General features: G+C 41.4%; 10 protein-coding genes across 13 annotated transcripts; 4 read left to right on the top strand and 6 right to left on the bottom strand.

The window, feature by feature from the left end:
* Positions 1–8,217: 8,217 nt before the first annotated feature.
* atoh1b (atonal bHLH transcription factor 1b) lies at positions 8,218–9,647 on the top strand. The gene has a single exon (XM_018675610.2). The coding sequence runs from the start codon at positions 8,569–8,571 to the stop codon at positions 9,256–9,258; it is 690 nt and encodes a 229-aa protein (XP_018531126.1). The 5' UTR covers positions 8,218–8,568; the 3' UTR covers positions 9,259–9,647.
* A 23-nt stretch (positions 9,648–9,670) lies between these two features.
* On the bottom strand, positions 9,671–16,159 carry dok3 (docking protein 3). Its single transcript, XM_018675366.2, has 5 exons — positions 15,872–16,159; positions 13,421–13,717; positions 13,041–13,131; positions 11,388–11,575; positions 9,671–11,271 (listed from the first exon to the last, which is right to left on the bottom strand). The coding sequence occupies exons 1-5, from the start codon at positions 15,926–15,928 to the stop codon at positions 10,234–10,236; spliced, it is 1,671 nt and encodes a 556-aa protein (XP_018530882.1). The 5' UTR covers positions 15,929–16,159; the 3' UTR covers positions 9,671–10,233.
* A 125-nt stretch (positions 16,160–16,284) lies between these two features.
* LOC108882854 (probable ATP-dependent RNA helicase DDX41) lies at positions 16,285–21,706 on the bottom strand. The gene is made up of 17 exons (XM_018675609.2): positions 21,525–21,706; positions 20,717–20,812; positions 20,332–20,482; positions 20,142–20,216; positions 19,952–20,012; positions 19,706–19,842; positions 19,530–19,602; positions 19,269–19,422; positions 18,996–19,132; positions 18,641–18,803; positions 18,258–18,389; positions 18,056–18,127; positions 17,864–17,960; positions 17,285–17,434; positions 17,109–17,180; positions 16,859–16,969; positions 16,285–16,690 (listed from the first exon to the last, which is right to left on the bottom strand). The coding sequence occupies exons 1-17, from the start codon at positions 21,549–21,551 to the stop codon at positions 16,554–16,556; spliced, it is 1,845 nt and encodes a 614-aa protein (XP_018531125.1). The 5' UTR covers positions 21,552–21,706; the 3' UTR covers positions 16,285–16,553.
* A 1,471-nt stretch (positions 21,707–23,177) lies between these two features.
* fam193b (family with sequence similarity 193 member B) lies at positions 23,178–32,520 on the bottom strand. Of its 2 annotated transcripts, none has more exons than XM_018675605.2 (10): positions 32,113–32,520; positions 30,568–30,846; positions 29,708–29,894; positions 27,190–27,408; positions 26,304–26,724; positions 26,001–26,184; positions 25,636–25,869; positions 23,943–25,008; positions 23,763–23,838; positions 23,178–23,626 (listed from the first exon to the last, which is right to left on the bottom strand). In XM_018675605.2, the coding sequence occupies exons 1-10, from the start codon at positions 32,269–32,271 to the stop codon at positions 23,530–23,532; spliced, it is 2,922 nt and encodes a 973-aa protein (XP_018531121.1). In that variant the 5' UTR covers positions 32,272–32,520; the 3' UTR covers positions 23,178–23,529. The 2 variants fall into 2 exon arrangements, with proteins under 2 accessions (XP_018531121.1, XP_018531122.1); XM_018675606.2 differs by lacking the exon at positions 32,113–32,520 and adding an exon at positions 31,558–32,034.
* An 839-nt stretch (positions 32,521–33,359) lies between these two features.
* Positions 33,360–38,019, top strand: mxd3 (MAX dimerization protein 3). Its single transcript, XM_018675615.2, has 6 exons — positions 33,360–33,578; positions 34,274–34,373; positions 34,555–34,584; positions 34,710–34,824; positions 35,066–35,231; positions 36,056–38,019. The coding sequence occupies exons 1-6, from the start codon at positions 33,509–33,511 to the stop codon at positions 36,172–36,174; spliced, it is 600 nt and encodes a 199-aa protein (XP_018531131.1). The 5' UTR covers positions 33,360–33,508; the 3' UTR covers positions 36,175–38,019.
* Positions 37,605–41,721, bottom strand: prelid1a (PRELI domain containing 1a). 2 transcript variants are annotated; one of them, XM_018675612.2, is made up of 6 exons: positions 41,585–41,721; positions 40,840–40,959; positions 39,804–40,029; positions 39,594–39,707; positions 39,199–39,277; positions 37,605–38,569 (listed from the first exon to the last, which is right to left on the bottom strand). In XM_018675612.2, the coding sequence occupies exons 2-6, from the start codon at positions 40,929–40,931 to the stop codon at positions 38,448–38,450; spliced, it is 633 nt and encodes a 210-aa protein (XP_018531128.1). In that variant the 5' UTR covers positions 40,932–40,959; positions 41,585–41,721; the 3' UTR covers positions 37,605–38,447. The 2 variants fall into 2 exon arrangements, with proteins under 2 accessions (XP_018531128.1, XP_018531129.1); XM_018675613.2 differs by lacking the exon at positions 41,585–41,721 and adding an exon at positions 41,312–41,458.
* A 580-nt stretch (positions 41,722–42,301) lies between these two features.
* On the bottom strand, positions 42,302–47,816 carry npy7r (neuropeptide Y receptor Y7). Its single transcript, XM_018675617.2, has 2 exons — positions 47,558–47,816; positions 42,302–44,779 (listed from the first exon to the last, which is right to left on the bottom strand). Exon 2 carries the CDS (start codon positions 44,740–44,742, stop codon positions 43,627–43,629), a length of 1,116 nt encoding a protein of 371 aa, XP_018531133.1. The 5' UTR covers positions 44,743–44,779; positions 47,558–47,816; the 3' UTR covers positions 42,302–43,626.
* A 2,995-nt stretch (positions 47,817–50,811) lies between these two features.
* On the top strand, positions 50,812–56,385 carry trim105 (tripartite motif containing 105). Of its 2 annotated transcripts, none has more exons than XM_018675618.2 (7): positions 50,812–50,977; positions 51,512–51,869; positions 53,444–53,539; positions 54,224–54,457; positions 55,017–55,030; positions 55,184–55,299; positions 55,548–56,385. In XM_018675618.2, exons 2-7 carry the CDS (start codon positions 51,570–51,572, stop codon positions 56,105–56,107), a joined length of 1,320 nt encoding a protein of 439 aa, XP_018531134.1. In that variant the 5' UTR covers positions 50,812–50,977; positions 51,512–51,569; the 3' UTR covers positions 56,108–56,385. The 2 variants fall into 2 exon arrangements, with proteins under 2 accessions (XP_018531134.1, XP_018531135.1); XM_018675619.2 differs by having other exon boundaries at positions 50,825–50,977; positions 51,534–51,869.
* Positions 56,386–60,438: 4,053 nt separating this feature from the next.
* flt4 (fms related receptor tyrosine kinase 4) lies at positions 60,439–102,475 on the top strand. The gene is given in 31 exon segments (XM_018675620.2): positions 60,439–60,838; positions 75,795–75,891; positions 78,099–78,373; positions 80,541–80,662; positions 80,774–80,930; positions 81,957–82,096; positions 82,194–82,365; positions 83,539–83,594; positions 83,596–83,657; positions 83,838–84,022; positions 84,665–84,830; positions 87,330–87,465; positions 88,090–88,198; positions 89,221–89,580; positions 90,183–90,329; positions 91,195–91,326; positions 92,354–92,460; positions 94,093–94,228; positions 94,751–94,855; positions 95,080–95,193; positions 95,925–96,013; positions 96,182–96,341; positions 96,457–96,551; positions 98,312–98,434; positions 98,639–98,750; positions 99,021–99,120; positions 99,356–99,461; positions 99,541–99,665; positions 100,752–100,872; positions 101,072–101,157; positions 101,845–102,475. Coding segments are annotated over 31 exon segments (4,173 nt in total). The 5' UTR covers positions 60,439–60,780; the 3' UTR covers positions 102,065–102,475.
* Positions 102,476–103,129: 654 nt separating this feature from the next.
* Positions 103,130–121,299, bottom strand: ergic1 (endoplasmic reticulum-golgi intermediate compartment 1). Its single transcript, XM_018675621.2, has 10 exons — positions 121,134–121,299; positions 114,707–114,768; positions 111,451–111,523; positions 110,871–110,965; positions 108,269–108,393; positions 107,620–107,724; positions 107,454–107,514; positions 107,097–107,197; positions 106,128–106,250; positions 103,130–104,584 (listed from the first exon to the last, which is right to left on the bottom strand). The coding sequence occupies exons 1-10, from the start codon at positions 121,151–121,153 to the stop codon at positions 104,477–104,479; spliced, it is 873 nt and encodes a 290-aa protein (XP_018531137.1). The 5' UTR covers positions 121,154–121,299; the 3' UTR covers positions 103,130–104,476.
* Positions 121,300–123,339: the final 2,040 nt, after the last annotated feature.

Raw genomic sequence — 123,339 nt, forward strand, 5'->3', positions numbered from 1 at the left:
CACGTGTGGCAGAGAGCAAAAAATTTCCAGGAAATCAAGTTTGATTTCTGTCAGCGAGTTCAATCCACTCACAGGCGTGTTAGTCAGCACTTAACACCAGCGCTGCCTGTCTGTCAGCTTTCTATCTCCAACTGAATAAATCATACAAAACATAATTTGGCTTGTTATCTGCTGCAAATGTGGATGCAGCAGGACTCTGACACAGAAATTCCCCTCTGAAGATGAATAGAAATAAATGGAAAAAAAAAAACCCAGAACTTTGTGGTCTTTCCGACAGCAGAGTAAAAAGCACAATGCACTGCACTGGAAAATGATCTGATTCAGAAGTGCTATCAGGCTGCGATTCAAACTGAACCGGGGGGGGGGGGGGTGTTTGCAAATGATTGAGATATCACAGGAATAACACATCCCTTACACCTCTCATTGTATACAACAGGTTCTACCTCCCAGCCTCCTCCACTTTCTTTTCTTTCTCTCTCACCTCTCACCTTTGCCTCTCTGCTCTCATCCATCTCTGTTCACTGCTTCCCATAGCCAAGAAGCTCACCTATGGCACTCTCCCTTGGCACCCCCACTTGCACTCTGCAGACTGAGGATCACAATGAAGGACATGGTGCTAATGATTTCCATTCAGTTTAGCCCCGGAGCTCAGGAATATACGTCCTGGATAAACCTTAAGATTTATGACATCAACATTTTATCTTCTTCTATGCACTGGACGACGGAGAAGAGGGCAGCCAGGATGGATGGGGGTGGGGCTGGTGGGGGGTTGCGGTGGGGGCTACGCAGGAACCATGGCCGCCTTTACTAATCGCTCAGCACCCCTACCAGCTCGAATTACAGATGCAAATCACTGGCTGTCTGTAACGGCTCACTTTAAGATGCAGCTCACCATCGGCAGTCTCACCCCCCTCTCTACCTTTCTCTCTCTTTACCACCCTTACATCACACCCCCCACTACCTAAAGTTGGAGCTTTAAAAGGAGAGATCACACCAATCCAGAGTGTCAGCATGGGAGCAATTAGCACGCAGGTGCAGAAAATTGCTCTTTTCATAATGAAGGTTATTTATACATGCCCCCTCGCAGGGCTGGACATGCTGCCTCATCGTCACCTTGTAAACACTGAGGGCTATTTCTCCTTCTGTCTCTCACTTTCTTTATTTGTCTTGGTCGACACAAGCGTGCGGCCGCGAGCCCTCGCGGATACCCATGATTCAAAGCCACAAACATAACAATGAAGTCTGTTGCTGCAAAATCTGACATCAGCTCAGATGTCAGTTCAGACTGAGACATCAGTGACTCTCAATCCAATTACATTAATCAGCCATAGAAAATCCATACTGAAGGTTGATGAACAATCTTTACTGCCAAATTACAGGGATGGCACGATTATAATTGAAGCTGGTTGTGGCTGTCAGAATCCGCCTAATGAAATAATCTTGTTGAACTAACCCTCTGACCGTGATCATGACAGACATAATAATCTTTTCTCTTTTTTTCAAATATTGTGCTTTATTCCCTAGATCATACCAGTCTCTTGACAGGAGGGCAATTGTCAGTTAAATGTTGGAAACTCACTTAGTTTGAAAACATTTCTGCGTATAGTAGACAAGCTGAGAGATGGAGTCAAAGAGGATGACAAGAGGAAGATGTGAGCAGTCCACCGTGATTTCCAAGGCAGTTCACTGACTTCACAGACACTGAAGGTCACGCACTTTCAGAGGATCACTTATTGAAAACAGCCTCGCATGGGTTCGTCCACATGACTTCATAACGGCTCTCACTTTGTGCGGCACGTTTAATTCAGCCCGCAAGGTCAAAGAGGTCAGTGGACAAAGTGTTGCTCATCTTATCTGACTAACAGCCACATGCTGCTCTACATAAAGCTCGCCCCCAAAATGCAGAGCGCTACTGCTCTCTACTGACAGCTGCGCAACATTGGCCGGCCGAGATGGTGCTCTCTTATCGAGGCTTACTTTATCACAGATAATGAAAATGACAGGAAATGACTGGTGGGATCATGATTCCTTCCTGTGTTTCACACTGGAGGAAGTTTATGGAGGATCCTCTATTCTTTTTTCCTTTTTTTTTCATCCAAGAGGGAAGGTTTAGAGTGGCAGCTGCCGTGCTGAGGATACGATCGCATCTTGTCATTGCCAGTATCATGAGGGATGTAATCCCCCAGTGAACTGAGCAGGGCCTTATTATGATAAGATACAAATCATCCTCACAGTAAACAGCCTTTCTGATTGTTGACCATCACTGAAGCCTCCAGAGATATCCCCATCTCAGACAACTGTCTATCTCCTGCAGGATTTATGTCTGACAGATGGTTGTTAAATAAACCTATCAGCTCTCAAAGGATCATTTCTTGTGGTATTTATAGAATCAATATGTTTGTTTTGGATTGAAGAGCGAAACCTCTCTTAATATTCAAGTGATGCCAGGACTTGCAAGTATGCTGTGCTGTCTCCATCTGGTGGTATCTGGTGGTATTTTTGATGCCTTTTTATGCCAATGTAGTCATAAATTCTTTATTCTCATATCCTTACAAATTATATCACTACTTAACTGGTCATCTAAAGTTTATAGTTTAGTTTATAGTTTAGTACTATCTGTTCACATTTGCATCCAGAGCACAGCGACTCAAGTTCAGAAAAAGAAATCACTCAAATCCCATAAAAGAAACAAAACAAGCAGGAGAGACACCTGTGATCACAAAGGTTATTCTCTTTTAAACTGTAACATTTAATCATATATATATATATATATATATATATATATATATATATATATATATATATATATATATATATGTATGTATGTAAGTCAAATGTTCCAAGAACTTGTTTGATGAAAAATTCAAATTCACGAGGAGCCAAAAAAAAAAACAAAAACAAAAAAAAACATGTATGATGTAATATAACGCAATACAAGAGTTCTACAATAAATAATACCTGACTTCAAAAGTGAAGTTTTGTTGAGAAAGTGCTGCTTTAGTTGTTTGCGTGTTGACTTAGTGCATTATTATGTTGTAATGTTGTTGTGTTGAACATCAGAGGAGTTGGGATTTTTCTCAACATCATTTACTTGCGTGAAAGAGAAAAGTACAAAGAACACCTTATCATCTGTCCAAGTCAAGCAACACATGTGCAGAGTGAAATCAACAACTTTCACAAACACCATAGTGCTGTATGTTTTGGTAACTACGTAGTCCTTGGTGGAAAAAATGGATTGTGATGATAGATATTTTTAGTTCACTCATATGTGATTTTATGTGCATCAAACCATCACGTAAAGCTGTTATTACAAACACAATAGGCTGAGCATCCATTACACATTGTAAGTGTTTATCCACTGCTGACAGCTCTCAGAGGCCCCTGATGCTCAAGTGTCTGGAAGCCCTTTTTTCTTCTTTTGATGGACTGGGCCTTTACAGCCCACTCGGCTATCTGCCATATGGTGTGCTGGTACAAGAAAAGAGCGCACTCCAAACTGCATTTTTATCCTGTCATACATGAAGGAAACCCACGAATGGCCCATTAAAACAACCCACTTCTCTCCCAGGATTGATTAAGCACTCTGAGAGTTTATTAGATGGCTGCATCACTGATGAGCAATAAAGGCATTTTACAAAAAGAGAAGAATATGTTTGTGCAGAGGGAGACTGTAGCCTGTATACTGAGCTCAGATCGTTTAGTCAAGTAAAACCACACTCTTACTCTGTTATTAAAAGTCCTTATCCAAAATGTAAAAGTAAATAAGTGTTATCAGCATATGTTATATCTTTTATATTTTTTAAAGTATCTACCTCAAAAGGTGCTACTGCCTACATCATCATCATCATCATCATATATATATATATATAGGTGTTAAGTTATGACCAAATATATTTCTACCAACATAAAAACATGTTTGACATCATTTTTAATACATAATTGCTGATAGGAGTGTAATCAAAGTACATCTAAGCCTACATTACACTTTAGGTCCCATATATTTTGTAAGACACGTGTCTTACAATAGGTGTCTGTTAACACTTGTGATCAGTGGTGCGGCTCTGACTTTAAGACCTGCTTTATTGTCCTCTTCATGCTGTGTAAACCCCAAGGTGGGTGGGGTGGTGGTGGCATCCGTCTCCTGCATCATGTGTTTACAAAACGGCACCCTGCCGAGACTTGATGTTAAGCATCGCGACACTTCCTTCCACTTCAGTGGAGCTCTGTGCGGTTATTCTCGCGATGAAAGAGGTGGTAGCTTTAAAAAAAAAAAAAAAAAAGCGATGTAAATGAACATGTCCCACAACTAACGCCTTTATATCTTTATTTAGCTGCACAGACTCAGCACAGGGTCCAGCTCAGCGCTACTGTAAAGTAAGAAGTCATCTGCTCTTATTGTCCCTCCCTAGAAGTTCATCAATTACCCTGCTACCACAGATAACACTGACTTAATGAACCGTTACTTTAACTAGAATATTACTTCCCTTTTCCCAAATTAATGAGGCTGCTAATTGTCCTAATTTGCGTCTGAAACCCGGGCATTAAGATTTCTCTCTTTGCTCCCGTACAACCACCTCCGTAGCTTCGGGTGTGTGGGGATAATTACAGAGCACACTACTTCCAACATCAAGAGGTTCACTGTTCCTGGTGCACGACTGTGTGACAAAAACATGGAAACGCTCTATTGTTGGGGAATAAGGGAGTCTTTAATTAAAAACACAAGCGAAACGGTGGCTCACTGTATAGAACTCCGAGCCTGTGGTGGGTTGGTGAGGAGGGAGATGACACTTTAAGAGTGATGGTGGAGTTAAACTCAAGTAGAACTGAAACAATCTGTAAGTATGCACAGGGTGGGATGGATAAGCTACAGGGGGTGGACACTTGTTGAAATGATCATATGTTATAATGTACTGTGTGTACAATAATATATGTTATTATTGTTATATTATTATATACATCAAAAGCCACAATGTCTTTGTTAAGCTTAGCCGACTGTGTGGCCCATATTACACCTGGAAAATGCCCTGAAGAGAATTCATTATACAGAAAATCTACAATCCCAAATAGCCCATAGGCAGTTTTCAATTTCCTATTTTCCTCCAAATTAGTACCAACTTGCCTTGTTCTTTCCAGTGACCTTCCTACAACATCATTACAAAATTACATGCCCATAAATTAAAGTGTTACGGTAATTTTTGCAGCCATATGTGGCTCCTCTGGATGTGTTATAGCTCCAGTAAGGTGTTGTATTGTCTTGAACAGGTGGACAATGAAACAGAGACACAATGCTCCAAAGCAAGGTCTTAAAAAATTGCACTGAATTAATTATAGATTGCTCCAGGCCATGGTTTCCCCCAGCGTGGTTCCCCAGGGATAATTGAGGAGGTTTTAAGGCGTCCCCCGGTGGAATGAGGACTGGTTTAATTTCACTATTAGGTCTGCTTCATTTACTAGAAATTAGAGCAATGACACAATGTTTTATTATTGGAACGACTCTCTCTCTCTCTCTATTATCAGCCCACAAGTAAGGAGAAAAACCGAACAGGAGGGAGGTATTTCCAGTTGTAACCGCCTACAGTGTGCAGTGTAACAACTTAGATGGTTATTAACAGTTGAACAGGAGCCACACAGGTTGTGTTGACACATGTAATCGCTGCTGTGGTTGGCTGGTTGGCTGGTAAGGTTTGAATGGCTGAGGGTCAATACAAGCAGTCGGGGTTGGGACAGTCGCCAGGCTTACATCAGCAGCATCATGTGGCAGCTGCAGTTGTCTGTAGTTCTCTGGTTGTGTCATTGTCAGTGACATTGTGAAACCACTGGCTATAAACAGAGTTGAGAAATTATTGTGGTGTTTAGCGTTAAGATGGTTTATTGTATTGCAACATGTTCAATTAGTGTTACAGTTACACTAATAACTCGCTACTAACAGAACATACAAGTCCTCGACCCGAGCTAAAGCAGAAACCAGTTGCAAGACCCAGAAATCACCATGTGCAGTTTCTGAGTGGACTCTGGGTTTAATTCAGAAGCACTGTTCAGGTGATTCAGTAAAGCTGCCTCTGGGAACAAATATACTCTGCTGGCTGCAGAAAACCTGTGAAGGATTCCTGTGCAGGATTAAACAAGATCTGATGAGGGTAGTTTGTTGTTTCCAGTGGAGGTGGCTCACATTTTGGCCGTTGCTGCGGGTGGTGATATCACTGCTTATGGCTTTAAAAAAAATTTCAACTTACATTTGAGAAGCTACATTTAGTTCCTGGTTAATAAAACAGCTAGTATCCAGCTGCTGACATGCTGTTGTTTGTTTCAGTTCTCCATGAGCTAGTTTGCAGTTTACCACATTGACTTATATTCAACAATATTTAAAGCACCAGCTCCACCAGCTACAGCATTAAAATACCACGTACACATCAACAATGTAACATATTCTAATATAACACTCAAAGGTGAAATATTTACCTTTACTTTTCACTTAAAGTACATTTCACTGATGATATTTTCACCTAAGTTAGATTCTCAATGCAGACTCTGACTTGTATTGTTTTGTATGGAGTATTTCAGTATTGCTTTGACTTAAGTAAACACTTCTTCCACCACCGCCCAGAGATAATTATGGCAATCACTTACAGTCAACTCTCACTCGTAAGGGAGGGGGAATTCTGCATATATGACCCTTAAACAAGGCCGAGACTCGGACCAGCACTAATATTTGCCATAACTCGCCACTTTCCCCTCCTCCTCCTCCTCCTCTTTCTCCTGGCTGGCTGGTGGGACACATCAGTCTCACTCTTGCGGGGAGGTCAGTCGAAGTTGACCTTAGAAATGTTCCTCACACCTCCACGGCCTCCTCCGCCTCCTCCACCCTGCCACCGCTCACGCCCCGCAGCAGATGGGAAGTGTAGCCGCATTTTTAAAGCCACGCACGCAGGGTTACAGGCTGTTGCGCTGGCAGTGGGGCTGAAGGAATGAAATATTCATGTAGCCCCCACCCACCCCCCCCAAAAAAAAGAAGAAGAAGAAGAAGAAGAAGGGGGAAAAAAATGAATGGAAACCCCGGGACGGAGAGCGTGCCGATTTATTCAACTAAGACCAGGCCTCATTAAACTGCTGGCGGCGAGGCAGGTCACGGTGATTTTCTTTACCAGTGCTCGACCCCGACTGTCACACACACACACACACACACACACACACACACAAACCGAGAGAGGGAGGTAAAAGAGAGAGAGAGAGAATAGAGAGAGGTACTGAATGCAAAATTTGTCCAAGTCACCATCAGTGTCAGCTCTCCCACCGGACAGGTCCCGGGCTGGTGCTGGAGAGGCTCCTCTGCTGTAATTGATGACCTAATGAGTGATTAGCTCCTGTGTCAGAGCAGTTGAGTGTCGGCGTGGAAGCGGAGTTGTCGCTGCGCGCGGCATATGGGAGACGTGGGGTGACACTGGTTGTGACAGAGGTGTGTAGCTTGTTGTGGGGTGCCAGGGGACACCAGCTGATAGGCACAGGCACCACGTGACTATAACCAACGTTTGTAGCCTCATGAATTGATTCTCTAATCTAGGAAATAAACACTTTATCTTATAATAATAATAATAATAATAACAATAATAATAATAATAATAGATGAACCGTTTCCATTATGGCCTATGCATGTTTTGACCCTTGTTTTTTTTCACCCTAAGTGATTCATAAATTTCCTTCAGACAGTTTATCAGTTATCGTGGCTCTGTTATAGACAGGTGTGTCTCAGGCCTTGTCTCCCACCTGTTCGTTTTATTATTCTTCTGCAAATAATCCGCCAAAGATTGTTCGTCTTTTTACTGTTTGTTTGAGAACAAACCTCGACCCTGCCAGATCCTTTAAGGGTTGGACCCAATTAAGGAATCAGTTTCTTTTGCTCGTGAGAAAGACGCCCAAAGTCGTTTTCCATGGACTGGAGGCAGTGGCTGAAGAAAGATGATGATGATGATGATGATGATGATGATGTAGTCTTGAATGAGCGTGTGTTTAAAATGGATTCCAAAAATATATATATATATATATATATAGATAGATAGATAGATAAGGGAAATTAAACAACTATATATACACATGCGCACTTGTTACTTTATTTATTTCTGGAAAACTTTAATGGTTTAGCTCACACCTTACTGAGCAGTTCATTAGATCAACTTTTCTCTTTAGAAACACATCGGCCACGCTCTTAAATGATTAATACTCTCGGTTCCCCTCTGTGTGAGGATAATAACAAGGTCGTGATTGAGTTACAATGCACAATAGGAGAAAAAAAAGTCGAGCTTTGTCTAATTGTTCTTTGACAGGGTCAGAGGGGATTGTGCGATTGGCTGCTGCCTCCTGAGGCTGCTGGGCTGTCAGAGCTGTCTGAGGGCTGGGAGTGACACCAAGGTGACTGAAGGGGAGGCTGTGGTATAAATTGCTGGCGCAGTGCAAAGCGTTCCAGAGACGTGGGCATCAGCCGGACTCTTCTGTGTGCGCGCGCGTGTGTGTGTGTGTGCGTGCGCGTGTGTGACCTTTCCCTGCATTGCACAACCACTATAGGCCATTACAGCGATGACTGCAAAAGCAGAGCTTCCAGGCTGGCCGGAGTACCCGGAGGATTTCACTCTGCTGCAGCAGCGCAACCTGGCCCACATCAGCTCCAAAAGTTGGATTTCTTCAAATTCCATCCGCGCGTTCTCGAGGAGGGACGCGCACGGAGCTCCAGACGCGGGCGTCTCACTGGACAAGCACGTGCCAACGGGTAAACTGCCCGAGTGCGTGTCGGCTGCAGGCATCGCTGAGGCACACTGTGAGAAGTCAGCGGAGGGAGGCAAGACGAGCCACTTTGGCCCCCAGAGACACCGGCGCGTCGCAGCCAACGCCAGGGAGAGGAGGAGGATGCACGGTCTGAACAAGGCGTTTGACGAGCTGAGGAGCGTCATCCCCTCCCTGGAAAACGAGAAGAAGCTGTCCAAGTACGACACCCTCCAAATGGCTCAGATCTACATCACCGAGCTGTCGGAGCTCCTGGCCGGCGTGGTTCAGTCGGAGTGCATGGCTCCCCGTCCAGGCTCAGCGGACAAGACCTCCAGGAGGAGCCTCATTCACTCCCTGAGGCCTGCAGCCAGCGAGCAGGACCTTATCATACTCGGACCTACATCTGACCTGGGGTCAAATAAATCCACAGCCTCTTCCCACAGCAGTGATGGGGAATCATCGCATCTCAGTGACATGGAGGAAAGTCAGCATGGGAGACAGTAACAGAGAACACTCACCACTGACCTTTGACTGTTTACACCGCAGTGTCTGTTATAGGATGATCCAGGAGCACCAAATATTACAGCCTGTAGAAACGTTGATCATATGATAGTCTTACATATATTCTCCTGTCATGATTAATAGCTTAGATGTTGCAAAATGAAAACAGTACAGGTGAAACTCAAAACAGCAACAGACTTTCAGTATCGTACTTCCTGGGGCCATGATGGGCCTTTTTAATGCACTTTATATGCCCTGAACATCACTAATGACATTTCCAGTGTCATTGGTGACATGTGTCTAAATTGAAAACAATTATTTTCATATTTATGTTTAGCTATGGGGTATTTTATGAGGATTGCTTTTGCTACAATAAAGATATAGTTAAGAAATGAGTGTGCATCTTGAGTTGTTTTTGTATATTTCATACTTTAGTCAGGGACACACATTGTTGTATAGTGAGTAAGTTACATTTCAATATTCCTGCCAAGTGAAGCAGCCATCTACAAAAAGCAATAGTCAGACAAAAATGTCCACGTTGCAGCAAAATTTAGGATTTATATGTGACACATTCATCTTTATTCTCTTTAAGAAAAAGAACAAACATATTCTAGAGGAAGTGAGTCTCAAAAATGTTAATGTAAAATATAACTAAATGAAATCCACTGACTGCTGTTTGACAGCTGTTTGAACAGTCCAGTAATCAGGTGTTTCTTCAGCTTATGATTATAATGGCAATGTCACATTAACTACACCGCTGCACAGCTTCTCTAAACTCTCCAGCAGTGAGGAACAACACTAATTGAATCCTGTTTTTCCAATAACAATCCACAGAATAAAATGACAGACTACTCAGATACACATATGAAAATCTGCCAAGCCAAAAAAAATCTGATGCTCCTAATGTTTGCAGTGGAAGGGTTTTTAAAGGAAAAAAAATTGCTTTATGTCAATCTATCATGGTTAAAATTACTCTTTCTAGTCTGTGGCGCTGCCTGCTCCGGAGGGAAGAGGTGGCTGGAACTTTGCCAGGTCCTTAGAAATGATTTCTGCCAGCCTGTGTTTAAAACTGCCGGGGGCCTCTGTGGGGGTGACACGGGAAGAGGAGCCCATGGCCTCCTCCATCTCCCTCATGTCATCCATTGCCTGCGCCTGAGCGCCAAACCCCGGCTGAATGAAGTTACTCACGGGGGGCTGACGCTGGTATCTGGGCTTGGGTGGGGCATAGGGGACAGGCTGGGGAGGTGGGCCGGGGGGTGGCGGGGGAATGAACTGGAGAGGGTCGCAGGGAGGAGGCTGGGGAGCAGGTTGGGGAAGGGCGCAGGGAGGAGGTTGGGGAGCGGGTTGGGGAAGGGCACACGGTGGAGGCGGGGGAACGGGCTGGGGGAAGGCGCAGGGAGGAGGTGGGGGACCAGGCTGATGGAGGGGTGAGGAGAAAGGCTGCAGCTGGGACTTTGCGGGAGAATCGACTACTTTCACATCCGCGTAGATGCACTCCGAATCGTCTCTCACAGGCTTGAAGTGATCTTTTCTGATCAGAGGAGGAGTGGATCTCCTCAAGTTGTAATAAATGCCATCGTCCATGTCATCATCCAGGCTTAGAGCCTCCAGAGAATGACACCTTTCATTCTCATCCTCATCGTCACCCTCCTCTCCCACAGCCTCCTTGCTGTTAGAAAGGTAAGGTTTAACTAAAGATAGCTGCTTTAAATTTAGCACAGAGGCATCATTAATAGTAGAGTAGTGGTTGGCAGACTCATCTTCCGTGTCAGCAGAAATATATGCAGGGTTGCAGACAGGAGGAGCAGCAGAGCGACTGGTCGTGATTGGGAGGTTAATGGGAGACTGGTCACAGAATGATCTTCTGTTGATGCTGGGCGGCTGGACAGAGGAGTTCCTCTCCACAGAGCACTGCTCCGATATAGTCTGGAAGATCTGGGAGCCGTGCCTGGACAGGAAGATGAACACTCCTTCTCCTGACTGACAGCGACGGCCTGCTTCAATACTGAATCCCCCCTGTAATCACAGCAATCAATACACACCTAGGAATAGTCTGACATTTTGAGAAACAGAAGAGTTTGAATTCATTTTTCTATCCTTTCCAATTTGGGTGGAATTCACAGGTACTTTACCTCAACCTGTCCAAATTTGCGCAAGAGTCTGTATGGCCAGCTATAGATGATGTGACCAGTATTGCAGGCCAGCAGTATCACAGCGTCTTCCTCTGGGGAGACCACATACTCCCCAGCCAGCTTGCACCTCCTGGATGCCTCTGTGCTCTGCACTGTCACTTTGTACTGGTTTGGAGGGAGGGTCAGATCTAAACATGAGAAGATATGAAAACATCACAACGGACCGAGACCAGTACAGCACGACTACACATGAAAACGCAACATTATGCATATGAGGTCTGTTCAGCAATACTGAATATATTCTCATAAAGAAAACGGCTGATTTAAAGTTGCTTGCATTCTGGTAATCGCTCCATGTGACTGGGCAGAAGTGTAATCCATTAGGAAATAAAAACAAATAAATGTGTATAAGCCAGAGCTTGCTGACGCTAATACATTCTGGCGTTTATGTTTGAATACATTAGTGGCAATAGCTACTGCTCACACACCTTCCATGTTTCTGCTGATGTCTTGAATTTATGCTTCTGAGACATCTAAACTTTTCCTCCAGTCTTTTTCCTTTAATCCTTCCTGTGATATCTTCACCAGTTTACTCTCATTAAAAGATAATTCCAGTTACTCTCAACTTAGGTCTTGTTCTTGTAGTTTTGGCCATTATGTCTATCAGCTCTGAAAACATCTGGGAGCCCAGAGGAATTATTACAACGTGTTTTTTTTTTTTTTCAGGGCAAGAGAAACAATTAGATAATCTCCCAAACTGTAAACAAGCCAACAGTTTAACCATATTACTAAAAAGCACTCTCTGGAAATGAAATTAATAATAATAATAATAATAATAATAATAATAATAATAATAATAATTATAATAATAACCCCTCATTGCACAAGGAATCTCTGTGCACTCAACTATGTTAGGTCAAAGTTGAAACAGGAAGTGGATCTTTAAACTGCGTTGATGTTTACATTGTAGTTTAGATAATAATTTTCCTTTGGTTTCTCTTCAGAATAAGAACCTGAAGGTTCATCTAAATCATGATTGTTTACCTGCTTGCCCCACATGACTTGATCTTTAGGGACTGTATCAAAAATGATAGGGGTGGTGAAGGTGGCCAAACTTTATTTTCACTTCCTGAAAAACTAGGTCCTTGGTGTGCTTCAGTAGCTGAATAGTTACGTCATTACAGAAATAATATAATAGTGTCAAACTGGTACAACATGTGTCATCATGTGGCTCGATTTAAATCTTACTTTATTCAAATGTATTTACACATACAATGTGCACATTCAAAAAAAAACCATACAGATACAGAGACAGAACCGTTCTCCCCCACAAAGTGCACATTTCTGAACCAGGCACAAATGAGTGTTTGATTTTGTTTTCTGTCCTACCCTCAGCCAAAAGAAAAATTATAATAAGCTCCCCCCTTTCTGTTGCTCCACCATATTTTTTGCACAGTCCCTTTGCAATTGCAGCAACTTGTTGAGTACAGTGTTATTATTACTCATAAGAAGTATGAGAAAAAATTACAACTTTAACTTAACCACTTGGTAGAAGAGATAATAATTATGCTGCTTCATGGTGATTGTCACTTCATCACACATTCACTTAACGTTTCTTCTGAACTGTTATTTTTGATCATCTGCCCCTATTACCAGTTTTCCAAGATGAGTAAAGGTCATTGTCCTCCATGGTCAAGCCATTTCCTCTCTCCAAACTCCCTTTGTCTAATCCTCCAGGATCCTTCTGTAAACACAGTGGCATGGTAAATATTACACAGAGTGTAAACCACCTTCTTATCGCTTTTTTATGGCTTCAAAGTGGTAAGATGCAAGAAAGAGCATAGCTTGTGCAAGCACAAGAATTAGAGAAGTGAAGTGACAGAAGTTGCAGATACTGTATCAACTTCCTCATTGTGGTATCTGTCTCCGATGTGGATAAGGTTTATCCCCACCTTTTCCAGATTATAACACCTACCCCTGATAAAAAAGGAAAAGGGGAAATCATACTGGTTAAGAGGAGAGATATGTGATACCTGGAAGGCTAGAAGACAGAGGGCGCTTAGCCAGTCCTGGCTTGCTGAGGAGGCCAGAGTGTAGGTGCACTGTGTGGTGTTTAAGTAGAAGGCTGTACACCCCTGGGGGCAAGACTCCTTTGGAGCAGGGGTGATACTGAGACAGTCACTTAGACGCACCACTTTTCTCTCTGGTGTTTTCTGCCGACCGGCCTTCCTCTGGTCAGTAATAGCATCAAGTACGGTGTAGAGCTCCAACCGGCCGACTCCTGTGGAACTGGGTTTGTAGAGCATCATCCATATTTTCCGCCATGTTCTCTGTTATAGATGACAGTGTGGGAGTGGGGGGGTGTGACTGTTAATAAATGTGGTCTCAAGGAAAGTTGTTGACTGGTTTAGATTTTACATAACAAGCAGAGACTTCTTTGATCTCGGTTCTGTTTAGAGAGCTCATGGTGTACTTCAAGGTTCAGTGTTTGGCCCCGTTCTTTTCTTCCATTAGCTCATGTTATTATCAAGTGTGTCATCTGTTTCTGCTGTTACGCAGATGACACACAGTTCTACCCATGATGACCTGAACCTTGTTGACAACTCAGTTCATGGCTATTCTCTGAGAAGTACACCTCTGGTTAAGAAACTGGGGCTAATTTTAGATGGTGAATTAAAATTTGACATTCAGAGCGCCACTTAAAGAATGTTACAGGTCACAGCGCATGAAAAGAACATTTGTGCTTTAATTTATGCACATTTTGATTATTTCTGTGTACTATAAGTTGCTTTTTGTTGCTAAAATTTAATTGGCTGTCTGGAAGTGATAATTGTTTCATGATGCTTTTGTTTCTTTGTATAAACAATTAATTTTTTTGGTCTAACTTGCCTTTACCTATATGGATATTTAATGTGGGACTCCTAGGCTACAGTTTGTCTTGTTTATTCATTATTATGTCATATATTATTAATTATGCCCCATATTTTTCTTGTCTTTTTGTTGTTTACACTTAAATCTTTGTGAAGCAAATGTGCCATATACTAAGTTGATTCGTCTGATTATTATGAAATAAAGTCCTTCATTTCGTAAAAGGTATTCCAATGAAATGAATGATCAGGTGTCTGTAAAAAATGATTCTCATGAGTGCTTATGAATGTCCCTGCACCAAACTGAAGCTAAATATAGAGTTTCTGAGCGGGTGGTGCAAACTACAACTGTCAGCCACAACACTGAAACTGGTAACTGGTTTAAATGTTGTGGCTGAGTCATACTGATAAAAATAACATCAGTCACACCTTATGCATCAACAAAGATGTCAAAAGACAAGAAAATCAAGATATTCATGATCTTCTTCTGGAAATTTCACATTTTAAAATTTCACATGTCAAAGTGGGCACAGGTAAAACTCAAGTGGTGACAAGTGACTAAAACAGCCAACAAAATACATGAGACAAACTATATTTAATATTTAAATAGGCGACCCATACTAGCTTCAATTAATGGTATTTGAAAAGAAATTGGTTGGGTTAAACTTAATCTGAATTATTTTGTGAAATAATATAGAGTAGACACAGTAAGAGTCTGGCTCAAACAATACCAACAATTCACAGTTGAACACATGATTCAGTGTAAGTTACAGTGGGATTATACTGAGATCATCTGATGAGACACTCACATTTGTGGTGGAATGGGCAATATGTCATTTCCTAAAGTTAAACATGATGAAGGAAATATTATGGTTGATGATTTGTGGCTTATTCCAGATTTGGTCAAACAGAATCATCTTCAAATCGATCAAAACAAAAGTTCCACCCACACAGATTCATTCACTATGTGCAATGTTAGTGGGTTAGGGTAGGGTTAGGGTTTCAATAACCACTAAACATGCACTGATGTGGTGTTATGCTAATTTAAGTCCTAAGAAATACAAGGATCGTTGTCTTGGTTCCTTTTCCAGAGTTACCGACCAAGCTCAACATCTTATGCTTAACATTTGAAAAGAGAGGGTAAAAATCTTACACTACGAGAGAGAAAAATGTCATTTCTTAAACTCTGCAAAACATTGTTTCATCTTTGCCTACCAAGAGTGAAGACACAGAGAGAGAAATTTAGGCTTTAGGGAAATACCGCAAAATGTCTTCGACTTACACATTGAAAAACATATGTAACATTGTTTGCATAGTTTTTACAAAATGCTAATCAAGGTTTAGAGTTAATGCACTTTTGGACTCCACTGTATTGTTCACTTAAATGTGATATTAGTTATTAATCTGTCTTTGCATGCACTGACTTTGCATATAATGCACCTAATGACAAGACTTTAAACCTCTGTAAACCATATATCACAGACTGAGCACTAGTTTATTTGAACTAAACAGGTAATGAAAACAAAACAAGCTGCTCCGTTGCCACAGATACTTACAATAACAAATAACACAAGCCACAATTCTGTTTCAAAAATATGAAATATCTATAAAACTTACCTTTCCAAACTTGACTCCCTGAAGATACAGCATTCCCTCTTTGTAGATGACATCCATGCTTGCAAGCTTTGTCTGTAAATCTTTTACTGTAGTACGACGGTTGATGCTCTGTGGTTCAAATGGCTTAAAATTGGGTTTCCTATGCCACTAGAATAATTGTTTCCTTTACGTCACCAACAGCTTCCATTCTGTCTTCTACTTGTGTACGTCTGTCAGGGCTAAGAGTCGAGATATCTCTGATCTGCAGTTTTAACTGTTGCAAAAGAAAGGATACACAAGTCGTGTCTTGCTGTTTTCTTGAGTCAAACTTCCCTTTGCATTATTCTGCTGGTTTTAGCAACTTCCTCACCAGACAAAACCGGTACCACACCTTTCTCTTTTTCCAGATAAGAGCAGAGTAGATCAGCAACGGACACATTATACAGTGGTTTTTATTTACAATTACCAGTATCAGAGTATCAAAAATGTATCTTACAAAGGCTACACATACAGAACAAGTATGAGAAAAACTGTGGGAAAAGGTGTAAGAAACCCATTTTATCTAACAGACCTGCAAATGATATCTGATGATAAAAATATACTTCCTTAGTTCAGTGACATGACACTATACGTGTACGATTTCCTCAGAAATGTTTCTCAGTTCCGTTTAGCTTTGGAGAATCATTCCTCTAATGAAAAACATTTAGAAGTCCATAGAGCTATGAGCCAGATAGTCTTTCCGCCCGATGTTGGTGACCTGCTTGGTCTGCATGGCCTCCAACTTAGGACAGTCTGTGATACGATGGCCGAGACCACCGCAGAACGTACAGCCCCTCTCTCCTGTGGAAACACAATAAAAATCAGTTGAGTTAGAAGGGGTTTACAGACACTCCACACTTGCTTCTGTGGATTTTATAAGATGATTGAAACATTTAAGTTAGTGAAGAGTATGTGCACCCTGAACATAGTCGAGAGAGATGAGAGCTAGATATAGTGCGATAGACTCACCTCCGATGTCCAGCATGGTCTCGTCTCCTGTCTGGAGCACCTGGAGGACAGGAGGAACCTTCTGTTTGGCTTCAACTAGCAGGGCTTTCAGGTCCATCAACACTGACTCATCTATGAGGAAAGGAAAGACACACACTTATTATTGTCATTATTAACTAAACACACTATAATACACTGCAAATATTAATAAAGCCACCATAATATAATCCATAATCTATGGATTTGATTGCTGTGCTGATTTTTTTCTCACCACAGCCTTTATTGATGAATGTAGTGGCGATACCAGTCTTGCCCGATCGTCCAGTTCTTCCAATTCTGTGGACTGAAACAAGGAAATTTCAAACCAGCTTGAGCAATTTCAGGAAAACTGCTGCTTGGATACTGTGCTAATTTCAAGGAGGCCAGGCCATAGACATATCCTCTTACCATAGTTTTCTATCTCCTCAGGCATGTCATAGTTCACTACATGCTGTATAGCAGGGAAATCCAGACCTTTGGAAGCAACGTCTGTGGCAACTAAGACATCTTTCTTTCCTTCTTTAAATGCCTCTATCGCTTTAGTTCTTTCCTCTTGATCTGAAAAACAACAACAAAAAAACAACCACCAAATATCACATTAAGAAAAGAATAGAATAGAACAGAATAGGCTTTATTGTTACTGTACAGTTAAGTACAACAAAATTGTGGGTGCTCCACGAAGACAAACAATTTTGTTGTACTTAACTATACAGTGACAATAAAACCTATTCTATTCAATTCTATTCTTAACACAGTGTTTATCAAGACAATGACAAATGGAAAATGTGAAGCGTGTGCAGTGCTTCTTATGCCAGCAGGATGTCATCTGGTGGTAATGAGGAGCAACTACATCAAAGAGGACGAGTAAGTCTGAGCTGAACTTGATGCTGGGTTGGATAAACCTCCACATACAGTAATCCTCTTCATACACTATGACTATGTAATGACTGCTGTGTATGTTAATGATTAGAACAGACTTCTGCGTACCTTTTCCTCCATGAATGGCCACCGCCTCCACTCCTTTTAGCAGCAGATACTCATGGATGGCATCTACATCCGCTTTCTTCTCAGCAAATATCAGCACCTGACATAGGAAGGTGGAATATTTTGTAACTTTTGACATGTCTGAGTTCTGCATTTTAGGTATATGTCAGTGTCATAATATGTGGAAGTACTGACAGGAGGTGGTGTTTTCTGCAGGCACTCTAACAGGTACACCATCTTGGCCTCCTCTTTGACGTATTCCACTTCCTGCACACACACACGAGAACATTTAAGTCCAGTTCACATAATTTTCACATCAGTGGGTTTTTAAATTGAATGCAATGAATCCCCCTGACTCAGACAGCACAAAGCTGTTACAGGGAAAAGATGAACATACCTGGATGACATCCAAGCTGGCAGCCCCGGCCCTGCCCACATTAATGGTGATGGGTTTGACCAGCGCACTCTTAGCAAAGTTCTGGATCTTCTTGGGCATAGTGGCACTGAAAAGCAGGGTTTGCCTTTGGCCCTAGATAAAGAAATAACACATTTATTTGCTATGGACAAATTGGTCAACTATGGAAATGTTTAGACGCTAATGATAGCTTTGTCAGTAATTTATATTTCTAACCAGGTAAAGAAAGAATTTACAGTCTTCTTGAAATTATGTCTACGGTCAATATTATCCTGATGGGCACTGCCAGAGTAATTTTGTAAATTTTGAACATCTCCTGCATGGATGAAAATGGTTGCTGTCGTTGCCATAAAGGAGGACCTCACCTTGAAATAGGAAAAGATGGTCCTGATGTCCTCCTCAAAGCCCATGTCAATCATCCTATCAGCCTCATCCAGAGCCAAGTAGCGGCAGATGTCCAGACTCACCATCTTCTTCTGCAGCAAGTCCATCAGTCTTCCGGGGGTGGCGACCATCATGTGGACGCCGCTATAACCGAGAGGACACACAGAGTCAGAGGGACAGTGAATCCAAAACTCTTATTTACTGCTTGAGCATTTTAAAATACAGTATAATTAATGCCTGGATCTTGAGGTGGCCATGTGAAAGGTTTTGTACCATTATCTGTAATCTTTCACCAACAGCAGCAAATATTTCACACAAACTCTCCCTCTTACTTACTGCTTTACTACCTCCATCTGCTCCTTGACAGACATCCCTCCGATGCAGAGGGCAGAGCGCAGCTGGGGAGCTCCCTCCTCCTCCAGCAGCTTGCAGTAATACTCAATGATGCCGTGAGTCTGCCTCGCCAACTCTCGCTAGAGTAAAAGGAAAGATATTAAAATCAGATATGCTTGGCTGCAGAAGAAGCAAGGGTTTTCTGTAACCACAACTCAGACTGCAGAATGTATTTCAAGCTGTGAAATAGGTATTAATGAAATAGGTATATCTTACTGAAGGACAGATGATGAGTCCATATGGTCCCTCTCTCTTAAAAAAAGGCAGCCTTTTTTCCTGTTCCAGGGAAAACATGATGATGGGCAGAGTGAAAACCAAAGTCTTTCCTGATCCAGTGAAAGCGATGCCAATCATGTCCCGACCTGACAGACTACAGACAAACAAGGTCAATTCATGAATAGTTTATGTGCTTAACCTTAACATAAAATTACAAATTTTACAGTGTTTGTATTCTGCAGTTTCATATACTCTACTCACACTGTGGGAATTCCTTGGATTTGAATTGGCGTGGGATGCACAATACCCTTCTTTTTCAAACCTTTCAGAATTGCTGCAAACACAATAAATAGCCAGTTGTTGCCAGTTGTTAAAGGTCTCGTACAGAAAGACAAAGCATGTTTTTTTATGTGCAGGAGAGGGGAGTGTGTTCTAACCTGGTGGAAACTTCATCTCCCTGAAGCTTTTGATTGGAGGAGGGATACCGTCCCCGTCAACCAGGATGTGAAACTTCTTCCTGACGCGCTCATGTCGGGTGTCTGGCATATTCAGGATGTAGCGCGGTGCCTTCCAGCTAAAAAGAATATCCAGGTTAAATGGAAAGCTTTAAAAATGTACATGCACACACACACACACACACACACACAATGCTGCTTCATCAAATTCACTGATGATGAACTCACCTTGTTTTTATTGGATCATCATAAATAATACCTTTGGCCATTTCCTTCACGGACATCAGAGCTGACAGAGAATTCCCAGAATTAGTTTTATAAGTTTAAAACATCAAACAACTTGAACTGTTTTATCAAAATAAATCTGATTCATCATTCAACACAGCTACAGAGGAACCTGACAGCATTATAATTTTACCTCTGCCCTCTGCAACACTCTCAAGAATCTTCTCCTCCTCTTTCAGCTGCTTCTCCTTGGCTGACTCTTTTCGGGCTGTAGATTTAAAAAACACATCACAGAACCAATATAGTAATGTTAAATAGTGTGAAAAGAATTAAAACGGGCAACTCTTCAAAATGTAGATTGTGCCTTGTTTGAGGCTGGATACCTTCTGCTTTTTCTTTGAGGTGCTGATGCTGATCGAGGAGACTGATATTGGAGCGTGGGCCAAGACCCTCATCCTCGTCCCTCTGCTCCTCCCCGCTGTCCTTCTGCTCCTCGTCCACCGCCTTCCCTCGCAGGCGTAACATCTTTTGTAGCTGTGAGGTAAAACATGTTAATGTTAATTTTTACTATTCCATGGTCGAATGAATGTAGCAAAAACACCAAATTTTATAAGGACACTGACAAAGGAAGAGTATTTAATACAGACTGACTGATCCTTACTCCACTAAGTGAGGTCAGTATTGGCCCTGATATTGAACACACAGACTGGATCAGTCCATTCCTATAAATTTCTAATGTGTCAAACAGGACAATGCATTGTAACTTACCATTTGCTGTTTTCTTATTTTGACTGGGACATATGGAACATAATCATCATCCTCTGATCCTTCTGAGCCCGACTGTTCATCCTCCCCATGGATCCTCTATAAAAACACATGACCATTACTTTGGCTTGCTTTAATTAATAAAGGTTTGGCAACGGATACAACACATCTCTTAACTCTTGAATTTAGGCTGGTGCTATGCACAGGCCGAGACTGCTTTCTTTCACTTAACACTTGTCAACAGTCAGCCCCCGGAAAACCTCTGTTTTCAAAAGCTAACCATGTGAGCATTCCTCTTATTGTGGAAGCACAAAAGCTACACAGAACTTTCTTCAGTCACCAAACTTAACATAATGTTATTAGATAGTCGACAGAATCCTCCTTAGGTCCGCACACAAATGGAAATCGTGCAGTTTTCAGTTGTTCTGCTTTCAGCTTATGAATTTAGCAACTGATAATTCACTTAAGGACTGATATAGTTAACCCTTTTACGAATACAGTTTATTAAATTACGAGGTGAGTTTTCTTTTATAAACGTCGTCATTACGTATTCGTGAATGTTGTAGCACAGCATTAAGGCTAGTTCATTTAAGAGCTTTACGAATACATGTGAACTGCAAATGAAGTTCCGATATTCAAACACTTTAGTTTAACGTTACTATATTGCCTTCTGTGATGCTTTTAACTGCGTAATGGCCTATTGTGTATTTAAAAGGTAACTGTTCCAACACTTTACTAGCTAGCTAACTTTAGCTAGCGTTAGCTAGTGCTACCTCTTTATAATGTAAGCGATAGCGTATGCTTAACTTACCTTTTTGGGTCGATTTTCGGTCTCCATTTTATTTAAGAATATAGTTATGAACTCTGGTAACTTAAGACACGGAGTTATATATTAAATACTCTAAATACTGTTCAATAAATTCACCTAATCCACATATTTACACAAGACGGAAAGCGTCGTGTTTGTACGGAAAGCCGGAAGGGTCCAACCTAATCGAGAAGCGGTGTCCAAACATATCAGCGCGACTCAGCGTGGTGTTGGAGGAGCAGGTCGTGGAGATGCAGTGTCATGGAAACCAAACTAAAAAGATAAACTTAGAAAGCAAACACCACACTTTATTTTTGTCAAAACTGTATTGTTTTTAATCTTTCTGAACGAAAGATTTTTCACAGTATCAAAAGTGAATTTTTTAAAAAAAGGAACAAGCCAACATACACTTGGCTAATATTGGTATAGTATAAATCTACATTCGAAACATTAAGATAATCTTCTCTAATTGAATATAACCTGAAAAGCATCAGAGATGTTATATGAAAACAAAATCTCAGCACAGATTCAGGAAAGAAATCATCCATCTTAATGAAAGCCATCAGCTGAAACATGGTTACTGGTGAAAATCCGGTGGCCCTTGTCCCAAGGGTATCGACTATTGTGCGATAGTTCTCATCAAAAGATAATCAAGACTTGGACTTCAGATAGGCTAGATGAGGTGGAAGGTGCCACCAAGGTCACAGTACAGGAAAAAAAAAGAGTAGTATGTTGAAAATTTCTCTCACACACACACAACCTCCAGAAACGCATGACAAAGGCTCAAAAGGGCCCAAAATAATCACTCAATATGTACAAGCATTGAAATTAACTGCTTCAAACAAGGTGTGATGGTTCCAACGTTAAAATGAACATTGCACACTGGTGTACCTGTCACTGCTGGGATATAGGCGCTGGAATAACAGTGAGAAAACCGTGGTAAAGGACTTCTTTCTACAGATGGCAGGGTGTATACTGAATATCACTATAAAAGAGAGAATTGTTCAAGACACCAAGGGAGGACTGATATTGAAGCAATAGACACATTGAACTTTGCCCAGTATAGGCCTAGGGGACAATGTTTAGATTTTTCTGCTCTACATGTCATGCATGGGTACCTAATTTATATTTTCTAAAATGCATCCTGTGAGCCGTGTCATACACAGTAAATTGATATTTCCAGAAAGGTTATATTAGTGTTGTTGTGTACTAAAAACTGTCAAACAGTCATGTTTTTTTAACACAATTTCATACAAAAAGATAACAGTGCAGCAGGTGGGTCATTGGGTGTTTGTCAGTTAATTCCTCTATCTCCGTTTCCCCAATAATTTGATCATCACAATTGAAATTGCAGAAAAAAATATTCCACTTGCAAACTATCAACAACCACCAGATGCACTGCAGTCTGCTTGTGAGTCAAATCAATGCAATTGTTGCGACCATTGCTCCCTGCAGAAGTGAAGTGTTTTTCCTTAAAATTAGGTCAAAATGTTGTCTTGTGCTCCTTTTTGTCAGTTGTACATTATAAGAGAAATGGTCTCTAGTGTCTACAGAGACTGGTGTAGCAGGTGGTAAACTAGTAATGCAGAATGTAATGGATGGTGAGCACCAAATTGAATTGATTGGAATTCAGAAGTTTAACAACGTTAAAATGTCTCAGATTTGTGATAAAAACATTTATTTCATGTAAGGTAATTGTTTACATACTACATACGTAAGCACATGGATGCAGTGGATTCAACAGACTTTTTTCCATTTTTGCATCTCTCATTTAGTGAACATTGCAATAATAGCAAAGGGTAGAGAGTTGGCCTTGAGAATGATCCCTGGCTTGTTAGCCACAAGTTATCTTTCAGTCTTCTGAATGGGGAGTATGATTTTTGAACCAGGGTCCCTTGGCTTAGTAAGGAAGAGAAGAAAACAGGGAATGAGAGAAGACCTCAGGGCAAATAGGGCTCTACTGAAAGAGTTTGTGGTGTGAAGTTTTTTTTCCTGGCACTCATCCAAGTTATTGAGCTGCATTGGAAGGAACCTTTTTGAGGCTGAAGTTGGACCAATTCACTGCTACCTTCTGGCGAGTTTGTTTTGCAGAATCAAGGCAAAACCTACAGGGAACAAAGACGGAGAAATGAGGAGGAGGAGAGATAATGCTCAGTTTTAGTGATGCATTTAATGTTCATCATCATCATGACAGTTTAGCTCACAGTCAAACATTTTGATACACTGTGGTATTGAGTTTACCTTTTGAAGTATTCCACTTCCCGATCAATCTCATCCATTTCTGTTGGATCCACGTCTTTAGGGAGAAATACATCATCTAAAGAAAGAAAATAAAGATTAAAACTTAGACGTAAAGATCTGAAAATTAGAAACAATCATAATCATGCACACAGTGTTGTAAATACAGATATTGTCCTGTACCAATAGCACTGCTGGATTTTTCACCCTTGTTCTTGTTCTTCTTATTTTTCCCCTTGGATTGCTGCTGTTGCTGCCCGTTTGCTGGAATGGTGGGATGAGCTTTACTCTCTGCGTCCTGCTCAGATCGACCTCCCCGTGTGTCTGTGTCACCTTTCCCCCTTTGTGCATTCAAGAGGCCGCCATTAGCGCCATTTGCTGTGTGTTTGGACAGTTTGCCCTCCTCAGCTTTCTTAGGCCCGTTCCTCTGGTTGTCTGTGGAGTTCTGCAGCTGTTTGTTTCCAGCTTTTGAGCCATTAGAAGCCATTTCTTTAGACTCATTGGTTTTCTGCGTTTCATTCCCGGAGGCAGCTTTGGTTGGTTTGCTGGAATTTTGCTCTGACACAGATTGCTCCTGTTTTTGTTGCTGCTTTTTATTCTTCTTTGATTTAGCACCACCGTTTCCAACTGCTGTGTTCTTGGGATCAGGGGCATCCTCCTTCGATTTAGCCGTTGCTAGGGCTGGCACCTGTGGCAAATTGTCAGATCCAGTAGAAGTGCATCTTTCTGGGGAGCGGACCCTTATGAGCTTTGAGAGACTGGGAGTAGTGTGCAACCGCTGGATGTCCTTTGACCCAACTGTGACTCCTGATGCTGTGGTGGTGGTGGTGGTGTTAGGGGCTGAGACAGTGGTCGTGTCCTCCCATCCATTAACCAGATCGAGGTGGCTCTTAAAGGATCCCAGTGAAAGAGGGGCGAGATCGAGGTCTATCTGCTGCAGATCGGAGGAACCATTGAGATGGGACAGTAAGTGGTTGCCCTCCAACGTGGCTGCCTTCTTTGGGAAGTCATTGACATCCAAATTGAGGTCGTACATGCTAAATGAGGCCCGGATCGAGTCTTTGATGGTGTTCTTAATCTCTTCGAGCCGACTGGTGAGAAAACTGTTGACGCGTTCTAGCTCCAGCTGAGGCCAGTCCAGCAACCGGCTGGCTTCAGAACCGTCAGGGATGGGCTCGTCGACAGGCTCAGATGGATTGGAGTGGGGGTCACTGCCTGCAGCACCCATGTTGCCCTGCTGAGCTTTTTCCTGAAACACACACAGTACAGGCATGAGAGCATGGAAAAGCACATACACAGATAATACATTAGCAGGGCTAAAAGTAGTGAAGTTGGCATCAAATGTATGGTCAGACCCTTTTTTGGTTTTTGATATGAACCATCGTAGGCATTTTTTAAGCAATAGTGATTCTATGTATTTACATTATGTAACCACCTCTCTGTATAGTAGTTCCCATTGTTAGTGTCACTCTGACATTTACACTCAGGATTCAAATTGCCTACCTATACACATGGGACTCACTGGAGACAATGCTTGCATGTAATCCAGTGTACCTGTTTGTAATTGTATCTCATTGATATCAGCCTCACTGTTTACTGCTCAATCTCTTAATGCTGAATCAGAGCTGTATTAAGTTACTGCCAGTGCAAACCAAATACTTCCTGCTGCTGCTAGGACCAAAATTTGAGGGATTATTACTTTAAATGTTTCCAATTTTTGTCTGTTTAGGTTAAGTTTTTGCAGAGGTGCTTTTGTTTAGACAACATTTACCATTACAGAATTAATCTTTTAAATGAAAAGAAGGGTTATGTAGAATACATGCTAATATTTCTTCAAGTACCTTTAGAGTAAATATTGTTTCTGAAGTTATCATACCTTCTTCTTTTGTTTGTGTCGAGCCCTTTTGGCAGCCTTGGCACTGTTAACAGGTTTGGGCTCAGAACTGTTTATGAAGTCTAGCAGCTCGTCCACATCTCGGTTGTCAATGGCACCAGCCACTGTCAGTTCTGAATCTTGACGCTGAGGCAGCTCCTCTTTGCGTCGGGTCAGACGTGAGCGGAGTTTCTCTCTGATCTCAGCGTAGTTTCGGCTTGTCGGTGCAGCTGGAGGCTGTGGCCAAATAATATATTACAATTCTGATATCTGTCATCATGTCAGCTTTTCTAAATGTGTAATATGTATGTAATGGCAACAGGAACTCTAAACGTAAAAACAGATGACAAGAGAAAGTTTTGAAGTACCGCATTGTGTCCAAAGAACTCGCAGTAGCAGCAGTCGCAGTACTTCCCATCCTTCTGGTTGGTGGAGGAGGAAGCGCAGGAGCTCCTCTCAGAGCTACTGTCTTCATCTTCCCCATCTTCCAGCTCAGATGAAGGATGACAAAACGTCCCATTTGTCATTTTGTGCCCCTTACATGCCTGATCCCTACAAACAAGAAAAATTTGAAAGAATGACATTAACCCTCAGAGGACATATGTATTCGCAATCATCAATTTCTCAATATTACATACTCAAAAAAGAAATGTTCAGAAATCTGCACTAACCTGCAGGCCCCAGCTGTCAGATGACCCACATTGGAAGTAGCCACTGTTCCCGGACTGTGTCCATTACAAGGGTGGTTACAGCCTATGAGAGACGTGCCCAGTTTGCTGTGTTGCGTGTTCACGGCAGGAATGTGGGAGTTTTTGCAAGGGCTGGGCTTATGGACAGATGTTGGGCTATCTGGACTGGGAGAATTGAGTTTGGCTGTGGGGCCGTGGAGATTTGGTACCAGTGGGGAGAAGGGAGCGTGAGCCGCGTGAGCCGCCACACCAGTGCCAGACGAGGAGGTTACGGTGCCGTGCTGCCCGGAGTTCGGCTTTGGGGGCAGGAGGGAGGAATGCTGGGATGACAGGCCGGTGGGACTGTTGGGGGGTACCGACAAGTCTGTGTGTTGATGGTGGTCACTGGGGTGGAAGGCTTCACCTGGACAATGGAAAATGTTCATAAAAATGACTTATAGATCAAAAATACTGCATCATTTTTTCATATAGTGCATTAGTTTGTATTTGGTTCCACACAGCTTATTTTATTGGATTTCTTATTACCTGCATAAGCCTATATAGATTACTGCTACTCCACATGAAGTGGGCCAATTACCACTAATGTCTCAAAGGTAAACTACGTTAGTCCAATTTTCTATAGAGTAACAGAGTTTACTTTGAAGCTGAATTCAAAGTAAAATACAAACTCTGATTTGCCAATATTGTTTACTAAGAAAAATGATCATGGATGTTCTTCTCTCTAAAAATAAAGGTCTGTGCAGTATAACACATTTTGTATCCTGTATCCCTAAATGCTGTACACTATGGATGCAATAAGATGTTATATATAACTTAAAATTTTGGTTTCCGATATAATAAAATGCTACTGAACTCTGAGAGTCGTTACCTGGTGGCGTTGGTCGACGGCACATGGTCTTGAAGTGCTTGGGTGTGGTTTTACAAAGGTCTGCTGAGGTAGACAGGGGGCTCCCAGCAGAAGATCCACTGGAATTCTGGGATGACGGGTGACTGTAGGGACAGACTTTGGTCCCTGACGTTTTAGCAGATTTCCCAGGTGCTTCATGAAGTCCTCTTTTCTCGTGACAGGCTGATCCTGGTGTTACACCTGGAAATGGAGAAAATTCAATGAATGTGTGAGGCGACTGATGGCATGAGTATGGTTACAGTAAAAATAAATACTCCTTTTGACTACAGCCGAAATTTTCACAAAACTTGCTGACACTAAAACAGGACACAATAATAACCATTCTATTTGTTAATATGTAGTGTTATAAAAATGTGTCAAGCTCTAGAGGAGCAAGAAGTAAGATTTTTACTGGCAGAGACACAAAATCACCATGTCTGGGGATATTTTACTGCTTCGATCAATTCCCACAACACAATGCTTTTCAGCTTGTGAGATTTTGGTAAGTAAACACTCACTTTTTGAACTGTAGTTCATGTTTTCTAAGAATAATTCCCTGCCCTTTGGAGGCATGTTTAGGCATGGTGAACTGTCTAGCGATGACAATTTCTCTCTGTGGTGAGAAAGAAACCTACATTATGACATTTTTAGCCCTGAAGGATGAAACTCCTCACTGCTTACCAAAATAGAAATGAGAAGAAATGAGAAAGACTGTGCTACAATATTTACATTATTTAACTTAACAATCACCTACGACTGCCAGCTGATACAAGTAACTCTAATATCCACTTAAGCATTTTCTATTATATGTAAGCAAGCACATCAATAACAATTCACAGCTTCAATTAATTCAAGTTCATTCAACACATGCACAGGTGCATTCACCAAACACACATGAGATCATTTATAAGTACTTTCATTTACCCTGGTTTAAATACCATTCCCCAAAATGACCTGAGTAGTTGCTAAACTAGAAATACAACCACGCACATGCACCAGGTAACCTCTACAAAGGGGTTTGATGAGATCCAAGAAACAGAAAGAAAACAGATAAAAGAAAGATCATTGCTGTCCCATTCTATAAATCGGCCCAGGATAAACATGTCTCACTTTCACACTCAATTCACTGCTTATGATACGTCCTTCAGGTATTCTCTCTATTATGGCTAGGCACATTTTCTAAGTAGGTGGTACACCTGAAGTATTTTGCAATACAGTCCTGTTAAACCACTGAACAGTCAAAGGTCAGAATAATTCATTAGACCTTATGAATCTTTCTATTTGTTAACTGTAAGGTCTTACCATCTGCTAAGAAAATTGGGTTAATTACTGAGATAATTCATCAAGTTTTAATTTAACATGATGTGATTTCATTTCATTTCATTCTATTTTCATTTCTTAACTGTGGTTCAGTCTATGGTAACAGGTAATCAGGTGCACATCATCTGTGATAAAACTTGGAACAGACTATGTTTTATCCTTTCCAAAGTATAAAGAAGCTTTGACACTTGTTTCCTATGGTAGTTGTATTTCACAACAGTTTCTTTTATCTTTAACTTACACAGCTTGTATACTGCATGACTGTCATTCAGCTCCCTCTTCCCTCTTCTTAACATTTAATATGTGTCCACACTGTAGCTTTCAAATTACAGAGTGTAACAGGAAATTTGTTTAAAAATATTCTCTATTGTCCTCTAGCTACAGTATCAGGGCAACATTTCACATGGTGCACTTTATGGATATTATTTGCATTTTACAGTATTTAACCGCTCAACCAAAGTCATGTGTTCATCTTTAGCACTGTAGTTACTCCTTTGTACTGTGTATTTATGTGTGTAAAAAGTTAATCACAAAACACAGGATTCTGCCAGAATACTTAATATTTCCAGAAAAATCCACAACGTATGTGAGAGATGTTTAGATGAAAGACATGTTTTTGAAGGTCAGCTTTTGAGTCTTGTGGGAAAGTCCAGGCATGGAATAAATGCTTAATTCTGTATGTTGAGTGGCTCTGAAGATTTTGGTGGAATTGATGGAATTTAATATGCGAACAAGTCCATGGAATAGTTTCAGGATATTTTATAAATGATAAGTTATATTTCCTTTATCTTTAGTTAAATCAAATACATTTTAAATTCTGTCATCTTTATCTCCACAATCCCAGTGTGCCTGATAGTTGTGACAATGAGCTTAAAACATTATTCAACCTTTCAGAATGCTCAGCTCCAAGCTCCTCTGAAAGTAGAGAATTATGAGATTACACAAGATGCCACTTTGTTCTTCTTGTTCTAAGATGTAGTAGATTAACACCTGAACAAAGAGGCCAAAATGTATCACACATAACGAGCCGTTACAGAGCTCTGATTCTAACCAAATTTGTGTCCATTTCACAGAAACTGAAACTCACAACACAGCCTGAAAGGTTTGAGTTGTTTTCAGCGATTACTGTCACTGTCATTAAATGTTTTCTAGAGCCGACTTTTACCCCATGATGACAGACCTTGTTGTGAGTGTGAAGAAGTGTTGTGGTTGCAGTGTTCCCCTCCGTTGGTGTGGGCAGAGTTCCAGAGACCTGACAGTTTGTGGGCTGACAGGAAGGAACTCGGGTCCCAGTCCACAGTACTTTGCTCTGGGTAACCGTTCCCACAGCTCTGGGACTTACAGGAGGAAGAGTGTGACAATGGTACCTGAAGGAAAAAAAACAGAAAAACATCCAATTAATTGATGATCTGGCTGTCTACATTTTGGTGCTAATAGTGCCCAACAGCAGCTTCTAATCTTGGTAGCACAGTAATGGAGTGTATATATAATATAATACAATGGAAAACATCTTAGAGATGCATTCATCTATATTAAGTGAAAAACAAACATAAAAAAACACTACAGGGGACAGTTCAACAATCCTTCCCTCTGTTTAATTTTTTTGCTGTTTTTAACATTTGCAAGTTTAAGCTAAATATCATCAGAACATCTTCAACACCATGATCATCTGTCATCTATGATGATGCAGTCAGTCTCGAACATTTGCAAGTCATGTAAAGTATTTTTATAAAAACAGAAAGCAAAGGAAATTGCTGTTGCTGCCTTACACATGCCACAGATACACAGATACAAAATAAGTTACTTCTGAAGAGATAACACGCAACTACATGTTGAAACTTAATGAATCCAAGTTGACATTCACACTGACAGATTTATTTAGTGAGCAAGCACATGCAAATATGGTGATGAATAAAGATGGAACTGCCTCAACAGTCAACAGAAACAAATAGAAATCGACTAAAAAGTAGTAAAAAAAAAAAAAAAAAACTTGCAGAAAGGACCCAGACATGTGACCCAAATCAGTCCCCTTTTATTTACCGGCGTGGGCTGCTCCTGCGTGCTCCGCCTCTCCTCCTCTTCCACACTCTTGCAGCAGCTCTGACAGATCCACAGAGGCACCTCTCCCAGCAGGGACTGAGACAGCGAGGGCACGGCATCAGCAAGCTTACGCCCCGGCGCCTCCCGCAATAAGGCCTGAGAGAGCGCAGGCACGGCATCAGCCAGCTTGGTCCCATGGCCCCCGGGGAGTCCATTCGCAGAGCTTGCTCCCCAGTCCTTAAATTCACGGTGGCACAGGAGACAGCAGGTGTGCATAGGCTAGGTAGAGAGAAAGAGGACAAAGACGTCAAGCACTGCGATTACCAGTCAAACTGTGATCTGTGACACATCATTTGGTTGGTTATTTAACCCTAGAAAAGAAATGGGCTCAGCTAGGTCTGATGTATCTCATGCATATAGATAGATAGATAGATAGATAGATAGATAGATAGATAGATAGATAAACAGATAGATAGATGGATAGATGTTCCCCACTATTTTCTGAGTATCATTAAGTGTTATAATAACATGGCAATAGATACTTTTTTATTTTAAGAGACAACCAGGTTATTTTGAATAAATTATAACACATTTCTTTCTAAAAATTAAAATATTTGTTTCTTATTTTGAAACGTGTCTAGACGGGTATCTTATACATGTGGTAGAAAGCGCAATTTCTCAGTCCAAGAAGCAGTCAGTCAGGTTGTAAGTTAAGCCTCAGAGGTCAGACGTAAGGTTAGCTGTGGTCCAGGCTGCAGCGTACCATCCTCTCTCTTTGAGGGTAGTGGTCACCCTCAACTTAGATGGCTAATGTTACAAACTCCGATTCACCCAGCGATAGGCATCATTAGCTGATGATAACTGCATGCCGTGCACTGAAACTTTTGACATTAGCTCCTGTCACACTCCGGTGGTAGAGTGGAGAACATCAACAACAATTAAAAAAAAAAAAGATAGACAGTTCAAGAGAATAAAATAAACAACTCAAACCATGTCTAAGGACGACCTCCCAATTATGAACCCCCTCTTTCTTTTAGCTGACTAGCTAATTAGCTAGCAGCTGGTTAGCCGCTGGTGGATGGGTTCAAGTGTAGCTCGGCAGAGAGCACGTTTGAAGCACGCTAGCTGTAGATGATAGCCCGGCTAGACTCCTAGCTAACGCTAGCAGGGCGGATGAAGAGTTGTAAACGCTGGAAACAGGGACGACCTGTCCGAGACACAGTGTCACCTGTCCGGCACAGGAGATGGGCTGCAACGCTGGCCACACAGCCTAGTAGCCGCCTGATAGGTACAATTCTGCTCGCTAAGTTGAGCGTATTATTTATTTATTTACATATCAAACGACGTAAAGCTCTACACCAATGACTACTACGTTAAGACTAAAATAGCTTCCCACCAGGCAGCGGATATATATAACTTCACCTCTGCAGGATCTAGCTACATACAATAAAAACACAATGGAGGATGCTTGAATTAGCAGAGAGGTGCTAGCACAGCGGCTAGTTAGCCTATTTTAAAAGCAGCGATTGGCTTGCTGCTAGCTACCTGATTCGCCCTGGTAGTGGCCAGCCTATCCAGCCCAGCATCTCCACCGCCACCGCCAGCTGCATCGCCGGGAGAGACTGGGCTCTTCGGTACGGTCTGCTGTCCAGGCACAAGCTCCTTCTGGGCGACCCCTTGCTGCTTGCTTTTCTTCCTTGCCATTACGACGGTGTTTATAATACGCTTTGGCCAAGTTTGCACCAGTTTCGATGATTTTAGGAGCACACTTTCGTTTCTTCTCGGACCTCAAAATGTTCTCTATCTCCTCCAGTCAAGACAACAGTCAATATGGCGGAGGACTGGCACACTCAGGAGTTCATAGGTTAAAGATACTGCTGGCAAAGAGTCTTCGCTACCATACGGAGAATACAACTGAAACCTAAGGCAAGCAGCGAAGCCAGAAGCCGCCATATTTAGTAAGGGCAAGCCTCCCCTCCCACTTTTCTCTGTCTAAAGACAATTAAACAGCTTGTCCTGCTCACACAAGCTATTCAAACGATTATTTCAGCATTTGAGCATGATTATTGAGCATACATTTTTTGCCAGATTAATGCGTATGTATCTGCAATTACGCTTTCCGTACATAATTATATTATTGTCTAGTTGAGGTTCATATTTATTTATTCAGACATCTTTGAGGGGGCAGAGTGAGATAAAACATATTTAACCTATTTACAATAACGCACAAAAATGCAACTTTGTACAACTAGCTCACAGAAGACCATCTTAAATACACTGTGGTTTTAGGGGGTTTGGTTTAATTGAGCAGAAATATGCATAAACTAATGTCAATATCGTTGTTTACCAATATAGGCCCTAATAAATGTTTGAAAAATAAAGGTGCTGTTGGAGGAGAGGGGATGGGGGCTTGACAATGACGTTTTACGTCCGCTACCGATGCCTTCAAATGCTTTCGGAAATCTTAAATCTAAACGTAATATCTACTTAAATCGTGTTTACGACATTATGTTTTGTGTAAAAAAAACTTTAATGCTTTATTGTTATTTTATATTTGTCAGTATTGGACCATTGCAACATGCACTCGCCCCCAAAAATGCTGGGGTAACTGTCAAACTTTGTCCAATAGCAATTGTTAAAATATATGACCGTACAAGTACCCTGTGTCTTTTGTTTTAACTAAAATAAACCTACAGAGGTCAACATTTAATCTGGCCCATTTTGTTTGTATATTCGTCAAACCTGGCGCCCACCTTATCGTATTTATGGTTGCAGTTTTAAATATCCGAGCTTACGTGGAGCACTTGAAGGCAGCGTCAGTGTCGGGGCTCTGTGGATTGAGGACGTAGCACAGACACAGCTTCATCTACTTCAGGCTACTGACGCTTTGAGCCACAGTGGGTTGTTTACCAGCCTTTGCTTTATTTTAACAAAAGCAATAATGGAAGGAAACGTTTGCAACATCCAGGTGCTTCTTCGGGCTGCAGAGTTTCTGGAGAGAAGAGAGCGAGGTGAGTATTTTGTGACAACTGTCAGTCTACAGGGGAGGAAGTTGCTTATTTTAAAAACAACAAAATGCACAATGAAGCGCCAGTAACTATGCGTGCAGAACATAACATCGAGACAAAATACGTCGCAATTGTTAAAGATTTCGTCGAGATTCTTGCTAGAAGGTTATTTTGGGCGATGTTTCCTATTTGACTCAGTGACCTACATATCGGTCTCATCATTGTACTCGAAGGCGCCAATCTGATCCAATTTGAAAATGAATCCGAGCGGCGGCGCCGAGCGCTCATCGAGGTGAATGAAAGTAAGGCATAAAAAGGCGAAAACTATAAGTTTTATTTCCTCTTTAGGCTCTGTAGACACTGTATCGTCTGTTTTAACCGGTGAGGCTGTAAAAGAGTTTTTACAATAGCGATCAAGGGGTGTGTGATGGCGCCAAAACCCAAAAACAAACCGTCCAGCAGAAGATGCTGATGACAGCAGCAGAGCGTCTTTGTCCTCCTCATTTAACCTGAGCCCTGATGTTGATGATGGTTAATAAATGTTAAACTTGCAGCGCCGGAGATCGCTAATATTAATTATGGGAAATCTTTATATTTAACACTGTTCGGCATTTGAAGATGGACGTTTCACACTGATTTATCCCACGGCTACTTTCTAACACAGCTGTGATATGTTTTTTTTTTTTTTTTCTGTACAGAGGCAGAACATGGATATGCTTCACTCCTGCCTCTCAGTCCAGGTCAGTCTGATAAGAGGAGCAAACAGAAGAGCAAGAAGATATCTGCTGGAGGCAATAGGTGAATACATTACATAACAGACAACTGACAGAAGGGTGTGGTTGTAGAGTTTGACTTTCAGTTTTGATAAAGCACCCTTTCACACACAAATACCTCTGCAGATTGTTACTGCCAAGCAGCAGTTACTACCATGAATGCATTTCTGAGCTTAACAACAATTTGTCTCTTCTTGTAACTGCAGGTCTGTTCACAATGAGCTGGAGAAAAACAGGTAATTAATGTTTTGTTCTAGCAACTTGGTGGTCAAGGTCAGTCTTATCATGGTCTTGTATAACACCCTGCCCGCACACGTTTGGATTAACTGTGTCAGTCGCTGCTTGTTGTTGTCTTTTGCAGACGAGCTCAGCTGAGGCACTGCCTGGAGCAACTCAAGAAACAAGTCCCTCTCTCATCTGATTCAATGAGGAACACCACCCTCAACTTGCTGAGACGAGCCCAGCTTCACATAAAGGTAGACGCAACACCCCGGCATTGTACACAGCACAGGGAAAAATGAACTCTCATATTGTTGTTTGCCCTGTGCTACTGTGCTTTTGACATCAGCTAATAAGCTTTACCAGATTTAGTTATGTTGTTGTGAATCTGCTGACAGTGCACGGCAGTCTCCAGGTGCTTATCCCGAATTTGCTGTGTCTAAGGTTTGGTGCGCAGCTCACCTGTTTCTCTAATCTCTCTCTGCCTTCTCATTTCAGAAGCTGCAGGAGCAGGACGAGCGTGCGGAGCAGGTGAAGGGCCGCCTGCGCTGGGAGCAGAGAGAGCTGCGGGTTCGGCTCGAGCAGCTGCAGAGAGGCACGGAGAGGATGAGGAACAACAGTCAGGGGTCGACCATGTCGTCCGAGAGGTCGGACTCCGACAGAGGTAGGACACTCGTGCATAAGGAGCATCTTGCCTCTGCACTCTGGTCATTATAATGCCAAGCAGTAGAAGAGTCAAATTAAATGATAGGTTCAAAGCTTTTCAAGTCTGTGCAGTAACAACTGTCAGGTGGCTGATGGGAGACAAAATTAGCAGTCCTTATTCTTGTGTTTAGTTTAACTCTAGTGTACATGATTTTTTTCATAGAGAGAGATGCTGGTAGGCTGATTTTGTTACCTTCAGACAGAGCCAGGCTAGCTTTCCTTTGTTTCCAGTCTTAATGCTAAGCTAAGCTAACTGGCAATAGCCTCATATTTACTGGACTGAATTTCTTTCATGGAAATTACACTGACTGAAAAACAGCAGCTTCATTAAAAACACATTCTATGTGTCTCCTAAAAAATTGTCAGTGTAGTAGATTTTTTACATTATTTTGGCTGGGGCTGAGCTATAATTTGAAATGATCATTTAGCATATCCTAATGATATGATCTTAATGTGTTATAGCCTATCAAATACTATCTAAATAAATAATTCAAAGCAAAATGTAATCAAAAACTACCATAAATACATTGAATGTATTCTATGCTCCTGAAGATTTTTGTCTATTGTAATGTATAATAGTGGAACACAAGTAACTGAGGAGAACATCAGTTGGATTTATTCTGCTGTTTCCTTGCATTGACCATATTGTGATAAAAATTTAAAATATATTGTAAGTGAATGATATTCATTTCAACCTACCATGACAGTTATCCTACCAGGTGACAGCTGAATTGCCTCCTTTTTCTCGTCTAATGGATTAATGGATTTGATGTTTCATTGCAGAGGACGTGGAGGTTGATGTGGAGAGCATCGTGTTTGACTGTGTGGACTCTGACGGACTGAGCATTACACACACTGAAGCAGACCACTGTTATTCCAGCATGGACAAAGCCTGGCTATGACAACAGTAAACCTACAGTAACTGGCTTAATGTTGCCGGGTGGAAAGGAAGAGGAGAAAAACACATTCCAAAAAACAAGCAAATGGAGGATGAGGGACAATGGCAAAAGATGTTACTGTGCAACTGAACACTTTTTTGTTTGTTTTTTTTAAAGGAAGGAGTAACTTTTGACATTCTCCTTTCAAATCATGTCAGACTACAAGCTAAACAAATTTTGTTGGTTATGAATGAGCTGTGTCCATTTGCACTGAATAGCAGTTAAAATCACTGGGCTGGGATGGATGTAACATTGCGCATATATTTTTTTGGCATCAACCATTAATGACTTTTTTTTTCCAAAGCCATGTAGGTGTCTGTAACTTAACTTACAATGATTGAAACAGTTCTTCATCTTTAAGGGCTTTTCTAAATCCAAATAAGGGCTTTTTATTCAAAACTCTTAACTTATTCTTTACTGCAGTATATGTCTATACTGAATTCTGCCTTAAATCAGATTTGGTCTAGTGCTCTATACAGCTTCTCTTTAGCACTAAGTTTATATTTCAGTTATGTCACGTGTAGCATGCACTTAAACATTAATCTGTGCTATGTTTTGTATTATGTTAAGTACAGTCATGTATTTTGTTCTTTTTCTTCTGTTGCACAAAACAACCACACGTTGCACTTGTTTTATCTCAAAAAGATTGTGGGTATGTCATAACGAAAACAGTGAAGAGAAATTAACCGGTCATATTTGCACATTGATATCTGGCAGTTATGCAACTGTGCCAAATATTAATTTGGTTATTTGTACACAATTCAGTCTGTGATTAAGTGCGAGACTTTTGATGCCTGCATGAAAGCTAAAGTGTGAGAGCATAAAGGGGGGCTCCTTGCACACATCTAATGACAGTTACAGTTGTAATCACTGCTAGTATTAACTGACGTGTTCCTTAGCAGTGTCCATTATCACAACTGTACACTTGTTACTTGTGCATTTGTCAGTTAAAATGTTAATTTTGCATGCGAGAAGTTCACCAGTCAGGCAGGTAATGTCAACTTGTAATGATTATGCAATTACTGCTGTATTACAAGTATCTATTCTATTCATTGCTATATATTTAATAACTGAAGGTGCTTTTTGCCTTCACTGTTGCATATGCAAGATGCCTTATTACCTTTTAATAGTAAGTATGCATTCATCTGTCTCTCCGCCCAGTAATATTATGTAGCATTTTGTACTGGTGTAATCTTTTTTTTATGAATAAATATTTTCTATATTTACGTGCGGTTTATGGTTATTTTACAAGACCTATTGATTTGAAACTCTGGCTCTTTTCTTTCCCATCTTATTAATCCTCTAGCGACTCCTTGTGAGTGTCCTGTTCCCATGGTTGTGAACCATTGGTGTAAATACACAGAGATAATACTTATCATGCAAAGTAATCAGCATGATGGTTACAAATAACCTGTCCATTTATTGACAAGCTGATATTTCATTGATACAGTAAGAGCACATTGTTGCATGGGTTGTTATCAGACTTAGGCTGAATGTACAATACAAGATGTCATTTTTGCCTCCATACACACATTTTAAACATAAGCAAAGACACTGAGATCCATTGCAACCAGATGGTGCCACAAAGTATCAGGCTATGACGGCCAACAGTACGGACCCTTCAGTCAGTGAACTTCAACTTGAAGCAGTCAGCCTAAGTAGGACAATTAAGGTGTGTCTGGGTGAACTGAATTAAAAAAAATAACATGATTTTGATTGCAACTAAACAACTGAACTAAATCAAACACATGAATTGATTAGTTGATGAATCAGATATTCTGTGGTGTGTTAATCTTAGTTTACAACACTTTAACAAAACAACATGACAAACACGTAAAGGAACGGGGTAAAAAGCAAACGTCGTTGATGGGCACAGAGGTTGAGCAAAGGTCTGAGGAACAGTGTCAAGGTTGGCAAAGTGCTATGATCATTTTATGGCACCCAGAGCCATATTTGACCATTCCTTCCTAAGATCTCTATTGCCGGTATATACTGAGATGACCTGGATTAAAAGGTACAATAAATTCAGTGTGGCACAAACAGGGAGGCTGGAACAGGCTCTGGAACCCAGTTCAGGCCTTTTATGGTCCACCCACCATTTTCATTTGGATACTTCCTCACAGAGGTGTCTGAGATCAGTTTGTCTTACCCTGATGCTTGACTGAACAATGAGAGGTGGGTTAAAACAAATCTGTCCCAGGAGCAGTGGCTGCAGAACCAGTGATTCGTGAAACTCGTCACACATATTGTTTCTTCTGGGCGTGCGAGGCGAGGTCTTTGGCTTTCTCCTTAGCTGCCAGTGCTGTCTCTCTTGCCCGCTCTGTAGCTGTTTCTGCTAAGGTTCTTGATGGAGTTTCACCTACAGAAGATAACATAAAAGATCATTTGTCTTATCTATATATTTAAGTGGTTTAATACCTGTGCTATTCCCTATAGTTTTGAACTGCCTCATACAAACAGACACTTAAGTCAGTCATCAAGTTTTCAGCAATGTACAAGTGGTGAGGGATACAGATGGATGCACTTAAAATAACATAATGATGTATTTTTCTTGTGTAGTCAGTGCTTTTCTATTTGCTTTAACTGTAATATCGCAAGTGACAGAAAAATTGCTACAGATTCCAAATGTTTTTTTAGTTCTAGAACACATAACATTATCCCGCCATTTAAAATTTGTTTTTAAGATTATTTTTTTTTAAACTACAGCAGAGCAACAAATACTTTAACTGAAAAAGATAAAGTTGTAAGATATACACAATTTAAAACCATCCTCTTGCATTTGCTGCCTTTAGAGCATTGGTTTCCCAACATTTTTGTCCTTTTTCAAAGCATCATTACAGCAATTAACGCGATGCACTAATTGCTAGTGTTAAAAGTTACACTCACTCCCATTTAGAAACTACTTGTAAACATGTTTTAACTATACTAGATATAAAATAAGATGTAAATACAGGTGAATAAGGAATGAGTAATTTAATGACCATTTACCTTGCATTTTGGCCAGCACATATTCAAACCCTTTCATGGTCTTTGTAACACTGGTCTTGAACCTTGCCAGGCCAAATTCCTAGAGAGAGAAAGACAGTCGGTAAAAATATCTCTAGAGCATGTGTCAGCAACCTGTAACTCATATCATCACATACTGTATACTTATATACTGTCACAGAGATTGGCTACAATAAATAAATGAATCAGTTTGTCATAAATCATTCAGCAACCTAAGTCTTGGCAAACAGCCCTTTAAGCACTTAGCTGTTGCATTTTAATACCGTGTATTATGTTACCAATTACAGAATGACAGACAGGTCAGTCTACATTTTGAATGCCCCACACCACTTTCCTGTGCTGTTGTGTAGTGTGGTGCTCCACTTTACTCTACTGACCTGAATAGCTCTAGAGAGCCCATAGACATTGGAGGAGATCCAAGCTTCTCTTTTCATCTCTGTCCAGCTGCCATTCTCGGGGTTAATTCGGTACTCGCACCGCTCTTCCACGGACTGGGGTAGAGAGCACAAAACAAACAGAAGCAACATGAGGTCGTGTTACTATTCTGTGCAATGCTGAGCGCAACATAGACGTAAACACTAAGGTACCATGAGGCGAGCGTGGCTGATGTTCCATGTAAATGTAGTCATGGTCCTTTTCTGAGGGTCCACAATGGAGTCCTCAATGATATAGGCTGAGCTGGCCATGTGCTTTGGAAGGTACCGCTCCATCCATCGAGGCGCTCGGCTAGTTTTGGTCAACAGACGTCTGGAAATGAGGCAGTTGGTTGGAGTAACCTCTCGGAAAATTATGTCCTCAGTCAAAACATGGTTACTGTGGGAAAGAAGAAAATACTGTGGATTACAACAATACAAAACCTCTGCAACTAATGATTATTTTCATTCTAATGTCTATATGTCTGATTGCGCCACAGAGAGTGACTCAGATTGCTTGTTTTGTCCAACCAACAGCCCAAAACCCAAAGACACTCATTTTACTATCACATATCCATTTAACTAATAATAACTAAGAAAGTCAGAAACTACTCAAAGCTGAGAAGCTGGCAAAAAAAAGAGAAAAAGATTTTAAAGATTAATTGTATTTACGCTGCCGTCAATTTATCAATGGATAATTATTACAGCTGCTGTGCTGCATGATGTCTATCACATCACTGCTGTCTGGAGAATTAACCATCTTAACCTAAACGGTGGAAGTAGAATTGAGATCTATTATTGAGCACAAGAAAATTGATCCGTTATGGCTAAAGGTTTCCTTAAGTAATACAAAAGTATGTATGAAATAATAGCATGGAACATTAGGTGACAGATTGGATCCTGTCAGAGTATGACTGTATTAGTGTTATGCATTAACGCGTAAGCAGTATTTTAATATTTTAACTGATTGAGGTGAAAATAACTTTTTACTTTTTTAAGCTGCCTTATACATTTGTATATCAGTCCATAAGTTTTATATGTAAAATGTAATCTCCAAGTAATTAGCTGACAAATAAATGTAAAGGAATAATAAAGACAAACTTGGTGTCAGAATCCCAAGTGTTTACATGGTGCAATCTGAATAAAAACTTTCAGAGATGATCAGAGGCGAAAAGTGTATAAAAACATCCCCTGCTGTCGTCGCACTTACCTGTAGGGGTTGGGATATCTTTGCCAGAAAGCGATACAGACTTGGTCCCAGGTGTTTTTGAGTAAACCTGCGCAGGAGAAATATTTCACCATTGTTCCCTCGGTTTATTCAGGCAGTACCCTGTGCAGATACAGAGCAAACAAAGGCTGTTAGTTTGCTATGTCCATGCAGCTCGTTCTCAAACGACCCCGAGAACAACGGTGACCGCTGGTGGTGAATTCAACACGGGGCGTGCAACACAGCAGTCTGGACGATTGAGGAAATTCAAGTTTTTAAACTCAAATATGTCAACAAGCAAGACAGGTGATACGCGAAAACGAGAGCATGACTAAACGATACGGATTCGGGTTTGTATAGATATGCTGACACATACAAAATAAGCTAGCAGAGACGCACATTTTCAGGAACTTTCCAGCTAAATGCTATTTAGCTAGCTGTCAGTCAAATAAACACGTAAAATATACCTCGTTACCTCATGAATGCCAAACCGAGTCTCCTAGGTGTCACTGACAGCAGCCTGTGGCTAACATTACGAGCACGGACTGATGAATATTTAAACAATGAATGGTAACATCAGATATAACGTTACTATCACATTTGTCACGTCCGCACTGCTAAGCTTCCTAGTTAGCACGAGCTAGCCTAGCATGCAGCACACCGCATGAATGAATGGCACACTACGACTCAGACATTATTCTGAGTGACATTCAACGAGCAAATTAATTTCAGAGGCAAAGACGGTTACCTGTACGGTGACAACATTCAGAAGATAACTATTTGCATTTTACACTGCTGCTGTCCGGACCAACCTCACCGTGAAGCCACCCAGAAATCATGTCAACCGTGACTGGGACTAGAGGGAAGGTCAACCATCACGACATATCCGGTAGGCGGTGCAGTTGTAAGGCTCACTTCGAACACTAGGGGGCATCAGGTGACCGTACAAAATGCCACACAGATTCTAAAAGCATCTGAATCTCTGATGAGTGAATTTTCGAGAAGACATTTTTGGGTCAAATGTCCTCTTATGTTGTCGAAACAAATGACAGTTGTATCTGTGATGCTGCTTGAAAAGTGCACCAACCAGAAAACCTAAAAATTGATCTTAAATTCAAAGGTGAAAAAAAAACATAAACTTGTATTTAATCTGGCCTTGTGTTGCTATTTTTGGAGAAACATCCCCTTAAGCGTACTATAGTGGACGGATGGATCATTTAGTACACACAGCTAAAACAAACTCTGAAACTCTTCAGACATTAGCTGCAATGCCTAATGGGTCTAAGCTTAATGTTCGTCTGCTGGTAGTCCTGAAAAAGGCTTAGAGCTTCTATATTAATCTACAGAACATAAAAGAATATAGGCTAAGCCATGAAATCAATAATGTGGGTGTCACGAGGAGCCAGGAATACAAACCCGATGGTATGTTCTTTGCTGTAAAATGAATCACACTGTGTAGGCCACATTTGTCTGCTTGTTCATTAAATGCTTTATTGGATGTTATTGGACCCCCTGGGTTTTGTTCAAAGTCAAGTCTGAAAGTTAACATGTGTAACTTTGTTTAATCTCACCTTTGTATTTTGAAAAACACTTTGATTGCTTCTATTTTCCCTCTGTCTCCCCATCTATAGATGGATTTTCCAGCTGTCAAGTTCAGGGAACAGAAGTTTATTTTTCCTGTATTACCCTAAGTATGCAGGGTATATGCACCACAGTACATGGACCAAGTACTATCCCCATAAGTTCTGAGTAGTCTACATATGGTGTCAGTGTTCAATACATTTTGTAATATGCCACAATTGAAATGTCTCAAAATGACATTGAGGCATGAAACATAATTTCTCCTGAATGTCAAATGAACTCTGGGAACTTTGTGTACAGTAGGGGCTCAATATGTGTGCCCAGACCCCCTATCATTTCAACAGTGTTCATGTTTCCCTTATGAAAAGAAAACCAGCAAAGGACACTTTATCAGCTAAGTGTAATGAATATAGAACACCATGTTATGACTTCCTCCAAAGCCTTTTTTTAAACATATCCTCAAAGCAGCTGCCCTCATTCTGTGATGAAGATATAAAGAACCTGTTGCCCTCACTTCACACAGTTCAGTGGTTTTCAATCCCATTCCTTTGATCAGATTCCATCTGATCAGGAACAGCTGGTTGCCAGGTGAACACAATTAACTTCCTGGTTGGATAGACAATCAGCGGTAGCCTCCTCTGGATTCCTTGGATAAGGATTGAACATTACCCTGCTAGAACACTGTAATTAATCCAAAAACGCAGAATTTGGATTAATTAGGGGAAAAATCATCCAAATGTTTTTGAACAGGCATCAAATAGAAAAACAAGTGCAAAAAATTTAACTTGTTCTCACAGTCACAGTATTCACCATCTTACTTTCAGTAAGTATGAACACATTAATAGCCTCACATGGGCAAATGTATGCAGTGGAGTGCATAATTCATTGGACACTACTTACCAACAAGAGCTCAGCATTTACAGAGAACACATTATACATTGTACCAAGTTATTAAACACCTTAGTAAACATCTTCAACACATATTTGAATAAGTTCGACAAATGTATTTTCACCAGTACTGTCACAAAGGAAAGAAGAACCTTACATAAAGCGATTTACATGCAAAGCCTTGAGCCGTCTCCAGTGGCATAGATACTCAAGATCAGGCCATTCAAGTCAAAAGGCTACTTTTGAACCACATGCACCACAAACCAGAGGTGCGTTCAATGTGTTCAGTTATACTCTACAGGGTTTTTAAATTCTGTTATCTCATACAGCAGTGGGAGGCTGCCCACCATTACGACCATTCAGAGACAGCCCTCTTATGGAGCGCGTCCTGAACGAGCCCTCTGGGTGGAAAGACTCTGGCTTATCCTCGCAACGGAAGACCATAAGGAAGCCATTCCGGTAGTTTTTATTCATCCACCCATACAGCAGAGGGTTGATAAAAGTCGAACACATAGCCACAATATGGAACACTGTGTATATAAGTTTGTATTCGTTAAACCTGAGCACCAGGTCCAGATCACTGGCAAGCTGAAACACGTGGAACGGCAGCCAGCAGATTGCAAACACCACCACCACCAGCGCCAACATCTTGGTGGTGTTTTTGCGGCGGTTGATGCTGTCGTTTCTGCTGGATGGACTGACGTGATTCTTCAGTTTGACCAAGATGCAGATGTAGGCATAGCTAATGATGGCTAGAGGAATGATATACTGTAGGAGCAGCATTGAGAGGCTGTAGATGAGTCCACCCCTGCTGATCCCGTGGGGCCACTTCTCAGAGCAGACAGCCATTCGCAGGTTGATGGGAGGTATCTCTTCATTGCGGTGCTCTCTGAAGATGGCCAGGGGTGCTGCCAAGACTGCAGACATAGTCCAGGTTAATGCCATGATGAGGAAGCTGGAGTGCCATGTGAGGCGCCGACCAAGGTGGAAGACGATGCAGCGGTAGCGCTCCAGAGCGATGACAGTCATGGTAAAGACGGATACTTGCACACTCAGGGCCTGGGCAAAGGGCAGCATGTGGCACAACACAGCCCCAAACTTCCACTCGTCTAACAGAGTGTTGACCAGAGTGAAGGGCAAGCAGAGAGTGTTCACCAGGAGGTCTGCCAGGGCCAGGTTAGCTATGAAGAAGTTTGTCACTGTTCTCATGTTCCTGTAGCGAATAATCATGTAGATGACGAGAGCATTCCCCAGCAGCCCCAGCAGAATAATTAGAGAGTAAGCTGTTATCAGGGTGATCTGGACTCCAAGGTGCTTGGTGATGTCAGTGCGGAAACCAGGTGGGTGTAAACCCATGCTGTCGTTTAATAGATTCGAGGTATCGGTTTCACCAGCCTCCCCTTCCTCTGTGCTGTTGGATGTGTCTGGTGGGCTCATTTTATCGGGAGATGCCAGATCAAGGCTGTGCCAACACCTGAGGAGAGAGAGAACGCATAAAATAAAATCATTGTTTCAGACAGGCCAGGCAGAATATTATTCATACAAGCTATGAAAAGAAAATGACAAGGATAGTCATTGTGAAAACACTCGAGCTTCAGGAGTGTATTTATTTCCACCTTTTCTCTCCAATTTGGAATTTACAACACCCCTGACCTGCATTTCTTGTCACTGCCTACTCAACTGTGGGATACAAATGATGTCAACAGTCACTTGTCTTAACCAGAAGGGTAAAACACGTGCTTGTCTACCAACCGACATCTAAATATGTATCCAAACCAACCAGTACAAGTTATTGGTGCAATCAAGAGGGCGTGATCCCTCACTAGCTCCCCATCATCAAAGATTGTGTTTGCACACTTCCCTAACTTAGCCAAAGGTACTATTGATGGGAACTTGAACCCGTGGGTCTCTCTGGTGGTTGAGCAATCTGCTCAGAGTGTTAATTTAGTGTAATTTAGTGACCTTCCCTTTTATTCTGAACAATCCTTTGTCACTCTGTAGACTGTAGACATTCACGGCAACATGCTTAATTAGACAAGGAGGCATTATTAGCATTGTACAAAAAAAAACAATGTTGTTTATTTTCAGGGTCTTTTTTTTTTTTACCATCCCAGTACTGAATGAACTGCAAGAGTTTTGATTAAATGCAACTTCTGATGAAATCTGACTAAACAGAACTGATAGACAACAATTTCATTATTCTTCTCCTATCACCTGAAAAGGGTGCTTTGCATTGTAAAGGTCATGCTGTTATTAAAGCCATCTAGTATTAAACTTGAGAGAAATGAGACAGTATAATTTAGAAGATAAGAGAGTTCTCTAATGCAGGCAGCCTAATTATTAGAACAATTGCCCAAGATTGCATTGAGGAAGGGGATGTTCTGAAAAACTAAGAAAATTAAATATGCATTTCACTAGGATGATAATCAATAGAAGATTAGCTCTCTTTTTACACACTTGTTCCAAACCCTCCCACAAAAAAGAAAGAAAAAAAAAACAGACTTTATTTCCTACTTGGATATTCATATTGAAAACTGCATTGCCTGTGGCCTAGGTTTAAGTATTCATCTGGTTACAGCATGCAGTGTTTCCAAGGAACACCTGTGCCATTATAAAGGCTAAAGGAAAATGACGGAGGAAGCAATGATCAGGAGGAGTCAGCCGGTTCAAAGCTACATCATTAGAGCTGCAGTCTGCTCTCATACACAGTCTGTATTTCATAAAGGAAATATTGTGTTGTAAGCCTAATTTCTGACAGAGAGACTGGTGCTGGCCCATCTTACACAGAAAAGCCTGTTTTTTCAGTATACTTTCTGTAGTTCATTATCTTGTCATTTCTGTGACAAGGGTTGAGAGCTCTTGTTGAATACAGAGAGAACATTTTGGCATGGCATGTATAAAAACTACCATTGATGTTGACTCTAAAGTATCTGAATCCTCAAGAAGCATATGATTGCTAATTACAATAAGTGACATTAGACTCAGCAAGTGGCTTTCAACAAATCCGGACTACTCTGAAGTCAAAAGATTTCAATGCACAGTAAGAAAAAAACTGGACTCTTTTAGAGATTTTTTTGTGTGTGTGCCAACAGGCCTGGACTGCATTTTAGTGGCTACCACTCGATTCCTAACGTTTTCTTTATGAATCTACTGAGACAAACGTGAACATTTGAGTGAGAGGTCATCTCTTTGGTGACAGACACTCTTTTGTTGCTCTGGGTCTAATCCTGTTAACTGTTTCTTAACAAGCCATTGAACAGACTGTAGTTTACTGACAAAATTGCTTTTCCATTATTTAATTAACAATTTAAGTTATCAATACACAAAAAATATGGAGTGGAGGATGTAATGATACCGTCCTCTTTGCAGCTGAAAGGTCTAGACAACAAGTGTGTATATGCAGTGTGCATTTCCCTAAGCATTCTAAAAGGCTTTGGGCTCCTAAGATTTAAGTAGCTACACACAATACAAAATGTTCAAGTGTCAGGCCAACAAGGATACACAAAACAGCACACACACCAGGAGCCCTGAAAAGACTTGTAGGATAACTCAGGACCCCTGAAAGCCTGTGTTCCAATGCCAAAAAAAAAAAAAAAAAAGCCCAAAATGCATGTACAGCCTGCCTGCACCCTCTTGTCAACAGAACACACAGCCACCACACAGGGGCACGCGGTAGGGATTTGTCAGGCGGGCTGCAGGCGACATGTGCACTTTACAAAGCATCAGTAATTTCTCAAAGCACCATTACCCATTCATTATCAGCGGTGTCAATCCTCAACTTGAGGCGAGCTTGTGCCTCTGAGGAATCTGTTACCGTACACCTGCTGGAGCAGAAAGCCACAGCAGAACCGGATCCTAATGAACCCTACGCACTGCCACCAAATTATGATGAGATACTTCACTCCCAATCAAGTATGCATTGATGCTTCGTTCGTGCGTAATTTGTCGCCATTTGTTTAACTTACTGAATGGTGCGCATTCAAATATCTCCAAGTGAGCTCTCACGGCTCATTCGAGCGACTAGACAGGTGCACATATAACACAAATAGTCTCCTGAGGTACGCAATTTGGACACTTGTTCGTCCTCCTTTTCAAATGTTCCTCTTATATCCAAATTACGCACATGTAGTAGTTTCAGCAGAGGTTACGCAGTCACGAAAGACCAGAGAAATTAATAGCTTGCGCCTCAGGTACACCTAAACTAATCCGTTTAAAGTCTAAATGAGCCCTATCTTCATATTAATGGACTCACCTTTCCCCCTATATCTCCTTTTGTAAGCGGGTCTTCACTCGAGAGTGGCGTGAAACAAGGGGGAAAATCCCGAAGCTCCTCCCAAGCTGTGGCGTCTGGTGCGCATCTTGTGGACTCGACTGTGCGTTCTTGAGGCAGGTCTACAGGATTCGGCGTGTGCGTCCACATCAGCGCCAGGGACAGTCACTGGGAGATCTGCGCAGGGATTTGCGCTCTGTGGATCTCACTCGAAAGGGAGGCGTTTATGTTATTTCATTCCCACCGCAACAAAACATGTAATGTAATTAAACATCACATCATGCCATTTAAACTGCCAACGCAGCCTTACGTCACTGGTTTTTTATCACATTTTGTAGTTTGACCCCCCCATTTGTTATTCACTCTACTTCCATTAAGGCTTTCCGCTTTATAGCTATTTCTCTCTGGAACAATTTTGAATGAACTTTGGAACAATGAGTGGCTGTAAAATAAATCCTCATATATTGTTTTATTTGAGGCTCCAAGTCACTGTCACAGCTGATCTGATCTCTGCAGTGGGATAAACAGTAACTGTAACTCGCGCTGCATGTGACACAATTTCATATGACTGTGCAACAAGCCTTTGTTATAGCTAACTGCACGAGACATGCAGCAGAGATCTCAGATTTTGTGAAGACAATGAAGACACAAAATCACTCACAAGCTCATTTCTGTGAGCTCCCATGACTTCCTAAAATAGATTAAAGTTCTCGCTGAACGCATTGTTATTTTTAGTTTGAGCTGTAGACACACACACACATGCAAGGGCAGTTTTGGGTGCCAGATGATCAGATCAGATCATTTACCTGTAGTGATGATGAAGTTATATGTGCCTGGAGTCATTTTCTTTCATGTAATGTAGCAAAGCTGTGTTGTGGAGTGTGTTGTGAAGAGACTGCTGAGTGCTCTCCAGAACATTTGTCAAGGTTGATCATTCTTTCTTATTTTGAACAAGCTGTATGTCTGTAAAGGAAGGTATAGAACGTCTCCAATGGAAAAGTCAAAGTAGAATAAAACTCACTACAGGCATCCTTAACAAACCTTGAAAGAATTTAAGCGAGTTACCTTGGAGTATATGGGATTTGGAGTGTTAGAAAACATCATAACTATAAGAATTCACCTGTACTAGCTCCCATGACTGTTTGTAATGAATTCACCTTTTCAGACCTGGAGCACAGATGTATCATGGGAATGTCATCAGATAATTTGGGGCAGGATGTGACACATGCTGTCACTTGAAGTTAGACATAAACAATTTAGCCTGGTCAAAAACCATTTCCAGCCTGCTATGAGAATGTTTTGTTAATTTGATAACAGAGCAGGCGATTATGTTTTCCTTGAGCCTTGTTTCTGCATTTCCCTGGAACTAAGATTTATCATTCAGGGAGAAACAATTGTATGAGATCCTCTTGGTGAGATCTTATTTGATGATGCAATAATCGGTGCAGTTATTGACTCAGCACTAGAGATTACCCTTATTGATTGGGGCGGGCTGCCTCTGCGCCTCAATTTATTCTTTCAATTATTGGAGCTGTTCCCCAGCTTCCACATGCACTGGGTCACTCGGCAGTCAAGGTTGACAGTTCTCTCAGACTCGCATGCATCGCTGATAGTGGATTGCCACAAACTTACTTATCTCCAGCATGCTCTGGAAAAAGTGGTGTGGAAGCTTAACAGTGTGACCTTGCAGAAAATTCCTCTTCTCTTCAAGCATGCCATTTTATTTTAGCAGTGGGTCTTTGCAGCATTGTTCATTTACCTGGGTTCGTATCAATCTACATGCATTTGATTCATTCTATTAATTAATTAAGTTCTTTTGGGCTTCCCTCCGTATGGCTGGGGGTCCTGTATTTCTGGTGCAATGCCCTCGATCTGATCACTGTTGCTGTCCAGGTCCTCTGAGAGCTCTGCTGACCACTGATCTGATGACATGATCAGAGACTGTGGCGTCCTCATGTCGCACATTGTGGGCTGCTGCTCCTGTCTCTTTCTGTTTGTCTGTCAGTCTTTCTTTCTGTGCGTGGGCTGTGTTAATCATTGAATGTGGGGGCGGAGGACAGACAAACTGAGAAAATCCCAATTATGCCTCCTCTGTTTCCCTTTTGCTCTTGGTGTTTCTCACTGAGGTCAACTTCAACAGGTGGAGACTGTAGCCTGATGCAGATGAAAGCTTTAATTTGTCAATGATTGAAAATATTGACTTAAAAGGATGGACTGTCTATGAAGTCTGCAAATTGGATTCTGGGATAAACATTTGTGTGGGGTGCTCCTATTATACCTCCTGGTGTAGTTTTCTTTTATTCTAAGACTGGGTCAAAATGATCTATACCTGATCCTGTGTCTTTGATCAAGTTGTATGTCCATATACGTTTTCATGAAATTCAGAGTCATACTGTAAACGTACTGTATGTTTAATAGCTGTCTGGTAAACAGGGCCATGGCTACCAAGGTGTTTCTGGTCAAACTGATTTTAACTATGTCAACTTACAGATAGTGAATATTCAGTAAGAGTTATTTAATTACAGGGTCAGTTCATCAGCCTCACACATGAACCTCAGTTTACTTGTCATGGATAATAGTACGCTGCCTGCTGAAACAGTTGTACAGCCTAACGTCCTCTGTGGTTCTGGGCGGAGCTTTATTAAAGTGTGAAAAAAACAACAGCTTTATTTCATCTTTCTCTCAGTTCAGGCTTAGAGGCAACAAAACTGTGGTAGAAAACTTGTGTTACAAACTGGGTGTGTTTGTAAGACAAGAGCAACTTAGGTCTAATGTGTTTTGAGAGCTTAACCTGTACCTAAGGCTAAAACACATGGACATCTATGGATGTCTATCCTGCTTTGGTTTTAACCTTTCTTTCAAATATATGTCTCTTGTAAGTCTGACAACTTTTATGTATTCATATGAAATTGCTGGAGTTGCTCTTTAAATCACACTCTATTGAAATTATTTAATGTTTCTCCTCTAGAATTATTTCCATGAAAGATGTAAATATGGACATGGCCTTAAAACAACATTTATATTATGACGTCAGGATAACACAGAAAAAGGGGTTATTTTGTGGGGAATTGGGACTAAGTATTTGTTAAATCCTGGCTGCTGTCCTGTGTATGGTAAGACCTCATAGAGGAAGTGAAAAATGCTTAATCACAGTGACACTCTGGCTGTTCTGCAAATTTGCAGTAATGGGCAAATGTTACTTTTGTTTGTCAGTGGAGAAGAGAAAAAGTAAGTGGGTGCATTACTGCACATCTTGTTATTTGCTGTGTGACAGATGGACCAATCATAAGTGGGTTTGTAGTTGGTGCATGCGCAGTACACGTGGACGTTTTGTTCCCTAACGAGCAGCCGAGAGGACCAAAGAGCACTGGTCAGGACACCTTTCTCCGAACAACGGACAGCGTAAGTTTATTAAACTGTTAACTAAACGTTGAATATAGTCGCCATGTCACACCTCTAAATTGGTTTAGCGTTATGTTGCTGAAAAAGGCTGTTTACTAGTTGCTGTACGTTGCTGAACGCTAGCAGTGTAGAGCAAAACAAAACATCTGACCAAACGATGTCTTCACAATACAAATCACGAGCCAGCTTATGAAGTCTCGTGATGTGTCACCCGGTTTCTCACATTTTCTGGCTGTCGTATAAACTTGAAGTCGGTGCTTAGTGTATGCCAAGGAGCAAATTGAGAGTTATTTGACACAAGTGTTGGACTTCAGAGCAGGGGGGAGGTTCCTGGACCCGCTCTGCAGGATCCAGGTTTGGACAATGATTAACGTGAACTCATGTGATGAACAGCAGGAATTCGTTGCTGTAGAATGTGAACTCTTTTTAAAAAACAATTAAATGTAATTCCAGCTGACATAAACAAGTTTGTTGCTCTGTAAACTGCTTTCAAAAAGGGAGTGTTCCTCTCCCCCTCTTTCTCTCTTCCCTCAGGCTTTTGCTTTCACTTCCTCAGTGTGGACAAACTCCGCAGAGGAAAAGACCTGTCACCATGGCTACTGCTGCTGCTGCTCCTGCCCATGTTGCCCCATCTACTAAGAGCAGCCTGAGAGAGGATCTGACATGTGCCATATGCTGTGACTTGTTCCGGGAGCCTGTCATGTTGGCCTGTATGCACCATTTCTGCAAATCATGCATCTCCAGGTACTGGAGGGGAACGCAGGGGCCCGTGACCTGCCCACAGTGCAGAAAGGAGTTCACCTGCAGGCAGTTTCAAACCAACTACTTAGTGGCGGCCATGGTGGAGAAGGTCAGGGCCACCACCTCAGATACTTACATCCAGAACCTAGAGGTGAGTTCACTGGTCTCACCTCTGCTGCATGTTTAATCGTGATCCTGTTGGCGACCTTCCAAGCCTTTATTCTTGGTCATCTGGAGAGTGTTATTAACTGTTATTTAATCTTAAACAAATAGCCTTTTGCTCCAAAGTAAACTGATCGATTAAAATTGAGCGTTCTGTAACCCTTGAGCTATATAAGTGGAACACAATTGTATTCTGTTTCAGTCCACATCTGGTTTTATGTCACTTTAGGTCCACCCTGAGCATATCTTGCCTGAATTATTCAGGACAAAGTTCACTCCTCACTCCCTTTTATATTACTTTGTATCACAGGACATATGACTTAACTACAGCAGGAGAACCAAATTACTCGGCCAGAGTAATAAAGCAGCCTGTCCATTTGCATTTGTATCATGCTATCCAAACTAAAATTCCTGCATTCAAATCTTACCTTTGTCATTCCTCTTATGTTGAATTGTTTACACACTGTGTCTTTATTAAACTTTATTGTTATTTTGAATGGAGTAGTTTGACTTGAGGATAGCATGAGATGATAGGAAGCACTCTTATAACTGCTTACTAAATGCAAGGCTAAAGCAAGTTGCTGATTAGCTTAGCATGTGATAAAATTCATGTACAAGCAAAGACAGAATTGTAAAAACAACTAGTGGGCTTTGTGTCGGACCATTTCTTGGTCGCACACAGGCACTTCCTGTAGTCTTTACCGGATGTTGCATAACCTCATGGTTATGACAAGACGACAGGAAAGTGAAAAAGCATACATATTAAAATATTAAACTATTACCTTGTTTGTACAGTGCAGTTAAATTTGACAACACTACAAAGTTTGTCCTGTAAAGCTACCAAAGAACTGATTCAACACTCAAATAACATATCAAGTAAAGTATCAGTGCCAAAAGCCATATTATGCTAATTTTTCTGTTCATGTTTTTTTTGCAGGGGTCTACTAGAAAATAATGACATGCTTTTATAAAAACACAGCAGTTTTTCTCATACTGTGTATTTCTGAAGCACCCAGTACAACAGTAGTGTCTCTTTAAGACAAAAGTGCAATGTGCTGCTGCATGAGGTGGATGATATCCATTTGTGTCTAATGTTGCCTGCCTTCCACCACAGTAACAACAGAGACACTTTCTTCTAGACATTGTGTTTGCTGGCGTCGCAGTCCCTGCAGCCTGTACTCTGTGGGCATGCTCCGGTGCAGGGTTCATTCGTGGACTTGCATGGCGCTCATTTGTCAGGGGGTCGGGACAGTAGAAAAAACATTCTAAACAAAGCCTTCAGAGCAAAATGAAACATGGGCTTTTGTCTTATAGATATACATTTTAACACACATTTACCCAAAGTTTTAGAATTTTAGCTATGTTTAACATGGACATCCAACATCACAACAGCATATGAATGAGTGAAAATAACAAAAAGCATAATCTATCCCTGTTAAAATGGTATTATTTCTTTATGGAAATTTAGTATTCAGTATTCAGTAATTTAGATTTTGTGCACTCTCTCTCTATCTGACATTGTCTCTGTCCCCAAGCTGATTTGTTTTGCATATTGTTGTTCAGAAACAACTTAGAGAGACTTTGGAGAGCCATCGCCTGAGGAGGGAAGACTACATTAACAGTATTCGCAGAGACAAAGACAAGATGGATACCATAAAGGTACACTCCACTGGGGAACTCAAGGGATGGCAGCACTTAACAGATAAGAATGGACACGTCTCTCCCTAATGGCTGTTTGCAATATGTCACTGTGCATATTTAGTGTTGTTTGTAGATGTGTTAAGTGACAGTTAGTGCTTTGATATGTAAAACTTAATGGTCTTGCGCTTCAGTGCATAAATGCCTGTCTAACATATGACTTAGTTGTGTTTCAGCTATGCAGACGAAATCCTTACTCCTGTACAGTCTAATTCTAACATGATAATGCTCCTGCCATATTTGCATTTCAAGAAAGACCTGTTGCTACAAAGCACTTGTCATCTCGCCTTAAGTTGACAAGGCTGTTACATACATGACTAGCTGTGAACAGAAACAAAACAATCTAATGTCTTTAAGCCAGATGGAGTATAAGAACTTGAGTATGGTTGTACACACTGTGATGAGATGATGACCAGGAACAGTTGTTTGACAGTAAGATCTTTGATGCTAAATGTAGCTTCATTACCCCTCGTTTGTTTCTCTAAAGAGATATGTACTTTGGCAGAAGTTATTTAAAGCTTTAATAGAACTTGGCATCTTAGCCAACTCCTTACAGATTCTAACTGACTGATGAAAAATGTTTTACTATCTAGAAAATAAAATATTATGTCCTCCTGCTGTAACATCAATGAATCTTCCCTTCAGAGACTTGGAGCAGATCTGCAGGCTCGTGTCAAAGGTGAATTCAGAGCTCTCCATCAGATCCTGCACGATGAGGAGATGTGTATGCTGGAGCAGCTGAGGAGGGAGCAGGAGGAGGAGCTGGAGAAAGTCCAGCGCCACCTAGAGGCTGTCAAGCTGGCCGTGAGGGAGCTGGAGGAGAATATCAAAGCGCTCCAGCAGGCCAGTGCTGCCACTGACAATATCATACTATCTGAGGTAAGGCCTTACTTTAAGATAAAAAGTTTACGTGATATGAGGATCACATCTGAACTTAAAAGATTCTATATGTAGCTTTTGCCACGTAGTCAATGTTAGCATTGTTTACTTATCAAGACCCCCAGCCATCGTTGCATTTACAAAACAGTAAGAAGTAGATGAAGTAGCCCTACCCATTTCCTGTGGGCAGGGCTACTTCTTCATCCTCTCATGTCAGACTGAGGACAGACTGGATACCACAGTGACTCATTATCACAAAGTGGTATTACGAGACAGGGGTAGTTTGTTAGCATGCTAACCTCAGTAGAAGAAAAATGACAATCACAATACAAACAAAACCTGTTGAACACTGGAACTGCTTTCCACTTGGCAACTAAACAATAAAGTTTGATGCTGAACTCACAATGTTTCTTCTAGACTAGTAAGTAAACAGCTCTCAGTGCTAATGTTGACTAAGTAAAGATAGCAAAAATTTACATTGTGTCACAATTTGACTTGTGACTTTTGCAGTATGAAACAACAATTTTTAATGTGATTTTTCTTTCATTTCCTTCTGTAGCTGCCACAACTAAGGTAAGAGACCATTTCAGTGTTATGACTGATTAACTGCTTTTGACATTTTTGCACCTGTCACATGGTTATTTGATTTCTACCTCAATTTAGTGTCACTTTTGCTCAGAATGAATGACCCTAACTAAATATATGTTTGCCTTTTTTTTTTAACAGGCCATGTGTGCAGGTGGACAATGCCCCACAGTTTGATTCAAATGGTTTCAGCAACAAATACATGGCCCCATTACAGTACATCACATGGAGGAAGATGTTCAGCTGTTTGAAGCCAGGTAATTTTTCCTATGATGTGCTTCATTACACAGAAAAAGGTTTCAGCTGGAAACTGGTTATGCCTCAAGAATGAGAGTAATTATGGAGAAATTACTAGAGTATTATATAAAGATGTAGAAATAGTAACAGAATGACAATAATGAAACCATTGTTCCACTGAAAGGATATACTTTCAATTTTAAATGTGACATTTTTTCACTGAAAATATTATCACTGTTATCATTTAATGAATTGTTTCATTCCAAAGGTCCTTGCCCATTAACGTTTGATGTCGACACAGCGCACCCAAGCATCAGAGTCTCCAGGGATAAAACTGTGGCAGTCGAATGTGACTGCATGATGTCATATACGGAGCACAACAAGCGTTTTCTCCAGTGCGTTAACATCCTGGCTGCCCAGGGCTTCCAGTCAGGCCGACACTACTGGGAGGTAGAAGTGGGCTCCAAACCCAAGTGGGACCTGGGTGTGGCATCTGAGGGTGTAGACAGGCACTCGCGGATCAAGCTGAGTCCTGAGAGCGGCTACTGGACTCTGCGGCTCCGTAACAGAAACGAGTACTCGGCGGGCACCCAGCCCTGGATGAGGCTGCAACTCGGCTCTTCTCCTCAGAGGGTCGGCGTTTTCCTAGACTGCGAGGAGAGGAGGGTATCCTTCTACAATGCTGATGATATGAGTCTGCTCTACTCGTTCACCAATGGGCCGAGGGGCAAGGTGTTCCCCTTCTTCAGCCCGTGCATTAGTGGCAGCAGTCAGGAACCGCAGCCTATCAAACTCCTCCACTACCCACCTGTCGCTCTGTCTGGTTAAAATGGCCACAATCAATAAAAAGCTTTTCAGTATGTGAGAGCTGTCCATTCACTTATTGACCAAAGACTGTTATCACTCACCTATTAAAAGATGATATCACCATTGTTTGCATTATGGTGCCATACTGAAAGAGCTTAAAATTTCAGTTATTTTCCATACTGTACTGATGGATATCACCAGATGCTTCTATTCTCTATCTGAAATGAACCTTAAAAGCCTTGAAATGTTGTTGGAAAATTGTTATTCTCACCACATTAAAAAAATCCATTGTGCTGTAATGGTTTTGGAGAGGCTCATTTAGTTTCCAGGAGCAATCACACTAAAACTGAATTCAGCCATTTTTGGGTTGATTATTGTGAAGCTCAGATTACATTTTATGACCTATAGGCTCTGCTCTGTTCAAATATCTGTTGTAGATGTAGATAGTTGACCTTTTTCAAATGATAATCCGAATGATTATCTCTCACCAAGTCAGACTGTCTGTAGGCTCGATTGTAAAAGGATTTATTAATCACCCTGATTGGGGTAAATCAGCATGAGGGAATCTACTTTAGTATGAGAAATTATGTTTGATTAAACGGTTCTTCATGCCTTTTACATCACTCTCAGATGAAACTCTTTTGCCTGCATGTTTTTTTTTAGATGTTTTCTGATTACACAGATGTAACTTTACATAGCACCTTAGTTGACTTTAGCACCTTCTATTGATCTGTGATTATTTGTATGTTCTTCTGTATACATTATATGTGCCTAAAGTAGAACACACACGTGATATAATGCACTTCATTAATAATTTGTTATGGCTGGAAGAAATCCTAAAATGCAGCTCTCAGCCTGATTCAGTCTATGCAGTATATTTACGTTGTTGTCATTACATGTCAGTTACATGTTCCATCATATTTCAAAACAATTATTGTAAAAAAAAAATGCTGATAGCAAATAATAAACCAAATCACTTTTTCTTTCTTAACTAAACATTGTCTTTGATTCTTTTCTGCAGCTGTGACACTGCACACTTCCATGACCTCACTTGAAACAATCAAGGATGTTATTAAGCATCATCAAAGCAGAACGCACAACCGCAAACACTGTGGTTGATGGGAGTCCAAAGCCATTTAACATAAAAGACGGCAGAGGGTTGTTGACTCTCCTGCACCTGGACTGGAACTTTTGAATACATGAGCCATCTCTGACACTTAAACAGCAAGAATAGGCGGGCTCTCGGTTATCTTCACAAACACACAAGAGCACTGACGTCCTGTTTCCTGCTGTCAGGTGAAAGGTCAGATAAACAGAGTGACAGTGGTGATGCCTCTGGGCTGTCCGATGGGCCTCAGGAGCATGCTGAAGCAGGATGCTGCTGCCTCCTCTGCTGATTGGAAAAGTGGCACAGTGAGCTGTAATTTGGGGGGGGGGGCCACACGTTTCCTGCACAGCGGTTATATGGTTATGGGTGCATTTACATCTCACATGTCACACTGTCACACACTAGTCACTCACTTTGACTTTGTAGATTCAGATCAACTCAAACTCCTGCACTGAATAGATCCTTAATATTGAATATGAAGAAATGCTGAGGAGAGCCTCAGTATTTATGTCCAAATATTGCTGTTGCTGTTTGTCTCCTCATCACTGTCCACAAAGTAATTTTTATGGTAATGAGATGAAAAAGAAAAATGAAATACACATTTGGTAGCCGCAAGAGAATCATTAAAAATTAAAGCTGCACTAATCAATATTTTTATATTAAAAAGGGAAAAAGAGTAATATGAAAGGAGTTGTCTGAAGTAGCAAACCCTCAAAGAATTATCACCCAACTCTGTAATATCCCTCAGTTCTTTAGAGCGCTTTAGCGTCTTTTAGCTAGGTGTCTCGGATTTCTGTCCCGCAGCAGCTTGTGAACAAAATGGAGCATTTAGCAGCTAAAGAGACAGATATTTTCATCAGGAGTATCAACTGCTCCATCCACTGTATCAACTTCATAAGATGATAATATATCATTGTTGTCTTTACTGTTTTGCCGCCCCAAAGTGGCCAAAAAAAATCAAAGAATCTTTAAGTTAATATAAGATTGTAAAAAAGATGTACCTAGGGGAAATGACTGAAGCTCTAGGTAGCATTTGCTTTTAGCTGCAAGGGTTCACCATCATAGCAGAGCTGCATACCATTCAAAACATTAGCTTCATCGCTAATTAGTTGGTAAATAATTCACATGTAAGCACGCTGCTGTTCCGCTCCTTCCTCCAGCCAGTCAGACTGCTATAACCTCTGACTGATATCGAACATGACCTACAAATGAAGAGAAATGTTGGCTGCCAAAATCAAAACAAAACAAAAAAAAAAGCCCTTTTGAGCGGTAACAACCACTTCAAAGTAACTTGGCAGAGTGCATTGTAGCGCCCGAGCGCGCTTTCGGGCCCATGGGTGTGAACCTCGGCGAGAGAGTGTGAGCGGGGCTGCATGTGTGCTCCACATCCTTCCTATGATAGTACCCGTTGATCTGTAATGTGTTTCCTGACCCGAGCCCGGGCCGGATAGAGTGCTGGCACTCCAAGGACGGGTCCTTGAGTCCTCAGTTGTCTCTCAGGAGCCAGCAGGATTATAAACTCCAATCTTTTCATCTGACGCAGCAGGGGCGACCGTACTATCCTAGCATGAGGGCTGTTGTTTGTTATCACTGTTGTCTGAACGCCTGTGTGCGTGGTTTATTACATTGGCCGCTCAAGTGTTTTCACGCGTTTATTACATTATCTGTTTTATATTCGTAATGAGATTTGGTAACTCCCTGGACAAAGCTTTGTTAGACTATCAGCACGATTTAGTGTGTTTATTTTCCTCTGAAGCCGAGAGCGCTGCGGGCTGAAACCAGGGAACATTTTAATTACAACCATTCAATCACAACATTGTGTTTTAAGGTCAGAGAGGTGGATTGCCGTAAGGGATCTTTGGGGGGGAAACACATGCCCACAATAACACAAAATGATCCTTTGACTCCCTGTTATTCCACACACTCCTGATGTTAGGGGTCTTCATTGCTCAGAAATCACAGAGAATAACAACATAATCACATTGAAAAAAACATTTGCTCTCACATGTCTCATCGACAGCTGCTGTTTGATGGGTGGAGAGGTTTTCAGTGGCTCCGAAGGCAGAGCTTGGGGGGGGTCTACAGTCCGCGAGCATTATTATTGCTGTAATAGATTTCCAAGTGGAGATACAGCGTGCTATTGATTACATGGCACACACTGGCGGTGCTGGAGTGCAGAGCTGTCTGGCATTGATTACACTGGCTTGAATGGACATGCTGGTTCCTCTGTGGCTCCAGCACAGGTCCGACTGGAGGTCCTGTCGAAGTTTCAGAGACTTGTAGAGAACGTAAATGAATTAAACACACACCTGCGCTCAAAACTGTGTCTATACATGTGTGTTTATGTGTATGTGCACGATCGCCCCAGTGCACACACACACACACACACACACACACACACACACACAGAGAGAGAGAGAGAGAGTTGACTTTTCATTTCTGAGCGTATATGGTACATGAGTTTTCAATTTTCAGGAACCATCTCTGTAAAATAAAACAGGGCTGATAGGAGCTCACCACGGGCATGTTGTGCTCTTAGTACATGATTTTCATTCACACTCCTGAGGACTCCCCCGAGGAGGATGGACGCGGGGGGGGGGGTGAACAGGACCTGGCTGGAAGAAACTCTGCACAATTACAGACTCTTAGAGAGCCGTGTTCACGAGGATAAACGTTAACTTTTCTACCTCAGACTAACGGCACACGTTTGACCTGAACAGATAAAATGACGTCGATCATGAGGTCAGAGCTGTTCAGAGACTTGATTTAAGGTAATATGTCTCCCTCTGCTTCCTGTGGTGACACTGCTGTATTCCTGCGGTGGCTTTACAGGAGATTTCTGATGGTATTAGGTTTACCTGCTGAGCTATTTGGATGCCGGGAGGCATTTAAACGCCTTGAGAAATCCATCAGATGAAAATCAATTTCAAAGATTTTTTGCGCTGAGGCAACCAATGGAAATCCCGCAGCTCTTACACAGCATCGCACGGTCTCAAATCATTGAGTTGAATCCTCAATGCACGTTGCACCCCCCCCCGCATTACCCCATACAATGAAATGAATGACATTATTAGTTATGCAAGATGAAACAAATGGGATTTTGCTGGAAGGATATTTGTCATGGATGTTAGGGAGACCCCCCCCCCCCCCCCCTTTCACACACACACACACACACACACACACACACACACCCCTTACAATTCAGCTTGTTTTATGAACTGGATGGATGGGTGTGCATGCGCTCCAGTCACGAGCAAAGGAAAGGGAAATCGTTGTAAATCCCATTCAGTGCCTTGTGCATCCTTTGGACAAAACGAAGGAGGAAAAAATACGTTTTTTTTTCCTCCTTCTTTTCCTGAGCATTTCGACTCCGTCCTCCCTGTGTTCAGAGTGTACAGACTAGGCATCGATTGACCGACATTCACCTGAGTTTTTCCCCCCCACCGTTCGCGGACATTCATTCAAACCGCCTCCTCACTACACTCCGCCGGAGTTCAAACTTACCAAGTTTTTCTTTTATTATTCTTTTTCTTATCAGAAACACCGCTCAAGCTTTTTTTTGCACTTCTGGACCGGAGATCTGGAGATGAAGACAGATTTTACGTTTTTCTGTCGGACTTGGATTGGAATAGCGTACGCCTCAGGTGAGGAGACTTTTTACAGAGAGTCTGAAAGTTTTGAGCGCACTACTTGTTTTTCCTTTTTTATGGAGAGAGAGGTCGATCTGAGTGTTTACACTGACTTTAAGTAAATAATTGATACGGGGCTGATTGAGCTTTTATTTTTAGAGGCTCAAAGTTTTACTCATGTTAAGCTGAGGGGTTTAAATGAAGCTTGATGGATCCTGAACTTAGACTTTTCTGGATATTCTTGTTTTAACATAATGTTTTATTAATCCTAATGTGTGTATTTGTGGATATTTCCAAGGTATTTCATATTTAATCAAACACATGATTACACTTTATCCTACTTTGAATCTCCTCTGTTTGCAGTCACAAACATGATGTTAAGTTTTTTGAAGTTAAACCCTCCTTTTATTGCCCACAAATGACTGAAAGTTTGGGAACCGAATTAATAAGTCTCCACAGAAGTCTACATGCAGATAGGCACTAGGGGGAGGCATGCTGTTGTTGTGTTTGATGAAGATGCAGCTGTTAATTGATAAACTTAACTCAGGAGGAAAAAACAAAAAACAAACAGATTTTCTTAAGTTGAATCTGAGTGCCTTTACATTACAGTGTCCGTAGGCCTATGTAGGTCACAATTTTGGAGGCAGAGTGGGAGGAGAGCTGACTCATCTAGACTGGACATGTGGAGGGGAGGGGTGGTGGTGGTGGTGGTGTGTGTGTGTGTGTGTCAGATCCCTTCAGATTTCTCAGAGTGGACTTCTCATGTCATTTTATTTTTTGTAAAAGCAAAGTGTAAGGTGAGGGAATGCCACTTGCATCCAGTACAAACCAACTTGTTTCAAGAATTTCTGGGTCACTCTCAGGCTGATCTGCCTCCAAATGTGCTTTTAGTCACTCATGGGTCCAGAAAATTCATGAAATGAGTACACCTAATACTACAGACTAAAATACATTGTTTTCATTGCACTATTTTCTGTCAAATACTTGAGAGAGGGCCCTTTATCTGATTCACTATCTGGAAGTACGGCTGAGGTCGTTTGCAGTCTCGCCCAGTGACTGAATGTGTGTATGTTTGAGTTGTTCATCACTGATTGGTGTTGAACAGCTGTTCGTAAAGAAACAGGGAATACTTTCGAGAGCAGCAGTCACCATATGGCTACCCAAATCATAATTTCGGGGTGGAGGGATACGGCTCTCGTTCCTTTCATAAATATCGCTGAGCTGTGCTGGGTGGGTCACATACATTTGGAGGAACAGATAAACTGTGGCTCAGTTTTTTTTTTTCTCTCAGAGAGGAGTGAGGACTAATGGCATCAGAAAATCCATTTCAGGGGAATCTCTGCCCTCCGTAACAGAAAACATTATTGAGCCCCTGAGTTGATAGGTTTTATAATGCGTGGCAAATTGTGGCATTTTGTGAATCTGAGGACTCTGTCCTCCTTTCACCTGGCCATATGTTCTTTTGAGGCTCTATCCAGACTTTTACAGAACCAAAACAAAGACAAAACTCATGAGAAATACACACGAGAAAGACTCATTTGCAGGCCTGTTCCTTAAAACCTTACGGGGCCCCCACCTTTCTCTGTTGATGCTGAAAACATGAAGCAGAGGCACAACATCCTCAAGGCAGAAAGAACCACTAGCTTCATATCAGAGGGGCACATTTTTCAATTACAGCCTCACAGTATGTACCTGAGAGAGTGAGTGCCACATTAAGGTAGGGAGGTGAGAGAAAGAGGCCATGTTCTGGCTGTGCATTGCAGCTGTATGTGTGTGTGTGTCTGTGTGTGTGTATAACAAGTTATCTTGTTATAAAAGATAAAACACTTTATCCTCAAAATAATAACTAAATTCTCTGATTTGTCTTCAGCCCAAAGGGTTCCTAACACCCCGCCCCTCAAACAAAATCCAAATGTGTGATATTAAAAAGACAACTTTGAGTTGGTGACTGATGCAACTGTGACGAGAGCGCTGACTTCCCCACTATCAAAGGGGAAGATCGAAGGAACAGTGGATTGTAGACCTGCCAGACCCAGAAGTCACTGTCGTTGAGGGGGGCAGCGGGGGTTATATAATTGCACAGCAGCTGCATTTATGGAGCTTCATGATTTCACCCCGAGCCATTTTCTACCATCTTCCTGTCACGCTCCGTCTCTGGTTTGAATTATGGTGGTTCCAAAACATTTATTACACGGCTACAGAACTTCTGCCTTATTTGAAAAAGACATCTTGGTGCAGCTTCACCGGTGTAGGATACTGTTGAAATGAATAGTGAATCACTGATTGATTTGTCTCCTCTTAATTTCCTTGTTTTTGTTGAATCATAATTAGATGTTAAAACCCCTCCCAGTCAAACAGAGACCACATATGAAGGCAGTGAGTCTTTCTCTTTTCTAAAGCTGAGCTCTAGAGCCGAATGATCTTTGGCTTTCTCTGGGTCTTGGGTACATAATGTTGATATTGCTTTTAGCAGAGTGTTTTCTGTACGCATACCTCTGCTTGATCAGATCATCCCAGAAATCTGACTCTCAACTTTGGCTATTATTCTTGTCGTGCACTTATAGAGGTAGAGTTGTTTTAGCCAACAATAGCCCCCTATTCTCCGCACTGATCTCAGGATTCAACCTCAGGACTCCGAGGAGCCGACCCTCGGTGCCTGTCCTTGAGTATCTTGTTCTATCAGCTGGATGAGAGAGGAATGCTGCTGCTGCCGCTGCTCCATGTGGGAATCTCTCCGTAGTAAAGTCCAAATAAATAGGGAGTCCAGTGCCTCACTCATCACTGACATGGAGTAGTGATGCCCCTTGGGTATTCAGATGTCTGGTCACTCACTTTCTCATCATGCAAAAGTACCAACACCACAAATAAAGCAAGAGCTGAGAGATAAGCTCTTTCAACAGCAGGAATCTGCAGCAGAAGCCAAATATGTGTCTAAGTTGGTGTTAGACAGTTGATGAGAACCATCTGTGCTACTTTTTTTTAAGGATTTCTGACCACTCCCATTTTTTCTGTGCCCAGTGTTTAGCCACACCTGCAGCATGGCCCTATGGATGGCAGTGTCAATCGGTTGGTCTGCCATTTTGGTCGACTGAAACTACTGGATGGATTGCACAGACTGTATATAGATAGCCATTAAATGTTATACATATTCATGATCCTAAGGGGGTTGAATCCACTACTTTTGTGATCCCTAGAGTGTTTCTATACATTTTCAGCCTTTGGTTAAGTAGCTTGACAGCCATCAGTGGATATTCTGCCACGAATTGTCCAGCCATTCAAGTCTCTGCCAGGATGAATTATAAAAACCTTGGCCACGTAATTTTTCCTCTGCTCCCACGATAAGGTCAACATTTGTTTTATGTTTTGGTTTAGGCTACATATATTCTCAGAGAGCTGCTATAGTTTGGCTGTAGACTTTTAATCTTGTTTGATTAATCCTGCAGCATCTCATTTTTTATGTATTTTTTCAACCTTCCAGACAGCCCTCATTTTCTTTCATTTCTGTGAGAGATGAAAATCAACCCACTTGTAGACTCTTGAAACTTTCCCAAATTGCTTAATTCATCAGTTTTACCATGTGTCATTGTGAGCACACTATCATGCTTACATCAATATCTGGCTCAGACTGCCTCTATCAGCTGGAATTTGCAAGAAAAGAACTAGCTTGTACAACATGTTGACTCATTTGAAGGCAAAAGTGTTTATAGCTGTTATGAATAACCATACTTATCAAAGAGGAGGAGAAGGAGATGTAATTCATTTAAATATGGAGATAAAGATGCATACTTTCAGTCTCTCCTTTACGGTGTTCAAAGCATTGAATCATAGCATCATACAAAAATAGTTGGGCAAAGAATGAAAAAAACAGAGCCCAGAAAGATGTTCAAACCTTGGTTCCTTTCTCACCTCTGGCTCTCACAGCTGGCCGATCAAAGGTTTCGGAAAATTACAGAAATTGCCGGACACAACCCCCGCAGTTCCGATGTTATAAAAGTGTGTGTTGGGGGGGGGGTCCAAAGCTGTTTGTCCATCCGACCAACAGTCCTGATGAAGCACACTGGCAGCTTTAGTCTTGTAATGATGGAACTCTCTAAATGGTCCTCTCATTACTTGACCCACACCCACAAAGGACAATTAGGTGTTTGTACAATTATTGCCCCCTCATCATGGCACGGAACAGCTTTGCAGTCCTTCAGAATCTATAGGACTCTTTCACTTTTAAAGTCTGACTTGCCTGTTAAAGAATGTGTTATACAAAGAAAGAAAGACTTTTTAAAGGTGTCCATTAAGAATCATCCCTTTCATGGTTATTTTCAGTGTTCTTACGGAGCTATTGAAATGTTAGCCACAGCAGGCTTCAGGCTTTTCGCTCTAATAATGTACATTTTTTCTTAATGTTCTTAAATCACTCTCCCACACTTGGAATAATTACCACGCAGAGGAGGTTTAACCTATTGATTTTCTTTTTTTCTCTCTTTTTTTCCCTGTCCTTTCCATCAAGTTCACACAAGCCTGAGTTTCATATTCCAGTCAGCCAAAGTTAAAATTAATCTTAGTGATGTTGCGCTCACCGAGTATTTGAACTATAACCCTCTGAGCGTATTAACCCACCCGTGATGGGGTAAGAGTGTGCACAATTAAACACGCAAGTGCTTTTACCTAAAAGATGGAATAAATTATACATCACTTGTCATTAATTGAGACACAAAATCATTTTTCTGTTCAGCTTAAATCTTGCCGAGCTACTGTTTCATTTTGGAGATGGGTTCATCATGACATTAGATAATCCTGGATAATTATGGGTTTTGAATTCACAGTTAGAACTACTTACCTCTGTGTTATCTGTTGACATGTTAATGCAAGGCAATTTACATGAGATTCAGCAGATGTAAAAGTGAAAAGATATTTGTTTTAAGTGGTGTTGTCAGACACTGAAGGGAAATTACATTGTGGTATCTTTTGCCTTTATTGGTTGTCCACATGTTCTGAAGGCAGAAACTGGATCCTGGGACACGGTGGCTGTTACGAGGATATTACAACACACCGAAGAGCTTGTGTTGCTTAGGAACAAGCATCATTTAGAGCACTTATCAGATAAACGGGAGCCACCATCGCTATTATGTTCAAATTACCGCTCAGTCTCAGGCAGCCCTGTGTTAGAAGTCCATGTGGAATTTCATTGGTCACTCATACCTATTGCCTTGCCATTGGAGGTCGCTTGAGGTTCATGGGAAAGAGTCCATTGGCAAAGCCTGAGGAAATTGCCAGCTTCCCTCCCTTTAGGCATTCAGCACCATAATTGTTGACCCGGCACTCCACACTTTGACCTTGTTTTCTACAGCAGCTGCCTCAGTAATTTAGCACACTGGGGCATCTGACATGGCAGCAGAGACTTGTTTATGACCCCAATCTCCAAGAATTAGGTAACAAGCACAGTAATGGGGCTGCTCAGAGTTTGGCCCCTTAACAGTCACAGCGTGAGTTTTAGGAGTGTGCAACCCATCACAGCAGGCCTGGACTGTGCTGAGTTTTGGCACTTGCAAGTACTCAGAAAAGATGTTTTAGATGTTTCTCAACAGAAATGTCATCAGCAGGAGCACAGCTAGGACAAAGCGTTTACCAGAATATGCTTGGTTCCTTTCTCAGCAGGGGAAACCATTTCTCAGTGATAAAAATGATGACATGCAAGAAACGGCTCGGCCACAGAGGAAGAGCTTGAGTTGTCCGGTGTGCCTGTGAGGCAGGTACAGGAAGATTTAGTCAGGGACAGAGGTTTTAAACATAGGAAGCAGGCCCAGATGGCTTGTTGCCGCATCCTTAATTTTGCACCCCTCCTCTGGCAGGATGTTGGAAAGGCCTAACTCCTCCACTAGTGGAGAGGACAGGGATGTCACCCTCCTCCATAGTAACAATGAAATCAAAGCTGAGGCTGCCAGTCAGTCCGTCGCCTGGCTGTGGCCCGGCCTTGTCTCCAGATGACAGAGGAAGCAGACTTTATTTCTTTCAGACAGCAAGAGAGAGAGAGGGAGTATGTTGTAGCCTGGGGCTAGCTGACTCCACATCCAGAAAGCAGGTCTGGTCCGTGGCCTGCCTGGCCTCCTGTCCCTTGCCGGACATACAGGGTGTTTCTATTTCAGAGCGCCCTGACCTTGGCCCTTTACCAGATACTGTGTCACTGAAATAACTGTATGGCTTTACTGTCACCTTCACCTTATCTTACAACTCTTTGACCTTAAAAACCTACACAAAAAAGAGTAGTTCAGATCCAGTTATTACATTTACCATCTCATTCAAGTCTGTTTAACCCTTCGAATGTCAGCTGAAGAGAAGCCACAGCTGTATAGAGGGCAAAATTAAAATAACTTTCCAAGCATTTCGCTCATTTATACAATATATAACCACACAGCAACAGCGCAAGAACCTAATTACAGTTTCTATATCTGTGAAATCCTTTGTATTTTTGAACGACTCCCACGCCGCATCATTTCTTCCAAACCGAGACTCTGAAAAAAGCTTTATTTGTTTACACAAGGTTCCTCTTTTCCTGTTCCTGTCACATGACTGATCAGAGACAAAACTACAGAGGAGCGAGGAAACACTAACGGCAACATCTCCTTCACCGTCCATGAAAAAGGGAAGTGGGAGAAGCGTGAACATAATAAAGAAAACAGGAAATTTGCTCGCAATGAAAAACCTTTCACACGAGCTTCAATGTGCCCCGTGTTGCACCCGCGGAGAGGAGCTCTCGTCTTTGCGTGCACCTTTGATGCTCTCCTGCCTGCCTTGTATCTATCTGCTTGTCAGAGAAGCTTTACATTTTTAACTGGCTTAGAGTGCCTTATGGCAGCTAGACGTCTTCCGTTGTGTGTGTGGCATGTGTATATGATTTATCTAAAGTCACAGGTGTCCTCCATAGGCTGGTATGGAGTCAGACACCGACTGTGACAAAGCTGCCAGTATGAGCCATGAGGAGAGTTCAGCAAGGAGTAAGATGAACACACATGCAATGCAGAGACATTTCAATGGGCAAAACATCCACTGTGTGCGCTACTGCACTCCCACTTGCTTGAGTAATTCTACATTTCATTTTGCCTTAACCCCCCACAAAACAAGCACATAATGCATTTGAATTGAAACTATCACTGCCTGTGCGACTCTACAGAGCTACTTTTGGTTGGAAATTTTCATTAATTCCTGTTGACAGCATGAGGCATAAGCATAAGGCCGCGCTGGATTGGTGTTGTTTTAAAAATTCAAACGCTGCCTGTACATACATACATCTAGCCATCAGTAGGGGCAGCAGGAGTGGAAACAAGTGATTTGAGATGCACATTTTGTTTGATTTATGTATTTCTACTGCAGTTTTTTAAGGAGTGGGCCGCAATATATTTTGCAGTTGCAGTTTGCATGTTTTATTACTTTGTAGGTGGTTTGCCTTATTTCGATAGGGTACAGCAGAGAATCAGACAGGAAATGTGAGGGCAGAGAAGGACTGGATGATGTGCAAAAGAGGTCCCCTGGCTCTGGGTTCAAACGGGGGAAGTTGCGGTTTCATGGTGTGCTCTTCATCGTGCGTATGATTTTTTTAGTTTTAAAAACCTAAGCATGATCTTGCAAGCTTGAAAATGTCCAAAATAAATTGGTATTACATTTTTAAGTGTTAAAAATTTCACATTTATAGCATATTTCACAGCACTAAATTGTTTTAAAAATCTCGGATGCAGCAGTTCTGTGCACCTCTTGGTATTCTGATCCTTCAAACCTAAGCGAGGAGGTGCTGAAGACGTTCCTCGGGCATGCTGTTTACACATTTCAATTGACAAGCAGCCAGTCGCACATCTTCCCTCTCTGTCAGCCAGGTATGCGGAGCCAACACATCAAAGTGCAGCCTGATACACATGCTGAGTGAACAGGCACTATTGTCCTTGAAAAATTCAGACTTCTGGGGCTTAGCTCACATATATACATTGTACATCTGGCACTTCCATCATGATGGAGGCATGCAGCACAGCGAAGGCAAAGAGACCAGCTGCATGAAGCCATATGTCTAATGTAGTCATTTCTTTATAGTCACATGCTTAGCATGTCTGAGAACAGGACGGAACAAACTGTTTTCACTGCCCCATTCTTATCAGATTTCACCTACCGATGCATTTATCACTTCCTCTTGCTCTTTTATTGCTGTTTTTAGTAATATCAGCCTGAAAAGTTGTTTTAGGCCACTCAAACCCTCATGTTTGCTTGGCACATCCAGCTGGAGCTGGTGTAGGATACACACATCACTCTCACAGTGAGAATGGGTTTTCACAACAACAGAGAAATCAAGTTTCTCAAGAGCAACAGCAAGGGTTTTTTTTTTTCTTACAAGGACATGTTCATTGAGTCGTTTCTCTGAGCCAAAGCCATGCCAAATGACTGCCAATGAAGACTTATCTTTTCTGAATCTTCAGTAATTGTTTTAGTCAGAGTTTAATTATTCTTTACAATCCCCTGTGATCAGCGTGTCAGATACTGTGAACGCAATGAGCAGAATCACAGGGTTTATAAAGTCATTCGAGTCATTGTCTTTTCAAGTGCTTGAAACGAAAAAAAAAAAACGGCTACAAGATTAACACTTTACTGTCAGAGACTGATCCTGCACTTTGTGTGTGTGTGTGTGTGTGTGTGTGTGTGTGTGAAGGATTTCACACATCTAAACTTGTGTGTTTATACCCTATGTAATCACATGGTAACAGAGGGAGTAAATCAACTTTGGCACTACTTTGTTTTATCTTTGTAGGTTGAAATGTGAAATGTTGCTTTTTTGTTGGTAGAAGCTAATCACCCAGAGCTGCTGCTTATCTCTACACCACCAGCTGGAATGCATGGGAAAAGAGGCGAACCGAGCTCAAATATTTTGTTGGCTCACTGCCCCGCGTTCGTATTTGTAAGGTAGTTGTCCACGAGCCAGTCGCCGCCCATTTTAAGAGTTTTTAGGCCAGGCAATCGTTCCAAGCAAATAGATGCTGATCTGTCAGATGTTGCTGGCTGCAGAAAATTATCTGCAAAAATTAGTTAATGGCCCACAACAGTAATTTTGCATGTTTTATCAAATTTCACATCACATATACTTTACATTACTCTGAACCATGTTGCATAATACCACGCTACTGTGTTTTAAATGTATTTTTCTGACTTTCCAGGCAGCAAATGACTTCCATTAATTCCTGCCAAGTTTACAAATTATTTGGCAGACTCTTTGTCACTGATATGTAATCTGTGAGCATCAACTTTGCATTAATTTTATTTAAATTATGAGTAATGCAGCAGTGCACTTTTCTTATGAATCTTCACTAATAACTGTATCACCATGCAATAATAATGTAGCGCTAACAAAAACAAGCTGCTCACTGTGATGAATTAAACAACTCAAGCAAGTTTCAAGAGCTTACTTACTGATTGATTTTCATATTTCATATGAATTGGAGAAGATATGAACCCAGTGGCTGTATGGTAGGATGGAAAAGTCCATTACACTCATATCATTTCAAAAATGGCCAGCAATAATATCAAATTGGTATAAACTGTAGGTTAGGAGCTAAAACCTAATTGGGTATCTAATAAATGAAAGAAAATGAAGTCGAAGTTTTAACACTCAACAAAACATTTTGTTTAACTTGCAGTGAACTCAGATCATTGTTGGTCCTACTTATTTTCAGGTTGAAGCTGCAGCCTTGTGTAACAACGGGGGTAACCCAGGTAACTCCTTACCCAGAGTTCACGGCTGCAGCTCTGCTTACTCACTGTCCACCCACCTAACTGCTTGTCTTCTGACTGAAGCTGCTGTTCAGGAACAAAGCTTGTACAATATATGGAGACAGTTAACCTATTTTATTTTATTTTTTTTTTAGCTTCACTATAGAATGAGTAATAAGATGAATGAGCTAACTGAGTGATAACAGTCATAACAGACTGTCATGAAATGCAGCATGAAAGGTCACAGCAGGAAAACGTGTTTATTATCATGACAAGATATGCTATCAGCCATGAACTTGCCTGAATTGATGTGTTTGGTTTTTTTGGCATTCGCTTCACATAGCTGTGCATTGGAGCAACGTGTGCTTTTAATTATGTTTGACAGAATGCAAACAATTACTAATGGGATTATATATTTTCTCAAACCATTTACATAACTGACAGGCTGACAGGCCTCCTGTATCTGGTGTCTCACAGTTTGGAAACATAGTGTGTACGTCATACAGCACATCCATATGGAAGATATTGACATCTGGCACCAAACATTTTCATCATAGTGAAACGGGGGTGGGGGTGGGGTGGGGAGACCAGCAGCTCCCGGAGCATCAAGTCACCTAGAGTATGTTAAGGCGTAGAAATGCCCTCTTCCCACCGCTCATCAATCTGAAGTGTCCAAACAGCAGAGACGTCGGTGGCTGTTTTGGCCCGCAGCCATGTGTAACCCGGCGCACATTAAGTTATGACTTTGCAGCACCTCCTTCAGCAGTTATGAGAGAGCCACTTAGGATGACAAGTGATATATAAGAGATCCAAAATCTTGACAAATAATGTGGCACACATTAGCCTCAAACTCACCCTGGAAATAGACCACGTCAGGAGTACTGAGCTCAGAGTATATTTATCATGTATTGTATCAGCTTGAACGATCTGTGAAATGTTTTTGCTTGACTTTCAAAGCACTCTTAGCTCGACTCCGTAATGTAATGCCTTCTTTGCCCTCTGGTGTGTGACACTCTTGCTTCACTGTGATAGACATATCAGTCCATCTTACTTTATGTTTGAGCATTTCAAATGGTCAATGCTAAAGTCTTGCTTTTAGAGTAAATGCTTCTCATCCATGGTTTCCCTCGCAAATACACCTCCAAACATCTTGATGTCTTGTCTCTCGGGGCATGCCAGTCAGTCGTGACATTTCAAAAAGATTCACAATTTGCTTGCTGTCTGTCAGCGTGCAATCTCTCAACAGATTGCGAGGGAAGCGTCCATCATTGAGACTAAGCAACAGTGGGGATTTAGCTCAGAGCTCATCATTCAGTCTGTACATCTGCCAGAGAGAAAAACCATGTCGCCTTACATCAGCCTGTACACTGGATTCTGGGACATTTTCCCATGATTTCCTCTGTTATTCCACTGACATATTCACTGTTGCTTATAATAAATGCTATGTGGAACTGGTGTCCTTGACTATATGTTAAAATTGAAATTCTTTCAATTAATTCTGATGGCATAACTTTTTGTTTGTGGAAAAATGGAGAAAGTCATATCTGCGGAGTTGGTGGTGCATATTGCTCTCTGTTGTCTGTTTGTTATGTGATACACTAGATCACTAGAGGGTGTCAAAGTTGGACAAAATTGAAATTCGAAATGACAAAACAAGTCATTTGTCATTGGCGTATCGGCGTTTTATGAAACGGTTCCCCTCTAGCCACAGGATGACATAATCCTTCAGTTCATGCGAAAACCATCACAAAAAAGACCAATGATCTGTCACTCATACAGTTGAGGTTTAGCTGAGTTAAAGCAGCTAAACGTACGTGGGTATGGATAGGTAAAGATCGTGGTCGTGGTTAAAAGAAACCAATATTGACTGTTGATAGAGAATGGGATGCAAACAGTGGTCACTGGAGACAAAGTCTCACACTTTCTACACCCAACCATCCACCCTGACCTCCTACTGAAGATGTTTAGTGGCCCGATAACAAAGGCACATTACTTCCAGTTTTGCCTTTCACAGCAAAAGTCGTTATTCAAACAGCCTTGGAGGCCGCTCGTCAGAAAAGTGTGAACGTATACGTTTGAACATAGAGTTTTAGTGGTGAAGGCAGTCCCCTTTAAAGCAGTACTGATTTATTTTTCTGCTTGGGGGCAATGCCAACCAGCTGAAAAACAGTACTGACATAATCACTTTATAAAGTGCTTAGTAAACCCTTGTCTATACATCCAGCAGATGCAGAGCAACATTAGCATTTATTTGGAGATGTGTTTTTCCTCACCCAACAAATGTAACGTCCGTATTTATTCACCCTTGGTTTTTTTTGGTTGCAACCCATGAAAATAATAGTTACTTCTTCAGTTGCTAAATGCTCCACTATGTAACCTAGCCTGTTTGGTGCTGAGCAGGTATTGTACAGTGGATTTATCAGAGCTTTTTTAAACGCTGATGAGAGCCGTGAGAGTGAACTAAAATGGCGGAGAAAAGTCAGAAAACCAAAACATTAAACTGACAGAAGCTAAAAAGCTTCGTCGAGCTGAGGGCAACTGTAGAGTCAAGTGATAATTCTCTGTGGGTTCAGCACTCTGAGCCACTACTTTCACAGTACACATAATCATTTAATCTATTTTCAGTATAAAAATATTAATTAGCGCAGCTTTAATGTTGTCAGTATAGAAAAATGTCTTTCCATTATACACCTTCCTCTCACACCTAGGTTGTACATCATTTGAATGTCATACTTTAAGATCACAGACTTATGCTCTCTGTCTATAGCATGAGTGGAACATCGTGGTCTGCTGTCCACTGGGAAGGTGTGGGAGGTCCAGCGTCAATCTGTCTGCTTTCCTTCAAGACTGAACCAGGACTTAACAGGAGATAAACTCTCACGTTCTCCCTCCCTTAGCATGTGTGAGGGAAAACTGTCATTCCTAAAATAGTGAAAATGTGAGTTGTTGTGACAAGAAAATAGCTCTTGTGGGAAGGGGAGGGGCAGGCCGTGTTGGACCCTGAGCATGTTTGTCAGACACATCCCACTGTTTGTCTTCACAGCATTTCAGGTGTGAGGAAGAGTGGACAAAGCTGTGTTGTGTTGGTGGGGTGGTGGGGTGGTGATGGGACTGAAGCTGATGGCGGGTTCACATCTGAGCTGAGACAATATGTTGGGGAAACTTTGCTCCTCTGGGGCAGAGTTAAAGATCTCTTAAACTTTAGGGAAGGAATACCCTGCTGTGAGCCAAGCTGGGAATGATTCATGGACTGCCACCACTTCCCACTTTAACTCCTCAACGTGTTTGTTTTGTGTCAGTGTGGCAATATTAGTTGTTCTCTTCCACAGTCATTCAAGTGTTATTTTGTGGTTTGAATGTGGTCTGACATTAGCATTATATCTCTTTTAATATCCGGGCAAAGACAGAAACAGTATGTCGCTTGATGGTTTTGTTGTCTCAACTGCGAGCCCAGCAGAGATTAACAAAGATATTTGAAATGTGAATCAATATTTTATTAGTATGAAACAAAGTAAGAAGGTCAACACCAGCAATGGTAAAACACATAATAACTCAGCATTTTGGGAAATATGCTTATTTTCTTTCTGACCAAGAGTTAAACTAGAATATTGATATTGCTTAAGTAAAAGCACAAAAAATTGTTTAATCTGTTAATAAACTGGTTGTAGCTGTAACTCTAGGAAGTCACTGCACCACACCAAGAAATGTGCTAAGTATAACTAAATAAAACATACTAAATAAAACATAAACCTAATAAACTTATGTGGTGGAAAGATTCTGCCAAAATATCATTTTTATGAATTATTCCTCATTGATAGTTGAGTTTTATTGAGCCAAAAGTAAACAAATGGAATTTCATTCACAATTAAGATCAATATAGCACAATGTAATGCAGTGGAAAAGTGACCTTGAGTATTTCCATTCCACATTATAAAAAATGGTTGGCTGTACTTACCCACATCCTCATTTCTGAAAGCAAAGTGATGAGTTTCCTCTTTTGGATAGTGATTAACGTCATTCTGGGTAATGTAGGAAATCTCCAACTAAAATAGAAATACAAAACAGGTCAAAGGAAAAGTAGGTAAAACATTTTTTTTTTAAATCTTGCAGTATAAACATTTGTAATAATAACTTGTGTGTACTCTCACTTCACTCTAGTCATGGCTGAGTTAAGGGTATTTTTGATTTTTTGCCTGTTTGCAGTATTGGAAGGAACCCAAGCTGATCAGTCTCCTTCCACTGGGACCAGCTGTTTCTGTAAACATGATTAACAAAATATTTACAGAAGAATAACTTTGCTCTATTGTGCTCCCTGGGCAGCAGGATGTGTTGGAGGAATGAGGTTTGTGTACAAAAATCGCAGCTGTCCGGAGCACAGGGTTTTGATTGGCAGCAGGTCATGACTGACTGTTGTGAAATGGTTCTTGCTGCTTTTGGCTGGTGGTCTGCTGTCTAGCCTGTTGTCTGTATTACACATACTTGAAGACATGTGAGAGTCAATAATGTAAAACTGTGCATCTGCTGCGCCGCTGCACATGCCACCTGACCCCTACTTTTCTTACTTGTCTGTGGATGACAGAATATTAATATTAATTAAAGGCTTTCTTCATTCAGCTGGAAAACATACAGTGCATTAAATACTGCTCACGTATCACAATCACCTTCAAATGCTGAGTCTGATGTGAAAAATGGTCATCATTTGCTTTCATAAATGCAAAGAAAGCACCCGCACTTTCGCACACCCTCTTGGTCTGTGTGTGTTTTCATCCCTAATGATATCCAGGTGGGGTATAAGTCATGGTGACACTTATATATGATAGACCGTAGGTGTGGAGTCTGACTAAGCGCTAATAGCACCCTGAGGGGACTCTGGGATGGTAATGACATTCTAGACCGGCCATATTAACCAAGCAGAAGTCAGTGAAGTGAATGTATTAGTAATGAATCAGGGGCAAATGGCCGTTGTGGCTATTTCAGAGGAGGAGGCAGATCAGCATCGCCTCCTGAGAGAGCCGTGATTTCTTTGCCTGGGTGTTCTCAGCATGAGAGACTGATTGCCGTTACGTCTTGTAAATGTAATGAACAACGTGCTATCTGAGCTGCTGTCGCATCGCATTTCAGATTCCTGATGTGTTTCGGAGATTTGACAGCCTACCAGCAGTTCTGTCAAGACCTCTGGGTCCTGACTGACCTGTGTAACATGAATCTAACACAGTTGCCGTGTCCGCTCCCTCAGGTCTGGTGATTGGCTTTTCTATGACTCCACCCATCCTTGACAGCTCCAGTGAAGACCTAGTGATTCCAGTCCACGAAACACTCACTATTACATGCAGGTATGTGTGCGTGTGTGTGTGTGTGCTGCTTTTGTGTGGGATTGTGTACGTGCACTTGTGCATGACTTGGCCTTTGTTATCTCAGTAAGTCAGGAAATCAATATTGGTGGGAAGCAAAAACTAAAATCATAATTCTTTTTCATAATAATGACTTAATGAGATTCATAATATGTACAAGTGGCATGTAACTGGCACATTTGATCAAGTACTGTACTATATGTAAGTATTGCTATGGCTACATAACCAGTACAAGCAGCTAACAGTTGTTCACTATCTAGAGGAAATGTGGTGAGTTCATCATCAAAACAAGCAGTGGAAAGCAACACCAGTGTTTTGCTTCTAGTTGTATCACTTCTTTTCTTTTACTGAAGTCAGCATGCTAACCAGCTAGCCCTAGTAGCAGTCCCGTTTTGTATACCCCTTCGTGATAGTGAGTCATTGTAGCATCCAGTCAGACCACAGTCCAACAAGAGGGGATGAAGAAGTAGTGCTGCTCAGAGAGCATATTCTAACCTCTTGTAAATGCAAGAACAACTGAAGCTCTTGGTTAACAGCTGTTAATGCTAAAATTGGCTTTGTAGCAACAGCAAAAACTTACACATAGTAACTTTAAGTACAAATCTGAGACACTTGTATTTATACTTCTACTCCACAACAAGTAAGAGAAACATTTGACAGATAGAGTTACAGGTCATACAAATATACAAAACATAAAATATGATGCACTGTTACAAAGACTGAGGCACCAAATTGCTTATAAAATTCGAGCTGTTATTTTTCATGCAAATTGCCAAACATTTCATGGTTTCCATTTGTCACATGCGAGCATTTGCTGCTCTAAAATTACAGTACAAACAAGGACAAAACAAGCATTTTGTAAATGTCACATTGGGCCCTGGGAAATGATGTTTCTCAATATTTTCTGATAACAACCCAAACAGCTATGTGATGATCAGATTGACAGATGAAAATAATCAGTAATTGCAGCCCTACATGAAATAGTTAAAAATGCACAAAAAGCACACCCTTAAGCAACTGCAGCAGTAAAATGCTGCTTAATGTTTCAGTATTCAATCTCAGCACAAAATATAAAAGCATAACACTATCAGGGGCCATTTTTCTGCATTCAGTACTTCCCCCACCAGCCATTCAAAAAAAAATTTCAGTCCAGTTTTCACAGCATTTTGTATGCTTTGTGTTTCTGATGGATCACAGTCAAATTCATTTTGTTCATGAAACCCAAAATGACAGGTCTGACTCAGAGGGCTTTAAAATCTCCACAACATACAATATACTATATCCTTAGTCACTCGGTCTGAATAAGGGAAATGACCCACACAAAAAAATTCTGTAACAAGGAAAAAAGTGGTATTCTACATTTGCTAAACCATACAAACAGAAGGCCATGTCCTATAAGACACACAGAGACTCTTTGTTCTAAGGCAAAGCCAACACTGATATAAACCATGTCGATGTGAGATATGAATTCACTCCTAATAGCCGTCCTTTATCCTTATGAAATCTCTGCTGCGCTGTGTGCTGCCAAACTGTCACTCCATTAACCATTTTGTTTCTGCTGCACAAAAAAATTGTTGTCTTTGGAAAGCTGGTGATACTTTTGGGACTTTTCCCAAAGCAGGTCTTGAATAATTGTTTGCATGTAAACCTCACATTTTGGCCAATCCTGACACTCTCCTGGGAGAGGCAGTCAGCTTCATTTTAGTCAATTTAGTCTTTGCAGTGTACAATTTTCTCGAATCTAGATAGATAGACACTATTCACAGGGGCTGGAAAATAACCCACAGAATACTTCCATCGCCCTCAGTGATTTAGGCAGTGATTTCCAGTCATCACATTTTGGCGCTGTCTGCAAATGTGGACATTTGTAGTTGGCGGAGGCAGGTGGTGAAAGCGTAGCTATCAGTTTTCAGACTAGCCATTATGATACCACTCAATCTCGCTCATAATGCCTCCAGGTTAACATGTCCAACCCATAACTGAATTTATGTGACACAGAGCGAACAGGAATTTATAGCATCGCACACACACTTTAGCCTCAACTTTTACAGTCAAATCATGAGACTTACAAAGAGAATGTGATTAATACAGACTTGAAAAAAATGCTACCTGTGGATGATGATTTATTATGCTGATGCTCGGTCTAATGTCAAATCTGTTCCCTGTCCTTTGACTGGACGTGTCCTCAGGGGGCAGCGCACTCTGGCCTGGGCCTGGCCTGATCAGACTCTGGTGGTACAGGAGCTAATCGACCGTCAGGCCCAGCTGTCGACCCCGAGGGCCCCCGGGCAGAGGGTCGCCGTAGTCAGCGAATGTCCGGGGCAGCGTAGGAAGCAGTACTGCAAGAGGCTTGTCCTGAGTGGGGCGCAGGCCAGAGACACGGGCTACTATCGCTGCTATTACAAAGATGTCAAGGCCATCATCGACGGCACCACTGCCGTCAGCGTTTATGTCTTCGTCAGGGGTGAGCCACACACGCCTCCACACACACATAAACACTCATACACACAAATGCTGACGCAAACTCGAAATGAAAATCGAAAAAATTTATATGACTCATTCACCTCACTGCCTCAGCATAAAATATGCATCATCAAGGACTGTTTCAGTCTCTCTCTCATTTCATTTTAAAGCAATTGTCAGAGTCTGGTGCATATCAAATATGAAAAGGAAATAGTCAGTTTTGACAAAACATCTCCTTTCCAGCCATGAGTTTTCTTGTGTATTCACAAGTCATTTAATGTTGTAGTGAGTCTGCAGTCTGTGGGGCCCATTTCGCCGCCTGAACTTGCTCTGCGTTTAAATAGACTATGTTTCATCTAATGTCTGCCTGTCCTGGTCTACAGCTCTTTGGCTTGGCTATGTGAACCCTTTTAGTCTTTAGTTTCTCTTTTCCTTGGGAGGTTCACAAGAAAACCACAGCTGTCCTACTGAAACAGATCTCCTGTTTGAATATGACTTCAATATCAAAGCCGCCCCTGCATTATTAGAATTGGGAGTTGTTGACTTGGCCTCGGTAACACCCTGGAAGCTGGCGGGATTAATGTTTCGGAAATTAGAGATGCAAAGAGTTTGATAAAGGTAGGAATGAGCTGTTCATTCACTTTTCTAATTAGAGGAAGGATATGTTATTAATTTATAAATATTGAAATATGGCAGCAGCTCTCCTTTAATTCACCTTCTCATGAGGCTTTTTGTGTGATTTGTGAGAGCGTCAGATCTGATTAGAGCTGCGCAATAAAATGGGAATGTTTTCTCTCCTGGTTTCACGGCGTATCATATATTTGGATTCAGGACCACCGCTCCCACTTTCTCTATAAGATTGAGCTCACCCTTAAGGGTTGCCTCTGTCCTCTTCGCCTCGCTCCGTGTCCTGTGGGAGAGGAGTAGAGGGAGGAGTGGATAGAGAGACAGATGATTGTCATGTAGGGGAATCCTGCTGACCAGTCCACTCATGTGAAACGTCTGTTTATCCTGCCTGACAAGGTGCCAAAACAGTTTCCACAGATCTAACCAGGGGGCTGATCAGAAGCAGATGAAATCGCAGCCATAAATTAGACCCAGCGTGAGGGGAGATGAGAGGGGACGCATGTGGATTCAGTTAGACAGGCAGACGTTGACCCCGTGCACCCCCACCCCACACCCCTTCTGTGCTGCACTCAAACACACACATGAATGCTCTGTAAACGTATTGGCTTGCATACACACGCACACAGGAACATGCAAATTACACAAACACTTCCTCTGACACATATTTTCATCCTATAATCTCTCACACACACACAGGCTCGTACAGTATCCCTTGTGTTATGCAAACTCTCCTTGCCCCCAGGTGGGGACATCTCCTCCTCCAAACACCGACTGCAGTCTAATACCTACAGCGATTTATTGTGAAGAACTTAAAGTGCGGGGAGCTGTGTATTATTTCTGTTACCTGTGTGTATTTAGACCACCGCAGGGCAGAAATATAAGCCTCTCAATAGGACCCTTTGTTTGGCCTTCCAGCGGCTTGAGGTGCTGCAGAAAAAAAAAAAAAAAATAATAGAAGGCTTATTGTGACAAAAAAGAAATAGAAAGAGAGCAGGTTGCAGTCATGCAACATCTTTGGCTGCTGTGTAAAAGTCACTGCCATTGACAGGAGAGCCTGAGAGATAAAGATTTTTCTAATAGTGTGTGCTCTTGCTGTGGGAATATAAGGTTTTGTGGTGATAACAGATGTAATATAAATTGGTGACAGTTTCTGTGATGCCTCCCAAAGCCCTGTGCAACAGTAGCTGTGAGTTCCAGAAAATAAAATGGGAAACATCAAGGTGTTGAGGATGAAACACAGGAGAGATAGTTTCCACTAACAGACGACTCAGGGTGAAATTGTAACACCATTTAGAGGAGGATTAAACCCCTCGGCTGTCTGTTCCTCAGCTGACACGTAATAGCACTTCTTAATGCTATTTGCTGTGTGGGGACTACATGATAATCATGATCAAGTATGTGTACTCTGTGTCCTTGGGAAGTCATTATCTGGCTCTAAGGTATCTGTCTGTCGTGAAGTTGTCTCAGTAATAGCTGCCATTATCCCGGCTGCTATCAGGTTCATCCCTTTCACAGCCCCCCACGTTTCTGTATGCACCCAGACCCGGAGAACCCCTTCCTCAAGAGAGACGACATAGAGACCATTTTTATCTCACGCCCCTCCACACACGTCACGGTGCCATGTCTGGTCACGGTGCCCGATCTGAACGTCACTCTCCACTCGGTTTGTACTCACACTCACCATAGATTTCTCACACTCTATTCCTCAAATTGAAGCTGTCAAGTGATACTTGAATTGATGATTTGATCTTTTTCTTTTTTTTTGTCATCTCAGCTTCCTTATCCTCTGGATAACAGCAAGATGACATGGGACAACAAGCAAGGCTGGTCCATTCCCACGCAGATTGCAGAGACTGCCCTTACAGTTGGGTGCACCGCCACACTGGGTGGCAAAAGTTTTCGTTCTGCCCATTACGTGTTCCTCACCACAGGTAAAAAAAAATCATCCTATCTGTGTTAACTTCAAACGTTCAGTCTCCTCTGGTATTTCAAATCACAGAAACCTTAACTTCAGCAGTACACAACTGACCCAGTACAATTTTTTAAATTTGATTTGAGGCTGTGCTCTTGTTGAAAAAGAAATTAGCAAGGAAATCTTCATAACTCTGCATGGCAGTCACTGAGCCAGTTATGCCTTAATGGTGTCAGTTTGAGGAACTTCATTTCATTATGTCCATTCCTTAAAGACAGTAGCCTTTTTATATGAGGGCATGTGCCATTGTACTATAAGAATTTAAAGAAAAGGAAGAAAAAAGCGAGGCATAATTACATTTTAACTAAGATGAAGAGATGAGATTTTCATGTCCAGGTTCCCTCTTGTTGGGGAGTGAACTCTGAGAGACCCGGAGGCTCTCTTTGCTGTTCTCTCTGTGTGTGTGAGATCATTCACCTCTCACTTCAGAGGGCGAAAGGAAACTCATACCCACCGCTGCCGGCCAAAAGTAACAGCCGCATCAGTCAGAGGAGAAGCTGAGAGCGAGTCTTCGCTCGGAACACTAATGGAGCATTTAAACAATCAGGCAATCACAGTCTGCTGCACAGACATCACCAGCATACACCTTTTTTTTTTTTTTTTTTTTTAACATGACATGTCATTTCCAGTAACTGCAGAGAGAGGTGGCTTCAATATCAGAGACCTTGGCCAGAGTCCAAAGCTTTCCTGCCTTCTCTCTCTTATCTTGAATTGAGACTTCACTGTATTCTACTTTAATTTCCTTCACTGAAATATAGCTGGGCACATGGATGAAAACAGTGTGAGCCTGTGACAGACAGCTTTTTTTTTATAGTGGGATGGCTCCTCTGGTCCAAAGGAAAGTCATTTCCTCTGGTCCAGTGAGGAAGGAAAAAACTGCTGACAATGTCACCTCTCACAGCTGTCTCCCTCCCTCTGTCCCTCTGTTTCTTCCTTCCACCCCCCACCCCCCACCCACCCTTTTTTTTCTTTTCTCCCCAAACAGGAAGTAAGGTTTATGATGTCAAGCTGTTTCCTGAGGACCCGGTAGAGCTGATAGTGGGGGAGGCCCTCACCCTGAACTGCACGGCGACGGTGGAGTTCGACACCGGGGTGAACATTCAGTGGTCTTACCCTGGCAAACAGGTACACAGCAAAATCAAAAGTTTGTTGCCTTAAGTAAATAAAAACCTGAATTTCAGAGGCTGATTTACGATGCTCAGAGTCTGTTTCTTCTCGCCAGACGAACAGTTGGGTGGACACTAAGCCCCATCGCGAAGCCCTGTCACACGCCACAGAGGCTGTTAGCATCCTGACCATCCACAGTGTCAACGTCACAGACACTGGCTCATACATCTGCAATGTCACCAGCACGGCCACTACACAAATCCAACAAACTCAGGTCATAGTTCATGGTAAGCACCAGTTCAGAGCAGTCCACATTTACTACCTGATCTTCCTCTATTTCAATAGATCACTTTGTTAGCCACACTAACTATGGGGATTTATAGATAATAACAAGACTAGAATAAGAATCTACAGGATGGTGGGGATGGCACTAGCTTTGCAAGTATTTGACCAAAAAAGTAAAAGTATTGGACAAATGCCTTCGTGACTTGATGGCAATCGATAGAAGGTGATGGAATCCTCAAAGTCACACAACACTTGTCAAGACGATTCACTCCAAAACCATACATGCCAACTTCCTTGGGGCTTGAGGAAAAGTTAGGGGATCACCAAAGTCAGTAGAATTCACCAACTGGGAGCCATGAGTGTCTGTTTTTGGATGTTAGGGATATTTCACTTGGTATGTGTAAACTTTGTGCTGGTGGAACTAGAGGAAAGGTCAAAAGATCACCAAAGTCCTAAAGATTCATCCTTTGGGCACCAAGGATATCTGTAATGAATTTCATGGTGATCAATCAAACGGTTGTTGTTGCAAAGCGGTAGACTGACCAAAACGCCAACACTGCCATCTTTACAACCATACAGCTAACATGGCTAAAAACATATTAAAGCAGGCCCATGTAAATTGCAGAACCATTATTGGATACTGGAAATGCTAAAATTTAGTGGAACAAACATATAGTGCAACAGTCAGCAACCGTTATCCCTCATGAGCCATTACAGCTACTAGTCCTACTAAACACAACCCTCTGGGATTTGAGCAGTGGTGCATTTTATAGCTTAAACTTTTCATTTGTAAGAGTAATTTCTTTTTGAATTTGCTGTAAAGAAAAGATCTAGTGCTTTGGGCTTAAATGGTGGCTCTGAATCCATAGACGACCCAGACTCACAGCATGAAAAGGTGTCAAAGTATCCATACAAACTGAAGTTCCTGTACAAATAAACAGCACAGACGTGATCAGAGAAGTTTCATTTTGGCACATTTTCATGCTCTGACTCTGGGTAACCATTTTAATCCACAGTAAGTGTGCTGAATCCAAAGTTTTCAGAGCTGTCTTTCAAGATTGCAGAGTGTTTGATACTCAAACAATAGATTTTTGTTGGAATACTTCTTTAAGCTTTGAGATTCAGCCTTGAAGCAATAACTACTTGTATAAACAAGTGAATCACTTGTCTTCCAGAAAGGCCATTTATCTTCCTGGACTACAGAGCTGGTCCAGTGGTGGAGGTAACTGCCTGGCCAAAAGTCCTTCAAATTACAAGTAAATGTGTCTGCCTTCCCCACACCTGAAACACAATGGTAAGATGAAACTCTCTGGTGTACTCATTAAATGTAATGGGCAACTTCCAAAAGCATAATTAGGCCTCACACAGCAGACATTTACAGATTAATTTAGGGACAGAGCACCTCAGCAGGAATGTATTCTGTGCTGTAGCAGCTGCAGCAGCTTTGTGTGTGTGTGTGTGTATGTGTGTCCAGGTATAAACATGGAAAGCTGATAAACCATCGCTCAGATTCCAAGTTGAAAAAGATGAAGATTCACCTTAACCACGCTTTGGAGATTAAGGATGTTTGTCTGGAGGATTCCGGACGCTACACTGTGGTGTTGAAAAATAGTGCCGCTGCGCTGGAGAGAAGGCTCAACATCACACTTGTTGTCAATGGTAACTAGCCTGTCGGTCTTTGTACCCTCAGCGGAAATCACACCAGATGTTTTGTGTATGAAAAAGTAGATGTGCAACAGTTAACATTCCTGCCACAAAACTCTAGAGGTTTACTAAGAAAGGCAGAGACAGTGGAATACATTTAAAGTTGTCTCAAACACAACAACACAAGTGTTATGGGAGGTGCTTAGCTTTAAACGTAAAGGCATAATTAGGGTCTATCCTTTGTGGTTTGGATCTGTCTTAAAAGCTTAAAAGCTTAAATATTGCAAAAGCAGAAAAATTACATCAGTAAACAGAAGAGCCACAAAAGGGCGATGGTGACAGATTGAGTAGCTGTGGGGCCTGCCTCCACTTCTTAATCTTTTTGTTAAAGTTCCAGTAGTGCAGATGCAGCATCAATACAAATTAGCTCATGAAGAGATCATGGTATCATAAATAATAAATCATAAATTTGTCATATTTTTGGGGTTAATTTTACTGTTGTTGACTGTCTATGTTAGTGCCAGCCCTGTGACAGACTGGCAACTAGCTGAGGGTGTTGGTCCGTTCAGCCCAGTGAATATTCACAGGGATAGGTCAGTGACCCTGAATGTTATACCTGGCTGTATGGATGGATTGATTGTCTTTTCTCTTCCCCAGTCCCCCCACAGATTCATGAGAAAGAAGTGGCAGATCCATCCAGTCCTTACCCCAGTGGCAGCAGCCAGACTCTAACATGCACCGCCTATGGCATCCCAGCTCCCAACATCAGCTGGCAGTGGAGGGCCTGGGGCCCGTGTGTTCTCAACAGCACCCAAAGCAGACTGTAAGAATAACTTCTCTCATATATCAGCACACTTACACACAGGCAGGACTTTTATTTTGGTAAACTTTGTGTAACCAGTGTGGGAGAGGATAAAGTTTGATCGAACGGGACAGAGGAGAAGAGAGGAGTGGGATGCAGTGCATGAAGTGTTTATATGAGGATCAAATAACAAGAAGAGGTCAGTGTGAAATTCTCCACTGGCTCAGAACGAAGAAGGGAGGGAGGAGACAGTGAAGAAGGAGGTGGTGAGGAAAGACAAGTGGAGGTGGATGAAAAGAGCAGAGATAAAGAGGACGGTTGAAGAGAAGTAGTAGAGGAAGGAGAGGATGGAAGGAAAGTGAGTCTATTCACTGTCAAACCTGCTTCCTCCCCCACACAGTAATAATGTGCCTGTTATTCTGCAGCTGATCTGACATGATTCGCTCACACAGCAGTCTTACACTCTGACATACATAGCAAACACATAATGTGCTCGCTGACACACAGACACACAAGCAAACACAAACTCACTTGCTCATTCACATGTAAGGAATGAACATAATCCACCTAGGTGTGTTTAGGCTCATCTGGGTGCTATACAGTATATCACATACATATCACACACACACACGCTTAAATGTACACATGAAGTGAGACACACACAGTCGCTTATTGCCAAGCTCCAGGCTTTTTCTCCCACTCTTCATCTCTGCTGAATCCCATAACATGATATAATGGAGTCTCTGAACAGCCATATACAGTAGATTTCCTATTCCTTAAAGCCCTGGTGTTATGGCCGCTTCCACTGAATATCCTGCCAATATTCACCTGCCTCCTCCATCTTCCTTCAAGGTTTAATTTTCAAAGTTATTGCTGTTCTCTTGACCTTTCCATGTGGGCATGCAACCGGATGTTGACCTTTTCTGGTGTTATAGGAATTGAATTTCCCTTTTTTTAAAATCTGATGGTCAAACATATAGTGTAAGACGTTTAAATAAATCTGTCTTAGGTCACAGCAGCCTACAGACAGCCACCTGCCTCCTGAGGTGTACTTGAGCAAGATACTGAACACTGAATTCAACTTAGATGTTTTGGGCAAAATCCTCTGCCAATAAATGGCAGAGGATTTTGGCTCACTACTATGCTGTAGCTCATATATCCATTTGTTACTGTCTAAATGTTTCAATGCTGTCTTCACAAGTTTGGTGGATCATTCCTACAACACCAAGAGTCTCTGTGAGGTTGTATCTGGCCCAACAGGGCTAATGTCAGCATGCTAACATGCTCATAGTTACAATGCTAATGTGCTAATGCTGAGGAGGCATAATGCATACCTTGTTCACTATCTTAGTTAAGCATGTTAGCATGCTACACTCACACTTTTAAAATTAAAATGTAAGCTGATAATAGCCCTGGAGGAAGATACTGTATCTGTTACTTTCAAGTCAGTTTTATTTGTATAGCTCTGAATCACAACAAAAGTTATTTCTGTCTAACCAATGTGGTGGTTTGACATTAACAACAGCCAACATGCGTTATGTGTGAAGAATTTATACTCCCCTTTCGTATCATCAGCCCCTCCCAAATCCACGAATGTTAACATTGGGCGTGACTACAGATAATAGAGTAGTGCAAGGATGAGTCCTAAAACCTGGAAGTAAGTTAGCATGTTAGCACTCCCGGTTCTCTCGTCCCAAAGTCAAAGGGTGTTTGGTTAAATGCTCGAAATAAGGTCTGTGGTTAACACAAGCTCAAGACCCCTTCACGTTTTATTCTATGGCATAAGAAATGACAGAAAACACCCCACTTGCGATGTGTAATGCTTTTACGTGTCGTAAGACAGGCAGTTGCAAATAGGTGGCGATTGTATTGTAGACTTCAGACATCAGCGGTGTGCATTTGTGAAGATTATCTTGCTGAACAAAACGTGTAAGTATCTCAAACTTTTGTTGGTCACGGAGCTAATTTTCTGCAATAATCCAAAAGCCAATGACAAAATCCCACTGGCCTGTTGTGGAGGGAACCGGGGTGATGCTAACTTCTGGGTTGGCCTACAAATATACGTCATCATTGCATCACTCTAGCATCCTATACAAACGGCCATGACCTGATGTTTGTTGACTATATAATATCTGTATATATGCATACTGTTTGTAGACTATGAAGAGAGTAAAATCAAACTGACATTGATAACCGAATGTAGCTGAACAGTGCCTTTAAGGAGAAAACAACAGTCCATTTCATGTTTCATTAGTTCTGTTATGATGTTCACACTATGGATCCTCACAACAGCAATTGATACCATAGTTTTTCCATTAGCTGCCAGGACACTTAGCATAATTGCCTTGGCTTTGGGATGCGAGCTGATGTGAACTGCAAACCAGTGCATGGAAAAAAGATTCTCATAAAACCTCAGGATGTCTGGTTGGATGTGCTTCTGAATTCTCCCCCGCTGCCCACTCTCTGATGTGCATGTCAATGAGAGGGAGATGTCATGAATGCGTCTGTGTTTCTCTCCAGGGTCCGACGAGACAGGAAGGGCCGGAGTGACAGGATCGCAGACTGTCAGAACTGGCAGGACATTAACTCGGAAAACGCCACAAATGAAATCGAGGCTATTGAAACGTCCACAGAAGTGGTGGATGGGCGACAAAAGGTTGATCACAGCTCTTTGATTTTGACCATCGCTCTTTGGAAATGCCTACCATTTCATATTCAAGAAAGACTAATAATTTAATGTGATTATATGATTGTGGCATTTGAATTTCTGTTAAAGAATGACAGAATGTGATTAGGACGTAACCCAGAAAAGAAGACATTTATGTAAGTGGACTTATCCATGAACTGTGATGTTTTTATGTAAGCGTCCCCAATTCTGAGCTCCATAACAAAATTTGTCAATCAAGAGCCATTTCCACAGTAGAAATATTTAGAACAGTCTTCCTCTGCAGACTTCCTGTACGGACTGGTTATAAACACATCCAGACACACATCCAAGGGGGCACATGTGCACATACACACGCCTGTACATTTATAACCCAGAACCATAAGAGGAAATCATCACACGAGGATACACACACACACATACACACACACACACACACACACACATTTTTCAGTCACACCTGAGTGAGTTTGCTTCTTGTTGGCCTGTCAGCACAAAATCTGGTTTGTGTCAGCTCACAAAGCTTTACATGACTGCGCACTGCACTTCCTTCTAAAATATGCGCGTTTCCTTCCAGGTGAATTAAAGTCTCATCCACATTCTCTCACCCCACAGATAGTGAGCAGGCTTCAGATTCGCAACGCCAGTGTTTCCGTCATGTACAAGTGTTCCGCTGAAAACAAAGTTGGCAAAGATGAGCGTCCGATCTACTTCTATGTTACAAGTAAGTGTGCTGGGTTGGATTTCACCCTGCATGTGATTTGAGAACACAAAACACAAAATGGGTCGACTCCCCTCCTCCCAGGAGTCCCCTCTAAGGGTTTTTTTTGTTTGTCCAGGTTTGAGATATCTGTATCTGAGGTTCCTGCCTGCACCCCATTACAATGGAGGTGAAGAGAATTTCATTAGTGGTTTGTGGTGCTCGCAGAACTAGAAAATTAGATTTAAAAAATTCAGGAGCAACATTACTTTCTATCAAAAACATGGATGGATTATTGAGCGGACCTCCTGGGCACACAGCCAAGGGGCCAAACCCCTGAGCACGAGTCGCTGTCTCGAGTGATTGTTATTAAGCGTCTCGAGATACTTCTGTTGTGATTGCGCTATATAAATTTGACTTGACTTGACTTGACTTAACGTTTCTCACCAAGAAGTCACAGGGCTCAGTCAGAGGTAAGCGAGTCCTGATCATGTTGTTTTTTATCTCAAGCCTTTATTATTGAGTATGAGCTTATATTGAGTTTCGCTGTACTTTTGTAGATTTTCCCTCTAAATGGACATTAATGAGCCTTAGTAAAAATTTGCAAAATGTCTCACAGGAGAACAGTCCTAAAAACTAGAAGAATAAATTCAACTAACAACTGAGTCTGGCTTAAGGTTAACACGGTAACAACTGTGAACAGTGTCGGGAGGAGGGAGCTCTGGTAGTTAGAACCTCTCCATGTCTGTGCCCAAAGGCCCATTGGCTCCTAATCCATCTATGTCAAAGAACCTTATGAAAACTGTTCACAGTGAAGTTGTTCTGCAGGTTATCCAGAGTAACGGGAAGTAGTTTTGCTGTTGAATTTTTTAAATGTCATTTTCCAATGCTGTGAGCACCACAAACAAAATTTCACTGCTACTGATTTTATTGGGTTGCAGGTAGAAATCTCAAGCTAAGCACTGGATTCATTACTGTTCAGTGCACAAGCTCTATTTTGCAAGGTTATGCAACTGCTTCTCCTGCCTCTGTCTGTACGTCTTCAGCCATCCCCGAGGGGTTCAGCATGTACGTCCAGCCCTCAGAGAATCCCCTGGAGCAGGAGAAAGTGTCCCTGTACTGCAGTGCTGACAATTACACCTACGATCAGCTGCAGTGGTACCGCCTCGACCCCCGGGCCCTGCAGGAAGAGCAGGGCAAGCCCCAGGAGCTGGACTGCAGGAGCGTGCACCTCTACGCCAACAGGCTCGACGGCCAGCTCTCCTTCCAGGAGCCCTCCAACAGCTGGGTCCTGGACTTCACCATCCCCTCCATACGGCTGCAGGATGAGGGTCATTACGTGTGCGAGGCTCAGAGCAGGCGCAGCAGGGAGAAGCAGTGCCTGTTCAGATACATCTCTGTCAAAGGTGAGAGATAAAAGAGATGAAAGCTCCAGACACAGACATACTCGCATCGCCCTGTGTAGAGAACAGTCACTCTAACCGCGGCTAATTACAGAGAAAAGCTCTACCTTTGGCAGTGGAAACACACACTCACACACACACACACACATATGCACACACACAGGTCGCAGCAGAGCTGGTGCTGAGATGCCGTAGGCTTAAAAATACACACACTCACAAAGAAGTGCCCACGCAGCCTGATACCCACATCCACACATAATGGAAAGAGTACCTGGTGTTTGCACAGCATCAATATGTAGTGACAGAAAACAGCCGAGACGCTGCGGGGCCGAAACACACAAACAAATCCATGCCTCACTCATGTTGTGTGCTGTAACCTTGCATCAGTGCCTCGGGGGTAGATGTACATCCTAATGGGATTTTTTTTAACTTTTGCTCTTTCTTTAAATCCCCTAGACCCCTCAGTAAATATCATGTACATTTGCAGTCCTTGAGGTGATATTGCACTCGTTCACATCAGTGCAGAAAAGTCATAGTGTTGATTTCCCTTTCCTTCTCCTACTCTCTCTCTCTCTCTCGCTCTTTTTTGCCTCTCCCTCCCCCAGCCCTGGAGGCGCCTCGGTACAAGCGCAGCCTCACCAACCAGACAGTGAATGTGACCGAGTCTCTGCGGATGGAGTGCGACGTGGAGGGCAGGCCTCTGCCCCGCCTTTCCTGGTTCAAAGACAACCAGCCTCTCCACCAAATGTCAGGTGCGTGAATACACCTACACAGGTGATACACACGTTTACACAACAGCGCGGCTGCCCGCCTGCCAGCCCTGCCAGCCACACATTCAATTCACATACACACGCTCTCAACAGCTACTCATAAAGACGCCCCCTCTCCGTCCCTCCAGATCTTAATTTAGCAGGACTTGTACCCTCCCATGAGGTTCCTGTTCAGGTGAAGTCCCAGGAAAATCTGGCCACATTCTGGCTTCAGATAAGAGTGGATGTTTAGTTAACAATAAGCTTTGTTAATATTTACTCCGATGCTGGCAACTTTTGGCAGATGTTGCTGTTTTCCTCTTTTTTTTTGTTGCACTTTCCATCATAATAAATGGCAACCCTGCAACACACACAGCCACACAACCACCCACTAGCCCACCCACGCACTCATACTATTGAACAAACGTGTCAAACAGAACCAGCGACAAGAATACATGTGTGGGTGTGTTTGCTGCACATGTGCGCACGCGCACACACACGCGTGCATAAAACCCCACGGGCCGATAGACACGGCTCATTAGCTTCTCAGTGAGTGTCTCTTCCTAACATCTGAAGGAGATGAGAGGGAGGCAGGCGGGAGGGGAGGAGGGGTGGTCAGTATGTATCTGAGTGACAGCTGTTGCTGGGGCTGCTGGGACATGTGGCCCCACACTGGGCAGGACAAGAATTATATATGAGTGCTATAGTGAAGTCCAGAGGTGTGACAAGAACTAAAGAAATGTTGCTGATTTTATGATGTGAGAGGTAAAGAAGTGGCAGCAAGTCACAGAGCGTTGTTTCACAGGCTCTGAAGTGTGTGTGTGTGTGTGTGTGTATGTATGTGTCACCCCGTGCCTCCTCCTTGCAGGGATCCAGCTGCAGGATTCAAACCGCACTCTGAGTATCCAGCGGGTGAGAGAGGAGGACGCCGGGCTTTACACCTGCACAGCCTGCAACCAGCGCGGATGTGTCCACTCCTCAGCCGCCGTCAGGGTCATCGGTGAGACAGCCACACACACACACAGAAACAAACCGCCACGCACGACCGCTGAAAACACCTGAATCTACTCACACGCTCTCACCGCTGGCATGTGATTTTTCAAGCGCACTCAGGCCTGAAATCACAGTTGCCCTCGAGCTCACATTCTCTCACACTCAAATGTACAGGTCTGGATTTTTAAGGAGAGGATGGAAGTCATCCACCTCTCACACTTTTCACAGAAGCTGCAATTTCTGTGCTTTTGTCCTGGACAGCTCTCCACACTAAAGTCAAACATTTCATATGCAGAATAAAAAATTAAATGGGTTTGCTGGAAGTGGTTTCATGATGAATGGCTGAATTGAGTAGATGTCTTTTTAGCACATTGATGTGACCGAAAGGTTTGAGCGTGTGAGAAAACCTGCATCAATAGTTTGTGATACAGCACCCCCTACAGTGGATAAAGAGTAATGTCATAAAAGAGAGATTAAATAAGATAAGATAGACTTTATTTATCCCACTTGTGGGAAATTTACATGTTACAGCAGCAAGAGACAAGAGTGACAAAAATAGAAAAAGAAAAGATAAAAATATTATATAAAAAAGGCACAGAAGGGTAAAAAAAATTCATGTGCAGCAATCAGCATTAAAAGTCTCTGTAATAAACAGAAATGTGCCGTTTGTAATATAGGAAAATGGTGATAATCAGTGAGGTAGATGAAAAAGTATGTGCCAATAAAGTGAGCAGAAAGTGGAGTCCAGAATGCAGGTTCATTGTTGAATCAGACTGGTGTTGTACAGTCTGATGGCTGTTAGATTAAATGACCTGCGGTAGTGCTCCTTCTTGCACTGCGGATGCAGCAGTCTGTTACTTATTTAGTCTCTTCCTGTCTCTCTCTGAGCATCCACTGCTCCAGCAGACCACTGCATAAATGATGGCAGAGGCCACCACAGAGTCATAATAAGACATATTAAAGGATAGGAGAGTTTGTCATTCTCATTGTTTGCACCTAAAAGCAACTTTCCTTCCTTCTTTTTGTCTCTCAAGGCTCGATTGACAAGGCCAATGTGGAGATTGTGATCCTCATCGGGACTGGAGTCATTGCTGTTTTCTTCTGGGCCTTGCTCATCCTCATTTTCTGCAACGTGAAACGGGTCAGAGGGCGCCACATTTCACTGCATGTCTGTGTTTGCGTCTTTGTGTTTGTGTGAGAAACTGCCAGACTGTGACGGAGACACTTTAACCTCTGACTCCCAACATGTCTGTCTTTCCGGCGTTTGGGTGCAACCTGTTTGATCTCTGTGAGAGGAGAGGGGTCTGTAATTTGCTGCTGAGAGACAGAGAGAGAGAGCTCCTGATATCTCCTGGGAGTGAGCCCAATTAGTCGCTATTGCTGCTACTGGCTCCAGCAACAACAAGCACGTCCATAATGAGCCTCAAACTGCTTTTTATTTTTCCCCACTTGTCATGTCACACTTTTATTAGATCAACACAGTTGCTTCGGCAAAATTCGCAGGGTGGTGCTGTAATTAACAAATTAATTTAGAGATGGCTTGTTTTTTCCTCCCACTTACAATGTCTTTTTTCCCTTTGTTCACTCACTTCCTTCTATAGTTCTAGTTGTCAGTGGCAGCAGATTTGGCAGGTTTGTCACAAAAACCATCCATAAAAGTGAAAGAAATATTTTTAAGATGTCTCTGAGCAAAAACCAGGAGTGGATGCTGATGAAAACTAGCAAATAATAAATACTGGATAAAAGGTTAGAACAAAATGTCGGGTTTTCAGGAGATTAAAATGATTCTAGCTTGAATCCAATTCATTTTTTGACTCATCTAATCTGATAGAAACAAAATGCTGTCTCCCCAACACAAATGAAAAAATGTCCGTTTCCAAAGTTTCAATTTAAACTGAAACTGGAATTAAATTGCTTGTTCTTGTCTGCTACAGGATGCATATCTTTTCTGTAAAGCACCTGCCCTATGATCAAAAAACATCAGAAAGCAAAAGAGGGAAATTCATATTTCATTTGTTGTATTTATTTATATTTGCATTTTTGGAGTCAGGAATTGGAATTAGGTATTGGTATATGTAGATGAATAATTAAGAAAGTGATGACCAAATGTAATTTGAGCTAAACTTTAAAGGTGCTATATGTAAGTTTTTGTTTTTTGCTATCACTACAAAGCCAATGTTAACATCAGTTTACTCACCTGTCTAGAAGAAAAGTTGCAAGTTAAGCATCAAACTTTATTTCTTTACTCACCAAGAGCTGTGTCCAGTGGTGGAAAGCACTCTCTTGTTTGTTGCTCCTGTTCCTTTCACTTCTTTTCTTCTACTGAAATTAGCATGCTAGCCAGCTAGCCATGTCCCATTCCATCTTGTGATACCTCTTTGCGAATGTGAGTCACTGTAGCATCCATTCTGTGCTTAGTCCACCATGAGAGGATGAGGTAGTGCTGCCCAGAGGACGTATTCTAACTTTTTGTCCTGTAATCACAATGATGGCTCAAGCCCATGTAAACAGCGGTTAATGCTATGTAGCAAAAAGCAAAACAAGTATATAGCACCTTTAAAGACAAACTGCAGTAATTGCTTGCAATATACCATCATGGTTGCATTTATTTTCTTCCTTCTAACATTTTCTTCTTTCCCTTCTCATATTGTTTGTGTTTTATTTTTGTGCTCTGTTTCCACCACCTCAGCCCAATTCACTCCAACCTGATCTTTCACCTCCTCACCTTATGCTAGCGCTCTTATTCTATTCTCTCCCTCTCTGTGTACTTCAGGTTAACCCGGCAGACATAAAGACAGGCTATCTGTCCATCATTATGGACCCGGGGGAGGTGCCTCTGGACGAGCAGTGTGAATACCTGCCCTACGATTCCTCACAGTGGGAGATCTCCAGAGACCGGCTGCAACTGGGTGAGCCACCTGGAATGAGAGGGAGAAAAGAGTGGATGGATTGATGGATGGTTGGATAAGGGAGCATAAGGGAGGGAGGAGGTGTGTGTGTGTTTGTGTGAGTGTGTGAGTGTGCGTGTGTGAAGAAATATACGGGCGGGGATGAGAGTGAATAGATGGATGAAACTGAATTACTTTTCCATTTCCAGAATCCGTAATGGCATGAGTTTGGATCGCAGCCAGCTGGGCAAAGTGCTGCCAAGTAAAGTGCTAATGTTAAATATGTGCTCATTCCCAGCACGGCTTTTTAAAAACGCCCCAAGGAAAAGCATCTGTTCCCACGACGGCAACTTATGGGAACATGTTGTTTTTCCAAATGTTGCAATTCAGATTGTGATTCCTCCCCCTTGTGTATATGGATGCCAGATGCATTTACATTTTGCACCACAGCTGTTAGCGTGTTCAAATGAGACTGAAAGCAAGCCTGCATAGATCAATGAGCATGAATATTCTGTCGTTTCTCTGCTTTTTCTCCCTAAATAGGAAAGGTTTTAGGCCATGGTGCCTTTGGAAAAGTAATTGAGGCATCAATCTACGGCATCAGCAAGAGCAACAGCTTGGACACAGTGGCTGTCAAGATGCTGAAGGGTGAGATTTGTCTTTCTGTTGTTCAAACTGCATGTGAGCACTGCAGGAATGTTTCCAAGAAGCCACTGTCGCACAGATTTGCAGTTGCTCTGATGTATGTTCGTGCAGCGCAGTCTGTGTAACATATGACTCGGTAGATCTGCATGTATAATAAACAAATGCGAAAATAATCAATTAGATATGTTTTTATGCATAATGTTGGACTGTGTGGGTGTGTGTTTCAGATGGAGCCACAGCCAGTGAGCATAAGGCCTTGATGTCAGAGCTAAAGATACTGATTCACATTGGTAATCATCTGAATGTAGTGAACTTGTTAGGAGCCTGCACCAAGCCAAATGGTGAGTACACAGATTTACATGCATTACATTTTATGCATGTGGTGTATTTATACAGGTCGATATACTAAATCGATATACTGCGGAATTTCGGTGCACCGGGTGTAGACAAACATCTCATGAAAAATGATTCCTGTATTGTTTCAGCCTCTATTTATCTTCTTTGTCTCTGCAGTTTGCCTGAGTTTCTCTTGGGGTATTAAATTGAATTGTATGTATAATATCACTGTTTTGAGACACAGACACCTGCACATTGACCTCTTTTTAGCTTTGTTATTTGCTCTGGCATTACTTCAGAGTGAAATTCCTTTTTAATGAGGTGTTTACATCACTTTGTCCCCTGCAGCTTTCACACAACTTTTTTTTTTTTTTTTACAGCAAATGAGAAAGTAAACAGCTGCTTTTTTTTTTTCTTTGTCCATACATCAGTTTGACCTATAGAACACATTTTTGAGGGATGTACATCTGAAAATGTTTATCCTGAACAAACCAGCCTGGCAGATAATCACATGCAGGAAATGCTTGAAGAATGTGGCCCCTCACTATTTGTGTATTTGAATGTGGTGAGAGGAAAAAAAAAGAGGAGCTCCTAAACAAGAAGGAGAAATCATTTTAGTGTTTTTTTTATCGAGTAAGAAAATAGTGTTACGTGTGGTGAAGCATTTGTTGTTTTTTTTCATACAGTACTGTCATGATTAGAGAAAACCGCTGATATTTAAGTTCTGCATCACCAGGTCCGCTGATGGTGATAGTGGAATACTGCAAGTACGGGAACCTGTCCAACTTCCTACGAGCCAAGAGAGAGTTCTTCCTCCCGTACAGGGTATCAAAAAACTGCATGTGATAATGTGACTGCAGCTGAATCCCTTTTGCTTTAGTTAGCCAATATTTCTGTCTCACAAACTCAATAAAACTAAGTCACATGTATTTCTTAGCTCTTTTTTCAGTATTGATTTTGGAGATGACGCATTCAGATGTTTTCTTCACTTAGGATCGCTCTCCGAAAACTCAGAGCCAGGTGAGACGTATGATTGAAGCGGGTCAAATGGACCAAAGAGCTCGACACCCACCTTCTCCGTCCTCCTCCCCTCTCACCAATCACCAGAGTCCTCCATCCAACACATCCAATCAGAACCCTGCCGTGGAGAAAAGTGAGTCTGTTTTAATGCACAAGGGTAAATTATTTAACCCTATTGTCAAGATACAAATGTAGCTTAATTTTCCCCTCCGTGACCGCCCTCTCCCTCTCTCTTTTTCTCTCTCCAGTGGAGGACTTGTGGAAAACTCCTCTGACGATAGAGGATCTAATTTGCTACAGTTTCCAGGTGGCTCGTGGGATGGACTTCCTGGCCTCCAGAAAGGTTAATTGTCAGCATTACAAAGGCAATTTGTGATTGAGCTGTGGTGAATTGTCACCAGGGGTCAGCTTCAGAGGCTGCAAGCTGTAACCTTCAGCTTCAGCTTTTCAATCCTTTGTGCTTCTTAATTAATCACAGGACCATTAATAACTCGAGCTGTGCTAAAGTTCCAGACTGCATACTAATTGTGAGCAGGTTTATAAATATAGAATGTGTTGACACAGGAGAAGTGACAAAATTGAATATTTTCCAGTTCCATGTTGCTGCTGCATTTGCATGTTGCTTGTCATTACTGTCCCACAATGCAATGCACCAAGGAATTTAGAAGCTACTCGCAGATGTAAAACATTAAAACAATGTTCAGTAAAGGTCCTGCATTTAAAAATCTTAAGTAAAAGTATAGATGTATTCTCTGAAAAATATACTTAACGGGACTCATTATACCCTATCGTCTCTTTCAATGTGTTACAGTGTTTTTAATGTTATTATTTCATACATTACATAAATCTTCTATAAATGTTAGAGGGGCTTAGTAAATCCTAGCACAGAGTTTCAATTTAAGAGCTCCTCACAAAGCTTGAAATAAAATATTCATCAAGTCAAATTATTAGTCAAATTAGATCAAAGTAGCTGTAATCAAGTTTTTTTCAGTAACAATGCATCAAAAGACAATGAGAATGGGATTGCTTGTAGTGATTAACCCACAGAGAATTATCTAATGAAAACTCCTAGGTCCAATACCAGCAAAAAAGCTCTAAAAACCCACTGTACTTGAACTGCTCAGCACTAAATAACAGACACAGTCAGTGACAAGCTGGGGAACATAGTGGAGCATTCAGCAGCTGAGGAGAGAGGGATATTTTTGAGTTGGTAGTGGCCAAAACTGAGCAAAAAGAGAGTGAATAAATAACATTGCTCCCTGACTGCCAGATGTGCAGTATGTGTGTAACTTAAAGGTGAAGATGCGTTCACAGGTTGTTTCTACTGCTTCAAGTGGACAAAATCGTTAATAAATCACCGAACTGAATTAAATAGTCAAGTAATTATATTGAAAATCAAATCTGAGTAAAAGTTAACTAATGTAACATTAAATTCAATCAAAATATGTGGCTAGACAGTTGAGACATTTCAAGTACATCAGCACTGCAAACTACATTTTTCCAGTGAAGAGCTGTGCAAATTGTCACCTCTGGTGTTATTGGATTGTTTTGGTTTACGGATGAGAGTTGATTCTCTTGTCATTGGAGTATGCTTTTAGAAGTTCATTATTGTATTTTTCAAAACACTGACGCAATGAGGCACATTACCTGCTGCACTCTGTCTCACATATGAATCCTCTGGCAGTCACAGAAATAATGAAAGTAAAACGCTGACAACAAAAACAGCTATAACTGATAATGGATATGAGTGAGCTGACGGGGCTCTAAGCAGACTCTCTGGCCCCATAGGCACGTTTACCTGACAGCTCTGTGAATGATGTTGGATCTCCTTCAGCGGTTCCGCTGAGGCCGAGACACAGTCCAGGCCCAGTCACAAACTGGCACAGAGACACAAACAGGCGCACAAACGCTCACGGATTTTAAGGCAACAGATCATTAAAATACACAACTTGCTATTTACTCGCTCCGAATCATAGCTGTAATTCACTCATCACAGAAAACGAGGTGGAAACAATGCACGCAAACGCTCCTGCAGACACAAAACGTGCACACACACCTGTCCGCGGGGTTATGATGTATGTGTGGTCGTGTGTGTATCCACAGTGTATCCACAGAGACCTGGCAGCCCGGAACATTCTCCTGTCAGAGAACAACATCGTGAAGATCTGTGACTTCGGCCTGGCCAGAGACATATACAAAGACCCTGACTACGTTAGGAAAGGCAATGTACGGCATCCTCACACTCACTGTGCTTTAGAGTTAAGCTTCTAAGTTTATGATCCATCTCCATTTAGTTGCAGGGAAACATTAAACTCCTTTTTCTTGTTGTTTTTGAAACCACTCACATAATGGTTCAATTTTAAGGCAGATGTCATTTCTGTTTATGTGACTATCTTGTAACACTTGTCTGGTGTTTTAATGTTCTCCCAGGCTCGTCTGCCTTTAAAGTGGATGGCTCCGGAGAGTATCTTTGACAAAGTGTACACCAGCCAGAGTGACGTGTGGTCTTTTGGAGTTCTCCTCTGGGAAATCTTTTCGCTGGGTAAAGACAAAATCAAAGCAGCCTCATCTCGTCTTTTTAGAAAGAGAAGAAATTAAAGGAACGGTACAATCTCCTCTGTAGGTGTGGAGTAGCTGTGTTTACATGTCTATAAATCTACTGTTCCTGCCAAAAGCAATTAGGTATTTATCCTCTGTTTCACTTCCAGAAGCAGAGTAAATCTTCATCACTGTTATCCAAAAACACATTAATCAGCTTTTCCTGTCCCCGACACGCTAATTAATGCCTCGTCTTCCTGTTCTTCACCCTCAGGTGCGTCTCCGTACCCGGGGGTGCAGATTGACGAGGAGTTCTGCAAACAATTGAAAGACGGCGTCAGGATGAGAGCGCCAGAGACCGCCTCCCCTGAAATGTAAGCGTAGATTGATGTTAATTTATTCTTCCACTCATCTCTTCCCATCAAATAAGATCTAAATCCCTTTAATTACTTGAGTCAATCCCGGGAGAAAACAAGAGTCAGCTCATAAATATAAATTTTGACTAACTACGGGAGACATTTTAGGATCAATTTTGTTGTATCACTGAGTCAGGGAAGTTAAAGACCTCAGTGTTGTCCTTGTTGTAACGGTGCTGCCCTCTGCTGGTAGATATGGCATCATGCTGGCCTGCTGGCAGGGCGAACCCAAAGAGAGACCAACCTTCCCTGCTCTGGTCCAGATCCTGGGAGACCTGCTGCAGGACAACAGCCTACCTGTGAGTTCACTGCTGGAGAGATATTAATTCAAAAAAGTTGTATCTTGTTTAATCTAAATTTTCTCTGGATTCCCATTAGGATGGGAAGGACTACATCCCTCTGAATCACTCACAGAGCTCAGAGGACGACGGTTTCTCTCAGGCTTCATCACGGCCTCCGTCTGAAGAGGAGCTGAGACTGGCCTGTAACACTCTACCCACCAGGTACTGATACAAACTCCTGTTTTCCTTAAAGGCCCTGAAAACCTACAGTATTTAATCAGTCAGCTTCTTGCTACAAGAAAATGGACCTTACGCAAACATACAGTTTTCTGTTCAGGTGTTGATTTAGGCCAGACAGTGATGACAGTTGATGGGTTGTTGTTGTTGTGAGAAAATCATTTCTTGGGCTATTAGAACAGCTACTAAATGTACCCTGCGGTGTGCTGATCAAAAATCTTTACCCTGTAAAACCATCATGGCTTTGGTTTTTATTTTAAATGAAATCCCATTTCTGCTTGCCCCTGCTATCAAGCCTCACCCCTGCTGTTTCCTCTTCCTACTGATTTACAGCTTGTAAAGGTCACTCGCTGTGCTATTGGGATTACATCACATTAAAGAAGTAATGTTCCACTTACAGTTTAGAAAATCAGCACATAAGATGTACATACTGTACCCTGCTTTATGTTCAATTTCTTACGGAAAATACTTTATGCTATAGGTTTCGTGTAAATTATGATTTGAAAAGGAAATGTGACTTTATGAGACATTCTGGAAAAACTCTGTAAAATCTGTCAAGACATTAAGTCCATGTAAAAGAAACATTTGTTTAAAATGTAATTGAATTACTGTTCTTGAAGAGTGGTTATTAAGCTAGGGACCCTCACAGGGGGCCCCATGATCAGTTTGAGGGTCATGAGATGTTTTATGTTGCAGGAAAAAGATTATATGTATTTGTCTTGTGTAGTGAATAGTTTACACCTCTAGGCTCTCCCTCACTGATAATCTAATGATAAAATGATGTTGATCAATGTTCACCACCAGATGCAAGCCGACAGTCTCCAGTTGTCATCGCTGTGACCAAAAAAAGTTGAGGAATGCTGCTGGACAAAGTGACATTGCTGAAATAATCTTTATCCATAACAAAAAAGCAAATCACTGACTGTTGTTATCATTGAATGCAGCATATTTTGCTACTGTTCAAGTCAAGTCTGACCAGGATTTATTCTTATCTTTCTCCTGACATTTGGACGTCATCAGGATGCTCTGTCATGCATTAGTCTGATTATCTTTTCTGTACTTCCTGACCAGGTATTATAATTGTGTGCCCTTTGCCGGCTGTGTGTTTGTGGGACCCTCCAAAATATGCCAGCCCAGAGTGAAGACATTTGAAGAGTTGCCCCTAGAGATGCACCCACAGAAAGCTCCTCAAGTAAGCCCTTTATCCTCTCATCAGTTGTTGAGAATGGTAGGCAGCTGGTGACATTTTCTGAATGGCATTGGACTTTTGGGAGTTTTTCCTCCTCAGATAATTACCAAAAATAGTTGCTGCTGCCGTAGATGGACGTGAGTGGCGGGGGTCTACTAAAAGTCATTTAATTCGCATGATGCCAAACTTTGTCTTTTCCCAGGACAACCAGACAGACAGCGGGATGGTTCTGGCCTCCGAAGAATTCGAGAGAATCGAGCACAAGCACAGGGGTGCCGCCTCGAAAAGGTTGATCTCACAATGATCTATATTCTAGTCGGAAACTGAAACTAACACTAAAGGGGACACACAGCCTGTTGTTTAGTCACAGTGTTTGATGTCTGGACTGCTATATACTGATTACTGGTGAAACTGTCAGGTTACAGTCAGTCAGATGAAGCTATTTTTATAGATGCTTTACGTTGCAGTCGAGTCAACATGAGAAAACAGTCATTCTCTCTTGCTTGGAAACACAGTGAAGTCACTCCCATCTTTATGTGGAGTGAAACTACAGTAGGTTTTCAAAGGAAGTAAGCATCAGCAGAGTTTCATTTTATGCATGAATAACTAGGAGTGAGGAACAGTCAATAAAAACCAGAGTTCTGAGAATTATACTTGCAACCTATATGAACTCACAGTAAGAGTTAAAAAAAAAGTTCATTGCTAAAAGTGTAGAATAAGACACATTTATCAGCCAAGCATTTATCAGCTTACTCCTACTTAAAGAAAAGTGTAGGAGGAAGCTTTAAGAGCAGTGCTGAGGTGATTATATGATTAGGGTCAGAATGCAAGAACAGTGGTGTAAGGTTGTGAGAAAGCTGTGTTAATGTGTCTGGCAAATTATTAACTATCCTATCCTGAGTTGTACACAGTGATTTTACCAATGATATCCTGTGCCAATGAGCTGTTTTTTTTCCCCGTCATTCTACCCTGCAGTCGTATAGACAGCAGCAGCAGCACAGAGCCTCTGACAGCCTCCCATGGTTCCCTGGGTCGAAGCAGCGACGCCGGCAGCTTCAGGCACCGTCCCAACTTCTTCAGCCAGCTGTCGGGACAGACCTTCTACAACAACGAATACGGACATCTGTCCGAGGAGGGCTTCTGCGATTTCTTCTCCTCACCAGACGCCCCCTGCTTGGCTTCCTCCAATGTGTAAATCTTTACCAAAGACGCAGCCCAAAGTACTGGAAGGGGTTAAGAAACAACAACAGAAAAAAAAAGTGGTCAGCTCAGGTTGTGGTAGGTGTGTGAGATTTAGTAATATCCCATGTTGACATGAAACTAGTCATTTATTAATGAAAATCTGATCCTCATGACCAGAGCTGACCTCTACTCATCTCAAAGTTCTTTCCCTCTCCTCTTGGACTGCTGCCTCAACAAACAGACTGAGCTGTATGTGCCTGAAGTTTCTCTAACCAGCCACTGGGTGGCAGCATTATGACAAAAACAAACCCTAAGTATTTTCTAGTCACACATTTATATTTTTATCTTTTATATACAGAGTATTCTTCCCTTATTTGTACAAATTATGACTCATATGGGAAGAAATAAAGAAATTTATCTTCTTCTCGCTCTTCTCTCTGTGATTAATATGAAGTTGGAGCAGGATCTGTCATTATTATTCCAGTGAAGTACAGGTTGTAAGCGCAAATTTGTGTTTGTCATGCTGTGATAAATTACAGGTCCAAGCTCTGTGATGATCCATGTAATGGCCCAATCAAGGAAATGAGCATTTATTTGCTGTATCTGTGTCAGTTAGCGGAGGTGGAGACACTCGCTTACGTGACACCATGAACAAGGAATAAGTGACGGAGGTAAACAGAGAGATGCAGAGCGAAGAAAGGAATGAGTCACACTGAGCACCTCTTATCAGAGCTGGACGTAAGCATGATGACAGCTGTGACAGCTTAACACCCTCTTACATGCTCACATCACAAATGACAACCTGCGGGGCAGCGACTGTCTGCAAGCTGAGGAACATGAGCAGTGTCTTCAGCACAAAGTCCACTTCTCACAAACACAATAACAGCTTAGTTAATGTTATGAAATCAGAGGGGCAAATGTTCCATTTCCAGGTCTTATGTTGATAAGGGTACCTGGATAAAGTTGGTGAACTGTCACAGTGTAAACAGATCAGATCAGAGTAAAGTTGAATAAGCAGTTAAAACCACAATAAAGTTTGGTACAAGAGGCAGAGTAAGTGGCAGCCAGTTTACAAGAGTCAGGGTCTTCTATGGTACCTTTACTTGAGGAACACATAGTGTTACAGAGAAATTTGAGACAGAAGAGGAAATGGATGACCTCAGACCAGTTCTGAGGGCTTGAGATTATCACCGTCCTTAATCAGAGAAGCTGTGGCACCAATAGTATAAAAGAAAAAATCATCCCCACAGAGTAAAAAAAACCATCTTCGCCTACAAGTTCTCTCCTTACGAAACCAAAGCTTTTTTACAATTCACAACTTCACGGATCAGTAAACAAATTCAGGTACCGATTAAAAACAAACAAAATCTTTATCTCTCAGCAAAGACAAGACAATCACCAAAATGGAATGGAAAAATTTAAACCTAGAACCTTCAACAGCGTTGATGAAATATTTGGTATAAAAGGAAATGAAAGCTAACAAAGAAAACCTGTAATAAAGAAAACTAATCTAAGACAGAAACTGTAGCTGTAACATGCATGAAAGAACCTGGTTTTAGAGGCAGCCACTGAAACAAACTAATGAGAGCTGATGCTAATCCTGTATGGTGGAACAGTAAACCCAAAGGCACACAGTTTTGAATACTAGAGATAAAAAACAATTGGCAGAGTGGATGAGAACAACTCACGTTATGTGATACAAAATGTAGTTTTGTGGTACAGGTACAGGTTTATTAAAAAAAAAAAGAAACACTTCCTTCAGATAATCATTCCCTTTTTCCAGTATTGGGGATATAAACACTATTAAAGTGACATTCTGGTTGACCAGTAGATTGGGCTGAAAATAAAAAGATAGTAATACAATTTGATTTCACCCCCCTTTTTAATCTGTAAATCATTGAGCCATGAATTGAAATTTTTCTTATGATTCAATAAATGTTAAGTGCACAGATTTGTGCCACATGGTGCTCAGTCATTTAAAATACTGAACATCACCACAAATCTCAGCTATTTCTTTTTTTTTTTAAACTTCATTCTAAAAATATCAGCTGCAGCCTTCAAAACACCCATAAAGGTTGAACCCTGACACACGGTACTTAAGACTTCATCTCCACAGTAACAAAAGAGCTTCCCTCTCCTCTCCTCTCCTCTCCTCTCCTGACACTGAAGATGCAGGAAGCAGGACATGTGATAGTCTGCGTCCACACGTCAGCAGAGCAGATGGAGCCTGAGAGGAGTTTCGGTAACTGAGATGCAGTAGTGGCGTGTAGCCTGGTAGTTAGATCGAGTGCCTGGAGCCACTTCATTGGTCACGGTGATACAATCTCTCACAAGGAAGTTGGTTCAAGCAGGATTGGATTTAGCTAACAGGCTAGCAACTTTGCACTTATAAATAAGATGTGCTGGGGGAGGTGAGGAGCGATCCTCATGACATCTTTCCTATCTGGATCTTCTTCCAGGCCTCTGAAGCGGTGAATATACAGGAGTCGATGATGCCCGCGACTGTGAACGTCCCTCCGACGATGGCACAGATCTACAGAAAACAAATCGCTCCGTCAGTCTGTGTGTTTAAAAGCTTTGATGTTCTCTTCTCTGGTTATAAATGGCTCAATATCAGATGGGTTTAATCATATTAATCACAACAATACATTACACAGACACCTCAGTATGTGCTGGAATCCACCAAAGAGCTCTGCTGCTGCTTGACTCACAATCTTAAGCCATGACTCATAATCACACTATAAGCACAGTCATCTCCTGCCCATGCCTTAAGTCATGATAAACCTAAACAGCACAGAAGACAAATAATGGTGTAGCTCATCAGCTAAGCAGCCAATTTACTCCTGACGGCATTATCAGTCAACAGGAAACTTTCCTGATGAGGTGGTGCAGGTTTAGCCAAAAAATTCCTCAGCTAATGGGGTCAGGTGGGGAGGGGAGGCATATAAAAGGAATTCAGGAGGTAAAAGGAATTGTTTTTTGTACAAACTAACTATAGAAACAAACATGATATAATTTTTTCATTTGCTTTTGAGGTTGCTGAACTTTGAAAGCTCTGGACAGAGCCAAGCTAGTGGTTTTCATCACACTTTTACCATAAGAGCTATTGATATTCTAATCGAACTCTCAGAGAGCAAATGATCGTATTTCCCCAAAATGTTCAACTATTTCTTTAATTCTTAAAATATAACTAAATAAAATAAAATGAAATACCTCTAATGAGAGCAATAAAGACAAAGAAACTGGGAATCATACAAGAAAATGAGAAAAGTAGTCCCAATTCAGGTTTGTGAGACATACTGTGTGTCCATTTTGACATTGAAAATGAGTTTTTATATTAAACCTGTACATTTTTTTCCTTGACATCATGAAAGCAATGCAAGAAGCTGTAATTATAAGGCAGTTATGGCTAGCATGTTAGTTTTTACACATCAAGCAGACAGGCAGCAACATTAGCTATTACTCGATGAATACAAGTACAATACTCACTCTTCTTTCTGTTCAGTTTTTGGTCTCTACCAACTCCTAAAGGAAATATATATTGGCTACGTTCACAAGCTGGTAGCTAACTTTGTCTTTTGTGTGGTGCTGAGCAGGTAGTTTGCAGTGAGTTTATCAGAAGTGTTTTGTGATGAACAGCTGCTGCTGAAAACGGCAGTGATAAGAGCGCTAAGAGTGAATCCAAAGAGTAAACCTGTGGCCGTAGAAGTGAAACTCTGTAGAGCTGAGGGGAACTACAGAACTGTGTGATAATTATCTGTGCGTTTAATCACGAGCAACTACTTTCACTTTTTAATTACATCAGCATGGTGACAGGACAGTGACAAAGTCAAAATTGGTGGTATTCAGTATTCAGCATTCAGCATTCAGCATTCAGCATTCAGTATTCAGTGGTTGGTATTCAGCAGGTATGTTTTCCATGTGATTAAAACAGCTTTAAGTTTGTTTTTAAAAACCTCAAATCATCACTTTCAGTGTTTTGAGACCTTGAGATGCTTTGAATTTCAATAAATCAACATTAATGTCAGACTTAAGGCCACAGGCTTTGGTTTCTGGCCAGACATGAATTCACTCACTGTTGTGATGAAGCGGTAGAAGGGCTGTCTCCTCTCTGTGTACTTGACTGTGATTGGACTGAGGTCGTATCTGAACCAGATGGCCGGGATGATCCTGCCCGTGTGGCTGTAAGCAACATATTCCTGTGTGGGATGGGGGGAAAAAAGCGAGCGCGTTACAAATTTTAATGCGTTTTGAAGCGGCGACAGAGATCGATTTAATCAACACTGAGGCAGTTAATCCGGATGCATTTAGAAATCAATTCAGAGCAATATGAAATTTCATTCTTATCTCTGGTGGTGGCAGTGGTGTTTATGAGTCATTACGGGATTGGTTTCGGGTAAAGTCACTCAAAAATAAATGATTAATATCAAATGAATGCTCAATAAAAAAAATCTTGGCTGAATTAACACTCAGATGAAGTAAGCGGGAGGAGGCTACAATGTGTTGTGAGTTATTGTTATGTGATGTAATGACAGAGCTATCAGTGAGTTTCTATAAATCACATCTCTGTTGAATCAATCCTATTTTACCTACAATAAATTTGATAATAATCATAAATTTAGCAGGAAAAAAAGGCTGTTGTTGAAATCCCAACACTGACAGGTACCTCAGCTGGACCTTTATTTATGCTCCTGCAATGAGATTTAGGAATATTTTGCTCAGGCCCTCATCCTCCCTGCTTCACAGCTGACCTGCACTGTTATTACTTCAAACTCCCAACCCAGCTGTCAGTCAACACAGTTCTAGGAAGTGTGTTTATGGTTTGTTGACATCTAGGGAGCTTTTCCAGTCAGTAGGGGTGAGCTTTCACTTCCGGGTGAGCGCACAAGTTAACGCAGCGATACATGCTTGGGCCATATGTTGGGGATGGCCATGATGAGCGCAAAAAACAAAACAAAAAATTAAAAAAAAACAACATGACACAGTGGTATGATCTAACGGGAAGGGTGGAATGGAAAAGAGAGGTAATAGGGAGGGTACAGCACCTTGTTGGCTACCGTGTACTGGTAAGAGAACCTCTGTCTGCCTGATAGGTCTTCGTACACTGTTGGAACAATCTTCAGTATGTAGTCATGTGAGGCCAGAGCTGCAAGGGAAACAAAGTTACCTCAATGACAAAATGTGTCTCTGGTGTCCTAAAATGGATGTGAGTTTTGATCATGACGCAACTGGCTGGAGTCTTTCAATCTGAGATGCAGTGTCAGCTGTGTGAATCAAGTTTCCACTTAGTTTGGATTCATTTGCCGTCCACTAGGTGTCTCGTTTCATTGCATCCTGAGGGCAGCCTTACATAAATGTCACACAGCGGTTATGATGAGTACATGTGCAGTGTGGCTACGTACGATTAGATGAGAGCCTGTCAGCCCCTCCTAACGCATTGAAGGCTCCTTGTACTTTTTGTACCTGTGCGGCAAAGGAGTGGAAAGGAGATGTGTGTTTAGTCTTGATACTGCAAATCTTATCAAATTTTCTTTGTGATGTTTTGTGTGTGTGTGTGTGTCCCCTGACCTGAAGCTTTTCTCCAAAGGCCAGCTTGTGGATGGTGTGGGTCATGTCAGGGTTTTGGGGCTGCGCTGTAGCACTGTGTGTCGACACGTGAAAGTTTCCTGGCACCTGAGGATACACACGCACACACACACACACGCAGAGCTAGGTAAGCTTGTGTAACAGCACCTGCAACACATTTAGTTAACTAATGACCAAGCCTGAATACACACACTCTTGGTTGGAAACTAAATGGTCCTTGCCTCCGGAAGACAAATCCAGCCACTTTAACACGTCTCACATATTTCCATTTATTCCATGAGTGAGTGTGTTAAATGTACAACTCCTGGGTTAATCATTTTAAATGCAATGGAAAGACTGACGTACAAAATGGTGGTGGGACAAACAGGGCTTCACAGGGCCTAAACTGTAGTATGCTGTCAGATGTAACTAAATCCTCGAGCTCTTCCATTTAACATAACTCAATTTAGACTGCAGCAGGAAGCAGGTCAGCCTCTATGTTTAACTCAAATCCAAGACAAATATACAACATACCTGTTTGGTCCGAGAGCTTAGGTCCCACAAAACAGCTTATCTGATCCATTATAATGTAATTACTGGACTCAAAAAAAACAGACTTTTGCCATTTTCTGCCATAAAACAAGTGATTTACTTTGTTGATGGTGAACTCTCCCTCAAAGCGACAGCCATCGCCCTGGTTGAGAGGAATCTTCATCGAGTTGTCTATGTGACCGACCTCATGGCGGCCCATCTCATCCTGGATGTCCAAACCCACCACTGGAAAAAGACAGAAAGAGACATGAGAGAGAATTAAATGTATAATGAACAAGAAAGAACATGAACCAAAATATTACACAGTTTCCTCTGCTGGGTATGGATTTTTACTTTTTCAGTGTTCAGAAAACTAGTTGATTAATCAACTAATCAAACAATGGGAATTAATCAACAACCATTTTGATAATTGGTCAATCTCTTAAATCATTTATAAGCAAAAATACCAAACTAGAAATGCAACCTTTCATTATCGATGAATCTACCCTTTATTTTAAATCAACTGATTCATTTTAGGGATGAGTTAAGTCTAAAAATGTCAGAAAACAGTGAAAAAAAAAAAGCCTATGACAACTTCCTAAAGTGACCTCCTCAGCACGCCCGTTTATCTTATAAACAGTTCAAATTCCAAACATACACAATTCTCACATTTGAGAAGCAGAAAACATAATCAGTTTTCAAAATTGTTGTGAATCATAATTTCCCTCAATTTTGACTTTTCTGGTCTTTGAGTACAATAAAATATTTAAAAAATGAAATCATATGTTTACCCAAAGTGCTCACACTGCCACACAATTATACATAAATGTAAAAACAAACATCACCACAGACTGCCACTCTGACAAAACAAGTAATTGGAGGAAGTCACCATCTTGTGACTGACATTTTTGGGCTCTTTACAGGTCAAACTATTCATTGATTAATCAAAACAATAAATGATAAGTTTACTGATGATAATAATAATAATCATTAGCTTTTTAAACATTTGATAAGTAAACATGTAGGAATTATTAATAGAGAAAGGGGAGAATAAAGAGAGAAATTCTAAATGTGACTGCAGAGTGTGGCCCACAAAGTAAACACACAAAGTCCAAACAGACCACCTCTCCTGCCTGTTGCCCTCTCCCCGTCTGCTGTGTTTTTCCATCTAGACTACACTGACCCCCTCCTCCACCACCACCACCACCACCACCACCACCCCTCCGTGCAGGCCGCAGTGCATTGGCACACTGGCAGTGGCCTATTTTCAGGGGCTGCCTGTACTGCGCGTTGGCCAGCGGCGCAGAAAGGTACGTCTGCCGGATCTGTGCTAAAAACCTCCACATGCCAACTGTCTGACCTTTGACATTCAAGACAAATTTGACCCCAACACCCCCACCCCCCACCCCCAATCTCAAAATACAGTGCACAGATGTAAGTGAAGTCTGCCTGTGTGAGTGTGAGAGCTGGTTGTTTCTCCTTTTTAAGACATTTAGGACTGGAAGTGTGTTCATGTAAAGTGGGTGGGGGTGGGATTATTATAAGGGTATTACACGCGGTTCTGCTTTTCCATGAAGTCACAAATCAAGACCTGGCAACCCGTAAAGGTCAGTGGAGGGAGATGCCGTTTAACTCTGGAACGGCAGAGCAGATAAATAATAAAAAAAAGAGAGATGGAAATGCCAGCTTTTCCATGATGAAAATGATTTCTCTCTCCAAGTGAATTTGTAATGGATGACAACCTGTTTGGAGGCCTGGAAAATAAACTGATGTACCATATTAACTCGAAGGGGTGAAGGGCTGAGGAACATTTGTGCTCATTACATGCAGCTGCAGCGTGGTTAGACCCGATGTGTTTGAGCTGGTATTTAAAGGGCCCCACTTTTCTGCATTAAAAGAAAAAAGTTTGGTTTCTGCAAATAAACAAAACCACCATACGTACGATCATCAAGAGCTTTAATTGGAAACGGCAGGGGACGGCCTTTGTTTAGGCATGCCATGAGCGTGCTTGTCTAAACACATGGCCGACAGCTGTGCGACTGCATGCCAGAGCCTCTCTCGCCGAAATCTGGATTTAATTTTTCACACGAGCGTTTATTGGCTTTGCCATTTTTGGATATTGCTTGAACTGAATGAATGTGTGCGTTTTTCTGTGCTGCCCCGAAGCCTCAGCAGTGTGGATTGTGGCATGAGTGTGTGTATGTGTGTGAAAGTGTGTTTGTGTATGATTTGTCATTGGGCATAGTTTCTGAGGGGAGTCATAAGGAGCAAATAAACCGGTGACTGCTCTCTGTCCTGGCACGCTTCAACCGGCCTGCCCACTTCTCTGACATCGAAGTACAGTAGACGAGCCAGCCGAGGCAACTTCATGTCAAACTCCGATCGCGGATGTGTGGCAGCACAAGATCAAACAGATGCGACGTAGATGGGAGGTTTGGCTGAAGTCTAGTGTTATCTAGGAGCATGCCACAACACAGCAGGGTAAACAAACCACTATGTAGCTTTGAGTCTACTTCTTTATCTAGGGCATCAAGTATCTTTTGCCAATATGCCGTGTGAAATGATAGGGCAGTGCCAGTATGATACTGTCTGATAAGGACTTGGAAAAACAAACTATAAAAAGGAGGCTGTGAACAGTGTGAAAAACATACAAACAGGAAGTGTAATGCAGAGAAACTGAGAGGTGTATATATGTATATATATATATATATGTATATACTCACAATCACAGTGTAAGTGTGGCAAACTGATGTTTAAACTCACATCTATCTTCCCACCACTGTCTTTATCAGGATCATCCACATACAGTTCATTTACACTGTAATGAGAGGAAAAGAGAAAAAAGGGTTAGATAAACTGAGACCAAACTTTTAATGAGAAAAAAAGTCAATTTGAGTAAGAAAAAGACTATTTTCTGCTCCAACAAAACATCCTTAAACAGTCGAGGTTTCATCTTCTGCCAAGTTGCGAGGAAAGAGCATTTGTGTATCTCTGTCAGTGTAATTTCCTTCCTGTCACACCCTCCCCAAGTCATCCCTTATTACACATCGCCAAGAGGCTGACGCATGCACAAAGCCAATTTCCTGTGAGAAAATTGACTCCATTCATTGGTTACGACACGAACCGAGCAGAAAACATCATAATGAGGGCATTGACATTCATGATTAAGTTCCTGTCTTATATGTTTCAGATGGCAGGTCCTGTGCCTGTGTGGCAACAAAGGGAAGTGACCTTAACGACTAGTGCATTTCAGAAACAGGATATTACGAGACAACATGGGGTGTTTGAAGGTGTGATACCTACATTTCAGTGGCTATGAATCCCGTCAGCTCAGACAGGAACAGGAAAAGTATGAAGACACAGCAGAGAATGGAAACTGTGGGCAAAGAGGAAGAGAGTTAGAATTAATACCTTATTTAAACTGAAGTCACTGCTGAGCTGATGTATGGCACTTCTCTCGCGTTAATCTCAAATTACACCGACATTTCAAGCAATGATGCAAACCAAATGAGCCGGGCTCTTCCAGCTTTTAGGAATGGCTGACCTAAGTTATTGACATTAATGAAATCAGAGCAGCCATAAAAATTTTCCCTAAATAGCTGTTTAACAGGCAGTGTTAAGCCTGCCATTACGCAGGTTTTTAAGGACCCTCCTACACTAATTACACATTAAATACCAGCACAACAGGCAGCCATTACAGCATATCTGCTTTGAGAGAGGTGAGCTCATTCAAACAGCTCTTTTTTAGGTTCCCTTAGACAAAAACTCAAACCAAAAATGGCACCAACAGAGAAGTTTTACGGTGAAGGATTCAACGCTAAAAGCTCAACAGGAACCAGATTAGGAATATTAATTATATTATTATATATATTATTATTATTATTATTATTATTACCTTAAATATTAAGGATTTTTGTTTGGTCTGAGCCAAAATAAAGTCTGAGCTTAAAAGGAGAAGCGTCTGTCTGTTTCATTTCATGTGTCAAACTAATCAGCCAAAGAGGCCATATAAAACGCTGTCATGTGTTTACTAAGATAAATATGGAAGGAGCTGATCTCTGTCTGCGCAACTGTGGTCTATCTGGTATGGCAACAGTGTCAGTTCAGAAAGCTCTCACTCAGCAGGTGAGGCATGTTTACGTGACAACGGTCTCCTAGGATCACACAGTCACATGACTGTGTGGTCGGCAGGGCGTCACAGCCAGGCCTGCGGTTGGCAGAGGCTTTACATAAGGTAATGTTTAACCAACAAACAATGGGGAGTGTCGCTATGACACATAGGTCACCAATTCAGGTTCATCTAAAGACTTGTACACTAATTCTTGCTTAAAAGGGTGCAATACTGGAAGTGGATTACTAAAGATGAGCGTAGAAGGTTACCACTGGTTTAAACTTCAATAGACCTGTAATGGAAATACTGACAAGGCAAATGATTTAAAAAGACCTCACGACTGTTTTTTAGTTAAACCTGAACTCATCCTTCCCAGTGCTCACACATGACATGAAATGGGACCAAAAGTTGCATCATTCTAACAGAGAGGAAGCTTTTTATTCAGAGCTGTGACACAAAGAATCGGATACAATAACACCATGAATCAGTCGCTGACATCCGAAACCAGCACTGCATTTCCGTAATCAGATGTTCTACTTATTTTTGTTCTGGCCGAGGCTCATTTTCCCCTCACACATGCACATTTTCTGTCAGCGCCGTCAGTACAAACAAACATTAAGAATATCACAAATGAGTCAAACAACAGACTGATACGTAATGTTCAAAGTGAGAGGGGCACTGGAAAACCACTGTGGCGAAAAACCAGAGGTATTGTTCAAAGTAAATACCGTAAAAATTTAACCCAAAGGAATGTGGCCCTAAAACAGAATAACAAAAGCAGACGGGGTCAAATATTTGGCCTTTTGTTAAAAGGGGGAGTCTGTTTCTGGTTGCCTCTGAACCCACACAAACCAAAATGTAAGCTGAGCAGCTGTGGCTGAATAACTAGTTGTCTAATATCCAAATGAACCAAATGCCCTCAGCCCTAGACAGAGGATGGAGACAGGAAGGGAGTCAACTGTGTACAGGAAGAACTTCCATCCATTTCCTCATGGGTGGAAACCGTGTGTATATCTTTAGCAAATTCATTCTCTTCCCTGTCATCCAGGAAGGTGTTTATAACCCTTGTAAAACTGTTCACTATTCAGTGACAGTGCTGTTTATCCATTCAGTCATCAGTTTGGGGCTGACATTTAGATCTGTCATCAGCTGATCAATGAATGACCAACACTAGAAAATGACTGAGGAGCCAAAAATGTGTCATCAGGCCTTTTGTATGCTATTAAACAGTGAATAATCAATACAAATCCTGATTACACAATGACATGAGAATGACCAGCGGGAAACACATGACCTGACAGGAAACCCATTCAGATTTCCACTGATGACTTCTCAGGTGCCTGTGGCAACAAAAGAGCATGATCATTAACATTCTTACCATACTAGTTGTGCTAAAACAGGTACTGCATAGTGCTGAATGACTCTGTTAGGCAGGCAGGTACTTGAATTGCAGCTGTCATCTCCTCCCTTTTCCTGAACTGTTCCTTGATACATCCACCTCACTGAGTAGTAACTTGCCCCTCTTTCTGTTTACATTCTAATGACAAGCATGCATGTAAAACTCAACAGTCATGCTAAATAGTATCAGTAGGCACTGCTGGTAAGGCACTGCAAAGTCATCTACGTGTCATAAAACATGAACCTCAGTTGAAATAGAGGTTAGTTTTGTTTCACTTTGAAAAAATAAATCACAAAAAACATTCACAACATTGAAACATCAACACAAAATGCTGCTATTACAGTCCTTAAAGGCTTGATTAGCTAGTGGCATTGCTGAAAAAAATATTGTGAATTAAGTTAACATACATTTAAGGGAACAGTCTGCCATCTTTTGTACACACCTTTGATACCGAAAAACTGAATTATAAAAATGAAATGCTAGGTTTAAATATGAACCTAGAGCTAGTAGCCAGTTAGCTAAGCTTAGCATAAACATTGAAAACAGCTAGCCTGACCACCAGCACCTCTAATGCTAACCAACACATCACTTCTTGTTCTCTGTACTTCACTTCTTGTTAATCTGTACAAAGACTGAGATGTAAAAACTACAATGAAATGTGTCAGTTTTAAACTTTGGTTTGGTGGGCGAGCTAGCTGTTTCCCTGTGTTTGTGCTAAGCTAGGCTAAAAGTCTACTGGCAGTTGTTTTTTATGTACAGATATAAGAGTGGTGTCCATCTTTTCAGCCAACTTCCAGCAAGATAGCAAATGAGCATATTTTAAATTTGTGACAGAGGTGGAAAGAGAACTTTATTGAACCAAATCTGTGCATAAAATTGTACACATTGTTGCATATTTAATGCCAAGTACTCAACATTCAGGGATTGCAAATACATATGTGGACAGCTGGACAACTCAAACTTGATTAATCAACATATCAAAATAAAAAAGAACCAAAAATAGAGCCTCGTGTTTTTTTTGGGTCTGTTGAGTGTGAAGAACTACTCACTGAAAGCTCCTGTGTATGTGGGCTGGGTGAGATCTTTTGGCACTTTCCTGTAGATATCGAATCTGAGGAGAGAGAGAGAGAGAAAGAGAGAAAGAGAGAGAGAGAGAGAGAGAGAGGAAGAGAAAGAAAAAGAAAAAGAGAAAGAAAAAGAAAAAAAAGGGAAGGAGGAGTGAGAAAAAAAATAGCAAATGTAAACACTACGTGCTGAGAAAAGAAGCACATTCTGTACCCATCAGGCTGTGCAATATTACAGAAGAGTGGTGGAATGTTAGCTCTGGACCACCGCCATTACACATAACAGGTCCAGACAGCCAGCTGCAACACACACACACACACACAGAACACACGTGCACACACACTTTTTACAGGGTTACACCTCTTTCTTTGAATGTGTGCTCTGTAATTGTGACCTGACCCCAACAAAGGTCTCGCACACTCTACATATACACAGGAAAACACAAAGCCAACATAAACACAGACACGCACACAGACACACCAATGAAAAGAGACATAGAGGAATATAAACACAACTGCAGTAAAAACTTCAAATTATCAAATTATATGGTTAGATCTTCATGGTAGTAAGTAGGACTTATAGTACAATTGCAGACAGTAACAGCAGCAGCAAAGGATTCAGTATGACAGCATTAGGCCTGAGATTTATTCTCATTTAAATCTTCAACTTGGACAAAAAAAAGGATTATGCGTAAATCAGTGAATCAGAAGCGGAGGAGGATCATCACCACTTGACATAACCAAATCTCCTCTTGTGAAATACCGTTGTTGCCTATTTGGGGAGCTGAGAAGGGGGAAAAAATCTTCTACTCAACACCAAAACTATTTCGGTTCAGGAGTTCTTGCGCATGTCCTTTTTGGGCAGTGAAACATTTTCAACCCCAAACTCCATCGCTGACTGCGCAAACCCCACCCACTCTCTCTTCTCATCTCCCCTTACACACTCTTTTCTCTCTCTCTCTCTCTCCTTCCAAAACTCTCACATCTCTCCACATTTCTTCCACCGAGAGCTGCCAGAGTAATAATCACAGCTGATGCAATGCGGGGCGGGTGGGGGAGAGGAAGTAAGAGGTAGGGTTTCCTGTCCAGCTCTGACCCTGCTGCTTCAGTTTCTGCTCTCGCTCCTTTGTTTTTATCTACTGCACTGGACCCCTGGATCCCAAACAACTCAGCCAGCTTTCTTTCATCTCTTTTTTTCTCTCTCTCCCTGATACACATCCATATAACTTCCCGCCCCTGTGTCCCATTAGTATTAGATCACTGTGTGTTAATAGCTGACCTGGCAGGATAGACAGAGCAGACAGCACAGACAGGGTGGGGGGCTGGGGGGCTGGGCATGGAGCTCAGGGAGGGGTCGTCTGTATCGGGATCAGAATAACTTCTACGCTAACACACTTCCTGAATGTTAAGCTTTAATGCGCAGAGGTAGAGTCCGCACATCCTCCCCGCCCTGCCGTGGCAATGACCTCCCTGAGACAACCAGACAGGTGGAGCCCAGTGATGTACGCCGCCATCGTGTGAAAACCTTGAAACTCTAATCACTTCTCACTTCGGTTCAAGGATGACACCCTCCCCATGTGGGTTGCCCGGAGAGGAAAAACACACGACCCATGTTGTTTAGGAAACTTTTGCCAACTCTCTCTGCTTAAACTCAAAACCACATTGGTCAGAGTGGTCGGAATCGAAACAAGAGTTTTATTTGTTGACAAGTTGCCATGTTGTGATGCATTCACACAATGGCAACCATATGAAATATTATAAACAGGTTATAAAAAGCCACAGATTATTACATACTTAAATATACTCTTAAATGCTTAGCTTCATCACAAGGATATGACACCACTGACTGCAGCTGAGGGCCACCTGTTAGCTTTATAGCGCATTACACATTCACAGGTGAATGAAGTTCATTTGCCTCTGAGACACGGTTCTGAGATCTATATCTGAGACTAGGTTATAAATACATACAGCAGTCCTCATCCCTAGCTGTATGTGCACAAATATTTCTCTGGCTGTCGCAGCTTCCCACTGCTAAAATCGAACGTGAGCGAGGAAACAAAATCTCACTCAAGTGGTCACTCGAGGCCTGAGATGGAATCTGACGCCACGTGTGAACTGTAAATAGTCTGAGATGGATGTACAGTAGACAGGCCAGATATATCTGAACACAAGGTCAGAATTACACTTGAAGTTTGAGGTTGGACAAAATGAATGATATGGCATCCCAGCACTATCTTGATACGGACAACGGTATTCAGCAGTTTAAACAAAAACTGTGTAACCACATGATTTGCTTTTTGAAGTCTGGCTGAGGGATCACATGCAAACACACACTCCCTCTTCCTTCACACAGACTGATTATTCTGCTTTGATATGATGAAGACTGACTGAAGCCGTTGAACCGCATTGAAATAAAAAGACAAAAACCACTATCTCACCAACACTAGGATGCACCCTTGCAACTGCGAACATGACACCTTACAGTTTTCATTATATCAGGATGTGAAAAACAGACAAATAAACACAATGTCAGTCAGTGGGTTTAATGTACATTTGAGCTGAAATGTGTTGGGCTATAAGAGGCATTTTAACTACAGTATATGTGCAATATTACTTAAAAAAAATAGTATTTAAAATTATTTAATTCTAAGAGAACATGTATGTGATTAAATGTACATGAAGTACATTTACAACAGCGCACTTCAGTCCCACTGAACCAACTAATAAACCAACTTTTACCGCAATAAAGCACACTTTATATATTTTTAATATAGGAACACATGACATCCATATGCTTTTGTTTAATTAAATGAAATGTGATGAGCAACATGATGAGGCAGAAATGAAACAATATATCATAACAAATTATTTCAAATGCATGAATTGAATATACACTATAAATTAAACACAAGTTGCCATGGTAATAAAGGCAAGCTCTGTTTTGTTTTTCATACATTCACTGCAGCGTTTTTCTCAAAGGTATGCTTATTTTTAGGTCGGGTGAGAACTCGGATTTCACGTAACTTCCTCCTCTCAAAACACTTTGTATTCATGAATATTAATGTTGACTCTTGAGAGTTCACCTCTTGGTCTAACATTGACGTTTGTAATTTCCTGAATTACAGTCAACACATCACCCCCCCCCCCCCCCCCCCCCCTGATTAGTGAGGACATGGTGTACCAGTGTCTCTCTGTTGACACCATGAAGTGAAAGCTCAGGGCTGCTTTTTCAAGGAAGGTGCCTTATTAAATGAACCACATCTTGCAAATGAGTCACAGTGAGTCAGAAGTCCATCTGTTTCATGTGTTCCACATTAATGGACAGTTTAGATTAAACTTTCTCCCATTTGATCCACTCACATCACAAGCTAAAGGCAACGTATATATACACCTTTCTATGTAGTTTTTTTTCTGGAAGTGTACGTCAAGTATCAAACAGCAAACAGTCACCCATCACTGTCAAGATAAAGAGATATGACATCTATTGACAAAAGACTGTGAGCATCTTTACTGAAGCACCAAGTCACCATGATCTAATCACCAGAGGAGCAAACACAGTGCATCACTGGGTTGGCCCAAACCAAGCCTACGTGTGTCAATAAATGACATAATCTGCAGGTCAGTTAAACCTAGGCATAAAAGCCTCGCAGTTATTCCCTCGTTCATTCAGAGGAGCTGCTGCTCAGTCATTCTCAAAGAGAACACTTATGATTAGAAGCTGATCAAGTTACAGGAACGCCATTCAACATCAACACAGTACATCCAGTTATGACTAATCACAGTGCTATTGCCATTTTAAGTAACAGATAAAGGGGAAAAAGCATCCCAGACCATGAATCTGTCATTCAGTCCATGTTTTCAGTTACTCAATGAGATGTTGCAATGTCTCAATGCCCCAGAGCGGAGGCATTTAGAGAGAGGGACCAAAACACATGGAAAAATAGCTAAAATGATTGATCGATGATCCGAACAGCTACTGGTTATCTGTTGATCAATTAATTGATAAATCGTTTCAGCTAAATTGCAATTTAATTTCAGATGCAACAAAATAGTAATAACGATAGAGTTTTGATATTAAAAGAAGAAAGTTACTGTGTTACTGTGATCACAAAACAAAAACTTTTTTTTTAAATAAGCAAATTAATTAATTTTAAATATCATAGAAAAATTACAGCAGTTATTGTGTGATGTCCTTTAAATTCTAGAGAGAGATAAAAAAATCTTCCTGCTGCTGTAAATACTACCCTGAATGCCAACTGTGTATGAATCCGCAGCTGAAAATAGTCCTCAGCAAATGCACTATTTGCTCATGTTGTGTAAGGTCTGCAAATAAGAATTTAAGAATTACTTAGCTTAAAAAAAACCCTGCTTTTTGTGACCTGGTTTACATCTTCTCTAATAACCAATGAGCGCTGGGCTCAGAGCAACAGACAGAAAATAACAAGAGATGCACCAAACCATTGTTGATTTTGGTCTTTTCATGGGATTTGCTGATTGTAAGAAAAATACACACCAGCCAAAAAACAACACCAGCCTGATCCTTTAACATTTACCTACACTTATTTCTGATCTGTTAAAAAAACATATTTACTTCATGACAACACAGCATTCTGGGAATACACGCTTCCCTCATGTGTGATGTAATCTACGGTAAACTAAATGGTTACACACTCTCATACGGCTGACTAACCCCCAGTGTTTCTGAGTGGGTGAAACAATCAGTTTAGTTGGTCAATCGAGCTATTTCCAACTGTTGCAATACAAGTTTTGTATGATCTGGGCATCAAGTCAGTGAGGTATCTCAACAGGACATGACCACATGATAACTCTATGACACATTCACTCTCAGACAAAGATCAGCTACTGTAGCGATGCAGTCGAGGCATACGCCACACGCTGTATGATGGTAAAGTCACGGGCTCACTGCAACACGATTGTAATCTCTACGAAAGATGACAGCAGCTGTTAGGAGTTTGAGAGACAGACAGTTAATGTGTGAGCTGAGGCTGTAACTAACGATCACTTTCACCATTAGTGACCACAGTCACATCTACAAACCCCAAGATATTAATGATATAAAAACAAAGACAGGCACCAAGTATTCAGAGTTAAGAAGCTAGAGTAAACGAATGATCGGTAGCTTTGCTTGATTTCTGACTTAAAGACAAAACTATTATTAAAAAAGAAGGTAATAAATACTGCTTTCTGCACTGGAGTGATAACAAATACTAAAAAATTCAACATTTTGACCAGAATATCATATAATAGAATATCACCACACACTTTTCATTACTAAGGATGGAAATCCTCTGTTTTTCCTGATGAAAACTTTTGATTTTCCCCCCTTGTTTCATGTCTCCCTCCCAACTATGTTTGGGAGCTGAAATGATTAGATCAATCAGTTAGTCAGCTGACAGAAAAATAATCAACTTATTTCATCTTTAACTTATCATTATCCCAAAGGAAATTTGGTTTGTAGGTGGGCATTGGACACACACAGGTCACAGGAATACACTGATGAGGACAGACAGTAACAATCAATAGTCAATGACATAAAAGTAAATAGAAATATGAATAAAACATCGACATTTACATAAAATAGAAAAGCAGAATATTACAACAATACACATAATACAGGGTAAACAATCAACTGATTAAAAAACAAACAGATTAACCAGGGATTTTTAAAAAACGTTACTTATGGCCTTATTACTTTTGTTTTTTTGTTGACAAAGTTAATCTTTCACTGTAACAATTGACGAGCATTCAGAATGTAACATTTTGACAGGATACCAGTCAGTATCTGTCACTGCCCATGAAGTGACCACTATGCAAACATCCTGTTTTCTATTTTGGTTAGGGTGTGCTGTATTGACAGTTTCAACAGCCTTATACAGTACAGTAGGTGTGACTATTAGCTCTGTGCCCAAGTATCAAGAGATTAGCTGAATGGCTCTGCGGTTCCTTGTCAGGACTATGTCTGACTGTTGACTGTTTATTGGAGGCTAATGATTCTGAATGTTTTGACACATTTGTGTGTATTGAGAGGATTACACTTCTTGGCTATGACACCACTGTGTTGATAGTAACTGTTACTATGACCTGAGGTTTCTGTAGTACGTTTCACGTTTTGCAAATCTTAGTAAGGATGAGGAAATCTGCACATGCGCGGGCAGGAGCCCAGACACAAACCCAGTGACCATGCTACCTGAGCATCACTCCACCGACCCAACACACACACACACACCGCGACAATGTAGCCCATTCATGCCAAACGTGAAGCAGCTCAGCTCCAACTCTGACTCGCTCATTAGTAGGCAATGCTTTGCCAGCCGTTAATTCATCCGGAGCTCACAGCCCCGCCGCCGTCTCTTTATATCTGAACCCCAAAGAATGGAAGCCCCATACTCACCTCCTAACATCGAAAGGCATGATGTTTGCACGTTTGACAGTGGGGGAGGATTAGCGGACAAAGCTACAAACAACAGGGAACCGCACAGCTCTCTTCAACGCTACCGGTTGTTCATCGGTACCGGGCTGACGTCAGCTTAGGACGCTTTGCAAAAGCTGATTGGCTGAGAGCTACTTCCTGTTCTCTCTGATTCTTCTTCCTACGGGAACCGGTCGTGATTTTTACGGCTTTCTGTAACTGGTCAACTTTTAGAAATATTATATAGAATATACTATTTAATAAATATGAATAGTTTTACATTCCAGTAATTTTGTATATTTTTATTCGTATATATTATATGTATGTAGCTATCTGTTTTATTATTTTTTATTTTATTTTATTTTATTTTTTTTTTACAAAAAAGGTTATAGATATTTTGTTTTAAGTAATACTATGTTTATTTTTAGTTTTTATGTTTGTTTGTTATGTTACATTTACTTCTAAGGAACCATATACCATGTGTGTAGTAAATGGTTTTCTGCTATAGAGACATATTTTATAACATTACAACTGTATTTTATCGTGTAGTCATTCAAAATATGTGTTTATACAGAAGCCTCCACATACTGTTGCATATAGGTGGAGTTATGGGTATTAACAAATAAATTAATAAGCACCTATATCTACTTACAAATACATTGTAGTCGATTATAAAACCTTTCATTTCTACAACTTTTACCTTTATTTATTTATCTATCTAGCTAAAGAAAAAAAGACTGTGAATGGGCTACTAACCCCTGTCAGCCAGATGTTAAAATGCATTCTAAAAATAGTGTAAAATGACACATCTTGTAAACTCACATGCACAACATAGTAAATATGCATAAAATAGTAGCATAAAGTACATATTAAATCGATAAATACCATCTTTCTCTTCAAGCTTTTCTTTAATTATGTACTCATTGTGTGCCTACTTGGTGTGCACATTTTCATGAATGAATCTGCTGTTTTAAACTGAGTAACACAGTGGTGTAGCCTGCCTCTATTTAATGTTTGTGATGAGTGTGAACAGATCAATTACATGTGAGGAATGAGAACAGGTTATATAGTTAATTATGAATTACTTTGTTTAGGAATACACTTTTTAGCTTTACTGTACACACCAATATCATATGTTTAGGAGCCCATTTTTCAAACTGTTTATCTGGCTACTATGTGACAGCCTCAAACATCAGGACATAAACCATGTTGTTTGTATGAAAACATTTGCCTTTATGACATTTTTTAATTAAAATTCTTGTAGTGACGTCTAATGCCCCTGTCGACCCCCAAACACATCAACTGCACTGACATAAAAAGAACATTGTTAGAGAAGCCAGCAAATAATAGGCGGAGATGGATTACTTGTTGCATGCAAAATTGGGTCACAAGTACTTATGTATAAGATCAGAACAGTTGATATGTCGGCAAGTTCACTTTCAACACTTATGGCTTCTGCTTTCACCAGACTCAACATTCAATAAATGGCAGTAAATGCATTTTTTCCACAGTACAAAGTTTTCACACATTGGTTGCCATCATATATATCAGAAATGTTTACAGGTATTTTGAGCTATTTTGGATTGTATCACAACCCAGAAACAGAAAGTTACACGTCATGTTTTTATGTGGCAAGAAAATGAATCTGTCAAACAAGAAAATCCACAAACTCCCATCACTTAAGAGTTTTCTCATGGCAACTTTTTTTTCTCAGTATCCCCACACTCACATATGCATGAAATGAAACATTCTTGGCTCATATACCGTGTCAGTCGTTGAGACACCAGAAGGCAGGAGAAGCCCTGTATTTTCCCACTGATGCCTCAGCTGTTGCCCATAGAGACAATGACAGTAAACAGGCCAGGGATGACAGCAAGTGACAGCAAGGCCAGGCCACAGGAAATGCCTCTCTGTCATCCACTGTTTCACTTCTCTTTCTGGATGAGAGCTACCGTTGGTTATGGGCCATAATTATGGGAATCAAAAACAGAGCAACAACTCTGGGCTCTATTTTCAGACCTCAATTTCAATATTGTGTCACTAACAGAAACACACACATTTGTACTCTTATTCTGGGAGGACACTTGCTCAGATAAATGTCAACACTTTGAGAAAAGGAGTTTTTGTGTTGTTGAAATGCAGGTTTTTTTTTTTTTTTTTTTTTGGTTTTTTTTTTTTTGGTTGTTTT

This window comes from Lates calcarifer, linkage group LG8 (genome assembly GCF_001640805.2).
Source record: "Lates calcarifer isolate ASB-BC8 linkage group LG8, TLL_Latcal_v3, whole genome shotgun sequence".
NCBI lineage: Eukaryota > Metazoa > Chordata > Actinopteri > Centropomidae > Lates > Lates calcarifer.

Excerpts from the sequence above, each read along its gene's own strand:
- LOC108882854 (XM_018675609.2), bottom strand. The coding sequence starts at position 21,551 with ATGGAGACCGAAAATCGACCCAAAAAG. Across the intron at positions 17,181-17,284 it reads TGAGGAGATAGAAAACTATG|TCCACAGAATTGGAAGAACT; the intron begins GTAAGAGGATAT and ends TCCTTGTTTCAG. Across the intron at positions 16,691-16,858 it reads GACCATGCTGGACATCGGAG|GAGAGAGGGGCTGTACGTTC; the intron begins GTGAGTCTATCG and ends GTGTTTCCACAG.
- fam193b (XM_018675605.2), bottom strand. The coding sequence starts at position 32,271 with ATGGCAAGGAAGAAAAGCAAGCAGCAAGGGGTCGCCCAGAAGGAGCTT. Across the intron at positions 27,409-29,707 it reads TTCTTCACACTCACAACAAG|GTGTAACACCAGGATCAGCC; the intron begins GTCTGTCATCAT and ends CTCCATTTCCAG. Across the intron at positions 23,839-23,942 it reads AAAATCCAGCAGTGCTATTG|ATGATGTATTTCTCCCTAAA; the intron begins GTACAGGACAAT and ends TTCTTTCTTTAG.
- trim105 (XM_018675618.2), top strand. The coding sequence starts at position 51,570 with ATGGCTACTGCTGCTGCTGCTCCTGCCCATGTTGCCCCATCTACTAAG. Across the intron at positions 53,540-54,223 it reads ACAAGATGGATACCATAAAG|AGACTTGGAGCAGATCTGCA; the intron begins GTACACTCCACT and ends TCTTCCCTTCAG. Across the intron at positions 55,300-55,547 it reads GTTCAGCTGTTTGAAGCCAG|GTCCTTGCCCATTAACGTTT; the intron begins GTAATTTTTCCT and ends TTCATTCCAAAG.
- npy7r (XM_018675617.2), bottom strand. The coding sequence starts at position 44,742 with ATGAGCCCACCAGACACATCCAACAGCACAGAGGAAGGGGAGGCTGGT.
- ergic1 (XM_018675621.2), bottom strand. The coding sequence starts at position 121,153 with ATGCCTTTCGATGTTAGGAG. Across the intron at positions 108,394-110,870 it reads GCCACACTTACACTGTGATT|TGGTGGGTTTGGACATCCAG; the intron begins GTGAGTATATAC and ends GTCTTTTTCCAG. Across the intron at positions 107,198-107,453 it reads TGACAGGCTCTCATCTAATC|CTCTGGCCTCACATGACTAC; the intron begins GTACGTAGCCAC and ends TTTCCCTTGCAG.
- atoh1b (XM_018675610.2), top strand. The coding sequence starts at position 8,569 with ATGACTGCAAAAGCAGAGCTTCCAGGCTGGCCGGAGTACCCGGAGGAT.
- mxd3 (XM_018675615.2), top strand. The coding sequence starts at position 33,509 with ATGGAAGGAAACGTTTGCAACATCCAGGTGCTTCTTCGGGCTGCAGAG. Across the intron at positions 34,374-34,554 it reads ATATCTGCTGGAGGCAATAG|GTCTGTTCACAATGAGCTGG; the intron begins GTGAATACATTA and ends TTGTAACTGCAG. Across the intron at positions 34,825-35,065 it reads GAGCCCAGCTTCACATAAAG|AAGCTGCAGGAGCAGGACGA; the intron begins GTAGACGCAACA and ends TTCTCATTTCAG.
- dok3 (XM_018675366.2), bottom strand. The coding sequence starts at position 15,928 with ATGGATGTCATCTACAAAGAGGGAATGCTGTATCTTCAGGGAGTCAAG. Across the intron at positions 13,132-13,420 it reads TCTGTCTTCTAGCCTTCCAG|AAGGATCCTGGAGGATTAGA; the intron begins GTATCACATATC and ends CTGTGTTTACAG. Across the intron at positions 11,272-11,387 it reads GCAAATTTGGACAGGTTGAG|GGGGGATTCAGTATTGAAGC; the intron begins GTAAAGTACCTG and ends CTGTGATTACAG.
- prelid1a (XM_018675612.2), bottom strand. The coding sequence starts at position 40,931 with ATGGTGAAATATTTCTCCTGCGCAGGTTTACTCAAAAACACCTGGGAC. Across the intron at positions 39,708-39,803 it reads TCAGCCACGCTCGCCTCATG|TCCGTGGAAGAGCGGTGCGA; the intron begins GTACCTTAGTGT and ends TCTCTACCCCAG. Across the intron at positions 39,278-39,593 it reads GGCTCTCTAGAGCTATTCAG|GAATTTGGCCTGGCAAGGTT; the intron begins GTCAGTAGAGTA and ends TTCTCTCTCTAG.